The 144179-nt window shown below is 39.6% G+C and overlaps 29 non-coding genes across 29 annotated transcripts; 19 read left to right on the forward strand and 10 right to left on the reverse strand.

The window, feature by feature from the left end:
• The first annotated feature begins 1673 nt into the window (after positions 1 to 1673).
• Positions 1674 to 1747, forward strand: TRNAS-ACU (transfer RNA serine (anticodon ACU)). The gene has a single exon. It is a non-coding gene; the product is annotated as a tRNA-Ser (tRNA).
• Positions 1748 to 4014: 2267 nt separating this feature from the next.
• Positions 4015 to 4088, forward strand: TRNAS-ACU (transfer RNA serine (anticodon ACU)). Its single transcript has one exon. It is a non-coding gene; the product is annotated as a tRNA-Ser (tRNA).
• Positions 4089 to 6355: 2267 nt separating this feature from the next.
• Positions 6356 to 6429, forward strand: TRNAS-ACU (transfer RNA serine (anticodon ACU)). Its single transcript has one exon. It is a non-coding gene; the product is annotated as a tRNA-Ser (tRNA).
• A 2257-nt stretch (positions 6430 to 8686) lies between these two features.
• Positions 8687 to 8760, forward strand: TRNAS-ACU (transfer RNA serine (anticodon ACU)). The gene has a single exon. It is a non-coding gene; the product is annotated as a tRNA-Ser (tRNA).
• Positions 8761 to 11026: 2266 nt separating this feature from the next.
• On the forward strand, positions 11027 to 11100 carry TRNAS-ACU (transfer RNA serine (anticodon ACU)). The gene has a single exon. It is a non-coding gene; the product is annotated as a tRNA-Ser (tRNA).
• Positions 11101 to 13366: 2266 nt separating this feature from the next.
• Positions 13367 to 13440, forward strand: TRNAS-ACU (transfer RNA serine (anticodon ACU)). Its single transcript has one exon. It is a non-coding gene; the product is annotated as a tRNA-Ser (tRNA).
• A 2266-nt stretch (positions 13441 to 15706) lies between these two features.
• On the forward strand, positions 15707 to 15780 carry TRNAS-ACU (transfer RNA serine (anticodon ACU)). Its single transcript has one exon. It is a non-coding gene; the product is annotated as a tRNA-Ser (tRNA).
• Positions 15781 to 20384: 4604 nt separating this feature from the next.
• TRNAS-ACU (transfer RNA serine (anticodon ACU)) lies at positions 20385 to 20458 on the forward strand. The gene has a single exon. It is a non-coding gene; the product is annotated as a tRNA-Ser (tRNA).
• A 1094-nt stretch (positions 20459 to 21552) lies between these two features.
• TRNAS-ACU (transfer RNA serine (anticodon ACU)) lies at positions 21553 to 21626 on the forward strand. The gene has a single exon. It is a non-coding gene; the product is annotated as a tRNA-Ser (tRNA).
• A 4605-nt stretch (positions 21627 to 26231) lies between these two features.
• On the forward strand, positions 26232 to 26305 carry TRNAS-ACU (transfer RNA serine (anticodon ACU)). Its single transcript has one exon. It is a non-coding gene; the product is annotated as a tRNA-Ser (tRNA).
• Positions 26306 to 27399: 1094 nt separating this feature from the next.
• TRNAS-ACU (transfer RNA serine (anticodon ACU)) lies at positions 27400 to 27473 on the forward strand. Its single transcript has one exon. It is a non-coding gene; the product is annotated as a tRNA-Ser (tRNA).
• Positions 27474 to 35585: 8112 nt separating this feature from the next.
• On the forward strand, positions 35586 to 35659 carry TRNAS-ACU (transfer RNA serine (anticodon ACU)). The gene has a single exon. It is a non-coding gene; the product is annotated as a tRNA-Ser (tRNA).
• Positions 35660 to 40262: 4603 nt separating this feature from the next.
• Positions 40263 to 40336, forward strand: TRNAS-ACU (transfer RNA serine (anticodon ACU)). Its single transcript has one exon. It is a non-coding gene; the product is annotated as a tRNA-Ser (tRNA).
• Positions 40337 to 46106: 5770 nt separating this feature from the next.
• TRNAS-ACU (transfer RNA serine (anticodon ACU)) lies at positions 46107 to 46180 on the forward strand. Its single transcript has one exon. It is a non-coding gene; the product is annotated as a tRNA-Ser (tRNA).
• A 2266-nt stretch (positions 46181 to 48446) lies between these two features.
• TRNAS-ACU (transfer RNA serine (anticodon ACU)) lies at positions 48447 to 48520 on the forward strand. The gene has a single exon. It is a non-coding gene; the product is annotated as a tRNA-Ser (tRNA).
• Positions 48521 to 55454: 6934 nt separating this feature from the next.
• On the forward strand, positions 55455 to 55528 carry TRNAS-ACU (transfer RNA serine (anticodon ACU)). Its single transcript has one exon. It is a non-coding gene; the product is annotated as a tRNA-Ser (tRNA).
• A 1095-nt stretch (positions 55529 to 56623) lies between these two features.
• Positions 56624 to 56697, forward strand: TRNAS-ACU (transfer RNA serine (anticodon ACU)). Its single transcript has one exon. It is a non-coding gene; the product is annotated as a tRNA-Ser (tRNA).
• Positions 56698 to 60132: 3435 nt separating this feature from the next.
• Positions 60133 to 60206, forward strand: TRNAS-ACU (transfer RNA serine (anticodon ACU)). Its single transcript has one exon. It is a non-coding gene; the product is annotated as a tRNA-Ser (tRNA).
• Positions 60207 to 67228: 7022 nt separating this feature from the next.
• Positions 67229 to 67302, reverse strand: TRNAS-ACU (transfer RNA serine (anticodon ACU)). Its single transcript has one exon. It is a non-coding gene; the product is annotated as a tRNA-Ser (tRNA).
• A 3433-nt stretch (positions 67303 to 70735) lies between these two features.
• Positions 70736 to 70809, reverse strand: TRNAS-ACU (transfer RNA serine (anticodon ACU)). The gene has a single exon. It is a non-coding gene; the product is annotated as a tRNA-Ser (tRNA).
• A 1095-nt stretch (positions 70810 to 71904) lies between these two features.
• On the reverse strand, positions 71905 to 71978 carry TRNAS-ACU (transfer RNA serine (anticodon ACU)). The gene has a single exon. It is a non-coding gene; the product is annotated as a tRNA-Ser (tRNA).
• A 1094-nt stretch (positions 71979 to 73072) lies between these two features.
• On the reverse strand, positions 73073 to 73146 carry TRNAS-ACU (transfer RNA serine (anticodon ACU)). Its single transcript has one exon. It is a non-coding gene; the product is annotated as a tRNA-Ser (tRNA).
• Positions 73147 to 74241: 1095 nt separating this feature from the next.
• On the reverse strand, positions 74242 to 74315 carry TRNAS-ACU (transfer RNA serine (anticodon ACU)). Its single transcript has one exon. It is a non-coding gene; the product is annotated as a tRNA-Ser (tRNA).
• Positions 74316 to 75408: 1093 nt separating this feature from the next.
• On the reverse strand, positions 75409 to 75482 carry TRNAS-ACU (transfer RNA serine (anticodon ACU)). The gene has a single exon. It is a non-coding gene; the product is annotated as a tRNA-Ser (tRNA).
• Positions 75483 to 78876: 3394 nt separating this feature from the next.
• Positions 78877 to 78950, reverse strand: TRNAS-ACU (transfer RNA serine (anticodon ACU)). The gene has a single exon. It is a non-coding gene; the product is annotated as a tRNA-Ser (tRNA).
• Positions 78951 to 81206: 2256 nt separating this feature from the next.
• On the reverse strand, positions 81207 to 81280 carry TRNAS-ACU (transfer RNA serine (anticodon ACU)). Its single transcript has one exon. It is a non-coding gene; the product is annotated as a tRNA-Ser (tRNA).
• A 3397-nt stretch (positions 81281 to 84677) lies between these two features.
• On the reverse strand, positions 84678 to 84751 carry TRNAS-ACU (transfer RNA serine (anticodon ACU)). Its single transcript has one exon. It is a non-coding gene; the product is annotated as a tRNA-Ser (tRNA).
• Positions 84752 to 88151: 3400 nt separating this feature from the next.
• TRNAS-ACU (transfer RNA serine (anticodon ACU)) lies at positions 88152 to 88225 on the reverse strand. The gene has a single exon. It is a non-coding gene; the product is annotated as a tRNA-Ser (tRNA).
• Positions 88226 to 99740: 11515 nt separating this feature from the next.
• Positions 99741 to 99908, forward strand: LOC134951580 (U1 spliceosomal RNA). The gene has a single exon (XR_010184294.1). It is a non-coding gene; the product is annotated as a U1 spliceosomal RNA (small nuclear RNA).
• The last annotated feature ends 44271 nt before the right edge of the window (positions 99909 to 144179 follow it).

A 144179-nucleotide genomic window follows, 5' to 3' on the forward strand; every position in this document is an offset into this window, starting at 1 on the left:
TTTTAATATATCACTTGTACATTTTGTATTGCTCTTCTGGTGACAATGTAGTTTGTTTTTGTCAATTACCATTTTAATAATAGGGTAAAGAAAATTAAGTGGATTTTTGAAAGAAAATAATACTTTCAATATACTATTAAAACAAATTAAAATGGTAAAAGTTATTGTACTTTAATGAAAAATAAAAGAGCAAAAATATCAATCCCAGTTTTGGATTACTTTAATTAACAAAAAAATATGCATATAGCAGAGGATAGTTTTAATCTGCCTACCTCTGGGTTATGGGCCCAGCATGCTTCCATTGCAGTACTTTGCTGCACATGTAAGTGCAAGAGATCCTGAAGCACTCACTCATCATGGGAAAGTACCAATGTGTTTCTTCGTTGGTGGATGGAAGAAACATCTTACAAAAACTCTCCAGATTATTGACTTTTTAAAGTTTTTCTAGGAAACGTTTTAGATGATTGCTTATTAGCCTTTGTCAGTATATACTTTTGCAAAGTGTCTCTGTGGTGCAATCAGTTAGTGTGAACGGCTATAAACCAAAAGGTTGGTGATTCAATCCCACCCAGGGACGTAATTGACCTTGTGATCAGATTTTGGTGATCTTTAAGTAGACAAGTCAACATTTCAAACCCCCTCTTATGGTGTAGGGTACCTGGCCTTCTCTGATGTAATCAGAGTTAGATTTGATTCAGTGATTTTATAAAAACAGCTAGGAAGCACAATTTAGCAGTGGGTTGCAGAGAAAAAGAAATATGCTGGCAAAAAAAATCCAATTGAGTGATTAAACAGCTCTTCATTTTCTGGCTTTATTTTTATGCTAACAAATTTGTTCTCTGAAAAGTGTCCACAAAGCCAAGTCTCTGATTAACACCTTTGTAAGGATGGTTTTTCACCTATTACTAAATTAAATTTGCTTCATTGGAAAGGCAGCAAGATGCATCCTCATTTCAATGTCTACTGAAATAATACGGGTTGACACCAGGAAACATTAACGCCACTGCATCCTTGCTGCTTTCTCATGTGGAAGTCTGTTTAATGTGAAAACAAGGTGATATCTAATTAGCACACAGGTAAGGAATTAAGAAAATCTTTATTTAAGGGTGAAGATGTTTCTCACAAAATCGTTGCCCCAATGCATCATTGAAATTCAAGCTGGAAAGATGATTTTAATATATCACTTGTACATTTTGTATTGCTCTTCTGGTGACAATGTAGTTTTTTTTTTGTCAATTACCATTTTAATAATAGGGTAAAGAAAATTAAGTGGATTTTTGAAAGAAAACAATACTGTCAATATACTATTAAAACAAATTAAAATGGTAAAAGTTATTGTACTTTAAGTAAAAATAAAAGAGCAAAAATATCAATCCCAGTTTTGATTACTTAAATTAACAAAAAAAATGCATATAGCAAAGGATAGTTTCAATCTGCCTACCTCTGGGTTATGGGCCCAGCATGCTTCCATTGCAGTACTCTGCTGCACATGTAAGTGCAAGAGATCCTGAAGCACTCACTCATCATAGGAAAGTACCAATGTGTTTCTTCGTTGGTTGATGGAAGAAACATCTTACAAAAACTCTCCAGATTATTGACTTTTTAAAGTTTTTCTAGGAAACGTTCTAGATGTATGCTTATTAGCCTTTGTCAGTATGTACTTTTTGCGAAGTGTCTCTGTGGCGCAATCGGTTAGTGTGTCCGGCTACTAACCAAAAGGTTGGTGGTTCAATCCCACCCAGGGACGTAATTGACCTTGTTATCAGATTTTGGTGATCTTTAAGTAGACAAGTCAAAATTTCAAACCCCCTGTTATGGTGTAGGGTACCTGGCCTTTTCTGATGTAATCAGAGTTAGATTTGATTCAGTGATTTAATAAAAACAGCTAGGAAGCACAATTTAGCAGTGGGTTGCAGAGAAAAAGAAATATGCTGGCAAAAAAAATCCAATTGAGTGATTAAACAGCTCTTCATTTTCTGGCTTTATTTTTATGCTAACAAATTTGTTCTCTGAAAAGTGTCCACAAAGCCAAGTCTCTGATTAACACCTTTGTAGGGATGGTTTTTCACCTATTACTAAATTAAACTTGCTTCATTGGAAAGGCAGCAAGATGCATCTTCATTTCAATGTCTACTGAAATAATACAGGTTGACACCAGGAAACATTACCGCCACTGCATCCTTGCTGCTTTCTCATGTAGAAGTCTGTTTAATGTGAAAACAAGGTGATATCTAATTAGCACACAGGTAAGGAATTAAGAAAATCTTTATTTAAGGGTGAAGATGTTTCTCACAAAATCGTTGCCCCAATGCATCATTGAAATTCAAGCTGGAAAGATGATTTTAATATATCACTTGTACATTTTGTATTGCTCTTCTGGTGACAATGTAGTTTGTTTTTGTCAATTACCATTTTAATAATAGGGTAAAGAAAATTAAGTGGATTTTTGAAAGAAAACAATACTGTCAATATACTATTAAAACAAATTAAAATGGTAAAAGTTGTTGTACTTTAAGTAAAAATAAAAGAGCAAAAATATCAATCCCAGTTTTGGATTACTTTAATTAACAAAAAAAAATGCATATAGCAGAGGATAGTTTCAATCTGCTTACCTCTGGGTTATGTGCCCAGCATGCTTCCATTGCTGTACTCTGCTGCACATGTAAGTGCAGTAGATCCTGAAGCACTCACTCATCATGGGAAAGTACCAATGTGTTTCTTCGTTGGTTGATGGAAGAAACATCTTACAAAAACTCTCCAGATTATTGACTTTTTAAAGTTTTTCTAGGAAACGTTTTAGATGAATGCTTATTAGCCTTTGTCAGTATGTACTTTTGCAAAGTGTCTCTGTGGCGCAATCAGTTAGTGTGTATGGCTATTAACCAAAAGGTTGGTGGTTCAATCCCACCCAGGGACGTAATTGACCTTGTTATCAGATTTTGGTGATCTTTAAGTAGACAAGTCAAAATTTCAAACCCCCTCTTATGGTGTAGGGTACCTGGCCTTCTCTGATGTAATCAGAGTTAGATTTGATTCAGTGATTTTATAAAAACAGCTAGGAAGCACAATTTAGCAGTGGGTTGCAGAGAAAAAGAAATATGCTGGCAAAAAAATCCAATTGAGTGATTAAACAGCTCTTCATTTTCTGGCTTTATTTTTATGCTAACAAATTTGTTCTCTGAAAAGTGTCCACAAAGCCAAGTCTCTGATTAACACCTTTGTAAGGATGGTTTTTCACCTATTACTAAATTAAACTTGCTTCATTGGAAAGGCAGCAAGATGCATCCTCATTTCAATGTCTACTGAAATAATACAGGTTGACACCAGGAGACATTATCGCCACTGCATCCTTGCTGCTTTCTCATGTGGAAGTCTGTTTAATGTGAAAACAAGGTGATATCTAATTAGCACACAGGTAAGGAATTAAGAAAATCTTTATTTAAGGGTGAAGATGTTTCTCACAAAATCGTTGCCCCAAATGCATCATTGAAATTCAAGCTGGAAAGATGATTTTAATATATCACTTGTACATTTTGTATTGCTCTTCTGGTGACAATGTAGTTTGTTTTTGTCAATTACCATTTTAATAATAGGGTAAAGAAAATTAAGTGGATTTTTTAAAGAAAATAATACTTTCAATATACTATTAAAACAAATTAAAATGGTAAAAGTTATTGTACTTTAATGAAAAATAAAAGAGCAAAAATATCAATCCCAGTTTTGGATTACTTTAATTAACAAAAAAATATGCATATAGCAGAGGATAGTTTTAATCTGCCTACCTCTGGGTTATGGGCCCAGCATGCTTCCATTGCAGTACTTTGCTGCACATGTAAGTGCAAGAGATCCTGAAGCACTCACTCATCATGGGAAAGTACCAATGTGTTTCTTCGTTGGTTGATGGAAGAAACATCTTACAAAAACTCTCCAGATTATTGACTTTTTAAAGTTTTTCTAGGAAACGTTCTAGATGTATGCTTATTAGCCTTTGTCAGTATGTACTTTTTGCAAAGTGTCTCTGTGGCGCAATCGGTTAGTGTGTCCGGCTACTAACCAAAAGGTTGGTGGTTCAATCCCACCCAGGGACGTAATTGACCTTGTGATCAGATTTTGGTGATCTTTAAGTAGACAAGTCAAAATTTCAAACCCCCTGTTATGGTGTAGGGTACCTGGCCTTTTCTGATGTAATCAGAGTTAGATTTGATTCAGTGATTTAATAAAAACAGCTAGGAAGCACAATTTAGCAGTGGGTTGCAGAGAAAAAGAAATATGCTGGCAAAAAAAATCCAATTGAGTGATTAAACAGCTCTTCATTTTCTGGCTTTATTTTTATGCTAACAAATTTGTTCTCTGAAAAGTGTCCACAAAGCCAAGTCTCTGATTAACACCTTTGTAGGGATGGTTTTTCACCTATTACTAAATTAAACTTGCTTCATTGGAAAGGCAGCAAGATGCATCTTCATTTCAATGTCTACTGAAATAATACAGGTTGACACCAGGAAACATTACCGCCACTGCATCCTTGCTGCTTTCTCATGTAGAAGTCTGTTTAATGTGAAAACAAGGTGATATCTAATTAGCACACAGGTAAGGAATTAAGAAAATCTTTATTTAAGGGTGAAGATGTTTCTCACAAAATCGTTGCCCCAATGCATCATTGAAATTCAAGCTGGAAAGATGATTTTAATATATCACTTGTACATTTTGTATTGCTCTTCTGGTGACAATGTAGTTTGTTTTTGTCAATTACCATTTTAATAATAGGGTAAAGAAAATTAAGTGGATTTTTGAAAGAAAATAATACTTTCAATATACTATTAAAACAAATTAAAATGGTAAAAGTTATTGTACTTTAATGAAAAATAAAAGAGCAAAAATATCAATCCCAGTTTTGGATTACTTTAATTAACAAAAAAAATATGCATATAGCAGAGGATAGTTTTAATCTGCCTACCTCTGGGTTATGGGCCCAGCATGCTTCCATTGCAGTACTTTGCTGCACATGTAAGTGCAAGAGATCCTGAAGCACTCACTCATCATGGGAAAGTACCAATGTGTTTCTTCGTTGGTGGATGGAAGAAACATCTTACAAAAACTCTCCAGATTATTGACTTTTTAAAGTTTTTCTAGGAAACGTTTTAGATGATTGCTTATTAGCCTTTGTCAGTATATACTTTTGCAAAGTGTCTCTGTGGTGCAATCAGTTAGTGTGAACGGCTATAAACCAAAAGGTTGGTGATTCAATCCCACCCAGGGACGTAATTGACCTTGTGATCAGATTTTGGTGATCTTTAAGTAGACAAGTCAACATTTCAAACCCCCTCTTATGGTGTAGGGTACCTGGCCTTCTCTGATGTAATCAGAGTTAGATTTGATTCAGTGATTTTATAAAAACAGCTAGGAAGCACAATTTAGCAGTGGGTTGCAGAGAAAAAGAAATATGCTGGCAAAAAAAATCCAATTGAGTGATTAAACAGCTCTTCATTTTCTGGCTTTATTTTTATGCTAACAAATTTGTTCTCTGAAAAGTGTCCACAAAGCCAAGTCTCTGATTAACACCTTTGTAAGGATGGTTTTTCACCTATTACTAAATTAAATTTGCTTCATTGGAAAGGCAGCAAGATGCATCCTCATTTCAATGTCTACTGAAATAATACGGGTTGACACCAGGAAACATTAACGCCACTGCATCCTTGCTGCTTTCTCATGTGGAAGTCTGTTTAATGTGAAAACAAGGTGATATCTAATTAGCACACAGGTAAGGAATTAAGAAAATCTTTATTTAAGGGTGAAGATGTTTCTCACAAAATCGTTGCCCCAATGCATCATTGAAATTCAAGCTGGAAAGATGATTTTAATATATCACTTGTACATTTTGTATTGCTCTTCTGGTGACAATGTAGTTTTTTTTTTGTCAATTACCATTTTAATAATAGGGTAAAGAAAATTAAGTGGATTTTTGAAAGAAAACAATACTGTCAATATACTATTAAAACAAATTAAAATGGTAAAAGTTATTGTACTTTAAGTAAAAATAAAAGAGCAAAAATATCAATCCCAGTTTTGATTACTTAAATTAACAAAAAAAATGCATATAGCAAAGGATAGTTTCAATCTGCCTACCTCTGGGTTATGGGCCCAGCATGCTTCCATTGCAGTACTCTGCTGCACATGTAAGTGCAAGAGATCCTGAAGCACTCACTCATCATAGGAAAGTACCAATGTGTTTCTTCGTTGGTTGATGGAAGAAACATCTTACAAAAACTCTCCAGATTATTGACTTTTTAAAGTTTTTCTAGGAAACGTTCTAGATGTATGCTTATTAGCCTTTGTCAGTATGTACTTTTTGCGAAGTGTCTCTGTGGCGCAATCGGTTAGTGTGTCCGGCTACTAACCAAAAGGTTGGTGGTTCAATCCCACCCAGGGACGTAATTGACCTTGTTATCAGATTTTGGTGATCTTTAAGTAGACAAGTCAAAATTTCAAACCCCCTGTTATGGTGTAGGGTACCTGGCCTTTTCTGATGTAATCAGAGTTAGATTTGATTCAGTGATTTAATAAAAACAGCTAGGAAGCACAATTTAGCAGTGGGTTGCAGAGAAAAAGAAATATGCTGGCAAAAAAAATCCAATTGAGTGATTAAACAGCTCTTCATTTTCTGGCTTTATTTTTATGCTAACAAATTTGTTCTCTGAAAAGTGTCCACAAAGCCAAGTCTCTGATTAACACCTTTGCAGGGATGGTTTTTCACCTATTACTAAATTAAACTTGCTTCATTGGAAAGGCAGCAAGATGCATCTTCATTTCAATGTCTACTGAAATAATACAGGTTGACACCAGGAAACATTACCGCCACTGCATCCTTGCTGCTTTCTCATGTAGAAGTCTGTTTAATGTGAAAACAAGGTGATATCTAATTAGCACACAGGTAAGGAATTAAGAAAATCTTTATTTAAGGGTGAAGATGTTTCTCACAAAATCGTTGCCCCAATGCATCATTGAAATTCAAGCTGGAAAGATGATTTTAATATATCACTTGTACATTTTGTATTGCTCTTCTGGTGACAATGTAGTTTGTTTTTGTCAATTACCATTTTAATAATAGGGTAAAGAAAATTAAGTGGATTTTTGAAAGAAAACAATACTGTCAATATACTATTAAAACAAATTAAAATGGTAAAAGTTGTTGTACTTTAAGTAAAAATAAAAGAGCAAAAATATCAATCCCAGTTTTGGATTACTTTAATTAACAAAAAAAATGCATATAGCAGAGGATAGTTTCAATCTGCTTACCTCTGGGTTATGTGCCCAGCATGCTTCCATTGCTGTACTCTGCTGCACATGTAAGTGCAGTAGATCCTGAAGCACTCACTCATCATGGGAAAGTACCAATGTGTTTCTTCGTTGGTTGATGGAAGAAACATCTTACAAAAACTCTCCAGATTATTGACTTTTTAAAGTTTTTCTAGGAAACGTTTTAGATGAATGCTTATTAGCCTTTGTCAGTATATACTTTTGCAAAGTGTCTCTGTGGCGCAATCAGTTAGTGTGTATGGCTATTAACCAAAAGGTTGGTGGTTCAATCCCACCCAGGGACGTAATTGACCTTGTTATCAGATTTTGGTGATCTTTAAGTAGACAAGTCAAAATTTCAAACCCCCTCTTATGGTGTAGGGTACCTGGCCTTCTCTGATGTTATTAGATTTGATTCAGTGATTTTATAAAAACAGCTAGGAAGCACAATTTAGCAGTGGGTTGCAGAGAAAAAGAAATATGCTGGCAAAAAAATCCAATTGAGTGATTAAACAGCTCTTCATTTTCTGGCTTTATTTTTATGCTAACAAATTTGTTCTCTGAAAAGTGTCCACAAAGCCAAGTCTCTGATTAACACCTTTGTAAGGATGGTTTTTCACCTATTACTAAATTAAATTTGCTTTATTGGAAAGGCAGCAAGATGCATCCTCATTTCAATGTCTACTGAAATAATACGGGTTGACACCAGGAAACATTAACGCCACTGCATCCTTGCTGCTTTCTCATGTGGAAGTCTGTTTAATGTGAAAACAAGGTGATATCTAATTAGCACACAGGTAAGGAATTAAGAAAATCTTTATTTAAGGGTGAAGATGTTTCTCACAAAATCGTTGCCCCAATGCATCATTGAAATTCAAGCTGGAAAGATGATTTTAATATATCACTTGTACATTTTGTATTGCTCTTCTGGTGACAATGTAGTTTGTTTTTGTCAATTACCATTTTAATAATAGGGTAAAGAAAATTAAGTGGATTTTTGAAAGAAAACAATACTGTCAATATACTATTAAAACAAATTAAAATGGTAAAAGTTATTGTACTTTAAGTAAAAATAAAAGAGCAAAAATATCAATCCCAGTTTTGATTACTTAAATTAACAAAAAAAATGCATATAGCAAAGGATAGTTTCAATCTGCCTACCTCTGGGTTATGGGCCCAGCATGCTTCCATTGCAGTACTCTGCTGCACATGTAAGTGCAAGAGATCCTGAAGCACTCACTCATCATAGGAAAGTACCAATGTGTTTCTTCGTTGGTTGATGGAAGAAACATCTTACAAAAACTCTCCAGATTATTGACTTTTTAAAGTTTTTCTAGGAAACGTTCTAGATGTATGCTTATTAGCCTTTGTCAGTATGTACTTTTTGCGAAGTGTCTCTGTGGCGCAATCGGTTAGTGTGTCCGGCTACTAACCAAAAGGTTGGTGGTTCAATCCCACCCAGGGACGTAATTGACCTTGTTATCAGATTTTGGTGATCTTTAAGTAGACAAGTCAAAATTTCAAACCCCCTGTTATGGTGTAGGGTACCTGGCCTTTTCTGATGTAATCAGAGTTAGATTTGATTCAGTGATTTAATAAAAACAGCTAGGAAGCACAATTTAGCAGTGGGTTGCAGAGAAAAAGAAATATGCTGGCAAAAAAAATCCAATTGAGTGATTAAACAGCTCTTCATTTTCTGGCTTTATTTTTATGCTAACAAATTTGTTCTCTGAAAAGTGTCCACAAAGCCAAGTCTCTGATTAACACCTTTGTAGGGATGGTTTTTCACCTATTACTAAATTAAACTTGCTTCATTGGAAAGGCAGCAAGATGCATCTTCATTTCAATGTCTACTGAAATAATACAGGTTGACACCAGGAAACATTACCGCCACTGCATCCTTGCTGCTTTCTCATGTAGAAGTATGTTTAATGTGAAAACAAGGTGATATCTAATTAGCACACAGGTAAGGAATTAAGAAAATCTTTATTTAAGGGTGAAGATGTTTCTCACAAAATCGTTGCCCCAATGCATCATTGAAATTCAAGCTGGAAAGATGATTTTAATATATCACTTGTACATTTTGTATTGCTCTTCTGGTGACAATGTAGTTTGTTTTTGTCAATTACCATTTTAATAATAGGGTAAAGAAAATTAAGTGGATTTTTGAAAGAAAACAATACTGTCAATATACTATTAAAACAAATTAAAATGGTAAAAGTTGTTGTACTTTAAGTAAAAATAAAAGAGCAAAAATATCAATCCCAGTTTTGGATTACTTTAATTAACAAAAAAAAATGCATATAGCAGAGGATAGTTTCAATCTGCTTACCTCTGGGTTATGTGCCCAGCATGCTTCCATTGCTGTACTCTGCTGCACATGTAAGTGCAGTAGATCCTGAAGCACTCACTCATCATGGGAAAGTACCAATGTGTTTCTTCGTTGGTTGATGGAAGAAACATCTTACAAAAACTCTCCAGATTATTGACTTTTTAAAGTTTTTCTAGGAAACGTTTTAGATGAATGCTTATTAGCCTTTGTCAGTATGTACTTCTGCAAAGTGTCTCTGTGGCGCAATCAGTTAGTGTGTATGGCTATTAACCAAAAGGTTGGTGGTTCAATCCCACCCAGGGACGTAATTGACCTTGTTATCAGATTTTGGTGATCTTTAAGTAGACAAGTCAAAATTTCAAACCCCCTCTTATGGTGTAGGGTACCTGGCCTTCTCTGATGTAATCAGAGTTAGATTTGATTCAGTGATTTTATAAAAACAGCTAGGAAGCACAATTTAGCAGTGGGTTGCAGAGAAAAAGAAATATGCTGGCAAAAAAATGCAATTGAGTGATTAAACAGCTCTTCATTTTCTGGCTTTATTTTTATGCTAACAAATTTGTTCTCTGAAAAGTGTCCACAAAGCCAAGTCTCTGATTAACACCTTTGTAAGGATGGTTTTTCACCTATTACTAAATTAAACTTGCTTCATTGGAAAGGCAGCAAGATGCATCCTCATTTCAATGTCTACTGAAATAATACAGGTTGACACCAGGAGACATTATCGCCACTGCATCCTTGCTGCTTTCTCATGTGGAAGTCTGTTTAATGTGAAAACAAGGTGATATCTAATTAGCACACAGGTAAGGAATTAAGAAAATCTTTATTTAAGGGTGAAGATGTTTCTCACAAAATCGTTGCCCCAATGCATCATTGAAATTCAAGCTGGAAAGATGATTTTAATATATCACTTGTACATTTTGTATTGCTCTTCTGGTGACAATGTAGTTTGTTTTTGTCAATTACCATTTTAATAATAGGGTAAAGAAAATTAAGTGGATTTTTTAAAGAAAATAATACTTTCAATATACTATTAAAACAAATTAAAATGGTAAAAGTTATTGTACTTTAATGAAAAATAAAAGAGCAAAAATATCAATCCCAGTTTTGGATTACTTTAATTAACAAAAAAATATGCATATAGCAGAGGATAGTTTTAATCTGCCTACCTCTGGGTTATGGGCCCAGCATGCTTCCATTGCAGTACTTTGCTGCACATGTAAGTGCAAGAGATCCTGAAGCACTCACTCATAATGGGAAAGTACCAATGTGTTTCTTCGTTGGTTGATGGAAGAAACATCTTACAAAAACTCTCCAGATTATTGACTTTTTAAAGTTTTTCTAGGAAACGTTCTAGATGTATGCTTATTAGCCTTTGTCAGTATGTACTTTTTGCAAAGTGTCTCTGTGGCGCAATCGGTTAGTGTGTCCGGCTACTAACCAAAAGGTTGGTGGTTCAATCCCACCCAGGGACGTAATTGACCTTGTGATCAGATTTTGGTGATCTTTAAGTAGACAAGTCAAAATTTCAAACCCCCTGTTATGGTGTAGGGTACCTGGCCTTTTCTGATGTAATCAGAGTTAGATTTGATTCAGTGATTTAATAAAAACAGCTAGGAAGCACAATTTAGCAGTGGGTTGCAGAGAAAAAGAAATATGCTGGCAAAAAAAATCCAATTGAGTGATTAAACAGCTCTTCATTTTCTGGCTTTATTTTTATGCTAACAAATTTGTTCTCTGAAAAGTGTCCACAAAGCCAAGTCTCTGATTAACACCTTTGTAGGGATGGTTTTTCACCTAATACTAAATTAAACTTGCTTCATTGGAAAGGCAGCAAGATGCATCTTCATTTCAATGTCTACTGAAATAATACAGGTTGACACCAGGAAACATTACCGCCACTGCATCCTTGCTGCTTTCTCATGTAGAAGTCTGTTTAATGTGAAAACAAGGTGATATCTAATTAGCACACAGGTAAGGAATTAAGAAAATCTTTATTTAAGGGTGAAGATGTTTCTCACAAAATCGTTGCCCCAAATGCATCATTGAAATTCAAGCTGGAAAGATGATTTTAATATATCACTTGTACATTTTGTATTGCTCTTCTGGTGACAATGTAGTTTGTTTTTGTCAATTACCATTTTAATAATAGGGTAAAGAAAATTAAGTGGATTTTTTAAAGAAAATAATACTTTCAATATACTATTAAAACAAATTAAAATGGTAAAAGTTATTGTACTTTAATGAAAAATAAAAGAGCAAAAATATCAATCCCAGTTTTGGATTACTTTAATTAACAAAAAAATATGCATATAGCAGAGGATAGTTTTAATCTGCCTACCTCTGGGTTATGGGCCCAGCATGCTTCCATTGCAGTACTTTGCTGCACATGTAAGTGCAAGAGATCCTGAAGCACTCACTCATCATGGGAAAGTACCAATGTGTTTCTTCGTTGGTGGATGGAAGAAACATCTTACAAAAACTCTCCAGATTATTGACTTTTTAAAGTTTTTCTAGGAAACGTTTTAGATGAATGCTTATTAGCCTTTGTCAGTATATACTTTTGCAAAGTGTCTCTGTGGTGCAATCAGTTAGTGTGAACGGCTATAAACCAAAAGGTTGGTGATTCAATCCCACCCAGGGACGTAATTGACCTTGTGATCAGATTTTGGTGATCTTTAAGTAGACAAGTCAACATTTCAAACCCCCTCTTATGGTGTAGGGTACCTGGCCTTCTCTGATGTAATCAGAGTTAGATTTGATTCAGTGATTTTATAAAAACAGCTAGGAAGCACAATTTAGCAGTGGGTTGCAGAGAAAAAGAAATATGCTGGCAAAAAAATCCAATTGAGTGATTAAACAGCTCTTCATTTTCTGGCTTTATTTTTATGCTAACAAATTTGTTCTCTGAAAAGTGTCCACAAAGCCAAGTCTCTGATTAACACCTTTGTAAGGATGGTTTTTCACCTATTACTAAATTAAATTTGCTTCATTGGAAAGGCAGCAAGATGCATCCTCATTTCAATGTCTACTGAAATAATACGGGTTGACACCAGGAAACATTAACGCCACTGCATCCTTGCTGCTTTCTCATGTGGAAGTCTGTTTAATGTGAAAACAAGGTGATATCTAATTAGCACACAGGTAAGGAATTAAGAAAATCTTTATTTAAGGGTGAAGATGTTTCTCACAAAATCGTTGCCCCAATGCATCATTGAAATTCAAGCTGGAAAGATGATTTTAATATATCACTTGTACATTTTGTATTGCTCTTCTGGTGACAATGTAGTTTGTTTTTGTCAATTACCATTTTAATAATAGGGTAAAGAAAATTAAGTGGATTTTTGAAAGAAAACAATACTGTCAATATACTATTAAAACAAATTAAAATGGTAAAAGTTATTGTACTTTAAGTAAAAATAAAAGAGCAAAAATATCAATCCCAGTTTTGATTACTTAAATTAACAAAAAAAAATGCATATAGCAAAGGATAGTTTCAATCTGCCTACCTCTGGGTTATGGGCCCAGCATGCTTCCATTGCAGTACTCTGCTGCACATGTAAGTGCAAGAGATCCTGAAGCACTCACTCATCATAGGAAAGTACCAATGTGTTTCTTCGTTGGTTGATGGAAGAAACATTTTACAAAAACTCTCCAGATTATTGACTTTTTAAAGTTTTTCTAGGAAACGTTCTAGATGTATGCTTATTAGCCTTTGTCAGTATGTACTTTTTGCGAAGTGTCTCTGTGGCGCAATCGGTTAGTGTGTCTGGCTACTAACCAAAAGGTTGGTGGTTCAATCCCACCCAGGGACGTAATTGACCTTGTTATCAGATTTTGGTGATCTTTAAGTAGACAAGTCAAAATTTCAAACCCCCTGTTATGGTGTAGGGTACCTGGCCTTTTCTGATGTAATCAGAGTTAGATTTGATTCAGTGATTTAATAAAAACAGCTAGGAAGCACAATTTAGCAGTGGGTTGCAGAGAAAAAGAAATATGCTGGCAAAAAAAATCCAATTGAGTGATTAAACAGCTCTTCATTTTCTGGCTTTATTTTTATGCTAACAAATTTGTTCTCTGAAAAGTGTCCACAAAGCCAAGTCTCTGATTAACACCTTTGTAGGGATGGTTTTTCACCTATTACTAAATTAAACTTGCTTCATTGGAAAGGCAGCAAGATGCATCTTCATTTCAATGTCTACTGAAATAATACAGGTTGACACCAGGAAACATTACCGCCACTGCATCCTTGCTGCTTTCTCATGTAGAAGTCTGTTTAATGTGAAAACAAGGTGATATCTAATTAGCACACAGGTAAGGAATTAAGAAAATCTTTATTTAAGGGTGAAGATGTTTCTCACAAAATCGTTGCCCCAATGCATCATTGAAATTCAAGCTGGAAAGATGATTTTAATATATCACTTGTACATTTTGTATTGCTCTTCTGGTGACAATGTAGTTTGTTTTTGTCAATTACCATTTTAATAATAGGGTAAAGAAAATTAAGTGGATTTTTGAAAGAAAACAATACTGTCAATATACTATTAAAACAAATTAAAATGGTAAAAGTTGTTGTACTTTAAGAAAAAATAAAAGAGCAAAAATATCAATCCCAGTTTTGGATTACTTTAATTAACAAAAAAAAATGCATATAGCAGAGGATAGTTTCAATCTGCTTACCTCTGGGTTATGTGCCCAGCATGCTTCCATTGCTGTACTCTGCTGCACATGTAAGTGCAGTAGATCCTGAAGCACTCACTCATCATGGGAAAGTACCAATGTGTTTCTTCGTTGGTTGATGGAAGAAACATCTTACAAAAACTCTCCAGATTATTGACTTTTTAAAGTTTTTCTAGGAAACGTTTTAGATGAATGCTTATTAGCCTTTGTCAGTATGTACTTTTGCAAAGTGTCTCTGTGGCGCAATCAGTTAGTGTGTATGGCTATTAACCAAAAGGTTGGTGGTTCAATCCCACCCAGGGACGTAATTGACCTTGTTATCAGATTTTGGTGATCTTTAAGTAGACAAGTCAAAATTTCAAACCCCCTCTTATGGTGTAGGGTACCTGGCCTTCTCTGATGTAATCAGAGTTAGATTTGATTCAGTGATTTTATAAAAACAGCTAGGAAGCACAATTTAGCAGTGGGTTGCAGAGAAAAAGAAATATGCTGGCAAAAAAATGCAATTGAGTGATTAAACAGCTCTTCATTTTCTGGCTTTATTTTTATGCTAACAAATTTGTTCTCTGAAAAGTGTCCACAAAGCCAAGTCTCTGATTAACACCTTTGTAAGGATGGTTTTTCACCTATTACTAAATTAAACTTGCTTCATTGGAAAGGCAGCAAGATGCATCTTCATTTCAATGTCTACTGAAATAATACAGGTTGACACCAGGAGACATTATCGCCACTGCATCCTTGCTGCTTTCTCATGTGGAAGTCTGTTTAATGTGAAAACAAGGTGATATCTAATTAGCACACAGGTAAGGAATTAAGAAAATCTTTATTTAAGGGTGAAGATGTTTCTCACAAAATCGTTGCCCCAATGCATCATTGAAATTCAAGCTGGAAAGATGATTTTAATATATCACTTGTACATTTTGTATTGCTCTTCTGGTGACAATGTAGTTTGTTTTTGTCAATTACCATTTTAATAATAGGGTAAAGAAAATTAAGTGGATTTTTTAAAGAAAATAATACTTTCAATATACTATTAAAACAAATTAAAATGGTAAAAGTTATTGTACTTTAATGAAAAATAAAAGAGCAAAAATATCAATCCCAGTTTTGGATTACTTTAATTAACAAAAAAATATCCATATAGCAGAGGATAGTTTTAATCTGCCTACCTCTGGGTTATGGGCCCAGCATGCTTCCATTGCAGTACTTTGCTGCACATGTAAGTGCAAGAGATCCTGAAGCACTCACTCATCATGGGAAAGTACCAATGTGTTTCTTCGTTGGTTGATGGAAGAAACATCTTACAAAAACTCTCCAGATTATTGACTTTTTAAAGTTTTTCTAGGAAACGTTCTAGATGTATGCTTATTAGCCTTTGTCAGTATGTACTTTTTGCAAAGTGTCTCTGTGGCGCAATCGGTTAGTGTGTCCGGCTACTAACCAAAAGGTTGGTGGTTCAATCCCACCCAGGGACGTAATTGACCTTGTGATCAGATTTTGGTGATCTTTAAGTAGACAAGTTAAAATTTCAAACCCCCTGTTATGGTGTAGGGTACCTGGCCTTTTCTGATGTAATCAGAGTTAGATTTGATTCAGTGATTTAATAAAAACAGCTAGGAAGCACAATTTAGCAGTGGGTTGCAGAGAAAAAGAAATATGCTGGCAAAAAAAATCCAATTGAGTGATTAAACAGCTCTTCATTTTCTGGCTTTATTTTTATGCTAACAAATTTGTTCTCTGAAAAGTGTCCACAAAGCCAAGTCTCTGATTAACACCTTTGTAGGGATGGTTTTTCACCTATTACTAAATTAAACTTGCTTCATTGGAAAGGCAGCAAGATGCATCTTCATTTCAATGTCTACTGAAATAATACAGGTTGACACCAGGAAACATTACCGCCACTGCATCCTTGCTGCTTTCTCATGTAGAAGTCTGTTTAATGTGAAAACAAGGTGATATCTAATTAGCACACAGGTAAGGAATTAAGAAAATCTTTATTTAAGGGTGAAGATGTTTCTCACAAAATCGTTGCCCCAATGCATCATTGAAATTCAAGCTGGAAAGATGATTTTAATATACCACTTGTACATTTTGTATTGCTCTTCTGGTGACAATGTAGTTTGTTTTTGTCAATTACCATTTTAATAATAGGGTAAAGAAAATTAAGTGGATTTTTGAAAGAAAACAATACTGTCAATATACTATTAAAACAAATTAAAATGGTAAAAGTTATTGTACTTTAATGAAAAATAAAAGAGCAAAAATATCAATCCCAGTTTTGGATTACTTTAATTAACAAAAAAATATGCATATAGCAGAGGATAGTTTTAATCTGCCTACCTCTGGGTTATGGGCCCAGCATGCTTCCATTGCAGTACTTTGCTGCACATGTAAGTGCAAGAGATCCTGAAGCACTCACTCATCATGGGAAAGTACCAATGTGTTTCTTCGTTGGTGGATGGAAGAAACATCTTACAAAAACTCTCCAGATTATTGACTTTTTAAAGTTTTTCTAGGAAACGTTTTAGATGAATGCTTATTAGCCTTTGTCAGTATATACTTTTGCAAAGTGTCTCTGTGGCGCAATCAGTTAGTGTGAATGGCTGTAAACCAAAAGGTTGGTGGTTCAATCCCACCCAAGGACGTAATTGACCTTGTGATCAAATTTTGGTGATCTTTAAGTAGACAAGTCAACATTTCAAACCCCCTCTTATGGTGTAGGGTACCTGGCCTTCTCTGATGTAATCAGAGTTAGATTTGATTCAGTGATTTTATAAAAACAGCTAGGAAGCACAATTTAGCAGTGGGTTGCAGAGAAAAAGAAATATGCTGGCAAAAAAATCCAATTGAGTGATTAAACAGCTCTTAATTTTCTGGCTTTATTTTTATGCTAACAAATTTGTTCTCTGAAAAGTGTCCACAAAGCCAAGTCTCTGATTAACACCTTTGTAGGGATGGTTTTTCACCTATTACTAAATTGAATTTGCTTCATTGGAAAGGCAGCAAGATGCATCCTCATTTCAATGTCTACTGAAATAATACGGGTTGACACCAGGAAACATTAACGCCACTGCATCCTTGCTGCTTTCTCATGTGGAAGTCTGTTTAATGTGAAAACAAGGTGATATCTAATTAGCACACAGGTAAGGAATTAAGAAAATCTTTATTTAAGGGTGAAGATGTTTCTCACAAAATCGTTGCCCCAATGCATCATTGAAATTCAAGCTGGAAAGATGATTTTAATATATCACTTGTACATTTTGTATTGCTCTTCTGGTGACAATGTAGTTTGTTTTTGTCAATTACCATTTTAATAATAGGGTAAAGAAAATTAAGTGGATTTTTGAAAGAAAACAATACTGTCAATATACTATTAAAACAAATTAAAATGGTAAAAGTTATTGTACTTTAAGTAAAAATAAAAGAGCAAAAATATCAATCCCAGTTTTGATTACTTAAATTAACAAAAAAAATGCATATAGCAAAGGATAGTTTCAATCTGCCTACCTCTGGGTTATGGGCCCAGCATGCTTCCATTGCAGTACTCTGCTGCACATGTAAGTGCAAGAGATCCTGAAGCACTCACTCATCATAGGAAAGTACCAATGTGTTTCTTCGTTGGTTGATGGAAGAAACATCTTACAAAAACTCTCCAGATTATTGACTTTTTAAAGATTTTCTAGGAAACGTTCTAGATGTATGCTTATTAGCCTTTGTCAGTATGTACTTTTTACAAAGTGTCTCTGTGGCGCAATAGGTTAGTGTGTCCGGCTACTAACCAAAAGGTTGGAGGTTCAATCCCACCCAGGGACGTAATTGACCTTGTTATCAGATTTTGGTGATCTTTAAGTAGACAAGTCAAAATTTCAAACCCCCTGTTATGGTGTAGGGTACCTGGCCTTTTCTGATGTAATCAGAGTTAGATTTGATTCAGTGATTTAATAAAAACAGCTAGGAAGCACAATTTAGCAGTGGGTTGCAGAGAAAAAGAAATATGCTGGCAAAAAAAATCCAATTGAGTGATTAAACAGCTCTTCATTTTCTGGCTTTATTTTTATGCTAACAAATTTGTTCTCTGAAAAGTGTCCACAAAGCCAAGTCTCTGATTAACACCTTTGTAGGGATGGTTTTTCACCTATTACTAAATTAAACTTGCTTCATTGGAAAGGCAGCAAGATGCATCTTCATTTCAATGTCTACTGAAATAATACAGGTTGACACCAGGAAACATTACCGCCACTGCATCCTTGCTGCTTTCTCATGTAGAAGTCTGTTTAATGTGAAAACAAGGTGATATCTAATTAGCACACAGGTAAGGAATTAAGAAAATCTTTATTTAAGGGTGAAGATGTTTCTCACAAAATCGTTGCCCCAATGCATCATTGAAATTCAAGCTGGAAAGATGATTTTAATATATCACTTGTACATTTTGTATTGCTCTTCTGGTGACAATGTAGTTTGTTTTTGTCAATTACCATTTTAATAATAGGGTAAAGAAAATTAAGTGGATTTTTGAAAGAAAACAATACTGTCAATATACTATTAAAACAAATTAAAATGGTAAAAGTTATTGTACTTTAAGTAAAAATAAAAGAGCCAAAATATCAATCCCAGTTTTGGATTACTTTAATTAACAAAAAAAAATGCATATAGCAGAGGATAGTTTCAATCTGCTTACCTCTGGGTTATGTGCCCAGCATGCTTCCATTGCTGTACTCTGCTGCACATGTAAGTGCAGTAGATCCTGAAGCACTCACTCATCATGGGAAAGTACCAATGTGTTTCTTCGTTGGTTGATGGAAGAAACATCTTACAAAAACTCTCCAGATTATTGACTTTTTAAAGTTTTTCTAGGAAACGTTTTAGATGAATGCTTATTAGCCTTTGTCAGTATGTACTTTTGCAAAGTGTCTCTGTGGCGCAATCAGTTAGTGTGTATGGCTATTAACTAAAAGGTTGGTGGTTCAATCCCACCCAGGGACGTAATTGACCTTGTTATCAGATTTTGGTGATCTTTAAGTAGACAAGTCAAAATTTCAAACCCCCTCTTATGGTGTAGGGTACCTGGCCTTCTCTGATGTAATCAGAGTTAGATTTGATTCAGTGATTTTATAAAAACAGCTAGGAAGCACAATTTAGCAGTGGGTTGCAGAGAAAAAGAAATATGCTGGCAAAAAAATCCAATTGAGTGATTAAACAGCTCTTCATTTTCTGGCTTTATTTTTATGCTAACAAATTTGTTCTCTGAAAAGTGTCCACAAAGCCAAGTCTCTGATTAACACCTTTGTAAGGATGGTTTTTCACCTATTACTAAATTAAACTTGCTTCATTGGAAAGGCAGCAAGATGCATCCTCATTTCAATGTCTACTGAAATAATACAGGTTGACACCAGGAAACATTATCGCCACTGCATCCTTGCTGCTTTCTCATGTGGAAGTCTGTTTAATGTGAAAACAAGGTGATATTTAATTAGCACACGGGTAAGGAATTAAGAAAATCTTTATTTAAGGGTGAAGATGTTTCTCACAAAATCGTTGCCCCAATGCATCATTGAAATTCAAGCTGGAAAGATGATTTTAATATATCACTTGTACATTTTGTATTGCTCTTCTGGTGACAATGTAGTTTGTTTTTGTCAATTACCATTTTAATAATAGGGTAAAGAAAATTAAGTGGATTTTTTAAAGAAAATAATACTTTCAATATACTATTAAAACAAATTAAAATGGTAAAAGTTATTGTACTTTAATGAAAAATAAAAGAGCAAAAATATCAATCCCAGTTTTGGATTACTTTAATTAACAAAAAAATATGCATATAGCAGAGGATAGTTTTAATCTGCCTACCTCTGGGTTATGGGCCCAGCATGCTTCCATTGCAGTACTTTGCTGCACATGTAAGTGCAAGAGATCCTGAAGCACTCACTCATCATGGGAAAGTACCAATGTGTTTCTTCGTTGGTGGATGGAAGAAACATCTTACAAAAACTCTCCAGATTATTGACTTTTTAAAGTTTTTCTAGGAAACGTTCTAGATGTATGCTTATTAGCCTTTGTCAGTACGTACTTTTTACAAAGTGTCTCTGTGGCGCAATCGGTTAGTGTGTCTGGTTACTAACCAAAAGGTTGGTGGTTCAATCCCACCCAGGGACGTAATTGACCTTGTTATCAGATTTTGGTGATCTTTAAGTAGACAAGTCAAAATTTCAAACCCCCTGTTATGGTGTAGGGTACCTGGCCTTCTCTGATGTAATCAGAGTTAGATTTGATTCAGTGATTTTATAAAAACAGATAGGAAGCACAATTTAGCAGTGGGTTGCAGAGAAAAAGAAATATGCTGGAAAAAAAATCCAATTGAGTGATTAAACAGCTCTTCATTTTCTGGCTTTATTTTTATGCTAACAAATTTGTTCTCTGAAAAGTGTCCACAAAGCCAAGTCTCTGATTAACACCTTTGTAGGGATGGTTTTTCACCTATTACTAAATTAAACTTGCTTCATTGGAAAGGCAGCAAGATGCATCCTCATTTCAATTTCTACTGAAATAATACAGGTTGACACCAGGAAACATTAACGCCACTGCATCCTTGCTGCTTTCTCATGTGGAAGTCTGTTTAATGTGAAAACAAGGTGATATCTAATTAGCACACAGGTAAGGAATTAAGAAAATCTTTATTTAAGGGTGAAGATGTTTCTCACAAAATCGTTGTCCCAATGCATCATTGAAATTCAAGCTGGAAAGATGATTTTAATATATCACTTGTACATTTTGTATTGCTCTTCTGGTGACAATGTAGTTTGTTTTTGTCAATTACCCTTTTAATAATAGGGTAAAGAAAATTAAGTTGATTTTTTAAAGAAAACTATACTGTCAATATACTATTCAAACAAATTAAAATGGTAAAAGTTATTGTACTTCAAGTAAAAATAAAAGAGCAAAAATATCAATCCCAGTTTTGATTACTTAAATTAACAAAAAAAATGCATATAGCAAAGGATAGTTTCAATCTGCCTACCTCTGGGTTATGGGCCCAGCATGCTTCCATTGCAGTACTCTGCTGCACATGTAAGTGCAAGAGATCCTGAAGCACTCAGTCATCATGGGAAAGTACCAATGTGTTTCTTCGTTGGTTGATGGAAGAAACATCTTACAAAAACTCTCCAGATTATTGACTTTTTAAAGTTTTTCTAGGAAACGTTCTAGATGTATGCTTATTAGCCTTTGTCAGTATGTAATTTTCGCAAAGTGTCTCTGTGGCGCAATCGGTTAGTGTGTCCGGCTACTAACCAAAAGGTTGGTGGTTCAATCCCACCCAGGGACGTAATTGACCTTGTTATCAGATTTTGGTGATCTTTAAGTAGACAAGTCAAAATTTCAAACCCCCTGTTATGGTGTAGGGTACCTGGCCTTCTCTGATGTAATCAGAGTTAGATTTGATTCATTGATTTTATAAAAACAGCTAGGAAGCACAATTTAGCAGAGGGTTGCAGAGAAAAAGAAATATGCTGGCAAAAAAAAATCCAATTGAGTGATTAAACAGCTCTTCATTTTCTGGCTTTATTTTTATGCTAACAAATTTGTTCTCTGAAAAGTGTCCACAAAGCCAAGTCTCTGATTAACACCTTTGTAGGGATGGTTTTTCACCTATTACTAAATTAAACTTGCTTCATTGGAAAGGCAGCAAGATGCATCCTCATTTCAATGTCTACTGAAATAATACAGGTTGACACCAGGAAACATTAACGCCACTGCATCCTTGCTGCTTTCTCATGTAGAAGTCTGTTTAATGTGAAAACAAGGTGATATCTAATTAGCACACAGGTAAGGAATTAAGAAAATCTTTATTTAAGGGTGAAGATGTTTCTCACAAAATCGTTGCCCCAATGCATCATTGAAATTCAAGCTGGAAAGATGATTTTAATATATCACTTGTACATTTTGTATTGCTCTTCTGGTGACAATGTAGTTTGTTTTTGTCAATTACCCTTTTAATAATAGGGTAAAGAAAATTAAGTGGATTTTTTAAAGAAAACTATACTGTCAATATACTATTAAAACAAATTAAAATGGTAAAAGTTATTGTACTTTAAGTAAAAATAAAAGAGCAAAAATATCAATCCCAGTTTTGATTACTTAAATTAACAAAAAAAATGCATATAGCAAAGGATAGTTTCAATCTGCCTACCTCTGGGTTATGGGCCCAGCATGCTTCCATTGCAGTACTCTGCTGCACATGTAAGTGCAAGAGATCCTGAAGCACTCAGTCATCATGGGAAAGTACCAATGTGTTTCTTCGTTGGTTGATGGAAGAAACATCTTACATAAACTCTCCAGATTATTGACTTTTTAAAGTTTTTCTAGGAAACGTTCTAGATGTATGCTTATTAGCCTTTGTCAGAATATAATTTTTGCAAAGTGTCTCTGTGGCGCGATCGGTTAGTGTGTCCGGCTACTAACCAAAAGGTTGGTGGTTCAATCCCACCCAGGGACGTAATTGACCTTGTTATCATATTTTGGTGATCTTTAAGTAGACAAGTCAAAATTTCAAACCCCCTCTTATGGTGTAGGGTACCTGGCCTTCTCTGATGTAATCAGAGTTAGATTTGATTCATTGATTTTATAAAAACAGCTAGGAAGCACAATTTAGCAGTGGGTTGCAGAGAAAAAGAAATATGCTGGCAAAAAAAAATCCAATTGAGTGATTAAACAGCTCTTCATTTTCTGGCTTTATTTTTATGCTAACAAATTTGTTCTCTGAAAAGTGTCCACAAAGCCAAGTCTCTGATTAACACCTTTGTAGGGATGGTTTTTCACCTATTACTAAATTAAACTTGCTTCATTGGAAAGGCAGCAAGATGCATCCTCATTTCAATGTCTACTGAAATAATACAGGTTGACACCAAGAAACATTAACGCCACTGCATCCTTGCTGCTTTCTCATGTAGAAGTCTGTTTAATGTGAAAACAAGGTGATATCTAATTAGCACACAGGTAAGGAATTAAGAAAATCTTTATTTAAGGGTGAAGATGTTTCTCACAAAATCGTTGCCCCAATGCATCATTGAAATTCAAGCTGGAAAGATGATTTTAATATATCACTTGTACATTTTGTATTGCTCTTCTGGTGACAATGTAGTTTGTTTTTGTCAATTACCCTTTTAATAATAGGGTAAAGAAAATTAAGTGGATTTTTTAAAGAAAACTATACTGTCAATATACTATTAAAACAAATTAAAATGGTAAAAGTTATTGTACTTTAAGTAAAAATAAAAGAGCAAAAATATCAATCCCAGTTTTGATTACTTAAATTAACAAAAAAAATGCATATAGCAAAGGATAGTTTCAATCTGCCTACCTCTGGGTTATGGGCCCAGCATGCTTCCATTGCAGTACTCTGCTGCACATGTAAGTGCAAGAGATCCTGAAGCACTCAGTCATCATGGGAAAGTACCAATGTGTTTCTTCGTTGGTTGATGGAAGAAACATCTTACAAAAACTCTCCAGATTATTGACTTTTTCAAGTTTTTCTAGGAAACGTTCTAGATGTATACTTATTAGCCTTTGTCAGTATGTACTTTTTGTAAAGAGTCTCTGTGGCGCAATCGGTTAGTGTGTCCGGCTACTAACCAAAAGGTTGGTGGTTCAGTCCCACCCAGGGACGTAATTGACCTTGTTATCAGATTTTGGTGATCTTTAAGTAGACAAGTCAAAATTTCAAACCCCCTGTTATGGTGTAAGGTACCTGGCCTTCTCTGATGTAATCAGAGTTAGATTTGATTCATTGATTTTATAAAAACAGCTAGGAAGCACAATTTAGCAGTGGGTTGCAGAGAAAAAGAAATATGCTGGCAAAAAAAATCCAATTGAGTGATTAAACAGCTCTTCATTTTCTGGCTTTATTTTTATGCTAACAAATTTGTTCTCTGAAAAGTGTCCACAAAGCCAAGTCTCTGATTAACACCTTTGTAGGGATGGTTTTTCACCTATTACTAAATTAAACTTGCTTCATTGGAAAGGCAGCAAGATGCATCTTCATTTCAATGTCTACTGAAATAATACAGGTTGACACCAGGAAACATTACCGCCACTGCATCCTTGCTGCTTTCTCATGTAGAAGTCTGTTTAATGTGAAAACAAGGTGATATCTAATTAGCACACAGGTAAGGAATTAAGAAAATCTTTATTTAAGGGTGAAGATGTTTCTCACAAAATCGTTGCCCCAATGCATCATTGAAATTCAAGCTGGAAAGATGATTTTAATATATCACTTGTACATTTTGTATTGCTCTTCTGGTGACAATGTAGTTTGTTTTTGTCAATTACCATTTTAATAATAGGGTAAAGAAAATTAAGTGGATTTTTGAAAGAAAACAATACTGTCAATATACTATTAAAACAAATTAAAATGGTAAAAGTTATTGTACTTTAAGTAAAAATAAAAGAGCCAAAATATCAATCCCAGTTTTGGATTACTTTAATTAACAAAAAAAAATGCATATAGCAGAGGATAGTTTCAATCTGCTTACCTCTGGGTTATGTGCCCAGCATGCTTCCATTGCTGTACTCTGCTGCACATGTAAGTGCAGTAGATCCTGAAGCACTCACTCATCATGGGAAAGTACCAATGTGTTTCTTCGTTGGTTGATGGAAGAAACATCTTACAAAAACTCTCCAGATTATTGACTTTTTAAAGTTTTTCTAGGAAACGTTTTAGATGAATGCTTATTAGCCTTTGTCAGTATGTACTTTTGCAAAGTGTCTCTGTGGCGCAATCAGTTAGTGTGTATGGCTATTAACTAAAAGGTTGGTGGTTCAATCCCACCCAGGGACGTAATTGACCTTGTTATCAGATTTTGGTGATCTTTAAGTAGACAAGTCAAAATTTCAAACCCCCTCTTATGGTGTAGGGTACCTGGCCTTCTCTGATGTAATCAGAGTTAGATTTGATTCAGTGATTTTATAAAAACAGCTAGGAAGCACAATTTAGCAGTGGGTTGCAGAGAAAAAGAAATATGCTGGCAAAAAAATCCAATTGAGTGATTAAACAGCTCTTCATTTTCTGGCTTTATTTTTATGCTAACAAATTTGTTCTCTGAAAAGTGTCCACAAAGCCAAGTCTCTGATTAACACCTTTGTAAGGATGGTTTTTCACCTATTACTAAATTAAACTTGCTTCATTGGAAAGGCAGCAAGATGCATCCTCATTTCAATGTCTACTGAAATAATACAGGTTGACACCAGGAAACATTATCGCCACTGCATCCTTGCTGCTTTCTCATGTGGAAGTCTGTTTAATGTGAAAACAAGGTGATATCTAATTAGCACACGGGTAAGGAATTAAGAAAATCTTTATTTAAGGGTGAAGATGTTTCTCACAAAATCGTTGCCCCAATGCATCATTGAAATTCAAGCTGGAAAGATGATTTTAATATATCACTTGTACATTTTGTATTGCTCTTCTGGTGACAATGTAGTTTGTTTTGTCAATTACCATTTTAATAATAGGGTAAAGAAAATTAAGTGGATTTTTTAAAGAAAATAATACTTTCAATATACTATTAAAACAAATTAAAATGGTAAAAGTTATTGTACTTTAATGAAAAATAAAAGAGCAAAAATATCAATCCCAGTTTTGGATTACTTTAATTAACAAAAAAATATGCATATAGCAGAGGATAGTTTTAATCTGCCTACCTCTGGGTTATGGGCCCAGCATGCTTCCATTGCAGTACTTTGCTGCACATGTAAGTGCAAGAGATCCTGAAGCACTCACTCATCATGGGAAAGTACCAATGTGTTTCTTCGTTGGTGGATGGAAGAAACATCTTACAAAAACTCTCCAGATTATTGACTTTTTAAAGTTTTTCTAGGAAACGTTCTAGATGTATGCTTATTAGCCTTTGTCAGTACGTACTTTTTACAAAGTGTCTCTGTGGCGCAATCGGTTAGTGTGTCTGGTTACTAACCAAAAGGTTGGTGGTTCAATCCCACCCAGGGACGTAATTGACCTTGTTATCAGATTTTGGTGATCTTTAAGTAGACAAGTCAAAATTTCAAACCCCCTGTTATGGTGTAGGGTACCTGGCCTTCTCTGATGTAATCAGAGTTAGATTTGATTCAGTGATTTTATAAAAACAGATAGGAAGCACAATTTAGCAGTGGGTTGCAGAGAAAAAGAAATATGCTGGAAAAAAAATCCAATTGAGTGATTAAACAGCTCTTCATTTTCTGGCTTTATTTTTATGCTAACAAATTTGTTCTCTGAAAAGTGTCCACAAAGCCAAGTCTCTGATTAACACCTTTGTAGGGATGGTTTTTCACCTATTACTAAATTAAACTTGCTTCATTGGAAAGGCAGCAAGATGCATCCTCATTTCAATTTCTACTGAAATAATACAGGTTGACACCAGGAAACATTAACGCCACTGCATCCTTGCTGCTTTCTCATGTGGAAGTCTGTTTAATGTGAAAACAAGGTGATATCTAATTAGCACACAGGTAAGGAATTAAGAAAATCTTTATTTAAGTGTGAAGATGTTTCTCACAAAATCGTTGCCCCAATGCATCATTGAAATTCAAGCTGGAAAGATGATTTTAATATATCACTTGTACATTTTGTATTGCTCTTCTGGTGACAATGTAGTTTGTTTTTGTCAATTACCCTTTTAATAATAGGGTAAAGAAAATTAAGTTGATTTTTTAAAGAAAACTATACTGTCAATATACTATTCAAACAAATTAAAATGGTAAAAGTTATTGTACTTCAAGTAAAAATAAAAGAGCAAAAATATCAATCCCAGTTTTGATTACTTAAATTAACAAAAAAAATGCATATAGCAAAGGATAGTTTCAATCTGCCTACCTCTGGGTTATGGGCCCAGCATGCTTCCATTGCAGTACTCTGCTGCACATGTAAGTGCAAGAGATCCTGAAGCACTCAGTCATCATGGGAAAGTACCAATGTGTTTCTTCGTTGGTTGATGGAAGAAACATCTTACAAAAACTCTCCAGATTATTGACTTTTTAAAGTTTTTCTAGGAAACGTTCTAGATGTATGCTTATTAGCCTTTGTCAGTATGTAATTTTTGCAAAGTGTCTCTGTGGCGCAATCGGTTAGTGTGTCCGGCTACTAACCAAAAGGTTGGTGGTTCAATCCCACCCAGGGACGTAATTGACCTTGTTATCAGATTTTGGTGATCTTTAAGTAGACAAGTCAAAATTTCAAACCCCCTGTTATGGTGTAGGGTACCTGGCCTTCTCTGATGTAATCAGAGTTAGATTTGATTCATTGATTTTATAAAAACAGCTAGGAAGCACAATTTAGCAGAGGGTTGCAGAGAAAAAGAAATATGCTGGCAAAAAAAAATCCAATTGAGTGATTAAACAGCTCTTCATTTTCTGGCTTTATTTTTATGCTAACAAATTTGTTCTCTGAAAAGTGTCCACAAAGCCAAGTCTCTGATTAACACCTTTGTAGGGATGGTTTTTCACCTATTACTAAATTAAACTTGCTTCATTGGAAAGGCAGCAAGATGCATCCTCATTTCAATGTCTACTGAAATAATACAGGTTGACACCAGGAAACATTAACGCCACTGCATCCTTGCTGCTTTCTCATGTAGAAGTCTGTTTAATGTGAAAACAAGGTGATATCTAATTAGCACACAGGTAAGGAATTAAGAAAATCTTTATTTAAGGGTGAAGATGTTTCTCACAAAATCGTTGCCCCAATGCATCATTGAAATTCAAGCTGGAAAGATGATTTTAATATATCACTTGTACATTTTGTATTGCTCTTCTGGTGACAATGTAGTTTGTTTTTGTCAATTACCCTTTTAATAATAGGGTAAAGAAAATTAAGTGGATTTTTTAAAGAAAACTATACTGTCAATATACTATTAAAACAAATTAAAATGGTAAAAGTTATTGTACTTTAAGTAAAAATAAAAGAGCAAAAATATCAATCCCAGTTTTGATTACTTAAATTAACAAAAAAAATGCATATAGCAAAGGATAGTTTCAATCTGCCTACCTCTGGGTTATGGGCCCAGCATGCTTCCATTGCAGTACACTGCTGCACATGTAAGTGCAAGAGATCCTGAAGCACTCAGTCATCATGGGAAAGTACCAATGTGTTTCTTTGTTGGTTGATGGAAGAAACATCTTACAAAAACTCTCCAGATAATTTTTTTAAAGTTTTTCTAGGAAACGTTCTAGATGTATGCTTATTAGCCGTTGTCAGTATGTACTTTTTGCAAAGTGTCTCTGTGGCGCAATCAGTTAGTGTGTCCGGCTACTAACCAAAAGGTTGGTGGTTCAATCCCAACCAGGGACGTAATTGACCTTGTTATCAGATTTTGGTGATCTTTAAGTAGACAAGTCAAAATTTCAAACCCCCTGTTATGGTGTAGGGTACCTGGCCTTCTCTGATGTAATCAGAGTTAGATTTGATTCATTGATTTTATAAAAAAAGCTAGGAAGCACAATTTAGCAGTGGGTTGCAGAGAAAAAGAAATATGCTGGCAAAAAAAAATCCAATTGAGTGATTAAACAGCTCTTCATTTTCTGGCTTTATTTTTATGCTAACAAATTTGTTCTCTGAAAAGTGTCCACAAAGCCAAGTCTCTGATTAACACCTTTGTAGGGATGGTTTTTCACCTATTACTAAATTAAACTTGCTTCATTGGAAAGGCAGCAAGATGCATCCTCATTTCAATGTCTACTGAAATAATACAGGTTGACACCAGGAAACATTAACGCCACTGCATCCTTGCTGCTTTCTCATGTAGAAGTCTGTTTAATGTGAAAACAAGGTGATATCTAATTAGCACACAGGTAAGGAATTAAGAAAATCTGTATTTAAGGGTGAAGATGTTTCTCACAAAATTGTTGCCCCAATGCATCATTGAAATTCAAGCTGGAAAGATGATTTTAATATATCACTTGTACATTTTGTATTGCTCTTCTGGTGACAATGTAGTTTGTTTTTGTCAATTACCCTTTTAATAATAGGGTAAAGAAAATTAAGTGGATTTTTTAAAGAAAACTATACTGTCAATATACTATTAAAACAAATTAAAATGGTAAAAGTTATTGTACTTTAAGTAAAAATAAAAGAGCAAAAATATCAATCCCAGTTTTGATTACTTAAATTAACAAAAAAAATGCATATAGCAAAGGATAGTTTCAATCTGCCTACCTCTGGGTTATGGGCCCAGCATGCTTCCATTGCAGTACACTGCTGCACATGTAAGTGCAAGAGATCCTGAAGCACTCAGTCATCATGGGAAAGTACCAATGTGTTTCTTTGTTGGTTGATGGAAGAAACATCTTACAAAAACTCTCCAGATAATTTTTTTAAAGTTTTTCTAGGAAACGTTCTAGATGTATGCTTATTAGCCTTTGTCAGTATGTAATTTTTACAAAGTGTCTCTGTGGCGCAATCAGTTAGTGTGTCTGGCTACTAACCAAAAGGTTGGTGGTTTAATCCCACCCAGGGACGTAATTGACCTTGTTATCAGATTTTGGTGATCTTTAAGTAGACAAGTCAAAATTTCAAACCCCCTGTTATGGTGTAGGGTACCTGGCCTTCTCTGATGTAATCAGAGTTAGATTTGATTCAGTGATTTTATAAAAACAGATAGGAAGCACAATTTAGCAGTGGGTTGCAGAGAAAAAGAAATATGCTGGCAAAAAAAATCCAATTGAGTGATTAAACAGCTCTTCATTTTCTGGCTTTATTTTTATGCTAACAAATTTGTTCTCTGAAAAGTGTCCACAAAGCCAAGTCTCTGATTAACACCTTTGTAGGGATGGTTTTTCACCTATTACTAAATTAAACTTGCTTCATTGGAAAGGCAGCAAGATGCATCCTCATTTCAATTTCTACTGAAATAATACAGGTTGACACCAGGAAACATTAACGCCACTGCATCCTTGCTGCTTTCTCATGTGGAAGTCTGTTTAATGTGAAAACAAGGTGATATCTAATTAGCACACAGGTAAGGAATTAAGAAAATCTTTATTTAAGGGTGAAAATGTTTCTCACAAAATCGTTGCCCCAATGCATCATTGAAATTCAAGCTGGAAAGATGATTTTAATATATCACTTGTACATTTTGTATTGCTCTTCTGGTGACAATGTAGTTTGTTTTTGTCAATTACCATTTTAATAATAGGGTAAAGAAAATTAAGTGGATTTTTAAAAGAAAACAATACTTTCAATATACTATTAAAACAAATTAAAATGGTAAAAGTTATTGTACTTTAATGAAAAATAAATGAGCAAAAATATCAATCCCAGTTTTGGATTACTTTAATTAACAAAAAAAATGCATATAGCAGAGGATAGTTTTAATCTGCCTACCTCTGGGTTATGGGCCCAGCATGCTTCCATTGCAGTACTCTGCTGCACATGTAAGTGCAAGAGATCCTGAAGCACTCAGTCATCATGGGAAAGTACCAATGTGTTTCTTCGTTGGTGGATGGAAGAAACATCTTACAAAAACTCTCCAGATTATTGACTTTTTAAAGTTTTTCTAGGAAACGTTCTAGATGTATGTTTATTAGCCTTTGTCAGTATGTGCTTTTTGCAAAGTGTCTCTGTGGCGCAATCGGTTAGTGTGTCCGGCTACTAACCAAATGGTTGGTGGTTCAATCCCAACCAGGGACGTAATTGACCTTGTTATCAGATTTTGGTGATCTTTAAGTAGACAAGTCAAAATTTCAAACCCCCTGTTCTGGTGTAGGGTACCTGGCCTTCTCTGATGTAATCAGAGTTAGATTTGATTCATAGATTTTATAAAAACAGCTAGGAAGCACAATTTAGCAGTGGGTTGCAGAGAAAAAGAAATATGCTGGCAAAAAAAATCCAATTGAGTGATTAAACAGCTCTTCATTTTCTGCCTTTATTTTTATGCTAACAAATTTGTTCTCTGAAAAGTGTCCACAAAGCCAAGTCTCTGATTAACACCTTTGTAGGGATGGTTTTTCACCTATTACTGAATTAAACTTGCTTCATTGGAAAGGCAGCAAGATGCATCCTCATTTCAATGTCTACTGAAATAATACAGGTTGACACCAGGAAACATTAACGCCACTGCATCCTTGCTGCTTTCTCATGTAGAAGTCTGTTTAATGTGAAAACAAGGTGATATCTAATTAGCACACAGGTAAGGAATTAAGAAAATCTGTATTTAAGGGTGAAGATGTTTCTCACAAAATTGTTGCCCCAATGCATCATTGAAATTCAAGCTGGAAAGATGATTTTAATATATCACTTGTACATTTTGTATTGCTCTTCTGGTGACAATGTAGTTTGTTTTTGTCAATTACCCTTTTAATAATAGGGTAAAGAAAATTAAGTGGATTTTTTAAAGAAAACTATACTGTCAATATACTATTAAAACAAATTAAAATGGTAAAAGTTATTGTACTTTAAGTAAAAATAAAAGAGCAAAAATATCAATCCCAGTTTTGATTACTTAAATTAACAAAAAAAATGCATATAGCAAAGGATAGTTTCAATCTGCCTACCTCTGGGTTATGGGCCCAGCATGCTTCCATTGCAGTACACTGCTGCACATGTAAGTGCAAGAGATCCTGAAGCACTCAGTCATCATGGGAAAGTACCAATGTGTTTCTTTGTTGGTTGATGGAAGAAACATCTTACAAAAACTCTCCAGATAATTTTTTTAAAGTTTTTCTAGGAAACGTTCTAGATGTATGCTTATTAGCCTTTGTCAGTATGTAATTTTTACAAAGTGTCTCTGTGGCGCAATCAGTTAGTGTGTCTGGCTACTAACCAAAAGGTTGGTGGTTTAATCCCACCCAGGGACGTAATTGACCTTGTTATCAGATTTTGGTGATCTTTAAGTAGACAAGTCAAAATTTCAAACCCCCTGTTATGGTGTAGGGTACCTGGCCTTCTCTGATGTAATCAGAGTTAGATTTGATTCAGTGATTTTATAAAAACAGATAGGAAGCACAATTTAGCAGTGGGTTGCAGAGAAAAAGAAATATGCTGGCAAAAAAAATCCAATTGAGTGATTAAACAGCTCTTCATTTTCTGGCTTTATTTTTATGCTAACAAATTTGTTCTCTGAAAAGTGTCCACAAAGCCAAGTCTCTGATTAACACCTTTGTAGGGATGGTTTTTCACCTATTACTAAATTAAACTTGCTTCATTGGAAAGGCAGCAAGATGCATCCTCATTTCAATTTCTACTGAAATAATACAGGTTGACACCAGGAAACATTAACGCCACTGCATCCTTGCTGCTTTCTCATGTGGAAGTCTGTTTAATGTGAAAACAAGGTGATATCTAATTAGCACACAGGTAAGGAATTAAGAAAATCTTTATTTAAGGGTGAAAATGTTTCTCACAAAATCGTTGCCCCAATGCATCATTGAAATTCAAGCTGGAAAGATGATTTTAATATATCACTTGTACATTTTGTATTGCTCTTCTGGTGACAATGTAGTTTGTTTTTGTCAATTACCATTTTAATAATAGGGTAAAGAAAATTAAGTGGATTTTTAAAAGAAAACAATACTTTCAATATACTATTAAAACAAATTAAAATGGTAAAAGTTATTGTACTTTAATGAAAAATAAATGAGCAAAAATATCAATCCCAGTTTTGGATTACTTTAATTAACAAAAAAAATGCATATAGCAGAGGATAGTTTTAATCTGCCTACCTCTGGGTTATGGGCCCAGCATGCTTCCATTGCAGTACTCTGCTGCACATGTAAGTGCAAGAGATCCTGAAGCACTCAGTCATCATGGGAAAGTACCAATGTGTTTCTTCGTTGGTGGATGGAAGAAACATCTTACAAAAACTCTCCAGATTATTGACTTTTTAAAGTTTTTCTAGGAAACGTTCTAGATGTATGTTTATTAGCCTTTGTCAGTATGTGCTTTTTGCAAAGTGTCTCTGTGGCGCAATCGGTTAGTGTGTCCGGCTACTAACCAAATGGTTGGTGGTTCAATCCCAACCAGGGACGTAATTGACCTTGTTATCAGATTTTGGTGATCTTTAAGTAGACAAGTCAAAATTTCAAACCCCCTGTTCTGGTGTAGGGTACCTGGCCTTCTCTGATGTAATCAGAGTTAGATTTGATTCATTGATTTTATAAAAACAGCTAGGAAGCACAATTTAGCAGTGGGTTGCAGAGAAAAAGAAATATGCTGGCAAAAAAAATCCAATTGAGTGATTAAACAGCTCTTCATTTTCTGCCTTTATTTTTATGCTAACAAATTTGTTCTCTGAAAAGTGTCCACAAAGCCAAGTCTCTGATTAACACCTTTGTAGGGATGGTTTTTCACCTATTACTGAATTAAACTTGCTTCATTGGAAAGGCAGCAAGATGCATCCTCATTTCAATGTCTACTGAAATAATACAGGTTGACACCAGGAAACATTAACGCCACTGCATCCTTGCTGCTTTCTCATGTAGAAGTCTGTTTAATGTGAAAACAAGGTGATATCTAATTAGCACACAGGTAAGGAATTAAGAAAATCTTTATTTAAGGGTGAAGATGTTTCTCACAAAATCGTTGCCCCAATGCATCATTGAAATTCAAGCTGGAAAGATGATTTTAATATATCACTTGTACATTTTGTATTGCTCTTCTGGTGACAATGTAGTTTGTTTTTGTCAATTACCCTTTTAATAATAGGGTAAAGAAAATTAAGTGGATTTTTTAAAGAAAACTATACTGTCAATATACTATTCAAACAAATTAAAATGGTAAAAGTTATTGTACTTCAAGTAAAAATAAAAGAGCAAAAATATCAATCCCAGTTTTGATTACTTAAATTAACAAAAAAAATGCATATAGCAAAGGATAGTTTCAATCTGCCTACCTCTGGGTTATGGGCCCAGCATGCTTCCATTGCAGTACTCTGCTGCACATGTAAGTGCAAGAGATCCTGAAGCACTCACTCATCATGGGAAAGTACCAATGTGTTTCTTCGTTGGTTGATGGAAGAAACATTTTACAAAAACTCTCCAGATTATTGACTTTTTAAAGTTTTTCTAGGAAACGTTCTAGATGTATGCTTATTAGCATTTGTCAGTATGTGGTTTTTGCAAAGTGTCTCTGTGGCGCAATCGGTTAGTGTGTCTGGCTACTAACCAAATGGTTGGTGGTTCAATCCCAACCAGGGACGTAATTGACCTTGTTATCAGATTTTGGTGATCTTTAAGTAGACAAGTCAAAATTTCAAACCCCCTGTTCTGGTGTAGGGTACCTGGCCTTCTCTGATGTAATCAGAGTTAGATTTGATTCATTGATTTTATAAAAACAGCTAGGAAGCACAATTTAGCAGTGGGTTGCAGAGAAAAAGAAATATGCTGGCAAAAAAAATCCAATTGAGTGATTAAACAGCTATTCATTTTCTGGCTTTATTTTTATGCTAACAAATTTGTTCTCTGAAAAGTGTCCACAAAGCCAAGTCTCTGATTAACATCTTTGTAGGGATGGTTTTTCACCTATTACTAAATTAAACTTGCTTCATTGGAAAGGCAGCAAGATGCATCCTCATTTCAATGTCTACTGAAATAATACAGGTTGACACCAGGAAACATTAACGCCACTGCATCCTTGCTGCTTTCTCATGTAGAAGTCTGTTTAATGTGAAAACAAGGTGATATCTAATTAGCACACAGGTAAGGAATTTAGAAAATCTTTATTTAAGGGTGAAGATGTTTCTCACAAAATCGTTAATCGTTGCCCCAATGCATCATTGAAATTCAAGCTGGAAAGATGATTTTAATATATCACTTGTACATTTTGTATTGCTCTTCTGGTGACAATGTAGTTTGTTTTTGTCAATTACCCTTTTAATAATAGGGTAAAGAAAATTAAGTGGATTTTTTAAAGAAAACTATACTGTCAATATACTATTAAAACAAATTAAAATGGTAAAAGTTATTGTACTTTAAGTAAAAATAAAAGAGCAAAAATATCAATCCCAGTTTTGATTACTTAAATTAACAAAAAAAAATGCATATAGCAAAGGATAGTTTCAATCTGCCTACCTCTGGGTTATGGGCCCAGCATGCTTCCATTGCAGTACTCTGCTGCACATGTAAGTGCAAGAGATCCTGAAGCACTCACTCATCATGGGAAAGTACCAATGTGTTTCTTCGTTGGTTGATGGAAGAAACATCTTACAAAAACTCTCCAGATTATTGACTTTTTAAAGTTTTTCTAGGAAACGTTCTAGATGTATGCTTATTAGCCTTTGTCAGTATGTAATTTTTACAAAGTGTCTCTGTGGCGCAATCGGTTAGTGTGTCTGGCTACTAACCAAAAGGTTGGTGGTTCAATCCCATCCAGGGACGTAAGTGACCTTGTTATCAGATTTTGGTGATCTTTAAGTAGACAAGTCAAAATTTCAAACCCCCTGTTATGGTGTAGGGTACCTGGCCTTCTCTGATGTAATCAGAGTTAGATTTGATTCAGTGATTTTATAAAAACAGATAGGAAGCACAATTTAGCAGTGGGTTGCAGAGAAAAAGAAATATGCTGGCAAAAAAAAATCCAATTGAGTGATTAAACAGCTCTTCATTTTCTGGCTTTATTTTTATGCTAACAAATTTGTTCTCTGAAAAGTGTCCACAAAGCCAAGTCTCTGATTAACACCTTTGTAGGGATGGTTTTTCACCTATTACTAAATTAAACTTGCTTCATTGGAAAGGCAGCAAGATGCATCCTCATTTCAATTTCTACTGAAATAATACAGGTTGACACCAGGAAACATTAACGCCACTGCATCCTTGCTGCTTTCTCATGTGGAAGTCTGTTTAATGTGAAAACAAGGTGATATCTAATTAGCACACAGGTAAGGAATTAAGAAAATCTTTATTTAAGGGTGAAGATGTTTCTCACAAAATCGTTGCCCCAATGCATCATTGAAATTCAAGCTGGAAAGATGATTTTAATATATCACTTGTACATTTTGTATTGCTCTTCTGGTGACAATGTAGTTTGTTTTTGTCAATTACCCTTTTAATAATAGGGTAAAGAAAATTAAGTGGATTTTTTAAAGAAAACTATACTGTCAATATACTATTCAAACAAATTAAAATGGTAAAAGTTATTGTACTTCAAGTAAAAATAAAAGAGCAAAAATATCAATCCCAGTTTTGATTACTTAAATTAACAAAAAAAATGCATATAGCAAAGGATAGTTTCAATCTGCCTACCGCTGGGTTATGGGCCCAGCATGCTTCCATTGCTGTACTCTGCTGCACATGTAAGTGCAAGAGATCCTGAAGCACTCAGTCATCATGGGAAAGTACCAATGTGTTTCTTCGTTGGTTGATGGAAGAAACATCTTACAAAAACTCTCCAGATTATTGACTTTTTAAAGTTTTTCAAGGAAACGTTTTAGATGAATGCTTATTAGCCTTTGTCAGTATGGACTTTTGCAAAGTGTCTCTGTGGCGCAATCAGATAGTGTGTATGGCTATTAACCAAAAGGTTGGTGGTTCAATCCCACCCAGGGACGTAATTGACCTTGTTATCAGATTTTGGTGATCTTTAAGTAGACAAGTCAAAATTTCAAACCCCCTCTTATGGTGTAGGGTACCTGGCCTTCTCTGATGTAATCAGAGTTAGATTTGATTCAGTGATTTTATAAAAACAGCTAGGAAGCACAATTTAGCAGTGGGTTGCAGAGAAAAAGAAATATGATGGCAAAAAAATCCAATTGAGTGATTAAACAGCTCTTCATTTTCTGGCTTTATTTTTATGCTAACAAATTTGTTCTCTGAAAAGTTTCCACAAAGCCAAGTCTCTGATTAACACCTTTGTAAGGATGGTTTTTCACCTATTACTAAATTAAACTTGCTTCATTGGAAAGGCAGCAAGATGCATCCTCATTTCAATGTCTACTGAAATAATACAGGTTGACACCAGGAAACATTAACGCCACTGCATCCTTGCTGCTTTCTCATGTGGAAGTCTGTTTAATGTGAAAACAAGGTGATATCTAATTAGCACACAGGTAAGGAATTAAGAAAATCTTTAATTAAGGGTGAAAATGTTTCTCACAAAATCGTTGCCCCAATGCATCATTGAAATTCAAGCTGGAAAGATGATTTTAATATATCACTTGTACATTTTGTATTGCTCTTCTGGTGACAATGTAGTTTGTTTTTGTCAATTACCATTTTAATAATAGGGTAAAGAAAATTAAGTGGATTTTTAAAAGAAAACAATACTTTCAATATACTATTAAAACAAATTAAAATGGTAAAAGTTATTGTACTTTAATGAAAAATAAATGAGCAAAAATATCAATCCCAGTTTTGGATTACTTTAATTAACAAAAAAAATGCATATAGCAGAGGATAGTTTTAATCTGCCTACCTCTGGGTTATGGGCCCAGCATGCTTCCATTGCAGTACTCTGCTGCACATGTAAGTGCAAGAGATCCTGAAGCACTCAGTCATCATGGGAAAGTACCAATGTGTTTCTTCGTTGGTGGATGGAAGAAACATCTTACAAAAACTCTCCAGATTATTGACTTTTTAAAGTTTTTCTAGGAAACGTTCTAGATGTATGTTTATTAGCCTTTGTCAGTATGTGCTTTTTGCAAAGTGTCTCTGTGGCGCAATCGGTTAGTGTGTCCGGCTACTAACCAAATGGTTGGTGGTTCAATCCCAACCAGGGACGTAATTGACCTTGTTATCAGATTTTGGTGATCTTTAAGTAGACAAGTCAAAATTTCAAACCCCCTGTTCTGGTGTAGGGTACCTGGCCTTCTCTGATGTAATCAGAGTTAGATTTGATTCATTGATTTTATAAAAACAGCTAGGAAGCACAATTTAGCAGTGGGTTGCAGAGAAAAAGAAATATGCTGGCAAAAAAAATCCAATTGAGTGATTAAACAGCTCTTCATTTTCTGCCTTTATTTTTATGCTAACAAATTTGTTCTCTGAAAAGTGTCCACAAAGCCAAGTCTCTGATTAACACCTTTGTAGGGATGGTTTTTCACCTATTACTGAATTAAACTTGCTTCATTGGAAAGGCAGCAAGATGCATCCTCATTTCAATGTCTACTGAAATAATACAGGTTGACACCAGGAAACATTAACGCCACTGCATCCTTGCTGCTTTCTCATGTAGAAGTCTGTTTAATGTGAAAACAAGGTGATATCTAATTAGCACACAGGTAAGGAATTAAGAAAATCTTTATTTAAGGGTGAAGATGTTTCTCACAAAATCGTTGCCCCAATGCATCATTGAAATTCAAGCTGGAAAGATGATTTTAATATATCACTTGTACATTTTGTATTGCTCTTCTGGTGACAATGTAGTTTGTTTTTGTCAATTACCCTTTTAATAATAGGGTAAAGAAAATTAAGTGGATTTTTTAAAGAAAACTATACTGTCAATATACTATTCAAACAAATTAAAATGGTAAAAGTTATTGTACTTCAAGTAAAAATAAAAGAGCAAAAATATCAATCCCAGTTTTGATTACTTAAATTAACAAAAAAAATGCATATAGCAAAGGATAGTTTCAATCTGCCTACCTCTGGGTTATGGGCCCAGCATGCTTCCATTGCAGTACTCTGCTGCACATGTAAGTGCAAGAGATCCTGAAGCACTCACTCATCATGGGAAAGTACCAATGTGTTTCTTCGTTGGTTGATGGAAGAAACATTTTACAAAAACTCTCCAGATTATTGACTTTTTAAAGTTTTTCTAGGAAACGTTCTAGATGTATGCTTATTAGCATTTGTCAGTATGTGGCTTTTGCAAAGTGTCTCTGTGGCGCAATCGGTTAGTGTGTCTGGCTACTAACCAAATGGTTGGTGGTTCAATCCCAACCAGGGACGTAATTGACCTTGTTATCAGATTTTGGTGATCTTTAAGTAGACAAGTCAAAATTTCAAACCCCCTGTTCTGGTGTAGGGTACCTGGCCTTCTCTGATGTAATCAGAGTTAGATTTGATTCATTGATTTTATAAAAACAGCTAGGAAGCACAATTTAGCAGTGGGTTGCAGAGAAAAAGAAATATGCTGGCAAAAAAAATCCAATTGAGTGATTAAACAGCTATTCATTTTCTGGCTTTATTTTTATGCTAACAAATTTGTTCTCTGAAAAGTGTCCACAAAGCCAAGTCTCTGATTAACATCTTTGTAGGGATGGTTTTTCACCTATTACTAAATTAAACTTGCTTCATTGGAAAGGCAGCAAGATGCATCCTCATTTCAATGTCTACTGAAATAATACAGGTTGACACCAGGAAACATTAACGCCACTTAATCCTTGCTGCTTTCTCATGTAGAAGTCTGTTTAATGTGAAAACAAGGTGATATCTAATTAGCACACAGGTAAGGAATTTAGAAAATCTTTATTTAAGGGTGAAGATGTTTCTCACAAAATCGTTGCCCCAATGCATCATTGAAATTCAAGCTGGAAAGATGATTTTAATATATCACTTGTACATTTTGTATTGCTCTTCTGGTGACAATGTAGTTTGTTTTTGTCAATTACCCTTTTAATAATAGGGTAAAGAAAATTAAGTGGATTTTTTAAAGAAAACTATACTGTCAATATACTATTAAAACAAATTAAAATGGTAAAAGTTATTGTACTTTAAGTAAAAATAAAAGAGCAAAAATATCAATCCCAGTTTTGATTACTTAAATTAACAAAAAAAAATGCATATAGCAAAGGATAGTTTCAATCTGCCTACCTCTGGGTTATGGGCCCAGCATGCTTCCATTGCAGTACTCTGCTGCACATGTAAGTGCAAGAGATCCTGAAGCACTCACTCATCATGGGAAAGTACCAATGTGTTTCTTCGTTGGTTGATGGAAGAAACATCTTACAAAAACTCTCCAGATTATTGACTTTTTAAAGTTTTTCTAGGAAACGTTCTAGATGTATGCTTATTAGCCTTTGTCAGGATGTAATTTTTACAACGTGTCTCTGTGGCGCAATCGGTTAGTGTGTCTGGCTACTAACCAAAAGGTTGGTGGTTCAATCCCATCCAGGGACGTAATTGACCTTGTTATCAGATTTTGGTGATCTTTAAGTAGACAAGTCAAAATTTCAAACCCCCTGTTATGGTGTAGGGTACCTGGCCTTCTCTGATGTAATCAGAGTTAGATTTGATTCAGTGATTTTATAAAAACAGATAGGAAGCACAATTTAGCAGTGGGTTGCAGAGAAAAAGAAATATGCTGGCAAAAAAAAAAATCCAATTGAGTGATTAAACAGCTCTTCATTTTCTGGCTTTATTTTTATGCTAACAAATTTGTTCTCTGAAAAGTGTCCACAAAGCCAAGTCTCTGATTAACACCTTTGTAGGGATGGTTTTTCACCTATTACTAAATTAAACTTGCTTCATTGGAAAGGCAGCAAGATGCATCCTCATTTCAATTTCTACTGAAATAATACAGGTTGACACCAGGAAACATTAACGCCACTGCATCCTTGCTGCTTTCTCATGTGGAAGTCTGTTTAATGTGAAAACAAGGTGATATCTAATTAGCACACAGGTAAGGAATTAAGAAAATCTTTATTTAAGGGTGAAGATGTTTCTCACAAAATCGTTGCCCCAATGCATCATTGAAATTCAAGCTGGAAAGATGATTTTAATATATCACTTGTACATTTTGTATTGCTCTTCTGGTGACAATGTAGTTTGTTTTTGTCAATTACCCTTTTAATAATAGGGTAAAGAAAATTAAGTGGATTTTTTAAAGAAAACTATACTGTCAATATACTATTCAAACAAATTAAAATGGTAAAAGTTATTGTACTTCAAGTAAAAATAAAAGAGCAAAAATATCAATCCCAGTTTTGATTACTTAAATTAACAAAAAAAATGCATATAGCAAAGGATAGTTTCAATCTGCCTACCGCTGGGTTATGGGCCCAGCATGCTTCCATTGCTGTACTCTGCTGCACATGTAAGTGCAAGAGATCCTGAAGCACTCAGTCATCATGGGAAAGTACCAATGTGTTTCTTCGTTGGTTGATGGAAGAAACATCTTACAAAAACTCTCCAGATTATTGACTTTTTAAAGTTTTTCAAGGAAACGTTTTAGATGAATGCTTATTAGCCTTTGTCAGTATGGACTTTTGCAAAGTGTCTCTGTGGCGCAATCAGTTAGTGTGTATGGCTATTAACCAAAAGGTTGGTGGTTCAATCCCACCCAGGGACGTAATTGACCTTGTTATCAGATTTTGGTGATCTTTAAGTAGACAAGTCAAAATTTCAAACCCCCTCTTATGGTGTAGGGTACCTGGCCTTCTCTGATGTAATCAGAGTTAGATTTGATTCAGTGATTTTATAAAAACAGCTAGGAAGCACAATTTAGCAGTGGGTTGCAGAGAAAAAGAAATATGATGGCAAAAAAATCCAATTGAGTGATTAAACAGCTCTTCATTTTCTGGCTTTATTTTTATGCTAACAAATTTGTTCTCTGAAAAGTTTCCACAAGGCCAAGTCTCTGATTAACACCTTTGTAAGGATGGTTTTTAACCTATTACTAAATTAAACTTGCTTCATTGGAAAGGCAGCAAGATGCATCCTCATTTCAATGTCTACTGAAATAATACAGGTTGACACCAGGAAACATTAACGCCACTGCATCCTTGCTGCTTTCTCATGTGGAAGTCTGTTTAATGTGAAAACAAGGTGATATCTAATTAGCACACAGGTAAGGAATTAAGAAAATCTTTAATTAAGGGTGAAAATGTTTCTCACAAAATCGTTGCCCCAATGCATCATTGAAATTCAAGCTGGAAAGATGATTTTAATATATCACTTGTACATTTTGTATTGCTCTTCTGGTGACAATGTAGTTTGTTTTTGTCAATTACCATTTTAATAATAGGGTAAAGAAAATTAAGTGGATTTTTAAAAGAAAACAATACTTTCAATATACTATTAAAACAAATTAAAATGGTAAAAGTTATTGTACTTTAATGAAAAATAAAAGAGCAAAAATATCAATCCCAGTTTTGGATTACTTTAATTACCAAAAAAAATGCATATAGCAGAGGATAGTTTTAATCTGCCTACCTCTGGGTTATGGGCCCAGCATGCTTCCATTGCAGTACTCTGCTGCACATGTAAGTGCAAGAGATCCTGAAGCACTCACTCATCATGGGAAAGTACCAATGTGTTTCTTCGTTGGTGGATGGAAGAAACATCTTACAAAAACTCTCCAGATTATTGACTTTTTAAAGTTTTTCTAGGAAACGTTTTAGATGAATGCTTATTAGCCTTTGTCAGTATGTACTTTTGCAAAGTGTCTCTGTGGCGCAATCAGTTAGTGTGTATGGCTATAAACCAAAAGGTTGGTGGTTCAATTCCACCCAGGGGCGTAATTGACCTTGTTATCAGATTTTGGTGATCTTTAAGTAGACAAGTCAAAATTTCAAGCCCCCTGTTCTGGTGTAGGGTACCTGGCCTTCTCTGATGTAGTTAGATTTGATTCATTGATTTTATAAAAACAGCTAGGAAGCACAATTTAGCAGTGGGTTGCAGAGAAAAAGAAATATGCTGGCAAAAAAAATCCAATTGAGTGATTAAACAGCTCTTCATTTTCTGGCTTTATTTTTATGCTAACAAATTTGTTCTCTGAAAAGTGTCCACAAAGCCAAGTCTCTGATTAACACCTTTGTAAGGATGGTTTTTAACCTATTACTAAATTAAACTTGCTTCATTGGAAAGGCAGCAAGATGCATCCTCATTTCAATTTCTACTGAAATAATACAGGTTGACACCAGGAAACATTAACGCCACTGCATCCTTGCTGCTTTCTCATGTGGAAGTCTGTTTAATGTGAAAACAAGGTGATATCTAATTAGCACACAGGTAAGGAATTAAGAAAATCTTTATTTAAGGGTGAAAATGTTTCTCACAAAATCGTTGCCCCAATGCATCATTGAAATTCAAGCTGGAAAGATGATTTTAATATATCACTTGTACATTTTGTATTGCTCTTCTGGTGACAATGTAGTTTGTTTTTGTCAATTACCATTTTAATAATACGGTAAAGAAAATTAAGTGGATTTTTGAAAGAAAACAATACTGTCTATATACTATTAAAACAAATTAAAATGGTAAAAGTTATTGTACTGTAAGTAAAAATAAAAGAGCCAACATATCAATCCCAGTTTTGGATTACTTTAATTAACAAAAAAAGTGCATATAGCAGAGGCTAGTTTCAATCTGCCTACCTCTGGGTTATGTGCCCAGCATGCTTCCATTGCTGTACTCTGCTGCACATGTAAGTGCAATAGATCCTGAAGCACTCACTCATCATGGGAAAGTACCAATGTGTGTCTTCATTGGTTGATGGAAGAAACATCTTACAAAAACTCTCCAGATTATTGACTTTTTAAAGTTTTTCTAGGAAACGTTCTAGATGTATGCTTATTAGACTTTGTCAGTATGTACTTTTTGCAAAGTGTCTCTGTGGCGCAATCGGTTAGTGTGTCCGGCTACTAACCAAAAGGTTAGTGGTTCAATCCCAACCAGGGACGTAATTGACCTTGTTATCAGATTTTGGTGATCTTTAAGTAGACAAGTCAAAATTTCAAACCCCCTGTTATGGTGTAGGGTACCTGGCCTTCTCTGGTGTAATCAGAGTTAGATTTGATTCAGTGATTTTATAAAAACAGCTAGGAAGCACAATTTAGCAGTGGGTTGCAGAGAAAAAGAAATATGCTGGCAAAAAAAATCCAATTGAGTGATTAAACAGCTCTTCATTTTCTGGCTTTATTTTTATGCTAACAAATTTGTTCTTTGAAAAGTGTCCACAAAGCCAAGTCTCTGATTAACACCTTTGTAGGGATGGTTTTTCACCTATTACTAAATTAAACTTGCTTCATTGGAAAGGCAGCAAGATGCATCCTCATTTCAATGTCTACTGAAATAATACAGGTTAACACCAGGAAACATTAACGCCACTGTATCCTTGCTGCTTTCTCATGTGGAAGTCTGTTTAATGTGAAAACAAGGTGATATCTAATTAGCACACAGGTAAGGAATTAAGAAAATCTTTATTTAAGGGTGAAGATGTTTCTCACAAAATCGTTGCCCCAATGCATCATTGAAATTCAAGCTGGAAAGATGATTTTAATATATCACTTGTACATTTTGTATTGCTCTTCTGGTGACAATGTAGTTTGTTTTTGTCAATTACCATTTTAATAATAGGGTAAAGAAAATTAAGTGGATTTTTGAAAGAAAACAATACTGTCAATATACTATTAAAACAAATTAAAATGGTAAAAGTTATTGTACTTTAAGTAAAAATAAAAGAGCCAAAATATCAATCCCAGTTTTGGATTACTTTAATTAACAAAAAAAAATGCATATAGCAGAGGATAGTTTCAATCTGCCTACCGCTGGGTTATGGGCCCAGCATGCTTCCATTGCTGTACTCTGCTGCACATGTAAGTGCAAGAGATCCTGAAGCACTCACTCATCATTGGAAAGTACCAATGTGTTTCTTCGTTGGTTGATGGAAGAAACATCTTACAAAAACTCTCCAGATTATTGACTTTTTAAAGTTTTTCTAGGAAACGTTTTAGATGAATGCTTATTAGCCTTTGTCAGTATGGACTTTTGCAAAGTGTCTCTGTGGCGCAATCAGTTAGTGTGCATGGCTATTAACCAAAAGGTTGGTGGTTCAATCACACCCAGGGACGTAATTGACCTTGTTATCAGATTTTGGTGATCTTTAAGTAGACAAGTCAAAATTTCAAACCCCCTGTTCTGGTGTAGGGTACCTGGCCTTCTCTGATGTAATCAGAGTTAGATTTGATTCAGTGATTTTATAAAAACAGCTAGGAAGCACAATTTAGCAGTGGGTTGCAGAGAAAAAGAAATATGCTGGCAAAAAAAAATCCAATTGAGTGATTAAACAGCTCTTAATTTTCTAGCTTTATTTTTATGCTAACAAATTTGTTCTCTGAAAAGTGTCCACAAAGCCAAGTCTCTGATTAACACCTTTGTAAGGATGGTTTTTAACCTATTACTAAATTAAACTTGCTTCATTGGAAAGGCAGCAAGATGCATCCTCATTTCAATGTCTACTGAAATAATACAGGTTGACACCAGGAAACATTAACGCCACTGCATCCTTGCTGCTTTCTCATGTGGAAGTCTGTTTAATGTGAAAACAAGGTGATATCTAATTAGCACACAGGTAAGGAATTAAGAAAATCTTTATTTAAGGGTGAAAATGTTTCTCACAAAATCGTTGCCCCAATGCATCATTGAAATTCAAGCTGGAAAGATGATTTTAATATATCACTTGTACATTTTGTATTGCTCTTCTGGTGACAATGTAGTTTGTTTTTGTCAATTACCATTTTAATAATAGGGTAAAGAAAATTAAGTGGATTTTTGAAAGAAAACTATACTGTCAATATACTATTAAAACAAATTAAAATGGTAAAAGATATTGTACTTTAAGTAAAAATAAAAGAGCAAAAATATCAATCCCAGTTTTGATTACTTAAATTAACAAAAAAAAATGCATATAGCAAAGGATAGTTTCAATCTGCCTACCTCTGGGTTATGGGCCCAGCATGCTTCCATTGCAGTACTCTGCTGCACATGTAAGTGCAAGAGATCCTGAAGCACTCAGTCATCATGGGAAAGTACCAATGTGTTTCTTCGTTGGTTGATGGAAGAAACATCTTACAAAAACTCTCCAGATTATTGACTTTTTAAAGTTTTTCTAGGAAACGTTCTAGATGTATGCTTATTAGCCTTTGTCAGTATGTACTTTTTGCAAAGTGTCTCTGTGGCGCAATCGGTTAGTGTGTCTGGCTACTAACCAAATGGTTGGTGGTTCAATCCCACCCAGGGACGTAATTGACCTTGTTATCAGATTTTGGTGATCTTTAAGTAGACAAGTCAAAATTTCAAACCCCCTGTTCTGGTGTAGGGTACCTCGCCTGCTCTGATGTAATCAGAGTTAGATTTGATTCATTGATTTTATAAAAACAGCTAGGAAGCACAATTTAGCAGTGGGTTGCAGAGAAAAAGAAATATGCTGGCAAAAAAAATCCAATTGAGTGATTAAACAGCTCTTCATTTTCTGGCTTTATTTTTATGCTAACAAATTTGTTCTCTGAAAAGTGTCCACAAAGCCAAGTCTCTGATTAACACCTTTGTAGGGATGGTTTTTCACCTATTACTAAATTAAACTTGCTTCATTGGAAAGGCAGCAAGATGCATCCTCATTTCAATGTCTACTGAAATAATACAGGATGACACCAGGAAACATTAACGCCACTGCATCCTTGCTGCTTTCTCATGTAGAAGTCTGTTTAATGTGAAAACAAGGTGATATCTAATTAGCACACAGGTAAGGAATTAAGAAAATCTTTATTTAAGGGTGAAGATGTTTCTCACAAAATCGTTGCCCCAATGCATCATTGAAATTCAAGCTGGAAAGATGATTTTAATATATCACTTGTACATTTTGTATTGCTCTTCTGGTGACAATGTAGTTTGTTTTTGTCAGTTACCCTTTTAATAATAGGGTAAAGAAAATTAAGTGGATTTTTTAAAGAAAACTATACTGTCAATATACTATTAAAACAAATTAAAATGGTAAAAGTTATTGTACTTTAAGTAAAAATAAAAGAGCAAAAATATCAATCCCAGTTTTGATTACTTAAATTAACAAAAAAAAATGCATATAGCAAAGGATAGTTTCAATCTGCCTACCTCTGGGTTATGGGCCCAGCATGCTTCCATTGCAGTACTCTGCTGCACATGTAAGTGCAAGAGATCCTGAAGCACTCACTCATCATGGGAAAGTACCAATGTGTTTCTTCGTTGGTTGATGGAAGAAACATCTTACAAAAACTCTCCAGATTATTGACTTTTTAAAGTTTTTCTAGGAAACGTTCTAGATGTATGCTTATTAGCCTTTGTCAGTATGTAATTTTTACAAAGTGTCTCTGTGGCGCAATCAGTTAGTGTGTCTGACTACTAACCAAAAGGTTGGTGGTTTAATCCCACCCAGGGACGTAATTGACCTTGTTATCAGATTTTGGTGATCTTTAAGTAGACAAGTCAAAATTTCAAACCCCCTGTTATGGTGTAGGGTACCTGGCCTTCTCTGATGTAATCAGAGTTAGATTTGATTCATTGATTTTATAAAAACAGATAGGAAGCACAATTTAGCAGTGGGTTGCAGAGAAAAAGAAATATGCTGGCAAAAAAAATCCAATTGAGTGATTAAACAGCTCTTCATTTTCTGGCTTTATTTTTATGCTAACAAATTTGTTCTCTGAAAAGTGTCCACAAAGCCAAGTCTCTGATTAACACCTTTGTAGGGATGGTTTTTCACCTATTACTAAATTAAACTTGCTTCATTGGAAAGGCAGCAAGATGCATCCTCATTTCAATTTCTACTGAAATAATACAGGTTGACACCAGGAAACATTAACGCCACTGCATCCTTGCTGCTTTCTCATGTGGAAGTCTGTTTAATGTGAAAACAAGGTGATATCTAATTAGCACACAGGTAAGGAATTAAGAAAATCTTTATTTAAGGGTGAAAATGTTTCTCACAAAATCGTTGCCCCAATGCATCATTGAAATTCAAGCTGGAAAGATGATTTTAATATATCACTTGTACATTTTGTATTGCTCTTCTGGTGACAATGTAGTTTGTTTTTGTCAATTACCCTTTTAATAATAGGGTAAAGAAAATTAAGTGGATTTTTAAAAGAAAACAATACTTTCAATATACTATTAAAACAAATTAAAATTGTAAAAGTTATTGTACTTTAAGTAAAAATAAAAGAGCAAAAATATCAATCCCAGTTTTGATTACTTAAATTAACAAAAAAAAATGCATATAGCAAAGGATAGTTTCAATCTGCCTACCTCTGGGTTATGGGCCCAGCATGCTTCCATTGCAGTACTCTGCTGCACATGTAAGTGCAAGAGATCCTGAAGCACTCACTCATCATGGGAAAGTACCAATGTGTTTCTTCGTTGGTTGATGGAAGAAACATCTTACAAAAACTCTCCAGATTATTGACTTTTTAAAGTTTTTCTAGGAAACGTTCTAGATGTATGCTTATTAGCCTTTGTCAGTATGTAATTTTTACAAAGTGTCTCTGTGGCGCAATCGGTTAGTGTGTCTGGCTACTAACCAAAAGGTTGGTGGTTCAATCCCATCCAGGGACGTAATTGACCTTGTTATCAGATTTTGGTGATCTTTAAGTAGACAAGTCAAAATTTCAAACCCCCTGTTATGGTGTAGGGTACCTGGCCTTCTCTGATGTAATCAGAGTTAGATTTGATTCAGTGATTTTATAAAAACAGATAGGAAGCACAATTTAGCAGTGGGTTGCAGAGAAAAAGAAATATGCTGGCAAAAAAAATCCAATTGAGTGATTAAACAGCTCTTCATTTTCTGGCTTTATTTTTATGCTAACAAATTTGTTCTCTGAAAAGTGTCCACAAAGCCAAGTCTCTGATTAACACCTTTGTAGGGATGGTTTTTCACCTATTACTAAATTAAACTTGCTTCATTGGAAAGGCAGCAAGATGCATCCTCATTTCAATTTCTACTGAAATAATACAGGTTGACACCAGGAAACATTAACGCCACTGCATCCTTGCTGCTTTCTCATGTGGAAGTCTGTTTAATGTGAAAACAAGGTGATATCTAATTAGCACACAGGTAAGGAATTAAGAAAATCTTTATTTAAGGGTGAAGATGTTTCTCACAAAATCGTTGCCCCAATGCATCATTGAAATTCAAGCTGGAAAGATGATTTTAATATATCACTTGTACATTTTGTATTGCTCTTCTGGTGACAATGTAGTTTGTTTTTGTCAATTACCCTTTTAATAATAGGGTAAAGAAAATTAAGTGGATTTTTTAAAGAAAACTATACTGTCAATATACTATTCAAACAAATTAAAATGGTAAAAGTTATTGTACTTCAAGTAAAAATAAAAGAGCAAAAATATCAATCCCAGTTTTGATTACTTAAATTAACAAAAAAATGCATATAGCAAAGGATAGTTTCAATCTGCCTACCGCTGGGTTATGGGCCCAGCATGCTTCCATTGCTGTACTCTGCTGCACATGTAAGTGCAAGAGATCCTGAAGCACTCAGTCATCATGGGAAAGTACCAATGTGTTTCTTCGTTGGTTGATGGAAGAAACATCTTACAAAAACTCTCCAGATTATTGACTTTTTAAAGTTTTTCAAGGAAACGTTTTAGATGAATGCTTATTAGCCTTTGTCAGTATGGACTTTTGCAAAGTGTCTCTGTGGCGCAATCAGTTAGTGTGTATGGCTATTAACCAAAAGGTTGGTGGTTCAATCCCACCCAGGGACGTAATTGACCTTGTTATCAGATTTTGGTGATCTTTAAGTAGACAAGTCAAAATTTCAAACCCCCTCTTATGGTGTAGGGTACCTGGCCTTCTCTGATGTAATCAGAGTTAGATTTGATTCAGTGATTTTATAAAAACAGCTAGGAAGCACAATTTAGCAGTGGGTTGCAGAGAAAAAGAAATATGATGGCAAAAAAATCCAATTGAGTGATTAAACAGCTCTTCATTTTCTGGCTTTATTTTTATGCTAACAAATTTGTTCTCTGAAAAGTTTCCACAAAGCCAAGTCTCTGATTAACACCTTTGTAAGGATGGTTTTTCACCTATTACTAAATTAAACTTGCTTCATTGGAAAGGCAGCAAGATGCATCCTCATTTCAATGTCTACTGAAATAATACAGGTTGACACCAGGAAACATTAACGCCACTGCATCCTTGCTGCTTTCTCATGTGGAAGTCTGTTTAATGTGAAAACAAGGTGATATCTAATTAGCACACAGGTAAGGAATTAAGAAAATCTTTAATTAAGGGTGAAAATGTTTCTCACAAAATCGTTGCCCCAATGCATCATTGAAATTCAAGCTGGAAAGATGATTTTAATATATCACTTGTACATTTTGTATTGCTCTTCTGGTGACAATGTAGTTTGTTTTTGTCAATTACCATTTTAATAATAGGGTAAAGAAAATTAAGTGGATTTTTAAAAGAAAACAATACTTTCAATATACTATTAAAACAAATTAAAATGGTAAAAGTTATTGTACTTTAATGAAAAATAAATGAGCAAAAATATCAATCCCAGTTTTGGATTACTTTAATTAACAAAAAAAATGCATATAGCAGAGGATAGTTTCAATCTGCCTACCTCTGGGTTATGGGCCCAGCATGCTTCCATTGCAGTACTCTGCTGCACATGTAAGTGCAAGAGATCCTGAAGCACTCACTCATCATGGGAAAGTACCAATGTGTTTCTTCGTTGGTTGATGGAAGAAACATTTTACAAAAACTCTCCAGATTATTGACTTTTTAAAGTTTTTCTAGGAAACGTTCTAGATGTATGCTTATTAGCATTTGTCAGTATGTGGTTTTTGCAAAGTGTCTCTGTGGCGCAATCGGTTAGTGTGTCTGGCTACTAACCAAATGGTTGGTGGTTCAATCCCAACCAGGGACGTAATTGACCTTGTTATCAGATTTTGGTGATCTTTAAGTAGACAAGTCAAAATTTCAAACCCCCTATTCTGGTGTAGGGTACCTGGCCTTCTCTGATGTAATCAGAGTTAGATTTGATTCATTGATTTTATAAAAACAGCTAGGAAGCACAATTTAGCAGTGGGTTGCAGAGAAAAAGAAATATGCTGGCAAAAAAAAATCCAATTGAGTGATTAAACAGCTCTTCATTTTCTGGCTTTATTTTTATGCTAACAAATTTGTTCTCTGAAAAGTGTCCACAAAGCCAAGTCTCTGATTAACACCTTTGTAGGGATGGTTTTTCACCTATTACTAAATTAAACTTGCTTCATTGGAAAGGCAGCAAGATGCATCCTCATTTCAATTTCTACTGAAATAATACAGGTTGACACCAGGAAACATTAACGCCACTGCATCCTTGCTGCTTTCTCATGTGGAAGTCTGTTTAATGTGAAAACAAGGTGATATCTAATTAGCACACAGGTAAGGAATTAAGAAAATCTTTATTTAAGGGTGAAGATGTTTCTCACAAAATCGTTGCCCCAATGCATCATTGAAATTCAAGCTGGAAAGATGATTTTAATATATCACTTGTACATTTTGTATTGCTCTTCTGGTGACAATGTAGTTTGTTTTTGTCAATTACCCTTTTAATAATAGGGTAAAGAAAATTAAGTGGATTTTTTAAAGAAAACTATACTGTCAATATACTATTCAAACAAATTAAAATGGTAAAAGTTATTGTACTTCAAGTAAAAATAAAAGAGCAAAAATATCAATCCCAGTTTTGATTACTTAAATTAACAAAAAAAATGCATATAGCAAAGGATAGTTTCAATCTGCCTACCGCTGGGTTATGGGCCCAGCATGCTTCCATTGCTGTACTCTGCTGCACATGTAAGTGCAAGAGATCCTGAAGCACTCAGTCATCATGGGAAAGTACCAATGTGTTTCTTCGTTGGTTGATGGAAGAAACATCTTACAAAAACTCTCCAGATTATTGACTTTTTAAAGTTTTTCAAGGAAACGTTTTAGATGAATGCTTATTAGCCTTTGTCAGTATGGACTTTTGCAAAGTGTCTCTGTGGCGCAATCAGTTAGTGTGTATGGCTATTAACCAAAAGGTTGGTGGTTCAATCCCACCCAGGGACGTAATTGACCTTGTTATCAGATTTTGGTGATCTTTAAGTAGACAAGTCAAAATTTCAAACCCCCTCTTATGGTGTAGGGTACCTGGCCTTCTCTGATGTAATCAGAGTTAGATTTGATTCAGTGATTTTATAAAAACAGCTAGGAAGCACAATTTAGCAGTGGGTTGCAGAGAAAAAGAAATATGATGGCAAAAAAATCCAATTGAGTGATTAAACAGCTCTTCATTTTCTGGCTTTATTTTTATGCTAACAAATTTGTTCTCTGAAAAGTTTCCACAAAGCCAAGTCTCTGATTAACACCTTTGTAAGGATGGTTTTTCACCTATTACTAAATTAAACTTGCTTCATTGGAAAGGCAGCAAGATGCATCCTCATTTCAATTTCTACTGAAATAATACAGGTTGACACCAGGAAACATTAACGCCACTGCATCCTTGCTGCTTTCTCATGTGGAAGTCTGTTTAATGTGAAAACAAGGTGATATCTAATTAGCACACAGGTAAGGAATTAAGAAAATCTTTAATTAAGGGTGAAAATGTTTCTCACAAAATCGTTGCCCCAATGCATCATTGAAATTCAAGCTGGAAAGATGATTTTAATATATCACTTGTACATTTTGTATTGCTCTTCTGGTGACAATGTAGTTTGTTTTTGTCAATTACCATTTTAATAATAGGGTAAAGAAAATTAAGTGGATTTTTAAAAGAAAACAATACTTTCAATATACTATTAAAACAAATTAAAATGGTAAAAGTTATTGTACTTTAATGAAAAATAAAAGAGCAAAAATATCAATCCCAGTTTTGGATTACTTTAATTACCAAAAAAAATGCATATAGCAGAGGATAGTTTTAATCTGCCTACCTCTGGGTTATGGGCCCAGCATGCTTCCATTGCAGTACTCTGCTGCACATGTAAGTGCAAGAGATCCTGAAGCACTCACTCATCATGGGAAAGTACCAATGTGTTTCTTCGTTGGTGGATGGAAGAAACATCTTACAAAAACTCTCCAGATTATTGACTTTTTAAAGTTTTTCTAGGAAACGTTTTAGATGAATGCTTATTAGCCTTTGTCAGTATGTACTTTTGCAAAGTGTCTCTGTGGCGCAATCAGTTAGTGTGTATGGCTATAAACCAAAAGGTTGGTGGTTCAATCCCACCCAGGGGCGTAATTGACCTTGTTATCAGATTTTGGTGATCTTTAAGTAGACAAGTCAAAATTTCAAGCCCCCTGTTCTGGTGTAGGGTACCTGGCCTTCTCTGATGTAGTTAGATTTGATTCATTGATTTTATAAAAACAGCTAGGAAGCACAATTTAGCAGTGGGTTGCAGAGAAAAAGAAATATGCTGGCAAAAAAAATCCAATTGAGTGATTAAACAGCTCTTCATTTTCTGGCTTTATTTTTATGCTAACAAATTTGTTCTCTGAAAAGTGTCCACAAAGCCAAGTCTCTGATTAACACCTTTGTAAGGATGGTTTTTAACCTATTACTAAATTAAACTTGCTTCATTGGAAAGGCAGCAAGATGCATCCTCATTTCAATTTCTACTGAAATAATACAGGTTGACACCAGGAAACATTAACGCCACTGCATCCTTGCTGCTTTCTCATGTGGAAGTCTGTTTAATGTGAAAACAAGGTGATATCTAATTAGCACACAGGTAAGGAATTAAGAAAATCTTTATTTAAGGGTGAAAATGTTTCTCACAAAATCGTTGCCCCAATGCATCATTGAAATTCAAGCTGGAAAGATGATTTTAATATATCACTTGTACATTTTGTATTGCTCTTCTGGTGACAATGTAGTTTGTTTTTGTCAATTACCATTTTAATAATACGGTAAAGAAAATTAAGTGGATTTTTGAAAGAAAACAATACTGTCTATATACTATTAAAACAAATTAAAATGGTAAAAGTTATTGTACTGTAAGTAAAAATAAAAGAGCCAACATATCAATCCCAGTTTTGGATTACTTTAATTAACAAAAAAAATGCATATAGCAGAGGCTAGTTTCAATCTGCCTACCTCTGGGTTATGTGCCCAGCATGCTTCCATTGCTGTACTCTGCTGCACATGTAAGTGCAATAGATCCTGAAGCACTCACTCATCATGGGAAAGTACCAATGTGTGTCTTCATTGGTTGATGGAAGAAACATCTTACAAAAACTCTCCAGATTATTGACTTTTTAAAGTTTTTCTAGGAAACGTTCTAGATGTATGCTTATTAGACTTTGTCAGTATGTACTTTTTGCAAAGTGTCTCTGTGGCGCAATCGGTTAGTGTGTCCGGCTACTAACCAAAAGGTTAGTGGTTCAATCCCAACCAGGGACGTAATTGACCTTGTTATCAGATTTTGGTGATCTTTAAGTAGACAAGTCAAAATTTCAAACCCCCTGTTCTGGTGTAGGGTACCTGGCCTTCTCTGATGTAATCAGAGTTAGATTTGATTCAGTGATTTTATAAAAACAGCTAGGAAGCACAATTTAGCAGTGGGTTGCAGAGAAAAAGAAATATGCTGGCAAAAAAAAATCCAATTGAGTGATTAAACAGCTCTTAATTTTCTAGCTTTATTTTTATGCTAACAAATTTGTTCTCTGAAAAGTGTCCACAAAGCCAAGTCTCTGATTAACACCTTTGTAAGGATGGTTTTTAACCTATTACTAAATTAAACTTGCTTCATTGGAAAGGCAGCAAGATGCATCCTCATTTCAATGTCTACTGAAATAATACAGGTTGACACCAGGAAACATTAACGCCACTGCATCCTTGCTGCTTTCTCATGTGGAAGTCTGTTTAATGTGAAAACAAGGTGATATCTAATTAGCACACAGGTAAGGAATTAAGAAAATCTTTATTTAAGGGTGAAAATGTTTCTCACAAAATCGTTGCCCCAATGCATCATTGAAATTCAAGCTGGAAAGATGATTTTAATATATCACTTGTACATTTTGTATTGCTCTTCTGGTGACAATGTAGTTTGTTTTTGTCAATTACCATTTTAATAATAGGGTAAAGAAAATTAAGTGGATTTTTGAAAGAAAACTATACTGTCAATATACTATTAAAACAAATTAAAATGGTAAAAGATATTGTACTTTAAGTAAAAATAAAAGAGCAAAAATATCAATCCCAGTTTTGATTACTTAAATTAACAAAAAAAAATGCATATAGCAAAGGATAGTTTCAATCTGCCTACCTCTGGGTTATGGGCCCAGCATGCTTCCATTGCAGTACTCTGCTGCACATGTAAGTGCAAGAGATCCTGAAGCACTCAGTCATCATGGGAAAGTACCAATGTGTTTCTTCGTTGGTTGATGGAAGAAACATCTTACAAAAACTCTCCAGATTATTGACTTTTTAAAGTTTTTCTAGGAAACGTTCTAGATGTATGCTTATTAGCCTTTGTCAGTATGTACTTTTTGCAAAGTGTCTCTGTGGCACAATCGGTTAGTGTGTCTGGCTACTAACCAAATGGTTGGTGGTTCAATCCCACCCAGGGACGTAATTGACCTTGTTATCAGATTTTGGTGATCTTTAAGTAGACAAGTCAAAATTTCAAACCCCCTGTTCTGGTGTAGGGTACCTCGCCTGCTCTGATGTAATCAGAGTTAGATTTGATTCATTGATTTTATAAAAACAGCTAGGAAGCACAATTTAGCAGTGGGTTGCAGAGAAAAAGAAATATGCTGGCAAAAAAAATCCAATTGAGTGATTAAACAGCTCTTCATTTTCTGGCTTTATTTTTATGCTAACAAATTTGTTCTCTGAAAAGTGTCCACAAAGCCAAGTCTCTGATTAACACCTTTGTAGGGATGGTTTTTCACCTATTACTAAATTAAACTTGCTTCATTGGAAAGGCAGCAAGATGCATCCTCATTTCAATGTCTACTGAAATAATACAGGTTGACACCAGGAAACATTAACGCCACTGCATCCTTGCTGCTTTCTCATGTAGAAGTCTGTTTAATGTGAAAACAATGTGATATCTAATTAGCACACAGGTAAGGAATTAAGAAAATCTTTATTTAAGGGTGAAGATGTTTCTCACAAAATCGTTGCCCCAATGCATCATTGAAATTCAAGCTGGAAAGATGATTTTAATATATCACTTGTACATTTTGTATTGCTCTTCTGGTGACAATGTAGTTTGTTTTTGTCAGTTACCCTTTTAATAATAGGGTAAAGAAAATTAAGTGGATTTTTTAAAGAAAACTATACTGTCAATATACTATTAAAACAAATTAAAATGGTAAAAGTTATTGTACTTTAAGTAAAAATAAAAGAGCAAAAATATCAATCCCAGTTTTGATTACTTAAATTAACAAAAAAAATGCATATAGCAAAGGATAGTTTCAATCTGCCTACCTCTGGGTTATGGGCCCAGCATGCTTCCATTGCAGTACTCTGCTGCACATGTAAGTGCAAGAGATCCTGAAGCACTCACTCATCATGGGAAAGTACCAATGTGTTTCTTCGTTGGTTGATGGAAGAAACATCTTACAAAAACTCTCCAGATTATTGACTTTTTAAAGTTTTTCTAGGAAACGTTCTAGATGTATGCTTATTAGCCTTTGTCAGTATGTAATTTTTGCAAAGTGTCTCTGTGGCGCAATCGGTTAGTGTGTCTGGCTACTAACCAAAAGGTTGGTGGTTTAATCCCACCCAGGGACGTAATTGACCTTGTTATCAGATTTTGGTGATCTTTAAGTAGACAAGTCAAAATTTCAAACCCCCTGTTATGGTGTAGGGTAACTGGCCTTCTCTGATGTAATCAGAGTTAGATTTGATTCAGTGATTTTATAAAAACAGATAGGAAGCACAATTTAGCAGTGGGTTGCAGAGAAAAAGAAATATGCTGGCAAAAAAAATCCAATTGAGTGATTAAACAGCTCTTCATTTTCTGGCTTTATTTTTATGCTAACAAATTTGTTCTCTGAAAAGTGTCCACAAAGCCAAGTCTCTGATTAACACCTTTGTAGGGATGGTTTTTCACCTATTACTAAATTAAACTTGCTTCATTGGAAAGGCAGCAAGATGCATCCTCATTTCAATTTCTACTGAAATAATACAGGTTGACACCAGGAAACATTAACGCCACTGCATCCTTGCTGCTTTCTCATGTGGAAGTCTGTTTAATGTGAAAACAAGGTGATATCTAATTAGCACACAGGTAAGGAATTAAGAAAATCTTTATTTAAGGGTGAAAATGTTTCTCACAAAATCGTTGCCCCAATGCATCATTGAAATTCAAGCTGGAAAGATGATTTTAATATATCACTTGTACATTTTGTATTGCTCTTCTGGTGACAATGTAGTTTGTTTTTGTCAATTACCATTTTAATAATAGGGTAAAGAAAATTAAGTGGATTTTTAAAAGAAAACAATACTTTCAATATACTATTAAAACAAATTAAAATGGTAAAAGTTATTGTACTTTAATGAAAAATAAATGAGCAAAAATATCAATCCCAGTTTTGGATTACTTTAATTAACAAAAAAAATGCATATAGCAGAGGATAGTTTTAATCTGCCTACCTCTGGGTTATGGGCCCAGCATGCTTCCATTGCAGTACTCTGCTGCACATGTAAGTGCAAGAGATCCTGAAGCACTCAGTCATCATGGGAAAGTACCAATGTGTTTCTTCGTTGGTGGATGGAAGAAACATCTTACAAAAACTCTCCAGATTATTGACTTTTTAAAGTTTTTCTAGGAAACGTTCTAGATGTATGTTTATTAGCCTTTGTCAGTATGTGCTTTTTGCAAAGTGTCTCTGTGGCGCAATCGGTAAGTGTGTCCGGCTACTAACCAAATGGTTGGTGGTTCAATCCCAACCAGGGACGTAATTGACCTTGTTATCAGATTTTGGTGATCTTTAAGTAGACAAGTCAAAATTTCAAACCCCCTGTTCTGGTGTAGGGTACCTGGCCTTCTCTGATGTAATCAGAGTTAGATTTGATTCATTGATTTTATAAAACCAGCTAGGAAGCACAATTTAGCAGTGGGTTGCAGAGAAAAAGAAATATGCTGGCAAAAAAAATCCAATTGAGTGATTAAACAGCTCTTCATTTTCTGCCTTTATTTTTATGCTAACAAATTTGTTCTCTGAAAAGTGTCCACAAAGCCAAGTCTCTGATTAACACCTTTGTAGGGATGGTTTTTCACCTATTACTGAATTAAACTTGCTTCATTGGAAAGGCAGCAAGATGCATCCTCATTTCAATGTCTACTGAAATAATACAGGTTGACACCAGGAAACATTAACGCCACTGCATCCTTGCTGCTTTCTCATGTAGAAGTCTGTTTAATGTGAAAACAAGGTGATATCTAATTAGCACACAGGTAAGGAATTAAGAAAATCTTTATTTAAGGGTGAAGATGTTTCTCACAAAATCGTTGCCCCAATGCATCATTGAAATTCAAGCTGGAAAGATGATTTTAATATATCACTTGTACATTTTGTATTGCTCTTCTGGTGACAATGTAGTTTGTTTTTGTCAATTACCCTTTTAATAATAGGGTAAAGAAAATTAAGTGGATTTTTTAAAGAAAACTATACTGTCAATATACTATTCAAACAAATTAAAATGGTAAAAGTTATTGTACTTCAAGTAAAAATAAAAGAGCAAAAATATCAATCCCAGTTTTGATTACTTAAATTAACAAAAAAAATGCATATAGCAAAGGATAGTTTCAATCTGCCTACCTCTGGGTTATGGGCCCAGCATGCTTCCATTGCAGTACTCTGCTGCACATGTAAGTGCAAGAGATCCTGAAGCACTCACTCATCATGGGAAAGTACCAATGTGTTTCTTCGTTGGTTGATGGAAGAAACATTTTACAAAAACTCTCCAGATTATTGACTTTTTAAAGTTTTTCTAGGAAACGTTCTAGATGTATGCTTATTAGCATTTGTCAGTATGTGGTTTTTGCAAAGTGTCTCTGTGGCGCAAGCGGTTAGTGTGTCTGGCTACTAACCAAATGGTTGGTGGTTCAATCCCAACCAGGGACGTAATTGACCTTGTTATCAGATTTTGGTGATCTTTAAGTAGACAAGTCAAAATTTCAAACCCCCTGTTCTGGTGTAGGGTACCTGGCCTTCTCTGATGTAATCAGAGTTAGATTTGATTCATTGATTTTATAAAAACAGCTAGGAAGCACAATTTAGCAGTGGGTTGCAGAGAAAAAGAAATATGCTGGCAAAAAAAATCCAATTGAGTGATTAAACAGCTATTCGTTTTCTGGCTTTATTTTTATGCTAACAAATTTGTTCTCTGAAAAGTGTCCACAAAGCCAAGTCTCTGATTAACATCTTTGTAGGGATGGTTTTTCACCTATTACTAAATTAAACTTGCTTCATTGGAAAGGCAGCAAGATGCATCCTCATTTCAATGTCTACTGAAATAATACAGGTTGACACCAGGAAACATTAACGCCACTGCATCCTTGCTGCTTTCTCATGTAGAAGTCTGTTTAATGTGAAAACAAGGTGATATCTAATTAGCACACAGGTAAGGAATTAAGAAAATCTTTATTTAAGGGTGAAGATGTTTCTCACAAAATCGTTGCCCCAATGCATCATTGAAATTCAAGCTGGAAAGATGATTTTAATATATCACTTGTACATTTTGTATTGCTCTTCTGGTGACAATGTAGTTTGTTTTTGTCAATTACCCTTTTAATAATAGGGTAAAGAAAATTAAGTGGATTTTTTAAAGAAAACTATACTGTCAATATACTATTAAAACAAATTAAAATGGTAAAAGTTATTGTACTTTAAGTAAAAATAAAAGAGCAAAAATATCAATCCCAGTTTTGATTACTTAAATTAACAAAAAAAAATGCATATAGCAAAGGATAGTTTCAATCTGCCTACCTCTGGGTTATGGGCCCAGCATGCTTCCATTGCAGTACTCTGCTGCACATGTAAGTGCAAGAGATCCTGAAGCACTCACTCATCATGGGAAAGTACCAATGTGTTTCTTCGTTGGTTGATGGAAGAAACATCTTACAAAAACTCTCCAGATTATTGACTTTTTAAAGTTTTTCTAGGAAACGTTCTAGATGTATGCTTATTAGCCTTTGTCAGTATGTAATTTTTACAAAGTGTCTCTGTGGCGCAATCGGTTAGTGTGTCTGGCTACTAACCAAAAGGTTGGTGGTTCAATCCCATCCAGGGACGTAATTGACCTTGTTATCAGATTTTGGTGATCTTTAAGTAGACAAGTCAAAATTTCAAACCCCCTGTTATGGTGTAGGGTACCTGGCCTTCTCTGATGTAATCAGAGTTAGATTTGATTCAGTGATTTTATAAAAACAGATAGGAAGCACAATTTAGCAGTGGGTTGCAGAGAAAAAGAAATATGCTGGCAAAAAAAAATCCAATTGAGTGATTAAACAGCTCTTCATTTTCTGGCTTTATTTTTATGCTAACAAATTTGTTCTCTGAAAAGTGTCCACAAAGCCAAGTCTCTGATTAACACCTTTGTAGGGATGGTTTTTCACCTATTACTAAATTAAACTTGCTTCATTGGAAAGGCAGCAAGATGCATCCTCATTTCAATTTCTACTGAAATAATACAGGTTGACACCAGGAAACATTAACGCCACTGCATCCTTGCTGCTTTCTCATGTGGAAGTCTGTTTAATGTGAAAACAAGGTGATATCTAATTAGCACACAGGTAAGGAATTAAGAAAATCTTTATTTAAGGGTGAAGATGTTTCTCACAAAATCGTTGCCCCAATGCATCATTGAAATTCAAGCTGGAAAGATGATTTTAATATATCACTTGTACATTTTGTATTGCTCTTCTGGTGACAATGTAGTTTGTTTTTGTCAATTACCCTTTTAATAATAGGGTAAAGAAAATTAAGTGGATTTTTTAAAGAAAACTATACTGTCAATATACTATTCAAACAAATTAAAATGGTAAAAGTTATTGTACTTCAAGTAAAAATAAAAGAGCAAAAATATCAATCCCAGTTTTGATTACTTAAATTAACAAAAAAAATGAATATAGCAAAGGATAGTTTCAATCTGCCTACCGCTGGGTTATGGGCCCAGCATGCTTCCATTGCTGTACTCTGCTGCACATGTAAGTGCAAGAGATCCTGAAGCACTCAGTCATCATGGGAAAGTACCAATGTGTTTCTTCGTTGGTTGATGGAAGAAACATCTTACAAAAACTCTCCAGATTATTGACTTTTTAAAGTTTTTCAAGGAAACGTTTTAGATGAATGCTTATTAGCCTTTGTCAGTATGGACTTTTGCAAAGTGTCTCTGTGGCGCAATCAGTTAGTGTGTATGGCTATTAACCAAAAGGTTGGTTGTTCAATCCCACCCAGGGACGTAATTGACCTTGTTATCAGATTTTGGTGATCTTTAAGTAGACAAGTCAAAATTTCAAACCCCCTCTTATGGTGTAGGGTACCTGGCCTTCTCTGATGTAATCAGAGTTAGATTTGATTCAGTGATTTTATAAAAACAGCTAGGAAGCACAATTTAGCAGTGGGTTGCAGAGAAAAAGAAATATGATGGCAAAAAAATCCAATTGAGTGATTAAACAGCTCTTCATTTTCTGGCTTTATTTTTATGCTAACAAATTTGTTCTCTGAAAAGTTTCCACAAAGCCAAGTCTCTGATTAACACCTTTGTAAGGATGGTTTTTCACCTATTACTAAATTAAACTTGCTTCATTGGAAAGGCAGCAAGATGCATCCTCATTTCAATGTCTACTGAAATAATACAGGTTGACACCAGGAAACATTAACGCCACTGCATCCTTGCTGCTTTCTCATGTGGAAGTCTGTTTAATGTGAAAACAAGGTGATATCTAATTAGCACACAGGTAAGGAATTAAGAAAATCTTTAATTAAGGGTGAAAATGTTTCTCACAAAATCGTTGCCCCAATGCATCATTGAAATTCAAGCTGGAAAGATGATTTTAATATATCACTTGTACATTTTGTATTGCTCTTCTGGTGACAATGTAGTTTGTTTTTGTCAATTACCATTTTAATAATAGGGTAAAGAAAATTAAGTGGATTTTTAAAAGAAAACAATACTTTCAATATACTATTAAAACAAATTAAAATGGTAAAAGTTATTGTACTTTAATGAAAAATAAAAGAGCAAAAATATCAATCCCAGTTTTGGATTACTTTAATTACCAAAAAAAATGCATATAGCAGAGGATAGTTTTAATCTGCCTACCTCTGGGTTATGGGCCCAGCATGCTTCCATTGCAGTACTCTGCTGCACATGTAAGTGCAAGAGATCCTGAAGCACTCACTCATCATGGGAAAGTACCAATGTGTTTCTTCGTTGGTGGATGGAAGAAACATCTTACAAAAACTCTCCAGATTATTGACTTTTTAAAATTTTTCTAGGAAACGTTTTAGATGAATGCTTATTAGCCTTTGTCAGTATGTACTTTTGCAAAGTGTCTCTGTGGCGCAATCAGTTAGTGTGTATGGCTATAAACCAAAAGGTTGGTGGTTCAATCCCACCCAGGGGCGTAATTGACCTTGTTATCAGATTTTGGTGATCTTTAAGTAGACAAGTCAAAATTTCAAGCCCCCTGTTCTGGTGTAGGGTACCTGGCCTTCTCTGATGTAGTTAGATTTGATTCATTGATTTTATAAAAACAGCTAGGAAGCACAATTTAGCAGTGGGTTGCAGAGAAAAAGAAATATGCTGGCAAAAAAAATCCAATTGAGTGATTAAACAGCTCTTCATTTTCTGGCTTTATTTTTATGCTAACAAATTTGTTCTCTGAAAAGTGTCCACAAAGCCAAGTCTCTGATTAACACCTTTGTAAGGATGGTTTTTAACCTATTACTAAATTAAACTTGCTTCATTGGAAAGGCAGCAAGATGCATCCTCATTTCAATTTCTACTGAAATAATACAGGTTGACACCAGGAAACATTAACGCCACTGCATCCTTGCTGCTTTCTCATGTGGAAGTCTGTTTAATGTGAAAACAAGGTGATATCTAATTAGCACACAGGTAAGGAATTAAGAAAATCTTTATTTAAGGGTGAAAATGTTTCTCACAAAATCGTTGCCCCAATGCATCATTGAAATTCAAGCTGGAAAGATGATTTTAATATATCACTTGTACATTTTGTATTGCTCTTCTGGTGACAATGTAGTTTGTTTTTGTAAATTACCATTTTAATAATACGGTAAAGAAAATTAAGTGGATTTTTGAAAGAAAACAATACTGTCTATATACTATTAAAACAAATTAAAATGGTAAAAGTTATTGTACTGTAAGTAAAAATAAAAGAGCCAACATATCAATCCCAGTTTTGGATTACTTTAATTAACAAAAAAAATGCATATAGCAGAGGCTAGTTTCAATCTGCCTACCTCTGGGTTATGTGCCCAGCATGCTTCCATTGCTGTACTCTGCTGCACATGTAAGTGCAATAGATCCTGAAGCACTCACTCATCATGGGAAAGTACCAATGTGTGTCTTCATTGGTTGATGGAAGAAACATCTTACAAAAACTCTCCAGATTATTGACTTTTTAAAGTTTTTCTAGGAAACGTTCTAGATGTATGCTTATTAGACTTTGTCAGTATGTACTTTTTGCAAAGTGTCTCTGTGGCGCAATCGGTTAGTGTGTCCGGCTACTAACCAAAAGGTTAGTGGTTCAATCCCAACCAGGGACGTAATTGACCTTGTTATCAGATTTTGGTGATCTTTAAGTAGACAAGTCAAAATTTCAAACCCCCTGTTATGGTGTAGGGCAGGGGTTCTCAAACTCGGTCCTCAGGACCCCACACAGTGCATGTTTTGCAGGTAACCAAGCAAGTGCACAGGTGTATTAATTACTCACTGACACATTTTAAAAGGTCCACAGGTGGAGCTAATTATTTAACTTGTGATTCTGTGAGGAGACCTACAAAACATGCACTGTGTGGGGTCCTGAGGACCGAGTTTGAGAACCTGTGGCGTAGGGTACCTGGCCTTCTCTGGTGTAATCAGAGTTAGATTTGATTCAGTGATTTTATAAAAACAGCTAGGAAGCACAATTTAGCAGTGGGTTGCAGAGAAAAAGAAATATGCTGGCAAAAAAAATCCAATTGAGTGATTAAACAGCTCTTCATTTTCTGGCTTTATTTTTATGCTAACAAATTTGTTCTTTGAAAAGTGTCCACAAAGCCAAGTCTCTGATTAACACCTTTGTAGGGATGGTTTTTCACCTATTACTAAATTAAACTTGCTTCATTGGAAAGGCAGCAAGATGCATCCTCATTTCAATGTCTACTGAAATAATACAGGTTAACACCAGGAAACATTAACGCCACTGTATCCTTGCTGCTTTCTCATGTGGAAGTCTGTTTAATGTGAAAACAAGGTGATATCTAATTAGCACACAGGTAAGGAATTAAGAAAATCTTTATTTAAGGGTGAAGATGTTTCTCACAAAATCGTTGCCCCAATGCATCATTGAAATTCAAGCTGGAAAGATGATTTTAATATATCACTTGTACATTTTGTATTGCTCTTCTGGTGACAATGTAGTTTGTTTTTGTCAATTACCATTTTAATAATAGGGTAAAGAAAATTAAGTGGATTTTTGAAAGAAAACAATACTGTCAATATACTATTAAAACAAATTAAAATGGTAAAAGATATTGTACTTTAAGTAAAAATAAAAGAGCCAAAATATCAATCCCAGTTTTGGATTACTTTAATTAACAAAAAAAAATGCATATAGCAGAGGATAGTTTCAATCTGCCTACCGCTGGGTTATGGGCCCAGCATGCTTCCATTGCTGTACTCTGCTGCACATGTAAGTGCAAGAGATCCTGAAGCACTCACTCATCATTGGAAAGTACCAATGTGTTTCTTCGTTGGTTGATGGAAGAAACATCTTACAAAAACTCTCCAGATTATTGACTTTTTAAAGTTTTTCTAGGAAACGTTTTAGATGAATGCTTATTAGCCTTTGTCAGTATGGACTTTTGCAAAGTGTCTCTGTGGCGCAATCAGTTAGTGTGCATGGCTATTAACCAAAAGGTTGGTGGTTCAATCACACCCAGGGACGTAATTGACCTTGTTATCAGATTTTGGTGATCTTTAAGTAGACAAGTCAAAATTTCAAACCCCCTGTTCTGGTGTAGGGTACCTGGCCTTCTCTGATGTAATCAGAGTTAGATTTGATTCAGTGATTTTATAAAAACAGCTAGGAAGCACAATTTAGCAGTGGGTTGCAGAGAAAAAGAAATATGCTGGCAAAAAAAAATCCAATTGAGTGATTAAACAGCTCTTAATTTTCTAGCTTTATTTTTATGCTAACAAATTTGTTCTCTGAAAAGTGTCCACAAAGCCAAGTCTCTGATTAACACCTTTGTAAGGATGGTTTTTAACCTATTACTAAATTAAACTTGCTTCATTGGAAAGGCAGCAAGATGCATCCTCATTTCAATGTCTACTGAAATAATACAGGTTGACACCAGGAAACATTAACGCCACTGCATCCTTGCTGCTTTCTCATGTGGAAGTCTGTTTAATGTGAAAACAAGGTGATATCTAATTAGCACACAGGTAAGGAATTAAGAAAATCTTTATTTAAGGGTGAAAATGTTTCTCACAAAATCGTTGCCCCAATGCATCATTGAAATTCAAGCTGGAAAGATGATTTTAATATATCACTTGTACATTTTGTATTGCTCTTCTGGTGACAATGTAGTTTGTTTTTGTCAATTACCATTTTAATAATAGGGTAAAGAAAATTAAGTGGATTTTTGAAAGAAAACAATACTGTCAATATACTATTAAAACAAATTAAAATGGTAAAAGTTATTGTACTGTAAGTAAAAATAAAAGAGCCAACATATCAATCCCAGTTTTGGATTACTTTAATTAACAAAAAAAAATGCATATAGCAGAGGATAGTTTCAATCTGCCTACCTCTGGGTTATGTGCCCAGCATGCTTCCATTGCTGTACTCTGCGGCACATGTAAGTGCAATAGATTCTGAAGCACTCACTCATCATGAGAAAGTACCAATGTGTTTCTTCGTTGGTTGATGGAAGAAACATCTTACAAAAACTCTCCAGATTATTGAATTTTTAAAGTTTTTCTAGGAAACGTTTTAGATGAATGCTTATTAGCCTTTGTCAGTATGTACTTTTGCAAAGTGTCTCTGTGGCGCAATCAGTTAGTGTGTATGGCTATTAACCAAAAGGTTGGTGGTTCAATCCCACCCAGGGATGTAATTGACCTTGTTATCAGATTTTGGTGATCTTTAAGTAGACAAGTCAAAATTTCAAACCCCCTCTTATGGTGTAGGGTACCTGGCCTTCTCTGATGTAATCAGAGTTAGATTTGATTCAGTGATTTTATAAAAACAGCTAGGAAGCACAATTTAGCAGTGGGTTGCAGAGAAAAAGAAATATGCTGGCAAAAAAATCCAATTGAGTGATTAAACAGCTCTTCATTTTCTGGCTTTATTTTTACGCCAGTGCATTTAATAATAGGGTAAAGAAAATCCACTTAATTTTCTTTACCCTATTATTAAAAGGGTAATTGACAAAAACATACTACATTGTCACCAGAAGAGCAATACAAAATGTACAAGTGATATATTAAAATCATCTTTCCAGCTTGAATTTCAATGATGCATTGGGGCAACGATTTTGTGAGAAACATCTTCACCCTTAAATAAAGATTTTCTTAATTCCTTACCTGTGTGCTAATTAGATATCACCTTGTTTTCACATTAAACAGACTTCTACATGAGAAAGCAGCAAGGATGCAGTGGCGTTAATGTTTCCTGGTGTCAACCTGTATTATTTCAGTAGACATTGAAATGAGGATGCATCTTACTGCCTTTCCAATGAAGCAAGTTTAATTTAGTAATAGGTGAAAAACCATCCCTACAAAGGTGTTAATCAGAGACTTGGCTTTGTGGACACTTTTCAGAGAACAAATTTGTTAGCATAAAAATAAAGCCAGAAAATGAAGAGCTGTTTAATCACTCAATTGGATTTTTTTTGCCAGCATATTTCTTTTTCTCTGCAACCCACTGCTAAATTGTGCTTCCTAGCTGTTTTTATAAAATCACTGAATCAAATCTAACTCTGATTACATCAGAGAAGGCCAGGTACCCTACACCATAAGAGGGGGTTTGAAATTTTGACTTGTCTACTTAAAGATCACCAAAATCTGATAAGTTCAATTACGTCCCTGGGTGGGATTGAACCACCAACCTTTTGGTTAGTAGCCGGACACACTAACCGATTGCGCCACAGAGACACTTTGCAAAAAGTATATACTGACAAAGGCTAATAAGCATACATCTAGAACGTTTCCTAGAAAAACTTTAAAAAGTCAATAATCTGGAGAGTTTTTGTAAGATGTTTCTTCCATCAACCAACGAAGAAACACATTGGTACTTTCCCATGATGAGTGAGTGCTTCAGGATCTCTTGCACTTACATGTGCAGCAGAGTACTGCAATGGAAGCATGCTGGGCCCATAACCCAGAGGTAGGCAGATTGAAACTATCCTTTGCTATATGCATTTTTTTTTGTTAATTTAAGTAATCAAAACTGGGATTGATATTTTTGCTCTTTTATTTTTACTTAAAGTACAATAACTTTTACCATTTTAATTTGTTTTAATAGTATATTGACAGTATAGTTTTCTTTAAAAAATCCACTTAATTTTCTTTACCCTATTATTAAAAGGGTAATTGACAAAAACAAACTACATTGTCACCAGAAGAGCAATACAAAATGTACAAGTGATATATTAAAATCATCTTTCCAGCTTGAATTTCAATGATGCAATGGGGCAACGATTTTGTGAGAAACATCTTCACCCTTAAATAAAGATTTTCTTAATTCCTTACCTGTGTGCTAATTAGATATCACCTTGTTTTCACATTAAACAGACTTCTACATGAGAAAGCAGCAAGGATGCAGTGGCGTTAATGTTTCCTGGTGTCAACCTGTATTATTTCAGTAGACATTGAAATGAGGATGCATCTTACTGCCTTTCCAATGAAGCAAGTTTAATTTAGTAATAGGTGAAAAACCATCCCTACAAAGGTGTTAATCAGAGACTTGGCTTTGTGGACACTTTTCAGAGAACAAATTTGTTAGCATAAAAATAAAGCCAGAAAATGAAGAGCTGTTTAATCACTCAATTGGATTTTTTTTTCCAGCATATTTCTTTTTCTCTGCAACCCACTGCTAAATTGTGCTTCCTAGCTGTTTTTATAAAATCACTGAATCAAATCTAACTCTGATTACATCAGAGAAGGCCAGGTACCCTACACCATAAGAGGGGGTTTGAAATTTTGACTTGTCTACTTAAAGATCACCAAAATCTGATAACAAGTTCAATTACGTCCCTGGGTGGGATTGAACCACCAACCTTTTGGTTAGTAGCTGGACACACTAACCGATTGCGCCACAGAGACACTTTGCAAAAAATATATACTGACAAAGGCTAATAAGCATACATCTAGAACGTTTCCTAGAAAAACTTTAAAAAGTCAATAATCTGGAGAGTTTTTGTAAGATGTTTCTTCCATCAACCAACGAAGAAACACATTGGTACTTTCCCATGATGAGTGAGTGCTTCAGGATCTCTTGCACTTACATGTGCAGCAGAGTACTGCAATGGAAGCATGCTGGGCCCATAACCCAGAGGTAGGCAGATTGAAACTATCCTTTGCTATATGCATTTTTTTTTGTTAATTTAAGTAATCAAAACTGGGATTGATATTTTTGCTCTTTTATTTTTACTTAAAGTACAATAACTTTTACCATTTTAATTTGTTTTAATAGTATATTGACAGTATTGTTTTCTTTAAAAAATCCACTTAATTTTCTTTACCCTATTATTAAAATGGTAATTGACAAAAACAAACTACATTGTCACCAGAAGAGCAATACAAAATGTACAAGTGATATATTAAAATCATCTTTCCAGCTTGAATTTCAATGATGCATTGGGGCAACGATTTTGTGAGAAACATCTTCACCCTTAAATAAAGATTTTCTTAATTCCTTACCTGTGTGCTAATTAGATATCACCTTGTTTTCACATTAAACAGACTTCCACATGAGAAAGCAGCAAGGATGCATTGGCGTTAATGTTTCCTGGTGTCAACCTGTATTATTTCAGTAGACATTGAAATGAGGATGCATCTTGCTGCCTTTCCAATGAAGCAAGTTTAATTTAGTAATAGGTGAAAAACCATCCTTACAAAGGTGTTCATCAGAGACTTGGCTTTGTGGACACTTTTCAGAGAACAAATTTGTTAGCATAAAAATAAAGCCAGAAAATGAAGAGCTGTTTAATCACTCAATTGGATTTTTTTGCCAGCATATTTCTTTTTCTCTGCAACCCACTGCTAAATTGTGCTTCCTAGCTGTTTTTATAAAATCACTGAATCAAATCTAACTCTGATTACATCAGAGAAGGCCAGGTACCCTACACCATAAGAGGGGATTTGAAATTTTGACTTGTCTACTTAAAGATCACCAAAATCTGATAACAAGGTCAATTACGTCCCTGGGTGGGATTGAACCACCAACCTTTTGGTTTATAGCCGTACACACTAACTGATTGCACCACAGGGACACTTTGCAAAAGTACATACTGACAAAGGCTAATAAGCATTCATCTAAAACGTTTCCTAGAAAAACTTTAAAAAGTCAATAATCTGGAGAGTTTTTGTAAGATGTTTCTTCCATCCACCAACGAAGAAACACATTGGTACTTTCCCATGATGAGTGAGTGCTTCAGGATCTCTTGCACTTACATGTGCAGCAGAGTACTGCAATGGAAGCATGCTGGGCCCATAACCCAGAGGTAGGCAGATTGAAACTATCCTTTGCTATATGCATTTTTTTTTGTTAATTTAAGTAATCAAAACTGGGATTGATATTTTTGCTCTTTTATTTTTACTTGAAGTACAATAACTTTTACCATTTTAATTTGTTTGAATAGTATATTGACAGTATAGTTTTCTTTAAAAAATCAACTTAATTTTCTTTACCCTATTATTAAAAGGGTAATTGACAAAAACAAACTACATTGTCACCAGAAGAGCAATACAAAATGTACAAGTGATATATTAAAATCATCTTTCCAGCAGTGAATTTCAATGATGCATTGGGGCAACGATTTTGTGAGAAACATCTTCACCCTTAAATAAAGATTTTCTTAATTCCTTACCTGTGTGCTAATTAGATATCACCTTGTTTTCACATTAAACAGACTTCCACATGAGAAAGCAGCAAGGATGCATTGGCGTTAATGTTTCCTGGTGTCAACCTGTATTATTTCAGTAGAAATTGAAATGAGGATGCATCTTGCTGCCTTTCCAATGAAGCAAGTTTAATTTAGTAATAGGTGAAAAACCATCCCTACAAAGGTGTTAATCAGAGACTTGGCTTTGTGGACACTTTTCAGAGAACAAATTTGTTAGCATAAAAATAAAGCCAGAAAATGAAGAGCTGTTTAATGACTCAATTGGATTTTTTTCCAGCATATTTCTTTTTCTCTGCAACCCACTGCTAAATTGTGCTTCCTATCTGTTTTTATAAAATCACTGAATCAAATCTAACTCTGATTACATCAGAGAAGGCCAGGTACCCTACAACATAACAGGGGGTTTGAAATTTTGACTTGTCTACTTAAAGATCACCAAAATCTGATAACAAGGTCAATTACGTCCCTGGGTGGGATTGAACCACCAACTTTTTGGTTAGTAGCCAGACACACTAACCGATTGCGCCACAGAGACACTTTGTAAAAAGTGCGTACTGACAAAGGCTAATAAGCATACATCTAGAACGTTTCCTAGAAAAACTTTAAAAAGTCAATAATCTGGAGAGTTTTTGTAAGATGTTTCTTCCATCAACCAACGAAGAAACACATTGGTACTTTCCCATGATGAGTGAGTGCTTCAGGATCTCTTGCACTTACATGTGCAGCAGAGTACTGCAATGGAAGCATGCTGGGCCCATAACCCAGAGGTAGGCAGATTGAAACTATCCTTTGCTATATGCATTTTTTTTGTTAATTTAAGTAATCAAAACTGGGATTGATATTTTTGCTCTTTTATTTTTACTTAAAGTACAATAACTTTTACCATTTTAATTTGTTTTAATAGTATATTGACAGTATAGTTTTCTTTAAAAAATCCACTTAATTTTCTTTACCCTATTATTAAAAGGGTAATTGACAAAAACAAACTACATTGTCACCAGAAGAGCAATACAAAATGTACAAGTGATATATTAAAATCATCTTTCCAGCTTGAATTTCAATGATGCATTGGGGCAACGATTTTGTGAGAAACATCTTCACCCTTAAATAAAGATTTTCTTAATTCCTTACCTGTGTGCTAATTAGATATCACCTTGTTTTCACATTAAACAGACTTCTACATGAGAAAGCAGCAAGGATGCAGTGGCGTTAATGTTTCCTGGTGTCAACCTGTATTATTTCAGTAGACATTGAAATGAGGATGCATCTTACTGCCTTTCCAATGAAGCAAGTTTAATTTAGTAATAGGTGAAAAACCATCCCTACAAAGGTGTTAATCAGAGACTTGGCTTTGTGGACACTTTTCAGAGAACAAATTTGTTAGCATAAAAATAAAGCCAGAAAATGAAGAGCTGTTTAATCACTCAATTGGATTTTTTTTGCCAGCATATTTCTTTTTCTCTGCAACCCACTGCTAAATTGTGCTTCCTAGCTGTTTTTATAAAATCACTGAATCAAATCTAACTCTGATTACATCAGAGAAGGCCAGGTACCCTACACCATAAGAGGGGGTTTGAAATGTTGACTTGTCTACTTAAAGATCACCAAAATCTGATAACAAGTTCAATTACGTCCCTGGGTGGGATTGAACCACCAACCTTTTGGTTAGTAGCCGGACACACTAACCGATTGCGCCACAGAGACACTTTGCAAAAAGTATATACTGACAAAGGCTAATAAGCATACATCTAGAACGTTTCCTAGAAAAACTTTAAAAAGTCAATAATCTGGAGAGTTTTTGTAAGATGTTTCTTCCATCAACCAACGAAGAAACACATTGGTACTTTCCCATGATGAGTGAGTGCTTCAGGATCTCTTGCACTTACATGTGCAGCAGAGTACTGCAATGGAAGCATGCTGGGCCCATAACCCAGAGGTAGGCAGATTGAAACTATCCTTTGCTATATGCATTTTTTTTTGTTAATTTAAGTAATCAAAACTGGGATTGATATTTTTGCTCTTTTATTTTTACTTAAAGTACAATAACTTTTACCATTTTAATTTGTTTTAATAGTATATTGACAGTATAGTTTTCTTTAAAAAATCCACTTAATTTTCTTTACCCTATTATTAAAAGGGTAATTGACAAAAACAAACTACATTGTCACCAGAAGAGCAATACAAAATGTACAAGTGATATATTAAAATCATCTTTCCAGCTTGAATTTCAATGATGCATTGGGGCAACGATTTTGTGAGAAACATCTTCACCCTTAAATAAAGATTTTCTTAATTCCTTACCTGTGTGCTAATTAGATATCACCTTGTTTTCACATTAAACAGACTTCTACATGAGAAAGCAGCAAGGATGCAGTGGCGTTAATGTTTCCTGGTGTCAACCTGTATTATTTCAGTAGACATTGAAATGAGGATGCATCTTACTGCCTTTCCAATGAAGCAAGTTTAATTTAGTAATAGGTGAAAAACCATCCCTACAAAGGTGTTAATCAGAGACTTGGCTTTGTGGACACTTTTCAGAGAACAAATTTGTTAGCATAAAAATAAAGCCAGAAAATGAAGAGCTGTTTAATCACTCAATTGGATTTTTTTCCAGCATATTTCTTTTTCTCTGCAACCCACTGCTAAATTGTGCTTCCTATCTGTTTTTATAAAATCACTGAATCAAATCTAACTCTGATTACATCAGAGAAGGCCAGGTACCCTACAACATAACAGGGGGTTTGAAATTTTGACTTGTCTACTTAAAGATCACCAAAATCTGATAACAAGGTCAATTACGTCCCTGGGTGGGATTGAACCACCAACTTTTTGGTTAGTAGCCAGACACACTAACCGATTGCGCCACAGAGACACTTTGTAAAAAGTGCGTACTGACAAAGGCTAATAAGCATACATCTAGAACGTTTCCTAGAAAAACTTTAAAAAGTCAATAATCTGGAGAGTTTTTGTAAGATGTTTCTTCCATCAACCAACGAAGAAACACATTGGTACTTTCCCATGATGAGTGAGTGCTTCAGGATCTCTTGCACTTACATGTGCAGCAGAGTACTGCAATGGAAGCATGCTGGGCCCATAACCCAGAGGTAGGCAGATTGAAACTATCCTTTGCTATATGCATTTTTTTTGTTAATTTAAGTAATCAAAACTGGGATTGATATTTTTGCTCTTTTATTTTTACTTAAAGTACAATAACTTTTACCATTTTAATTTGTTTTAATAGTATATTGACAGTACAGTTTTCTTTAAAAAATCCACTTAATTTTCTTTACCCTATTATTAAAAGGGTAATTGACAAAAACAAACTACATTGTCACCAGAAGAGCAATACAAAATGTACAAGTGATATATTAAAATCATCTTTCCAGCTTGAATTTCAATGATGCATTGGGGCAACGATTTTGTGAGAAACATCTTCACCCTTAAATAAAGATTTTCTTAATTCCTTACCTGTGTGCTAATTAGATATCACCTTGTTTTCACATTAAACAGACTTCTACATGAGAAAGCAGCAAGGATGCAGTGGCGTTAATGTTTCCTGGTGTCAACCTGCATTATTTCAGTAGACATTGAAATGAGGATGCATCTTACTGCCTTTCCAATGAAGCAAGTTTAATTTAGTAATAGGTGAAAAACCATCCCTACAAAGGTGTTAATCAGAGACTTGGCTTTGTGGACACTTTTCAGAGAACAAATTTGTTAGCATAAAAATAAAGCCAGAAAATGAAGAGCTGTTTAATCACTCAATTGGATTTTTTTTGCCAGCATATTTCTTTTTCTCTGCAACCCACTGCTAAATTGTGCTTCCTAGCTGTTTTTATAAAATCACTGAATCAAATCTAACTCTGATTACATCAGAGAAGGCCAGGTACCCTACACCATAAGAGGGGGTTTGAAATGTTGACTTGTCTACTTAAAGATCACCAAAATCTGATAACAAGTTCAATTACGTCCCTGGGTGGGATTGAACCACCAACCTTTTGGTTAGTAGCCGGACACACTAACCGATTGCGCCACAGAGACACTTTGCAAAAAGTATATACTGACAAAGGCTAATAAGCATACATCTAGAACGTTTCCTAGAAAAACTTTAAAAAGTCAATAATCTGGAGAGTTTTTGTAAGATGTTTCTTCCATCAACCAACGAAGAAACACATTGGTACTTTCCCATGATGAGTGAGTGCTTCAGGATCTCTTGCACTTACATGTGCAGCAGAGTACTGCAATGGAAGCATGCTGGGCCCATAACCCAGAGGTAGGCAGATTGAAACTATCCTTTGCTATATGCATTTTTTTTGTTAATTTAAGTAATCAAAACTGGGATTGATATTTTTGCTCTTTTATTTTTACTTAAAGTACAATAACTTTTACCATTTTAATTTGTTTTAATAGTATATTGACAGTATAGTTTTCTTTAAAAAATCCACTTAATTTTCTTTACCCTATTATTAAAAGGGTAATTGACAAAAACAAACTACATTGTCACCAGAAGAGCAATACAAAATGTACAAGTGATATATTAAAATCATCTTTCCAGCTTGAATTTCAATGATGCATTGGGGCAACGATTTTGTGAGAAACATCTTCACCCTTAAATAAAGATTTTCTTAATTCCTTACCTGTGTGCTAATTAGATATCACCTTGTTTTCACATTAAACAGACTTCTACATGAGAAAGCAGCAAGGATGCAGTGGCGTTAATGTTTCCTGGTGTCAACCTGTATTATTTCAGTAGACATTGAAATGAGGATGCATCTTACTGCCTTTCCAATGAAGCAAGTTTAATTTAGTAATAGGTGAAAAACCATCCCTACAAAGGTGTTAATCAGAGACTTGGCTTTGTGGACACTTTTCAGAGAACAAATTTGTTAGCATAAAAATAAAGCCAGAAAATGAAGAGCTGTTTAATCACTCAATTGGATTTTTTTCCAGCATATTTCTTTTTCTCTGCAACCCACTGCTAAATTGTGCTTCCTAGCTGTTTTTATAAAATCACTGAATCAAATCTAACTCTGATTACATCAGAGAAGGCCAGGTACCCTACACCATAAGAGGGGGTTTGAAATGTTGACTTGTCTACTTAAAGATCACCAAAATCTGATAACAAGTTCAATTACGTCCCTGGGTGGGATTGAACCACCAACCTTTTGGTTAGTAGCCGGACACACTAACCGATTGCGCCACAGAGACACTTTGCAAAAAGTATATACTGACAAAGGCTAATAAGCATACATCTAGAACGTTTCCTAGAAAAACTTTAAAAAGTCAATAATCTGGAGAGTTTTTGTAAGATGTTTCTTCCATCAACCAACGAAGAAACACATTGGTACTTTCCCATGATGAGTGAGTGCTTCAGGATCTCTTGCACTTACATGTGCAGCAGAGTACTGCAATGGAAGCATGCTGGGCCCATAACCCAGAGGTAGGCAGATTGAAACTATCCTTTGCTATATGCATTTTTTTTTGTTAATTTAAGTAATCAAAACTGGGATTGATATTTTTGCTCTTTTATTTTTACTTAAAGTACAATAACTTTTACCATTTTAATTTGTTTTAATAGTATATTGACAGTATAGTTTTCTTTAAAAAATCCACTTAATTTTCTTTACCCTATTATTAAAAGGGTAATTGACAAAAACAAACTACATTGTCACCAGAAGAGCAATACAAAATGTACAAGTGATATATTAAAATCATCTTTCCAGCTTGAATTTCAATGATGCATTGGGGCAACGATTTTGTGAGAAACATCTTCACCCTTAAATAAAGATTTTCTTAATTCCTTACCTGTGTGCTAATTAGATATCACCTTGTTTTCACATTAAACAGACTTCTACATGAGAAAGCAGCAAGGATGCAGTGGCGTTAATGTTTCCTGGTGTCAACCTGTATTATTTCAGTAGACATTGAAATGAGGATGCATCTTGCTGCCTTTCCAATGAAGCAAGTTTAATTTAGTAATAGGTGAAAAACCATCCCTACAAAGGTGTTAATCAGAGACTTGGCTTTGTGGACACTTTTCAGAGAACAAATTTGTTAGCATAAAAATAAAGCCAGAAAATGAAGAGCTGTTTAATCACTCAATTGGATTTTTTTTTGCCAGCATATTTCTTTTTCTCTGCAACCCACTGCTAAATTGTGCTTCCTAGCTGTTTTTATAAAATCACTGAATCAAATCTAACTCTGATTACATCAGAGAAGGCCAGGTACCCTACACCATAAGAGGGGGTTTGAAATTTTGACTTGTCTACTTAAAGATCACCAAAATCTGATAACAAGTTCAATTACGTCCCTGGGTGGGATTGAACCACCAACCTTTTGGTTAGTAGCTGGACACACTAACCGATTGCGCCACAGAGACACTTTGCAAAAAATATATACTGACAAAGGCTAATAAGCATACATCTAGAACGTTTCCTAGAAAAACTTTAAAAAGTCAATAATCTGGAGAGTTTTTGTAAGATGTTTCTTCCATCAACCAACGAAGAAACACATTGGTACTTTCCCATGATGAGTGAGTGCTTCAGGATCTCTTGCACTTACATGTGCAGCAGAGTACTGCAATGGAAGCATGCTGGGCCCATAACCCAGAGGTAGGCAGATTGAAACTATCCTCTGCTATATGCATTTTTTTTGTTAATTAAAGTAATCCAAAACTGGGATTGATATTTTTGCTCTTTTATTTTTACTTGAAGTACAATAACTTTTACCATTTTAATTTGTTTAAATCCACTTAATTTTCTTTACCCTATTATTAAAAGGGTAATTGACAAAAACAAACTACATTGTCACCAGAAGAGCAATACAAAATGTACAAGTGATATATTAAAATCATCTTTCCAGCTTGAATTTCAATGATGCATTGGGGCAACGATTTTGTGAGAAACATCTTCACCCTTAAATAAAGATTTTCTTAATTCCTTACCTGTGTGCTAATTAGATATCACCTTGTTTTCACATTAAACAGACTTCCACATGAGAAAGCAGCAAGGATGCATTGGCGTTAATGTTTCCTGGTGTCAACCTGTATTATTTCAGTAGACATTGAAATGAGGATGCATCTTGCTGCCTTTCCAATGAAGCAAGTTTAATTTAGTAATAGGTGAAAAACCATCCTTACAAAGGTGTTCATCAGAGACTTGGCTTTGTGGACACTTTTCAGAGAACAAATTTGTTAGCATAAAAATAAAGCCAGAAAATGAAGAGCTGTTTAATCACTCAATTGGATTTTTTTGCCAGCATATTTCTTTTTCTCTGCAACCCACTGCTAAATTGTGCTTCCTAGCTGTTTTTATAAAATCACTGAATCAAATCTTACTCTGATTACATCAGAGAAGGCCAGGTACCCTACACCATAAGAGGGGATTTGAAATTTTGACTTGTCTACTTAAAGATCACCAAAATCTGATAACAAGGTCAATTACGTCCCTGGGTGGGATTGAACCACCAACCTTTTGGTTTATAGCCGTACACACTAACTGATTGCACCACAGAGACACTTTGCAAAAGTACATACTGACAAAGGCTAATAAGCATTCATCTAAAACGTTTCCTAGAAAAACTTTAAAAAGTCAATAATCTGGAGAGTTTTTGTAAGATGTTTCTTCCATCCACCAACGAAGAAACACATTGGTACTTTCCCATGATGAGTGAGTGCTTCAGGATCTCTTGCACTTCCATGTGCAGCAGAGTACTGCAATGGAAGCATGCTGGGCCCATAACCCAGAGGTAGGCAGATTGAAACTATCCTTTGCTATATGCATTTTTTTTGTTAATTTAAGTAATCAAAACTGGGATTGATATTTTTGCTCTTTTTTACTTGAAGTACAATAACTTTTACCATTTTAATTTGTTTGAATAGTATATTGACAGTATAGTTTTCTTTAAAAAATCAACTTAATTTTCTTTACCCTATTATTAAAAGGGTAATTGACAAAAACAAACTACATTGTCACCAGAAAATCAATACAAAATGTACAAGTGATATATTAAAATCATCTTTCCAGCTTGAATTTCAATGATGCATTGGGGCAACGATTTTGTGAGAAACATCTTCACCCTTAAATAAAGATTTTCTTAATTCCTTACCTGTGTGCTAATTAGATATCACCTTGTTTTCACATTAAACAGACTTCCACATGAGAAAGCAGCAAGGATGCAGTGGCGTTAATGTTTCCTGGTGTCAACCTGTATTATTTCAGTAGAAATTGAAATGAGGATGCATCTTGCTGCCTTTCCAATGAAGCAAGTTTAATTTAGTAATAGGTGAAAAACCATCCCTACAAAGGTGTTAATCAGAGACTTGGCTTTGTGGACACTTTTCAGAGAACAAATTTGTTAGCATAAAAATAAAGCCAGAAAATGAAGAGCTGTTTAATCACTCAATTGGATTTTTTTTGCCAGCATATTTCTTTTTCTCTGCAACCCACTGCTAAATTGTGCTTCCTAGCTGTTTTTATAAAATCACTGAATCAAATCTAACTCTGATTACATCAGAGAAGGCCAGGTACCCTACACCATAAGAGGGGGTTTGAAATTTTGACTTGTCTACTTAAAGATCACCAAAATCTGATAAGTTCAATTACGTCCCTGGGTGGGATTGAACCACCAACCTTTTGGTTAGTAGCCGGACACACTAACCGATTGCGCCACAGAGACACTTTGCAAAAAGTATATACTGACAAAGGCTAATAAGCATACATCTAGAACGTTTCCTAGAAAAACTTTAAAAAGTCAATAATCTGGAGAGTTTTTGTAAGATGTTTCTTCCATCAACCAACGAAGAAACACATTGGTACTTTCCCATGATGAGTGAGTGCTTCAGGATCTCTTGCACTTACATGTGCAGCAGAGTACTGCAATGGAAGCATGCTGGGCCCATAACCCAGAGGTAGGCAGATTGAAACTATCCTTTGCTATATGCATTTTTTTTTGTTAATTTAAGTAATCAAAACTGGGATTGATATTTTTGCTCTTTTATTTTTACTTAAAGTACAATAACTTTTACCATTTTAATTTGTTTTAATAGTATATTGACAGTATAGTTTTCTTTAAAAAATCCACTTAATTTTCTTTACCCTATTATTAAAAGGGTAATTGACAAAAACAAACTACATTGTCACCAGAAGAGCAATACAAAATGTACAAGTGATATATTAAAATCATCTTTCCAGCTTGAATTTCAATGATGCATTGGGGCAACGATTTTGTGAGAAACATCTTCACCCTTAAATAAAGATTTTCTTAATTCCTTACCTGTGTGCTAATTAGATATCACCTTGTTTTCACATTAAACAGACTTCCACATGAGAAAGCAGCAAGGATGCATTGGCGTTAATGTTTCCTGGTGTCAACCTGTATTATTTCAGTAGACATTGAAATGAGGATGCATCTTGCTGCCTTTCCAATGAAGCAAGTTTAATTTAGTAATAGGTGAAAAACCATCCTTACAAAGGTGTTCATCAGAGACTTGGCTTTGTGGACACTTTTCAGAGAACAAATTTGTTAGCATAAAAATAAAGCCAGAAAATGAAGAGCTGTTTAATCACTCAATTGGATTTTTTTGCCAGCATATTTCTTTTTCTCTGCAACCCACTGCTAAATTGTGCTTCCTAGCTGTTTTTATAAAATCACTGAATCAAATCTTACTCTGATTACATCAGAGAAGGCCAGGTACCCTACACCATAAGAGGGGATTTGAAATTTTGACTTGTCTACTTAAAGATCACCAAAATCTGATAACAAGGTCAATTACGTCCCTGGGTGGGATTGAACCACCAACCTTTTGGTTTATAGCCGTACACACTAACTGATTGCACCACAGAGACACTTTGCAAAAGTACATACTGACAAAGGCTAATAAGCATTCATCTAAAACGTTTCCTAGAAAAACTTTAAAAAGTCAATAATCTGGAGAGTTTTTGTAAGATGTTTCTTCCATCCACCAACGAAGAAACACATTGGTACTTTCCCATGATGAGTGAGTGCTTCAGGATCTCTTGCACTTCCATGTGCAGCAGAGTACTGCAATGGAAGCATGCTGGGCCCATAACCCAGAGGTAGGCAGATTGAAACTATCCTTTGCTATATGCATTTTTTTTGTTAATTTAAGTAATCAAAACTGGGATTGATATTTTTGCTCTTTTTTACTTGAAGTACAATAACTTTTACCATTTTAATTTGTTTGAATAGTATATTGACAGTATAGTTTTCTTTAAAAAATCAACTTAATTTTCTTTACCCTATTATTAAAAGGGTAATTGACAAAAACAAACTACATTGTCACCAGAAAATCAATACAAAATGTACAAGTGATATATTAAAATCATCTTTCCAGCTTGAATTTCAATGATGCATTGGGGCAACGATTTTGTGAGAAACATCTTCACCCTTAAATAAAGATTTTCTTAATTCCTTACCTGTGTGCTAATTAGATATCACCTTGTTTTCACATTAAACAGACTTCCACATGAGAAAGCAGCAAGGATGCAGTGGCGTTAATGTTTCCTGGTGTCAACCTGTATTATTTCAGTAGAAATTGAAATGAGGATGCATCTTGCTGCCTTTCCAATGAAGCAAGTTTAATTTAGTAATAGGTGAAAAACCATCCCTACAAAGGTGTTAATCAGAGACTTGGCTTTGTGGACACTTTTCAGAGAACAAATTTGTTAGCATAAAAATAAAGCCAGAAAATGAAGAGCTGTTTAATCACTCAATTGGATTTTTTTTGCCAGCATATTTCTTTTTCTCTGCAACCCACTGCTAAATTGTGCTTCCTAGCTGTTTTTATAAAATCACTGAATCAAATCTAACTCTGATTACATCAGAGAAGGCCAGGTACCCTACACCATAAGAGGGGGTTTGAAATTTTGACTTGTCTACTTAAAGATCACCAAAATCTGATAAGTTCAATTACGTCCCTGGGTGGGATTGAACCACCAACCTTTTGGTTAGTAGCCGGACACACTAACCGATTGCGCCACAGAGACACTTTGCAAAAAGTATATACTGACAAAGGCTAATAAGCATACATCTAGAACGTTTCCTAGAAAAACTTTAAAAAGTCAATAATCTGGAGAGTTTTTGTAAGATGTTTCTTCCATCAACCAACGAAGAAACACATTGGTACTTTCCCATGATGAGTGAGTGCTTCAGGATCTCTTGCACTTACATGTGCAGCAGAGTACTGCAATGGAAGCATGCTGGGCCCATAACCCAGAGGTAGGCAGATTGAAACTATCCTTTGCTATATGCATTTTTTTTTGTTAATTTAAGTAATCAAAACTGGGATTGATATTTTTGCTCTTTTATTTTTACTTAAAGTACAATAACTTTTACCATTTTAATTTGTTTTAATAGTATATTGACAGTATAGTTTTCTTTAAAAAATCCACTTAATTTTCTTTACCCTATTATTAAAAGGGTAATTGACAAAAACAAACTACATTGTCACCAGAAGAGCAATACAAAATGTACAAGTGATATATTAAAATCATCTTTCCAGCTTGAATTTCAATGATGCATTGGGGCAACGATTTTGTGAGAAACATCTTCACCCTTAAATAAAGATTTTCTTAATTCCTTACCTGTGTGCTAATTAGATATCACCTTGTTTTCACATTAAACAGACTTCTACATGAGAAAGCAGCAAGGATGCAGTGGCGTTAATGTTTCCTGGTGTCAACCTGTATTATTTCAGTAGACATTGAAATGAGGATGCATCTTGCTGCCTTTCCAATGAAGCAAGTTTAATTTAGTAATAGGTGAAAAACCATCCCTACAAAGGTGTTAATCAGAGACTTGGCTTTGTGGACACTTTTCAGAGAACAAATTTGTTAGCATAAAAATAAAGCCAGAAAATGAAGAGCTGTTTAATCACTCAATTGGATTTTTTTTTGCCAGCATATTTCTTTTTCTCTGCAACCCACTGCTAAATTGTGCTTCCTAGCTGTTTTTATAAAATCACTGAATCAAATCTAACTCTGATTACATCAGAGAAGGCCAGGTACCCTACACCATAAGAGGGGGTTTGAAATTTTGACTTGTCTACTTAAAGATCACCAAAATCTGATAACAAGTTCAATTACGTCCCTGGGTGGGATTGAACCACCAACCTTTTGGTTAGTAGCTGGACACACTAACCGATTGCGCCACAGAGACACTTTGCAAAAAATATATACTGACAAAGGCTAATAAGCATACATCTAGAACGTTTCCTAGAAAAACTTTAAAAAGTCAATAATCTGGAGAGTTTTTGTAAGATGTTTCTTCCATCAACCAACGAAGAAACACATTGGTACTTTCCCATGATGAGTGAGTGCTTCAGGATCTCTTGCACTTACATGTGCAGCAGAGTACTGCAATGGAAGCATGCTGGGCCCATAACCCAGAGGTAGGCAGATTGAAACTATCCTCTGCTATATGCATTTTTTTTGTTAATTAAAGTAATCCAAAACTGGGATTGATATTTTTGCTCTTTTATTTTTACTTGAAGTACAATAACTTTTACCATTTTAATTTGTTTAAATCCACTTAATTTTCTTTACCCTATTATTAAAAGGGTAATTGACAAAAACAAACTACATTGTCACCAGAAGAGCAATACAAAATGTACAAGTGATATATTAAAATCATCTTTCCAGCTTGAATTTCAATGATGCATTGGGGCAACGATTTTGTGAGAAACATCTTCACCCTTAAATAAAGATTTTCTTAATTCCTTACCTGTGTGCTAATTAGATATCACCTTGTTTTCACATTAAACAGACTTCCACATGAGAAAGCAGCAAGGATGCATTGGCGTTAATGTTTCCTGGTGTCAACCTGTATTATTTCAGTAGACATTGAAATGAGGATGCATCTTGCTGCCTTTCCAATGAAGCAAGTTTAATTTAATAATAGGTGAAAAACCATCCTTACAAAGGTGTTCATCAGAGACTTGGCTTTGTGGACACTTTTCAGAGAACAAATTTGTTAGCATAAAAATAAAGCCAGAAAATGAAGAGCTGTTTAATCACTCAATTGGATTTTTTTGCCAGCATATTTCTTTTTCTCTGCAACCCACTGCTAAATTGTGCTTCCTAGCTGTTTTTATAAAATCACTGAATCAAATCTTACTCTGATTACATCAGAGAAGGCCAGGTACCCTACACCATAAGAGGGGATTTGAAATTTTGACTTGTCTACTTAAAGATCACCAAAATCTGATAACAAGGTCAATTACGTCCCTGGGTGGGATTGAACCACCAACCTTTTGGTTTATAGCCGTACACACTAACTGATTGCACCACAGAGACACTTTGCAAAAGTACATACTGACAAAGGCTAATAAGCATTCATCTAAAACGTTTCCTAGAAAAACTTTAAAAAGTCAATAATCTGGAGAGTTTTTGTAAGATGTTTCTTCCATCCACCAACGAAGAAACACATTGGTACTTTCCCATGATGAGTGAGTGCTTCAGGATCTCTTGCACTTCCATGTGCAGCAGAGTACTGCAATGGAAGCATGCTGGGCCCATAACCCAGAGGTAGGCAGATTGAAACTATCCTTTGCTATATGCATTTTTTTTGTTAATTTAAGTAATCAAAACTGGGATTGATATTTTTGCTCTTTTTTACTTGAAGTACAATAACTTTTACCATTTTAATTTGTTTGAATAGTATATTGACAGTATAGTTTTCTTTAAAAAATCCACTTAATTTTCTTTACCCTATTATTAAAAGGGTAATTGACAAAAACAAACTACATTGTCACCAGAAAATCAATACAAAATGTACAAGTGATATATTAAAATCATCTTTCCAGCTTGAATTTCAATGATGCATTGGGGCAACGATTTTGTGAGAAACATCTTCACCCTTAAATAAAGATTTTCTTAATTCCTTACCTGTGTGCTAATTAGATATCACCTTGTTTTCACATTAAACAGACTTCCACATGAGAAAGCAGCAAGGATGCAGTGGCGTTAATGTTTCCTGGTGTCAACCTGTATTATTTCAGTAGACATTGAAATGAGGATGCATCTTGCTGCCTTTCCAATGAAGCAAGTTTAATTTAGTAATAGGTGAAAAACCATCCCTACAAAGGTGTTAATCAGAGACTTGGCTTTGTGGACACTTTTCAGAGAACAAATTTGTTAGCATAAAAATAAAGCCAGAAAATGAAGAGCTGTTTAATCACTCAATTGGATTTTTTTTTCCAGCATATTTCTTTTTCTCTGCAACCCACTGCTAAATTGTGCTTCCTATCTGTTTTTATAAAATCACTGAATCAAATCTAACTCTGATTACATCAGAGAAGGCCAGGTACCCTACAACATAACAGGGGGTTTGAAATTTTGACTTGTCTACTTAAAGATCACCAAAATCTGATAACAAGGTCAATTACATCCCTGGGTGGGATTGAACCACCAACCTTTTGGTTAGTAGCCAGACACACTAACCGATTGCGCCACAGAGACACTTCACAAAAAGTACCTACTGACAAAGGCTAATAAGCATACATCTAGAACGTTCCCTAGAAAAACTTTAAAAAGTCAATAATCTGGAGAGTTTTTGTAAAATGTTTCTTCCATCAACCAACGAAGAAACACATTGGTACTTTCCCATGATGAGTGAGTGCTTCAGGATCTCTTGCACTTACATGTGCAGCAGAGTACTGCAATGGAAGCATGCTGGGCCCATAACCCAGAGGTAGGCAGATTGAAACTGTCCTTTGCTATATGCATTTTTTTTGTTAATTTAAGTAATCAAAACTGGGATTGATATTTTTGCTCTTTTATTTTTACTTGAAGTACAATAACTTTTACCATTTTAATTTGTTTAAATCCACTTAATTTTCTTTACCCTATTATTAAAAGGGTAATTGACAAAAACAAACTACATTGTCACCAGAAGAGCAATACAAAATGTACAAGTGATATATTAAAATCATCTTTCCAGCTTGAATTTCAATGATGCATTGGGGCAACGATTTTGTGAGAAACATTTTCACCCTTAAATAAAGATTTTCTTAATTCCTTACCTGTGTGCTAATTAGATATCACCTTGTTTTCACATTAAACAGACTTCCACATGAGAAAGCAGCAAGGATGCAGTGGCGTTAATGTTTCCTGGTGTCAACCTGTATTATTTCAGTAGACATTGAAATGAGGATGCATCTTGCTGCCTTTCCAATGAAGCAAGTTTAATTTAGTAATAGGTGAAAAACCATCCTTACAAAGGTGTTAATCAGAGACTTGGCTTTGTGGACACTATTCAGAGAACAAATTTGTTAGCATAAAAATAAAGCCAGAAAATGAAGAGCTGTTTAATCACTCAATTGGATTTTTTTGCCAGCATATTTCTTTTTCTCTGCAACCCACTGCTAAATTGTGCTTCCTAGCTGTTTTTATAAAATCACTGAATCAAATCTAACTCTGATTACATCAGAGAAGGTCAGGTACCCTACACCATAAGAGGGGGTTTGAAATTTTGACTTGTCTACTTAAAGATCACCAAAATCTGATAACAAGGTCAATTACGTCTCTGGGTGGGATTGAACCACCAACCTTTTGATTAATAGCCATGCACACTAACTGATTGCGCCACAGAGACACTTTGCGAAAGGCCATACTGACAAAGGCTAATAAGCATTCATCTAAAACGTTTCCTAGAAAAACTTTAAAAAGTCAATAATCTGGAGAGTTTTTGTAAGATGTTTCTTCCATCAACCAACGAAGAAACACATTGGTACTTTCCCATGATGAGTGAGTGCTTCAGGATCTCTTGCACTTACATGTGCAGCAGAGTACAGCAATGGAAGCATGCTGGGCCCATAACCCAGCGGTAGGCAGATTGAAACTATCCTCTGCTATATGCATTTTTTTTTGTTAATTAAAGTAATCCAAAACTGGGATTGATATTTTGGCTCTTTTATTTTTACTTAAAGTACAATAACTTTTACCATTTTAATTTGTTTTAATAGTATATTGACAGTATTGTTTTCTTTCAAAAATCCACTTAATTTTCTTTACCCTATTATTAAAATGGTAATTGACAAAAACAAACTACATTGTCACCAGAAGAGCAATACAAAATGTACAAGTGATATATTAAAATCATCTTTCCAGCTTGAATTTCAATGATGCATTGGGGCAACGATTTTGTGAGAAACATCTTCACCCTTAAATAAAGATTTTCTTAATTCCTTACCTGTGTGCTAATTAGATATCACCTTGTTTTCACATTAAACAGACTTCCACATGAGAAAGCAGCAAGGATACCGTGGCGTTAATGTTTCCTGGTGTCAACCTGTATTATTTCAGTAGAAATTGAAATGAGGATGCATCTTGCTGCCTTTCCAATGAAGCAAGTTTAATTTAGTAATAGGTGAAAAACCATCCCTACAAAGGTGTTAATCAGAGACTTGGCTTTGTGGACACTTTTCAGAGAACAAATTTGTTAGCATAAAAATAAAGCCAGAAAATGAAGAGCTGTTTAATCACTCAATTGGATTTTTTTTGCCAGCATATTTCTTTTTCTCTGCAACCCACTGCTAAATTGTGCTTCCTAGCTGTTTTTATTAAATCACTGAATCAAATCTAACTCTGATTACATCAGAGAAGGCCAGGTACCCTACACCATAACAGGGGGTTTGAAATTTTGACTTGTCTACTTAAAGATCACCAAAATCTGATAACAAGGTCAATTACGTCCCTGGTTGGGATTGAACCACTAACCTTTGGGTTAGTAGCCGAACACACTAACCGATTGCGCCACAGAGACACTTTGCAAGAAGTACATACTGACAAAGTCTAATAAGCATACATCTAGAACGTTTCCTAGAAAAACTTTAAAAAGTCAATAATCTGGAGAGTTTTTGTAAGATGTTTCTTCCATCAACCAATGAAGAAACACATTGGTACTTTCCCATGATGAGTGAGTGCTTCAGGATCTCTTGCACTTACATGTGCAGCAGAGTACTGCAATGGAAGCATGCTGGGCCCATAACCCAGAGGTAGGCAGATTGAAACTATCCTTTGCTATATGCATTTTTTTTGTTAATTTAAGTAATCAAAACTGGGATTGATATTTTTGCTCTTTTATTTTTACTTAAAGTACAATAACTTTTACCATTTTAATTTGTTTTAATAGTATATTGACAGTATTGTTTTCTTTAAAAAATCCACTTAATTTTCTTTACCCTATTATTAAAAGGGTAATTGACAAAAACAAACTACATTGTCACCAGAAGAGCAATACAAAATGTACAAGTGATATATTAAAATCATCTTTCCAGCTTGAATTTCAATGATGCATTGGGGCAACGATTTTGTGAGAAACATCTTCACCCTTAAATAAAGATTTTCTTAATTCCTTACCTGTGTGCTAATTAGATATCACCTTGTTTTCACATTAAACAGACTTCTACATGAGAAAGCAGCAAGGATGCAGTGGCGTTAATGTTTCCTGGTGTCAACCTGTATTATTTCAGTAGACATTGAAATGAGGATGCATCTTGCTGCCTTTCCAATGAAGCAAGTTTAATTTAGTAATAGGTGAAAAACCATCCCTACAAAGGTGTTAATCAGAGACTTGGCTTTGTGGACACTTTTCAGAGAACAAATTTGTTAGCATAAAAATAAAGCCAGAAAATGAAGAGCTGTTTAATCACTCAATTGGATTTTTTTTGCCAGCATATTTCTTTTTCTCTGCAACCCACTGCTAAATTGTGCTTCCTAGCTGTTTTTATTAAATCACTGAATCAAATCTAACTCTGATTACATCAGAAAAGGCCGGGTACCCTTCACCATAACAGGGGGTTTGAAATTTTGACTTGTCTACTTAAAGATCACCAAAATCTGATAACAAGGTCAATTACGTCCCTGGGTGGGATTGAACCACCAACCTTTTGGTTAGTAGCCGGACACACTAACCGATTGCGCCACAGAGACACTTCGCGAAAAGTACATACTGACAAAGGCTAATAAGCATACATCTAAAACTTTTCCTAGAAAAACTTTAAAAAGTCAATAATCTGGAGAGTTTTTTTAAGATGTTTCTTCCATCAACCAACGAAGAAACACATTGGTACTTTCCCATGATGAGTGAGTGCTTTAGGATCTCTTGCACTTACATGTGCAGCAGAGTACTGCAATGGAAGCATGCTGGGCCCATTACCCAGAGGTAGGCAGATTGAAACTATCCTCTGCTATATGCATTTTTTTTTGTTAATTAAAGTAATCCAAAACTGGGATTGATATGTTAGCTCTTTTATGTTTTCTTAAAGTACAATAACTTTTACCATTTTAATTTGTTTTAATAGTATATTGACAGTATTGTTTTCTTTCAAAAATCTACTTAATTTTTTTTACCCTATTATTAAAATGGTAATTGACAAAAACAAACTACATTTGTTTGGGAGAAAAATGCAAAGGTACAAGACAGCTTTTCCTTGCCAATATCTCTCTTTTGCAAAGAGCTACGCATTGGAAAATTCAGGGCTATACCGTGTAGATGAAGCACTAACAGGAGGCTTTAAAATTTTCATTCTAGTGTCCTTCGTTTGGGAGAAAAATCCAATGGTACAAGACAGCTTTTCCTTACCAATATCTCTCTTTTGCAAAGAGCTGCGCATTGGAAAATTCAGGGCTATGCCGTGTAGATGATGGCCTAACAGGAGGCTTTAAAAAAATTTTTCTAGTGTCCTTCGTTTGGGAGAAAAATGCAAAGGTACAAGACAGCTTTTCCTTGCCAATATCTCTCTTTTGCAAAGAGCTGCGCATTGGAAAATTCAGGGCTATGCCGTGTAGATGATGGCCTAACAGGAGGCTTTAAAATTCCAAACGAAGGACACTAGAAAGAAAATTTTAAAGCCTCCTGTTAGGCCATCATCTACACGGCATAGCCCTGAATTTTCCAATGCGCAGCTCTTTGCGATTACAATCCAACCTGAATCAGGCTCTATTACCTATCACAATGCAGTGCAGGTAGTACAAAATGGGGTTAATATAGGAGAAAAACCCCCAGAGCTGTGCTCCTTAACTGTCCCTGGTGGCTAGTGGAGCGGCTGCCCAGTAATCAGTGTCCACGCCAGTGCGCACACGGCCCGCCCCCTACAGCCACGCTGGATCTCGGTATAGTGTGGGCACAGAAGCCCCTTACCTCCCTTTCATCAGCGGCCTCGTGATCCCGGAGGGCGGTGTGTGTATGTGACTGACCTTAGGAAGAAACCGGAGCCTCCGCTGCAGTGACCCAGCAACCAGGGCATGGGAGTATACTGCGCCGCTGGGAGTGATGGAGCTGCAGTAAAGATGTCTATTAGACCTAGCCTGCTGCAGCCCTTGTAGATTCTTATAAAAAAAGTTCTTCTTTTCTTGTCAAAATTAATAGCTAAGAATAGGCTGCCTGAGGCAGCCCCCTGTTAAGTGGCCTGCTACTGAAGGCACCAACTACAAACTGAGCTCCCTGTTCATGGAAGCGAGGTTATAGAGCAGGGGGCGCTGAGCATCTTGGGAACAGTCAAAAGCTTTGAGCCTGTTGGTGCCTCAGATCAAGATCCTACTCTACACCCCAATGTGAATCCTTGTGGAGTCCAGTGTACCCCACAGAAGAAATGAATGTGTCACACCCATTGGCAGCAACATTAGAATAGCTGCTGATGGGCACAATTGAGAAAGGAAGGGGGGAAAACATTTGAATCCAGCACATATATGTAATTTGAATATGTAATTTGTACCTTCCTACTTTAAAATGTAATGGATGAACCTCACCCTGTGAGAACTATCTTTATGATCAAGAGATCTCATATGCAAGATAAGTATGTGTTGGCAGAGGCGCTCACTGGGCAGAGATGCTGATCGCATCTCTGGCATGTGCCGGTGCACTGCGGCACCAGCACACACACACACTGCAGACCTGATCTCCTGTTGTGTGAATATGCACAGCAGAGATCAGGTCTGAATTAGGCCCTATATACAGCTGTCAGTAAGGCAGGGATCTGCTGCTGCCAGTGAGGCAGGGATCTGCTGCTGCCAGTGAGGCAGGGATCTGCTGCTGCCAGTGAGGCAGGGATGTGCTGCTGTCAGTGAAGCAGTGATCTGCTGCTGTCAGTGAGGCAGTGATCTGCTGCTGTCAGTAAGGCAGGGATGTGCTGCTATAAGTGAGGCAGGGATGTGCTGCTGTCAGTGAAGCAGGGATGTGCTGCTGTCAGCAAGGCAGTGATCTGCTGCCCACTATCTCCCTATCACCCCTGCCTGAGTCACACACTTTCCCTGTCACCCCTGCCCCAGTTACCCACTATCTCCCAGTCACCGCTGCCTCAGTTAACCACTATACCTGCGACCCCTGCCTCAGTCACCCACTATACCAGTCACCCCTGCTTTAGTCACCCACTATCTCTGTCACCCCGGCCTCAGTCACCCACTATCTCCCACTCATACATGCTTCAGTCACCCACTATCTCCCAGTCATCCCTGCCTCAGTCACCTACTGACACCAGTGCAGACATTTCTGCTGCGGCCTCTCCACTCTCCAGCGTGAACGTCCTGACGACTGAGGAAATCCGCTTCCCAGTTGAGGACTCCGGGAATGAACACTGCCGATATTGCTGGCAGATGACGTTCTACCCAACTGAGGATTTTTGATACTTCCAGCTTTGCTATGCAATTTCGAGTGCCGCCTTGATGATTTGTGTACACTACCGTGGTGGCGTTGTCCAATTGTACTTGAACAGGCCTGTTCTGTACTAGAGGCAGGGCCAGTGTCAATGAATTGAACACTGCCTGCAATTCCAGAATGTTTATCGGGAGGAGAGATTCCTCCCTGGTCCACCGATGGTGAAGGGTCGTCATCACGGCCATGACCTTGGTGAATTTCCGAGGTGCCGTGGCCAAACCAGAAGGCAGGACCTGAAATCCAAAAACTAACCAGGCACAACACTGCTTAGCTTCCAACATCAGATGAGATTGGACATATCCAGTGTGATGCGGCTGTAGATGATTTTTGCTGTTTCTAACTTCTACTTCTAACTACTGGTACATCAATGAATAAGTTTCAAAATAGAATGCATCAAGAGAACGGTGTTGGTAGTATAAAACTACCTACAGCACCTGGTATTCCCAGGTGGTCTCACATCCAAGAACAAACCAGGCCTAAAATCAGGTGATATTGGGCATATACAGTGTGGTGTGGCTGTAGATGAGCTTAGTGGTTTCTGTTAGAGTTCTTCTACTTCTAACTACTCGTACATAAATGAGTAAGCGGACGATTTATTAAACCTGGTGAAATGATAATTTGCATGGTGATAAAGTACCAGCCAATCAGCTCCTAATTGCCATGTCACAGGCTGGGTTTGAAAAATGACAGTTAGGAGCTGACTGGCTGGTACTTTATCACCTTGCACTTTATCAGTTCACCAGGCTTAATAGATCTGCCCCAATGTTTCAAAATGGAATGCATCAAGAGAACGGTGTTAGTATTGTAAAAATACACACCGCTCCTGGTATTTCCTGGTGGTCTCCCATCCAAGTACTAAAACCAGGACCAACACTGCTCAGCTTCCATGATCAGGAGAGATTGGGCAAATCCAGTGTGCTGTGGCTGTAGATGAGCTGGTGGTTTTTATTACAGCTCTTCTACTTCTAACTTCTGGTACATAAAAGAATACATGTAAAAATTAAATGTACCAAGAAAATGGTGTTGGTAGTTTAAAAACACCTAAAGAATCTGATACTACCAAGCAGTCTCCCATCCATGTATTAACAAAGTCCAATACTGCTTTGCTTCAAAAATCAAATGAGATTGGGCATATCCAGTGTGGTGTGGCTTTAGATAAGCTTTGTGGTTTCTGTTAGAGCTCTTCTACTTCTAACTACTGGTACATTAATGAATATGTATAAGGTTGTAGTTTATCCAATATGCCTTTACTACCTTACCTTTCAACCCCCCCTCCCCTCTTCTCCTTATAGCTTCCTTAGTTCTCTCCTCCTCATGTGTGCGTTATTTGTTTTCTCATACGTCCTAGATGATGCTGGGGTCACATTAAGAACCTTGGGGTATAGACTGGATCCGCAGGAGACATGGGCACTTTAAGACTTTCAAAGGGTGTGAACTGTCTCCTCCCTCTATGCCCCTCCTCCAGACTCCAGTTTTAGTATTGTGCGCAGTGATACTGGATGCACTACAGGGGAGCTCTACTGAGTTTCTCTGAAAAGACTTGTTAGTTTTTTTTATTTTCAGGGAGGCTGCTGGCAACAGTCTCCCTGCTTCGTGGGACTTAGGGGAGAGAAGTATGACCAACTTCTAGTGAGTTCAATAGCTCTGCTTCAGGCTGACAGGACACCATTAGCTCCTGAGGGTGCTGATCGCTGGGTACGCCTAGATGCACACTCCCGCAGCCTGCCGTCACCCCCTTACAGAGCCAGAAGACAGGTGAGTAGCAGAAGAACAGAAGACTTCTTCTCCAGTGATGGCATTCTGAGGTACCGAGCAGCGAGCGGAACGCTGCGCGCCATGCTCCCACACAAACACAGGCACTGCAGGGTGCAGGGCACGGGGGGGGGGGGGGCACCCTGGGCAGCATAAATTCCTCACAAAAGGCTGGAAAAAGTGGACATTAGTGCCTGGGCACTGTCCTTACCCCGCTAGCGTAATTAATTATTTCTGAGCAGGACAGATACGCGCCATTACAGTAGCGGGGCTTCTTCCTCACCTCACCAGAACATCTTTAGAGCATTACAAGTCTATCACTATAGAGTTTATTATTTCCCAGACTGTGTACTTTTGGCGCTGGATTGTGAGCTGAAAAATCCTCTGTGTCCCTCTGACAGATTTACTGACGGTCTGTCCCCCATAAGCCGATGTGTCTGTGGGTACTTGGTACATGTGTGTCAACATGTCGATGGCTGAATGTTTTTCCCAAGAGGAAACTATATTAGGAATGCAGACATATGATGGTGGCCCTGTTGGCACCACCAATAACTGACTGGGTAAAAGTTTCAGTAATATCAGAGTAAGGTTGGATAAATCTGTGTCCCAGACACAGACGTAGAGAATAGATGTGATGTTCATGGCTATGTTTCTTTTCCCTCAGGCCCCACGGGGTCGCAAAAATGTTATTTTGCCCAGTTACTACACACTGATACTGACACGGATACTGATTCCTATGTCGACCATAATGTTTCCTGATTAGATCCAATATTGGCAAGGAGCATTCAGTACATGATTGTGGATATTAAGGACATATTAAAATCACTGAAGACCCTGCTGTTCCTGAGAAAGGGGTCTATATGTATGTATATATAGATATATAATGAAAGCTGATGTAACGTTCCTCCATCTCTGTTTGAGAAAGTCTGGGCCAGCTCGACAAGATGGTTTCAAATCCCCAAAAGGATTCTGGTTGTTTATTCATTTCCCGCCGCGGACAGAATAAAGTGGGAGTCACCCCCTGTTCTGCACGGGGCCCTGTCACAAATCCAGCGGATCGTATGCAGGAAGCTACATTATTTCTAGTTATGTAACCAAGGGTACATTACTTAGACCTGCCATTACATGTGCATGGGTGAGTAGTAGTATTCAAGAATTGGTCGAATACCTTGTCATCCGATATAGATACCTTGGAGAGATGGGATACTCCTTACGTTGTATCATATCAAGGACACTGCAGCATACTTACGTGAGACTGCAAGGGATATAGGACTCTTGAGTTCACGGGCCAATTTCATGGCAGTCTCGGATAGGAGGGCATTGTGGATTCACCAAGAGAATGCTGATGCTGACTCCAAGAAGAAAGGGAGTCCCTTCCCTATGAAGGTGAAGCGTTGTTTGGTGACTGCCTAGTTAATTTGATCTCGGCAGCTCCCGCAGGTAAGTCAACCTTCTTGCCCTATGTTCCCTCCCAACGGATGAAGACGCATCATTATCTGATGCAGTCATTTCGGCCCAATAGATATGCAAGAAGTTAAGATTCCCCTTTCTTTGCAGGTAGAGGAAGGAGAAGAGGGAAGAGGTCTGCATCCTCTTCAAGATCGCAGGAGCAGAGATCATCCTCTGCTTCTGCCAAATCCACCGCATGACGCTGGGGCTCTCTTGCAGGAGCCCGCATCAGTGGGGGCACGTCTAAAACTCTTCAGTCAGTTCTGGATTCATTCGGACATGGACTCGTGTGTTTTACAAATAGTGTCCCAAGGGTACAAACTGGGGTTTCAAGACGTTCCCCCTCACCGATTGTTCAAATCGGCTTTAGTCAGCAGGGAGAAGGTTTTTATTCAAGCCTCTTCGTGGTCCCTAAGCCGGACAGCTCAGTCAGACCAATCTGAAATCTGAAATCCCTCAATTTCTACCTAAGGAAATTAAATTTCAAGATGGAATCTCTCAGTGCAGTGATCTCCAGTCCGGAGGAAGGAGATTTCATGGTTTTGGTAGACATAAAGGATGCCTACTTACATGTTCCCATTTAGCCTCTGCATCAAGCTACATGAGGTTTGCAATTCAGTATTGTCATTACCAATTTCAGACATTGCCGTTTGGTCTGTCCACGGCTCTGAGGATTTTCACCAGGGTGATCGCAAGCAAGGAGTAACAATTATCCCGTACTTGGATGATCTTTTGATAAAGGCGAAATCCAGGGACCAGTTAGTGCAAAACATTGCACTCTCCCTGACAGTTCTTCAACAACATAGTTGGCTCCTAAACTTGCCAAAATCGCAGTTGGTCCCAATGACGCGGTTGTTGTTTTTGGGAGTGATACTGGACACAGAAGAGGTTTTCTTCCAGTGGAAAGGCTCTGGAGATCCAGAGTCTGGTCAAACAAATTCTGAAACCAGCAAGAGTGTTAATCCATCAATGCATTTGGTTGCTGGGTAAGATGGTTGCGGCCTACGAGCCCATTCAGTTTGGCTGGTTCCATGCCAGAGTGTTCCAGTGGGACCTGTTGGACAAGTGGTCCGGATCCCACCTACACACGCACCGGAGGATAATCCTGTCTTCCAAGACCAGAATCTCACTCCATTGGTGGCTGCACAGTTCTCACCTCCTAGAGGGGCGAAGGTTCGGGATCCAGGACTGGATCCTAGGGACCATGGATGCAACCCTCCGAGGCTGGGGAGCAGTCACACAGGGGGAAAACGTCCAAGGAAGATGGTCAAGTCGGGAAAGTTGTCTCCACATAAATGTTCTGGAGTTAAGGGCCATTTAATAACTGCAGACACAGTACGCACTGGGACGGGTGCCCAGCATCCTCTACGGAATAAGAGAAAAGGATTTACCTGTAGGTATTAAAATCCTATTTTCTCTAACGTCCTAGAGGATGCTGGGGACTCCGTAAGGACCATGGGGATAGACGGCTCCGCAGGAGACATGGGCACTTTAAGAAAGACTTTAGTTCTGGGTGTGCACTGGCTCCTCCCTCTATGCCCCTCCTCCATACCTCAGTTTGATACTGTGCCCAGTGGAGACTGGGTGCTTTTCAGGAGCTCTCCTGAGCTTTCTGACAGAAAGTATTTTGTTAGGTTTTTAATTTTCAGGGAGCACTGCTGGCAACAGACTCCCTGCATCGAGGGACTGAGGGGAGAGAAGCAGCCCTACTCTCCGAGTTGCAAGGTCCTGCTTCTTAAGCTACTGGACACCATTAGCTCCAAAGGGATTAGCTCCAAAGGGATTGGTACGCAGGATCTCACCCTCGCCGTCCGTCCCAGAGCCGCGCCGCCGTCCCCCTCGCAGAGCCGGAAGATAGAAGCCGGGTGAGTATGAGAAGAAAAGAAGACTTCAGAGGCGGCAGAGGACTTCATGATCTTCATTGAGGTAACGCACAGCACTGCAGCTGTGCGCCATTGCTCCCATACACCTCACATACTCCGGTCACTGTAAGGGTGCAGGGCGCAGGGGGGGCGCCCTGGGCTGCAATATAAACCTCTTTTTGGCAGAAATATAACATATATACAGCTGGGCACTGTATATATGTATGAGCCCCCGCCAATTGTACAGTTTAAGCAGGACAGAAGCCCGCCGCCGAGGGGGCGGGGCTTCTCCCTCAGCACTCACCAGCACCATTTTTTCTCCACAGCACCGCTGAGAGGAAGCTCCCCGGACTCTCCCCTGCTTATACCACGGTAGACAAGAGGGTTGAAAAGAGAGGGGGGGGGGGGCACATAATTTGGCGCAAATTACTTACAGCAGCGCTACTGTGCAAACATTAAGTTACTGTGCTATTCCTGGGTTATATAGCGCTGGGGTATGTGCTGGCATACTCTCTCTCTGTCTCTCCAAAGGGCAGAGCCGGCCATAGGCATAGGCAAACTAGGCAATTGCCTAGGGCATTTGATATGCCTAGGGGCATCAGCAACTTCTGCTGATTAAAATGATATGCGGCATGCCTATATTCTGTGTGTAGCATTTCATATGCAGATACAGCCACAGTCTCACCCAGTATATAGGCGTGCTGCATATCATTTTAATCGGCAGAAGCTGCGTGTGCATCCTAACAACATAGCAATGCAAATAAGATGCATTTTAATAAAAAAAAGGTGCCCCAACGTTAGCATTGAGGCAAGATTTATGAGGACACATCTGTATCCAAGCAGAGGCAGAGGTCACAGTGTTAGTGGCAGTGTGAGTGCTGTGTGCATGTGAGTGGGTTGATTGTGCAGTAGTGTTCGGAATATGAGTAAGGAGCATTATGTGTGTCATGTAAAAATGCATTAATAATGTGCAACATATGGGTAAGGGGCACTATGTGTGTCATTATGTGTATAAGGGCATTAATAATGTGCGGCATATGTGTAAGGGACATTGGTGGTCATTTCGAGTTGTTCGCTCTGTAATTTTCTTCGCATCGCAGCGATTTTCCGCTAATTGCGCATGCGCAAGGGTGGTCATTCCGAGTTGTTCGCTCTGTAATTTTCTTCGCATCGCAGCGATTTTCAGCTAATTGCGCATGCGCAATGTTCGCTCTGCGACTGCGCAAAGTAAATTTGCTATGCAGTTAGGTATTTTACTCACGGCATTACGAGGTTTTTTCTTTGTTCTGCTGATCGTAGTGTGATTGACAGGAAGTGGGTGTTTCTGGGCGGAAACTGGCCGTTTTATGGGTGTGTGTGAAAAAACGCTGCCGTTTCTGGGTAAAACGCGGGAGTGTCTGAAGAAACGGGGGAGTGTCTGGGCGAACGCTGGGTGTGTTTGTGACGTCAAACCAGGAACGAAACTGACTGAACTGATCACAGTTGTCGAGTAAGTCTGGAGCTACTCAGAAACTGCTAAGAAGTGTCTATTCGCAATTCTGCTAATCTTTCGTTCGCAATTTTGATAAGCTAAGATTCACTCCCAGTAGGCGGCGGCTTAACGTGTGCAATGCTGCTAAAAGCAGCTTGCGAGCTAACAACTCGGAATGAGGGCCATTATGTGTAAAAGGGCATTAATAAAGGTTGTCATAATGTGTAAGACGCATTATGTTTATAAGGACATTAGTGATGTGTCTCATATGTGTAAGGGGCATTACTGTGTGGAATTATGTGTATAAATGCATTACTAATGTGTGGCATTATGTGTATAAGGTGCTCTAATATGTAGCGTTGCGTATAGAAAGGGCATTTACTGTGTCGTCTAATGTGAATAAAGAGCAATAGGGTGTGGTGTAATGTAAATAAGGAGCAATTCAGTGTGATGTAATGTGAATAAGGAGCACTACTGTGAGAAGTAACGTTTATAAGGTAAAGTAATACTACTGTGGGATGTAATGTGAATTATGGACACTATCGCGTGATCAAATGTGAATAAAATTGCAGTACTGTGTGGCGGAATTTTAATTGGGGGTACTATTGTGAGGACATGCCCATTGCCAGCAAAAACACACCCCTTTTTGGACTGTGCGCCAAATGTGCGAACTGTTCCTGTTTAAAATATAGGGGGTACAAACACCAAAATAAGTACTGTTATGGGTGAGGGTTGATGGTGCTGGGAAAGAGGTGCAAGGTCAGAGGCGGAACCAGCGGTGGTGCTAGGGGGCACCAGGCAAAATCTTGCCTAGGGCATCATATTGGTTAGGGCCAGCTCTGCCAAAGGGCCTTGTGGGGGAAATGTCTTCAGTAAAAGCATTCCCTGTGTGTGTGGTGTGTCGGTACGCGTGTGTCGACATGTCTGAGGAAGAAGGCTATATTAGAGAGGAGCGGGAGCAAATGAATGTGGTGTCTCCGCCGACACCTGATTGGATGGATATGTGGAATGTTTTAAATGCTAGTGTAAACTCATTGCACAAAAGATTAGACAAGGCTGAAGCTTTGGGACAGTCAGGGTCTCAACCCATGCCTGATCCTATGTCGCAGGGACTGTCAGGGTCTCATAAGTGCCCACTATCCAGATTGTTGACACAGATACCGACACGGATTCTGACTCCAGTGTCGATTACGATGATGCAAAGTTACAGCCAAAATTGGCAAAATACATTTGATATATGATTATGGCAATAAAAGATGTTTTGCACATCACAGAGGAGCCCCCTATCCCTGACAAGAGGGTACATATGTACAAGGGAAAGAAGCCTGAGGTAACCTTTTCCCCTCACACGAGCTGAACGAGTTATGTGAAAAAGCTTGGGAATCTCCTGCAGATTTCCAAAAGGATTCTTATGGCGTATCCTTTCCCATCAACGGATAGGTTACGATGGGAATCCTCCCCTTGGGTGGACAAAGCATTAACACGCTTATCCAAGAAGTTAGCCCTCCCGTCCCAGGATACGGCTACCCTCAAAGAGTCTGCTGACCGCAAACAGGAGATTACCCTGAAGTCCATTTATACACATTCAGGTACCTTACTCAGACCGGCAATTGCGTCGGCCTGGGTGTGTATGTGTAGTGCTGTAGCGGCATGGACGGATACTCTAGATAAGGATACTATTTTATTGCCCCTGGGGCATATAAGAGATGCTGTCCTATATATGTGTGTATGCAAACTACAGGTGGTGCTGCATGGCTCACACCCTTTTACTTGTCTTGTAGAGCAACTCTGGAGCTGTTACTGGGTCCAGCTGCTGCAAGAAATCAGCTTGAATGCTTCAGGGGCTGGGGCATGGCCAACATGAGCCCCACACTGATGGGGGTGTATAAAGCGATCTAGGGGTCATCCAAGCGCAACCCCACAAAGGCCGCCATGCCCTGCGTGACCATTTTCTCTTTTCATATGCAGACGAGGGTTGCAGCCAACTATACCCATTGCTTGGATGACATCACCATATGCGAATCCATCTGCTGCAGGCCTTCCCCCAGGAATGCTTGCACTAGTTGTTGCATTTGGTTTGTTGTTTGGGGGGTGCTTCAGTATTAGGCAGCCTTCTGCCCTCACACATTCGTCTGAAAATGTGTTCTCCCTGCAGTTGTTGTCCCCAGATGAGAGTTCCCTTGTGCTGCCTCAGTTGAATCTCCTTTACTTGACGGAGGTGTGCCTGAGCAGCGGCCCTCCCCAGCCCTATCTCAGATCATACTTATTTTGCTTAGGTGATACCATGGTCATGAAGATTGTTTTCCCAGGGTGAGGTTCATTCATTGCATTCTGGGTATGCTGACCTCTGTGATTTCCCCAAATGTGGGAATCTCGACTGCATAATTTGTGGTAGGGGGGGGGGGACTGCATTTGTGCTTTCCCCTGGTTGGCTCTGGTATAATTTAGATCTCATTGTCTCAGGTCTCTCTCCCGCCTAGTTTGCTGTCTGTTTCCACTTCTCTTTTCTTGAGCCCCTCCCTTCTATGCCCTTGCGCACTATCCTGACTTCTCCCGTCTGCTTACTTTGTGCCTTCCAACGCACAATGCGAACTACAGGTGGTGTTGCAGGGCCCACACCCTTTTATTTGCATTACAGAGCAGCTCTGGAGCTGTTACAGTGCCCAGCTGCTGCAAGAAATCAGCTTGAATGCTTCAGGGGCTGGGGCATGGCCAACATGAGCCCCACACCAAAGGAGGGTGGGGGGTGTTCAATGCGAACTAGGGGTCATCCAAGCGCCCCTTTTCTCTTTTCATATGCAGATGAGGGTTCCAGCCAACTTTGGCCCACTGCTTGGATGACATCACCGTATGCAAATCCGTCTGCTGCAGACCTTTCCCCAGGAATGCTTGTACTAGTTGTTGCATATGGTTTGATGTTTGAGGGTGCTTCAGTATTAGGCAGCCTTCCGCCCTCTCATTTTCATCTGAAAAGATGTGGTCTCCCTGCAGTTGTTGTCCCCAGACAAGAGTTCCCTTGTGCTTCCTCAGTTGAATCTCCTTAACTTGACGGGGGTGTGCTCGAGCAGCCGCCCTCCACAGCCCTATCCCAACACATGCTTTTCTTGCGTATGAGATCTCTTGATCATGAAGATAGTTCTCACAGGGTGAGGTTCATCCATTACATTTTAAAGTAGGAAGGTACAAATTACATATTCAAATTACATATATGTGCTGGATTCAAATGTTTTCCCCCCTTCCTTTCTCAATTGTGCCCATCAGCAGCTATTCTAATGTTGCTGCCAATGGGTGTGACACATTCATTTCTTCTGTGGGGTACACTGGACTCCACAAGGATTCACATTGGGGTGTAGAGTAGGATCTTGATCTGAGGCACCAACAGGCTCAAAGCTTTTGACTGTTCCCAAGATGCTCAGCGCCCCCTGCTCTATAACCTCGCTTCCATGAACAGGGAGCTCAGTTTGTAGTTGGTGCCTTCAGTAGCAGGCCACTTAACAGGGGGCTGCCTCAGGCAGCCTATTCTTAGCTATTAATTTTGACAAGAAAAGAAGAACTTTTTTTTATAAGAATCTACAAGGGCTGCAGCAGGTTAGGTCTAATAGACATCTTTACTGCAGCTCCATCACTCCCAGCGGCGCAGTATACTCCCGTGCCCTGGTTGCTGGGTCACTGCAGCGGAGGCTCCGGTTTCTTCCTAAGGTCAGTCACACACACACCGCCCTCCGGGATCACGAGGCCGCTGATGAAAGGGAGGTAAGGGACTTCTGTGCCCACACTATACCGTGATCCAGCGTGGCTGTAGGGGGTGGGCCATGTGCGCACTGGCGTGGACACTGATTACTGGGCAGCCGCTCCACTAGCCACCAGGGACAGTTAAGGAGCACAGCTCTGGGGGGTTTTTCTCTTATATTAACCCCATTTTGTACTACCCGCAGTGCATTGTGATAGGTAATAGAGCCTGATTCAGGTTGGATTGCAATCGCAATAAGCAATCCAACTGCAAAAATTGCTAAGAGCATACGCATGCGCCTGCATTTTCTGCGGCACCCCGCAGATAATGCGATCGCTTCTGACTGTCAATCGGTGCTGGGGGGGGGCAGCAACAATCCATTTCCAAGTCGGAGATGGAGCGGTGCATGGGCAGGGCTACAAAATGGGGTCGGCAACGGAGAAACAGGAGGCGTGGTCAGAGCTGCTGCATGACATCACATGCAGCAGCTGCGATCACAAAAATGGTGGCGGCTTCCTGCGCACACATACAGTCTGCACCAACAGGAGGCTAACCCATTTTTTATGATCACGCTGAACTGCACTGAGACTGCAATTTCAGCGTGGTCAAGAAGGGAGGCGGCATGCTGGGTGGCCCCAGCATGCGAACCAAAGGATTGCAAATTCTGTTACTTAGCAGAATTTGCAATCCTTACTGAATTAGGCCCATTGATTACAAAATGTATTTGTAAATATTTGAAGTTTTTCTTCAGGGACTAACACAAAAGATGCTTGGGGCTACTAACACATGGGTAAGCCACGTAAAGCTTCCCATGGGTCAGTGGCATCACAACGGGGTTGCGGCCCACACCCGAGTGTCACCCGCCAAGGGGGGTGACACCAAAGTGCCGGCTCCTCTTCAGTGACAGAATATGGGTGTTTCACTGTAACATTACGTGCAACACCCAGTTTCTGTCACTGTGCAGGAGCCAGCACCACTCACACACTAGTCCCCGGGTGCAGCACTCAACCCCCGGGATACCCGGAGCAACAAAATGGAGATTCAGAGATTCAGGAAAACAGGCCACACCCCTACCTATGAGACCATGCCTCCTTTTTACCATTGCGCTGCTTATCTGCGCGCACTGCATTACAATCTCCCTCGCTGCCTCTCTGGGTGTCACCAATGATAGTGACACCTTTGCCATGCTTGTAGCAGCTGGTCCTAAGATCTACACCTCCAGCCCTGAGTGTTTGCCCTTGTGACTTGTTGATCATCATAGCGAAGCAGATTCTTACAGAAAACTGCAGGGGCTTAGATTGAAAAGAAAAACATTGACGAACCCATCATTTCAGCAACAGGGTCTGCCACACGGCTGACTGAAATGACTGGTTGGTTTGGGTCCCCACCAAAAAAGAAGCAATCAATCTCTCCTTGCACAAACTGGCTCTACAGAGGCAAGATGTCCACCTCATCATCCTCCGATTCCTCACCTCTTTCACTGTGTACATCGCCCCCCTCACATATTATTAATTCGTCCCCACTGGAATCCACCATCTCAGATCCCTGTGTACTTTCTGGAGGCAATTGCTGGTAAATGTCTCCACGGAGGAATTGATTATAATTCATTTTGATGATCATCATCTTCTCCACATTTTCTGGAAGTAACCTCGTACGCCGATTGCTGACAAGGTGAGCGGCTGCACTAAACACTCTTTTGGAGTACACACTGGAGGGAGGGCAACTTAGGTAGAATAAAGCCAGTTTGTGCAAGGGCCTCCAAATTGCCTCTTTTTCCTGCCAGTATACATACGGACTGTCTGACGTGCCTACCTGGATGCGGTCACTCATATAATCCTCCACCATTCTTTCAAAGGTGACAGAATCATATGTAGTGACAGTAGACGACATGTCAGTAATCGTTGCCAGGTCCTTCAGTCCGGACCAGATGTCAGCACTCACTCCAAACTGCCCTGCATCACCGCCAGCGGGTGGGCTCGGAATTCTTAGCCTTTTCCTTGCACCCCCAGTTGCGGGAGAATGTGAAGGAGGAGCTGTTGACGGGTCACGTTCCGCTTGACTTGACAATTTTCTCACCAGCAGGTCTTTGAACCTCTGCAGACTTGTGTCTGCCGGAAAGAGAGATACAATGTAGGTTTTAAATCTAGGATCGAGCACGGTGGCCAAAATGTATTGCTCTGATTTCAACAGATTGAATCCTGGTTAAGCGAATTAAGGGCTCCATCCACAAGTCCCACATGCCTAGCGGAATCGCTCTATTTTAGCTCCTCCTTCAATGTCTCCAGCTTCTTCTGCAAAAGCCTGGCAGTGTCTGAACTGACTTCACGTGTGGCAAGTTCAAAGGGTTGCAGAACCTTACACAACGTTGAAATCATTCTCCACTGCGCTTGAGTCAGGTGCATTCCCCCTCCTTTGTCTATATCGTGGGTAGATGTATAGGCTTGAATGGCCTTTTGCTGCTCCTCCATCCTCTGAAGCATATAGAGGGTTGAATTCCACCTCGTTACCACCTCTTGCTTCAGAGGATGGCAGGGCAGGTGCAGGAATGTTTGGTGGTGCTCCAGTCTTCGGCACGCGGTGGCTGAATGCAGAAAGTGGCCCGCAATTCTTCGGGCCACCGACAGCATCTCTTGCACGCCCCTGTCGTTTTTTTAAATAATTCTGCACCACCAAATTCAATGTATGTGCAAAACATGGGACGTGCTGGAATTTGCCCAGATGTAATGCACGCACAATATTGGTGGCATTGTCCGATGTCACAAATCCCCAGGAGAGTCCAATTGGGGTAAGCCATTCTGCGATGATGTTCCTCAGTTTCCGTAAGAGGTTGTCAGCTGTGTGCCTCTTATGGAAAGCGGTGATACAAAGCGTAGTCTGCCTAGGAACGAGTTGGCATTTGCGAGATGCTGCTACTGGTGCCGCCGCTGCTGTTCTTGCTGCGGGAGGCAATACATCTACCCAGTGGGCTGTCACAGTCATATAGTCCTGAGTCTGCCCTGCTCCACTTAACCACGGACATGTGGACTAGTGGACCTTGGGTACAACTGCATTTTTTAGGACACTGGTGACTCTTTTTCTGAGGTCTGTGTACATTTTCGGTATCGCCTGCCTAGAGAAATGGAACCTAGATGGCATTTGGTACCGGGGACACAGTACCTCAATCAAGTCTCTAGTTGCCTCTGAATTAACGATGGATACCGGAACCACGTTTCTCACCACCCAGGCTGACAAGACCTGAGTTATCCGCTTTGCAGCAGGATGACTGCTGTGATATTTCATCTTCCTCGCAAAGGACTGTTGGACAGTCAATTGCCTACTGGAAGTAGTACAAGTGGTCTTCCGACTTCCCCTCTGGGATGACGATCGACTCCCAGCAGCAACAACAGCAGCGCCAGCAGCAGTAGGCGTTACACTCAAGGATGCATCGGAGGAATCCCAGGCAGGAGAGGACTCGTCAGACTTGCCAGTGACATGGCCTGCAGGACTATTGGCTTTCCTGTCTAAGGAGGAAATTGACACTGAGGGAGTTGGTGGTGTGGTTTGCAGGAGCTTGGTTACAAGAGGAAGGGATTTAGTGGTCAGTGGACTGCTTCCGCTGTCATCCAAAGTTTTTGAACTTGTCACTGACTTATGATTAATGCGCTGCAGGTGACGTATAAGGGAGGATGTTCTGAGGTGGTTAACGTCCTTACCCCTACTTATTACAGCTTGACAAAGGCAACACACGGCTTGACACCTGTTGTCGGCATTTGTGTACAGGATGCATACCTTCATGTCTCCATTTATCCATCTCATCAGGCGTACCTCAGATTTGCGGTACAGGATTGTCATTGCCAATTTCAGACGTTGCTGTTTGGTCTCTCCACGGCCCAGAGAATTTTCACCAAGGTAATGGCGGAAATGATGGTTCTCCTGCGTAAGCAAGGTGTCACAATTATCCCGTACTTGAGCGATCTCATAAAAGCGAGATCAAGAGAGCAGTTGCTGAACAGCGTATCACTTTCACTGAAAGTGTTACAGCAACACGGCTGGATTTTCAATATCCCAAAGTCGCAGTTGGTTTCTACGACTCGTCTGTCTTTCTTGGGCATGATTCTGGACACAGACCAGAAGAGAGTTTATCTCCCGATAGGAAAGGCCCAGGAACTCATGACTCTTGTCAGGAACCTATTGAAACCAAAACTTGTGTCAGTGCATCACTGCACTCGAGTCCTGGGAAAGATGGTGGCATCATACGAAGCCATTCCATTCGGCAGGTTCCATGCGAGGACTTTCCAATGGGACCTACTGGACAAGTGGTCTGGGTCACATTTGCAGATGCATTGGTTGATCACCCTGTCCCCCAGGGTCAGGGTATCACTCCTGTGGTGGCTGCAGAGTGCTCACCTTCTCGAGTGACGCAGATTCGGCATTCAGGACTGGATCCTGGTGACCACAGAGGCAAGCCTCCAAGGTTGGGGAGCAGTCACACAGGGAAGAAATATCCAAGGTCTTTGGTCAAGTCAAGAGACTTGTCTTCACATCAACATCCTGAAACTAGGGGCCATATACAATGCCCTACGTCAAGCGGAGACCTTACTTCGCGACCAACCGGTTCTGATCCAGTCAGACAACGTCACCGCAGTGGCTCATGTAAACCGCCAAGGCGGCACAAGGAGCAGAGTGGCGATGGCACAAGCCACCAGAATTCTTCGCTGGGTGGAGAATCACGCAAGCGCACTGTCAGCAGTGTTCATTCTGGGAGTGGACAACTGGGAAGCAGACTTCCTCAGCAGACACGACCTACATCCGGGAGAGTGGGGACTTCATCAGGAAGTCTTTGCACAGATTACAAGTCGGTGGGAACTGCCACAGATAGACATGATGGCGTCCCGGCTCAACAAAAAGCTACAGAGGTATTGCGCAAGGTCAAGAGACCCTCAGGCAGTAGCTGTAGACACCCTAGTGACACCGTGGGTGTTCCGGCCGGTCTATGTATTTCCTCCTCTTCCTCTCATACCCAAGGTGTTAAGGATAATAAGACAAAGAGGAGTGAGAACAATCCTCATTGTTCCAGATTGGCCACGGAGGACCTGGTATCCGGATCTGCAGGAAATGCTCACAGAAGATCCGTGGCCTCTTCCTCTAAGACAGGACCTGTTGCATCAGGGGCCCTGTCTGTTCCAAGACTTACCGCGGCTGCGTTTGACGGCATGGCGGTTGAATGCCGGATCCTAGCAGTGAAAGGCATTCCGGTTGAGGTCATCCCTACGCTGATAAAGGCTAGGAAGGATGTAACGTCAAAACATTACACCGTATATGGTGAAATTATGTTTCTTGGTGTGAGGCCAGGAATGCTCCTACGGAAGAATTCCATCTGGGCCGTTTCCTTCACTTCCTACAAACTGGAGTGAATTTGGGCCTAAAATTAGGCTCTATTAAGGTCCAGATTTCGGCCTTATCCATTTTCTTTCAAAAAGAATTGGTTTCTCTTCCAGAAGTTCAGACTTTTGTAAAAGGAGTGCTGCATATTCAGCCTCCTTTTGTGCCTCCGGTGGCACCTTGGGACCTTAACGTGGTGTTAAGTTTTCTAAAATCACACTGGTTTGAACCACTTAAAACGGTGGAGTTAAAATATCTCACATGGAAGGTGGTCATGTTATTAGCCTTGGCTTCGGCTAGGCGAGTGTCGGAATTAGCGGCTTTGTCACATAAAAGCCCATATTTGGTGTACCATGTGGATAGAGCGGAATTGTGGACCCGTCCTCAATTCCTACCAAAAGTGGTCTCATCTTTTCACATGAACCAACCTATTGTGGTGCCTTTGGCTACACGTGACTTGGAGGATTCCAAGTTACTTGATGTGGTCAGGGCTTTGAAAATTTACGTGGCCAGGACGGCTAGAGTCAGGAAAGCTGAAGCGCTGTTTGTCCTGTATGCAACCAACAAGATTGGTGCCCCTGCTTCAAAGCAGGCTATTGCTCGCTGGATTTGTAACACGATTCAGCAAGCGCATTCTATGGCTGGATTGCAGTTACCGAAATCGGTCTAGGCCCATTCCACGAGGAAAGTGGGCTCTTCTTGGGCGGCTGCCCGAGGGGTCTCGGCACTACAGCTGTGTCGAGCTGCTACTTGGTCAGGTTCAAACAACTTTTCAAAATACTATAAGTTTGATACCCTGGCTGAGGAGGAACTCATGTTTGCTCAATCGGTGCTGCAGAGTCATCCGCACTCTCCCGCCCGTTTTGGAGCTTTGGTATAATCCCCATGGTCCTTACGGAGTCCCCAGCATCCTCTAGGATGTTAGAGAAAATAAGATTTTAAACCTACCGGTAAATCTTTTTCTCGTAGTCCGTAGAGGATGCTGGGTGACCGTCCCAAGTGCGGACTACTTCTGCAATACTTGTATATAGTTATTGCTTCAATAAGGGTTATGTTAGAGTTGCATCAATCCTGCACTGATGCTACAGTATGTTGTTTTTTCGTACTCATAACTGGGTAGTTTATCACAAGTTATACGGTGTGATTGGTGTGGCTGGTATGAATCTTGCCCTGGATTAACAAAATCCTTTCCTCATACTGTCAGTCTCCTCTGGGCACAGTTTCTCTAACTGTGGCATAGAGGGGCATAGAGGGAGGAGCCAGTGCACACCCTGAACTAAAGTCTTTCTTAAAGTGCCCATGTCTCCTGCGGAGCCCGTCTATCCCCATGGTCCTTACGGAGTCCCCAGCATCCTCTACGGACTACGAGAAAAAGATTTACCGGTAGGTTTAAAATCTTATTTTCTACTTTATTCTTTTCTATCCTAGTTTATTACGACCAACTTTCATCCAAGGAGTTTGATATTCTACTACCTGCATGCAATTTAAATTGCTTAAATTGTTTATATGGTTGATTTGTCCTTCACAATCCATAATCTGCAACTTGGATGTACTTGTGTCATTGAAAATCTTATAATAAAAATGTTTATATATTGAAAAAAAAAGTTATAAGACATATGCCTACCTACTAAATGGGGTAAAATTAGGGGATTCTGTACTGGAAAAGGACTTAGGTGTCCTCATAGATAGCAAGCTAAGCAGTAGTACCCAAAGTAGGACTGCAGCAAAGAAGGCTAATAAGATATTAGCATGCATAAAACGGGGTATTGATGCTAGGGACGAGAGTATTATACTCCCGTTATATAAATCACTAGTGAGGCCACACCTTGAATACTGTGTACAGTTCTGGGCACCGTACTACAAAAAGGATATCCTGGAGCTTGAAAAGGTACAGAGGAGGGCGACCAAACTAATTAAGGGCATGGAGATGATGGCATACAAGGAAAGGCTTGAAAGACTAGGCATGTTTACATTGGAAAAGCGGAGACTAAGAGGGGATATGATCAACATCTACAAATATATAAGGGGACAATACACAGAGCTTGCGTGGGACCTGTTTCTGGTTAGATCAACACAGAGGACTCGTGGACACTTGCTCAGGTTAGAGGAGAGGAGATTCCGCACAATACAGCGTAAAGGCTTTTTCACGGTAAGGACAATACGTGTTTGGAATTCCCTGCCCGAGGGAGTTGTAATGGCGGAATCTGTCAACACCTTTAAGAATGGGTTAGATAAATTCCTATTGGATAAGGATATCCAGGGGTATGGTGCATAGTCATGCATTATAATTACTATAAATAGGGATAAAATGCAATGGCTGACAGCAGCATCAGTCAGACATTTTAGTAAAATCATCATGCATAGGACACCACAAATAGGTTGAACTCGATGGACAATTGTCTTTTTTCAACCTCAGATACTATGTTACTATGTTACTATGTAATATTTGAAGAAACAAAATAAAATAAAGCTATGTATTGGGTTTCACTAACAAGCACATTGGAAGACTTGACTACTGTTAAAAGACATGCATTACATGGTATAGAGCCACAAACCACAATGTAGTAAAATAAAAACAAACTTACATGTGTATCAAACCTATGTGAGGCTTACATTGATAGTGCAAGATCAACACTCTATCAACTGTGCAAACTAGACTGCACATAAATGCCATAAAATTTATCTGAGATTTTAGTAAATAAGGCCTGTTGCTGTCCGGGTCACACAGCCGCCACGGCCCCGCCCCCATACGGTCCGGTCATGTCTGCGTTGTCCTGACTGTGCCCCCAAAATGGCGGCACAACGCCGCTGGCCCGACTCCTCCTGCCCAGTGACCGCCTCTACCTGTCAATCAGGCAGAGGCGCTCACTGGGCAGAGATGCTGATCGCATCTCTGGCATGTGCCGGTGCACTGTGGCACCAGCACACACGCACTTCAGACCTGATCTCCTGTTGTGTGAATATGCACAGCAGGGATCAGGTCTTAATTAGGCCCTATATACAGCTGTCAGTAAAGCAGGGATGTGCTGCTGCCAGTGAGGCAGGGATGTTCTGCTGTCAGTGAAGCAGTGATGTGCTGCTGTCAGTGAAGCAGTGATGTGCTGCTGTCAGCGAGGCAGTGATGTGCTGCTGTCAGCGAGGCAGGGATGTGCTGCTATAAGTGAGGCAGGGATGTGCTGCCGTCAATGAGGCAGGGATGTGCTGCCGTCAATGTTGCAGGGATGTGTTGCTGTCAACGTTGCAGGGATGTGCTGCTGTCAGTGAAGCAGGAATGTGCTGCTGCAGTGAGGCAGAGATATGCTGCCCACTATCTCCCTATCACCCCTGCCTGAGTCGCACACTTTCCCTGTCACCCCTGCCTCAGTTACCCACTATCTCCCAGTCACCGCTGCCTCAGTCAACCACTATACCTGCGACCCCTGCCTCAGTCTCTTACTGTCCCTGTCACCCCTGCCACAGTCATCCACTATCTCCCTATCATCCCTGCCTTATTCATTTATTATCCCTGTCACCCACTTTCTTCCCATACTTACCCAACCCCTTCCTATCACCCCTCCCTCAGTAACCAACTATCTCCCTGTCACCCCTGCCTAAGTCACCCACTATCACTGTCACCCCTGCATCAGTCACCCACTATCTCCCAGTCACCCCGGCTTCAGTCACCCACTATATCCCACTCATACATGCTTCAGTCACCCACTATCTCCCAGTCATCCCTGCCTCAGTCACCTACTGACACCAGTGCAGATATTTCTGCTGCAGCCTCTCCACTCTCCAGCGTGAACGTCCTGACGACTGAGGAAATCCGCTTCCCAGTTGAGGACTCCGGGAATGAACACTGCCGATATTGCTGGCAGATGACGTTCTACCCAACTGAGGATTTTTTTATACTTCCAGCTTTGCCATGCAGTTTCGAGTGCCGACTTGATGATTTGTGTACACTACCGTGGTGGCGTTGTCCGATTGTACTTGAACAGGCCTGTTCTGTACTAGAGGCAGGGCCAGTATCAATGAATTGAACACTGCCCGCAATTCCAGAATGTTTATCGGGAGGAGAGATTCCTCCCTGGTCCACCGATGGTGAAGGGTCGTCATCACGGCCATGACCTTGGTGAATTTCCGAGGTGCCGTGGCCAAACCAGAAGGCAGGACCTGAAATCCAAAAACTAACCAGGCACAACACTGCTTAGCTTCCAACATCAGATGAGATTGGACATATCCAGTGTGATGCGGCTGTAGATGATTTTTGCTGTTTCTAACTTCTACATCAATGAATAAGTTTCAAAATAGAATGCATCAAGAGAACGGTGTTGGTAGTATAAAACTACCTACAGCACCTGGTATTCCCAGGTGGTCTCACATCCAAGAACAAACCAGGCCTAAGATCAGGTGATATTGGGCATATACAGTGTGGTGTGGCTGTAGATGAGCTTAGTGGTTTCTGTTAGAGTTCTTCTACTTCTAACTACTAGTACATAAATGAATAAGCGGCCGATTTATTAAACCTGGTGGAATGATAATTTGCATGGTGATAAAGTACCAGCCAATCAGCTCCTAATTGCCATGTCACAGGTAGAGATGAGCGGGTTCGGTTTCTCTGAATCCGAACCCGCCAGAACTTCATGTTTTTTTTCACGGGTCCGAGCGACTCGGATCTTCCCGCCTTGCTCGGTTAACCCGAGCGCGCCCGAACGTCATCATGACGCTGTCGGATTCTCGCGAGGCTCGGATTCTATCGCGAGACTCGGATTCTATATAAGGAGCCGCGCGTCGCCGCCATTTTCACACGTGCATTGAGATTGATAGGGAGAGGACGTGGCTGGCGTCCTCTCCATTTAGATTATAAGAGACTGAGAGAGATTTACTGGAGCTGACTAGGAGGAGTACTGTTACTGTAGAAGTGTAGAGACTGAGTGGAGAGAGTTTACTAGTGAGGACAGTGCAGTTTACTTTATAATCCGTTCTCTGCCTGAAAAAAGTGATACACAGCACACAGTGACTCAGTCACATACCATATCTGTGTGCACTGCTCAGGCTCAGGCCAGTGTGCTGCATCATCTATTATCTATATATAATATTATATATATCTGTCTGACTGCTCAGCTCACACAGCTTATAATTGTGGGGGAGACTGGGGAGCACTACTGCAGTGCCAGTTATAGGTTATAGCAGGAGCCAGGAGTACATAATATATTATATAGTGAGTGACCACCAGACACACAGTGCAGTTTATTTAATATATCCGTTCTCTGCCTGAAAAAAGCGATACACACAGTGACTCAGTCAGTCACATACCATATCTGTGTGCACTGCTCAGGCTCAGGCCAGTGTGCTGCATCATTTATTATCTATATATAATATTATATATATCTGTCTGACTGCTCAGCTCACACAGCTTATAATTGTGGGGGAGACTGGGGAGCACTACTGCAGTGCCAGTTATAGGTTATAGCAGGAGCCAGGAGTACATAATATATTATATAGTGAGTGACCACCAGACACACAGTGCAGTTTATTTAATATATCCGTTCTCTGCCTGAAAAAAGCGATACACACAGTGACTCAGTCAGTCACATACCATATCTGTGTGCACTGCTCAGGCTCAGGCCAGTGTGCTGCATCATCTATTATCTATATATAATATTATATATATCTGTCTGACTGCTCAGCTCACACAGCTTATAATTGTGGGGGAGACTGGGGAGCACTACTGCAGTGCCAGTTATAGGTTATAGCAGGAGCCAGGAGTACATATTATATTAAAATTAAACAGTGCACACTTTTGCTGCAGGAGTGCCACTGCCAGTGTGACTGACCAGTGACCTGACCACACTGACCACCAGTATAGTTAGTAGTATACTTATATTGTGATTGCCTGAAAAAGTTAAACACTCGTCGTGTGACTTCACTTGTGTGTTTTTTTTTTTTTAATTCTATAAAAATAAAACTCATTCTGCTGACAGACAGTGTCCAGCAGGTCCGTCATTATATAATATATAATATATACCTGTCCGGCTGCAGTAGTGATATATATATATTTTTTATATCATTTATCATCCAGTCGCAGCAGACACAGTACGGTAGTTCACGGCTGTGGCTACCTCTGTGTCTCTGCACTCGGCAGGCAGTCCGTCCATAATTGTAATACCACCTAACCGTGGATTTTTTTCATTCTTCTTTATACATACATAGTTACATAGACATCTTCTCTTTATCAACCAGTCTATATTAGCTGCAGACACAGTACAGTACGGTAGTTCACGGCTGTGGCTACCTCTGTGTCTGCACTCGGCAGGCAGTCCGTCCATAATTGTATACCACCTAACCGTGGTTTTTTTTCATTCTTCTTTATACATACATAGTTACATAGACATCTTCTCTTTATCAACCAGTCTATATTAGCTGCAGACACAGTACAGTACGGTAGTTCACGGCTGTGGCTACCTCTGTGTCTGCACTCGGCAGGCAGTCCGTCCATAATTGTATACCACCTAACCGTGGATTTTTTTCAGTCTTCTTTATACATACATAGTTACATAGACATCTTCTCTTTATCAACCAGTCTATATTAGCTGCAGACACAGTACAGTACGGTAGTTCACGGCTGTGGCTACCTCTGTGTCTGCAGTCGGCAGGCAGTCCATAATTGTATACTAGTATCCATCTCCATTGTTTACCTGAGGTGCCTTTTAGTTGTGCCTATTAAAATATGGAGAACAAAAATGTTGAGGTTCCAAAATTAGGGAAAGATCAAGATCCACTTCCACCTCGTGCTGAAGCTGCTGCCACTAGTCATGGCCGAGACGATGAAATGCCAGCAATGTCGTCTGCCAAGGCCGATGCCCAATGTCATAGTACAGAGCATGTCAAATCCAAAACACCAAATATCAGAAAAAAAAGGACTCCAAAACCTAAAATAAAATTGTCGGAGGAGAAGCGTAAACTTGCCAATATGCCATTTACCACACGGAGTGGCAAGGAACGGCTGAGGCCCTGGCCTATGTTCATGGCTAGTGGTTCAGCTTCACATGAGGATGGAAGCACTCAGCCTCTCGCTAGAAAAATGAAAAGACTCAAGCTGGCAAAAGCAGCACAGCAAAGAACTGTGCATTCTTCGAAATCCCAAATCCACAAGGAGAGTCCAATTGTGTCGGTTGCGATGCCTGACCTTCCCAACACTGGACGTGAAGAGCATGCGCCTTCCACCATTTGCACGCCCCCTGCAAGTGCTGGAAGGAGCACCCGCAGTCCAGTTCCTGATAGTCAGATTGAAGATGTCAGTGTTGAAGTACACCAGGATGAGGAGGATATGGGTGTTGCTGGCGCTGGGGAGGAAATTGACCAGGAGGATTCTGATGGTGAGGTGGTTTGTTTAAGTCAGGCACCCGGGGAGACACCTGTTGTCCGTGGGAGGAATATGGCCGTTGACATGCCAGGTGAAAATACCAAAAAAATCAGCTCTTCGGTGTGGAGGTATTTCACCAGAAATGCGGACAACAGGTGTCAAGCCGTGTGTTCCCTTTGTCAAGCTGTAATAAGTAGGGGTAAGGACGTTAACCACCTCGGAACATCCTCCCTTATACGTCACCTGCAGCGCATTCATAATGTCAGTGACAAGTTCAAAAACTTTGGGTGACAGCGGAAGCAGTCCACTGACCAGTAAATCCCTTCCTCTTGTAACCAAGCTCACGCAAACCACCCCACCAACTCCCTCAGTGTCAATTTCCTCCTTCCCCAGGAATGCCAATAGTCCTGCAGGCCATGTCACTGGCAATTCTGACGAGTCCTCTCCTGCCTGGGATTCCTCCGATGCATCCTTGCGTGTAACGCCTACTGCTGCTGGCGCTGCTGTTGTTGCCGCTGGTCGATGGTCATCCCAGAGGGGAAGTCGTAAGCCCACTTGTACTACTTCCAGTAAGCAATTGACTGTTCAACAGTCCTTTGCGAGGAAGATGAAATATCACAGCAGTCATCCTACTGCAAAGCGGATAACTGAGGCCTTGGCATCCTGGGTGGTGAGAAACGTGGTTCCGGTATCCATCATTACTGCAGAGCCAACTAGAGACTTGTTGGAGGTACTGTGTCCCCGGTACCAAATACCATCTAGGTTCCATTTCTCTAGGCAGGCGATACCGAAAATGTACACAGACCTCAGAAAAAGAGTCACCAGTGTCCTAAAAAATGCAGCTGTACCCAATGTCCACTTAACCACGGACATGTGGACAAGTGGAGCAGGGCAGGGTCAGGACTATATGACTGTGACAGCCCACTGGGTAGATGTATGGACTCCCGCCGCAAGAACAGCAGCGGCGGCACCAGTAGCAGCATCTCGCAAACGCCAACTCTTTCCTAGGCAGGCTACGCTTTGTATCACCGGTTTCCAGAATACGCACACAGCTGAAAACCTCTTACGGCAACTGAGGAAGATCATCGCGGAATGGCTTACCCCAATTGGACTCTCCTGTGGATTTGTGGCATCGGACAACGCCAGCAATATTGTGTGTGCATTAAATATGGGCAAATTCCAGCACGTCCCATGTTTTGCACATACCTTGAATTTGGTGGTGCAGAATTTTTTAAAAAACGACAGGGGCGTGCAAGAGATGCTGTCGGTGGCCAGAAAAATTGCGGGACACTTTCGGCGTACAGGCACCACGTACAGAAGACTGGAGCACCACCAAAAACTACTGAACCTGCCCTGCCATCATCTGAAGCAAGAAGTGGTAACGAGGTGGAATTCAACCCTCTATATGCTTCAGAGGTTGGAGGAGCAGCAAAAGGCCATTCAAGCCTATACAATTGAGCACGATATAGGAGGTGGAATGCACCTGTCTCAAGTGCAGTGGAGAATGATTTCAACGTTGTGCAAGGTTCTGATGCCCTTTGAACTTGCCACACGTGAAGTCAGTTCAGACACTGCCAGCCTGAGTCAGGTCATTCCCCTCATCAGGCTTTTGCAGAAGAAGCTGGAGACATTGAAGGAGGAGCTAACACGGAGCGATTCCGCTAGGCATGTGGGACTTGTGGATGCAGCCCTTAATTCGCTTAACAAGGATTCACGGGTGGTCAATCTGTTGAAATCAGAGCACTACATTTTGGCCACCGTGCTCGATCCTAGATTTAAAGCCTACCTTGGATCTCTCTTTCCGGCAGACACAAGTCTGCTGGGGTTGAAAGACCTGCTGGTGACAAAATTGTCAAGTCAAGCGGAACGCGACCTGTCAACATCTCCTCCTTCACATTCTCCCGCAACTGGGGGTGCGAGGAAAAGGCTCAGAATTCCGAGCCCACCCGCTGGCGGTGATGCAGGGCAGTCTGGAGCGACTGCTGATGCTGACATCTGGTCCGGACTGAAGGACCTGACAACGATTACGGACATGTCGTCTACTGTCACTGCATATGATTCTCTCAACATTGATAGAATGGTGGAGGATTATATGAGTGACCGCATCCAAGTAGGCACGTCACACAGTCCGTACTTATACTGGCAGGAAAAAGAGGCAATTTGGAGGCCCTTGCACAAACTGGCTTTATTCTACCTAAGTTGCCCTCCCACAAGTGTGTACTCCGAAAGAGTGTTTAGTGCCGCCGCTCACCTTGTCAGCAATCGGCGTACGAGGTTACATCCAGAAAATGTGGAGAAGATGATGTTCATTAAAATGAATTATAATCAATTCCTCCGCGGAGACATTGACCAGCAGCAATTGCCTCCACAAAGTACACAGGGAGCTGAGATGGTGGATTCCAGTGGGGACGAATTGATAATCTGTGAGGAGGGGGATGTACACGGTGATATATCGGAGGGTGAAGATGAGGTGGACATCTTGCCTCTGTAGAGCCAGTTTGTGCAAGGAGAGATTAATTGCTTCTTTTTTGGGGGGGGTCCAAACCAACCCGTCATATCAGTCACAGTCGTGTGGCAGACCCTGTCACTGAAATGATGGGTTGGTTAAAGTGTGCATGTCCTGTTTTGTTTATACAACATAAGGGTGGGTGGGAGGGCCCAAGGACAATTCCATCTTGCACCTCTTTTTTCTTTTCTTTTTCTTTGCATCATGTGCTGATTGGGGAGGGTTTTTTGGAAGGGACATCCTGCGTGACACTGCAGTGCCACTCCTAGATGGGCCCGGTGTTTGTGTCGGCCACTAGGGTCGCTAATCTTACTCACACAGTCAGCTACCTCATTGCGCCTCTTTTTTTCTTTGCGTCATGTGCTGTTTGGGGAGGGTTTTTTGGAAGGGACATCCTGCGTGACACTGCAGTGCCACTCCTAGATGGGCCCGGTGTTTGTGTCGGCCACTAGGGTCGCTAATCTTACTCACACAGCTACCTCATTGCGCCTCTTTTTTTCTTTGCGTCATGTGCTGTTTGGGGAGGGTTTTTTGGAAGGGCCATCCTGCGTGACACTGCAGTGCCACTCCTAGATGGGCCCGGTGTTTGTGTCGGCCACTAGGGTCGCTAATCTTACTCACACAGCTACCTCATTGCGCCTCTTTTTTTCTTTGCGTCATGTGCTGTTTGGGGAGGGTTTTTTGGAAGGGACATCCTGCGTGACACTGCAGTGCCACTCCTAGATGGGCCCGGTGTTTGTGTCGGCCACTAGGGTCGCTTATCTTACTCACACAGCGACCTCGGTGCAAATTTTAGGACTAAAAATAATATTGTGAGGTGTGAGGTATTCAGAATAGACTGAAAATGAGTGTAAATTATGGTTTTTGAGGTTAATAATACTTTGGGATCAAAATGACCCCCAAATTCTATGATTTAAGCTGTTTTTTAGTGTTTTTTGAAAAAAACACCCGAATCCAAAACACACCCGAATCCGACAAAAAAAATTCGGTGAGGTTTTGCCAAAACGCGTTCGAACCCAAAACACGGCCGCGGAACCGAACCCAAAACCAAAACACAAAACCCGAAAAATTTCAGGCGCTCATCTCTAGTCACAGGCTGGGTTTGAAAAATGACAGTTAGGAGCTGACTGGCTGGTACTTTATCACCTTGCACTTTATCAGTTCACCAGGCTTAATAGATCTGCCCCAATGTTTCAAAATGGAATGCATCAAGAGAACGGTGTTGGTATTGTAAAAATACACACAGCTCCTGGTATTTCCTGGTGGTCTCCCATCCAAGTACTAAAACCAGGACCAACACTGCTCAGCTTCCATGATCAGGAGAGATTGGGCAAATCCAGTGTGCTGTGGCTGTAGATGAGCTGGTGGTTTCTGTTAGAGCTTTTCTACTTCTAACTTCTGGTACATAAAAGAATACATGTAAAAATTAAATGTACCAAGAAAAGGGTGTTGGTAGTTTAAAAACACCTAAAGAATCTGATAATACATGGATGGGAGACTGCTTGGTAGTAACAAAGTCCAATACTGCTTTGCTTCAAAGATCAAATGAGATTGGGCATATCCAGTGTGGTGTGGCTTTAGATAAGCTTTGTGGTTTCTGTTAGAGCTCTTCTACTTCTAACTACTGGTACATTAATGAATATGTATAAGGTTGTAGTTTATCCAATATGCCTTTACTACCTTACCTTACCCCCCCCCTCCCCTCCCCTCCTTATAGCTTCCTTTGTTCTCTCCTCGTGTGTGCGTTATTTGTTTTCTCATACGTCCTAGAGGATGCTGGGATCACATTAAGAACCATGGGGTATAGACGGGATCCGCAGGAGACATGGGCACTTTAAGACTTTCAAAGGGTGTGAACTGTCTCCTCCCTCTATGCCCCTCCTCCAGACTCCAGTTTTAGAATTGTGCCCAGTGAGACTGGATGCACTACAGGGGAGCTCTACTGAGTTTCTCTGAAAAGACTTATGTTAGTTTTTCTTATTTTCAGGGAGGCTGCTGGCAACAGTCTCCCTGCTTCGTGGGACTTAGGGGAGAGAAGTATGACCAACTTCTAGTGAGTTCAATGGCTCTACTTCTGGCTGACAGGACACCATTAGCTCCTGAGGGTGCTGATCGCTGGGTACGCCTAGATGCCCACTCCCGTAGCCTGCCATCACCCCCTTACAGAGCCAGAAGTCAGAAGACAGGCGAGTAGCAGAAGAACAGATGGCATTCTGAGGTACCACGCAGCGAGCGGAATGCTGTGCGCCATGCTCCCACACAAACACAGGCACTGCAGGGTGCAGGGCGTTGGGGGGGGGGGGGGGCACCCTGGGCAGCATAAATTCCTCACAAAAGGCTGGCAAAAGTGGACATTAGTGCCTGGGCACTGTCCTTACCCCACCAGCGTAATTAATTATTTGTTTCTGAGCGGGACAGAAGCGTGCCATTACAGCGGCGGGGCTTCTTCCTCACCTCACCAGCACATCTATAGAGCGTTACAAGTCTATCACTATAGAGTTTATTATTTCCCAGACTGTGTACTTTTGACGCTGGGTTGTGAGCTGAAAAATCCCATCTGTCCCTCTGACAGATTTACTGTAGGTCTATCCCCCATAAGCCGATGTGTCTGTGGGTACTTGGTACATGTGTGTCAACATGTCGGTGGCTGAATGTTTTTCCCAAGAGGAAACTATATTAGGAATGCAGACATATGATGGTGGCCCTGTTGGCACCACCAATAACTGACTGGGTGAAAGTTTCAGTAATATCAGAGTGAGGTTGGATAAATCTGTGTCCCAGACACAGACGTAGAGAAAAGATGTGATGTTCATGGCTATGCTTCTTTTCCCTCAGGCCCCGCAAAAATGTTATTTTGCCCAGTTACTACACACTGATACTGACTCGGATACTGATTCCTATGTCGACCATAATATTTCCTGATTAGATCCAATATTGGCAAGGAGCATTCAGTACATGATTGTGGATATTAAGGACATATTAACATCACTGAGGACCCTGCTGTTCCTGACAAAGGGGTCTATATGTATGTATATATAGATATATAATGAAAGCTGATGTAACGTTCCTCCATCTCTGTTTGAGAAAGTCTGGGCCAGCTCGACAAGATGGTTTCAAATCCCCAAAAGGTTTCCGGTTGTTTATTCATTTCCTGCCGCGGACAGAATAAAGTGGGAATCACCCCCTGTTCTTCATGGGGCCCTGTCACAAATCCAGCGGATCGTATGCAGGAAGCTACATTATTTCTAGTTATGTAACCACGGGTACATTACTTAGACCTGCCATTACATGCGCATGGGTGAGTAGTAGTATTCAAGAATTGGTCGAATACCTTGTCATCCGATATAGATATCCTGGAGACATGGGATGCTCCTTACGTTGGATCATATCAAGGACACTGCAGCATACTTACGACTGCAAGGGATATAGGACTCTTGAGTTCACGGGCCAATTTCATGGCAGTCTCGGATAGGAGGGCATTGTGGATTCACCAAGGGAATGCTGATGCTGACTCCAAGAAGAAAGGGAGTCTCTTCCCTATGAAGGTGAAGCCTTGTTTGGCGATGGCCTAGTTAATTTGATCTCGGCAGCTCCCGCAGGTAAGTCAACCTTCTTGCCCTATGTTCCCTCTCAACGGATGAAGACGCATCATTATCTAATGCAGTCATTTTGGCCCAATAGATATGCAAGAAGTTAAGATTCCCCTTTCTTTGCAGGTAGAGGAAGGAGAAGAGGGAAGAGGTCTGTAGCCTCTTCAAGATCGCAGGAGCAGAGATCGTCCTCTGCTTCTGCCAAATCCACTGCATGACGCTGGGGCTCTCTTGCAGGAGCCCACACCAGTGGGGGCACGTCTAAAACACTTCAGTCAGTTCTGGATTAATTTGGACCTGGACTCGTGGGTTTTACAAATAGTGTCCCAAGGGTACAAACTGGGGTTTCAAGACGTTCCCCCTCACCGATTGTTCAAATCGGCCTTAGTCAGCAGGGAGAAGGCTTTTATTCAAGCCTCTTCGTGGTCCCGAAGCCGGAAGGCTCAGTCAGACCAATCTGAAATCTGAAATCCCTCAATTTCTACCTAAAGAAATTCAATTTCAAGATGAAATCTCTCAGGGTAGGGATCTCCAGTCCGGAGGAAGGAGATTTCATGGTTTTGGTAGACATAAGGATGCCTACTTACATGTTCCGTTTAGCCACTGCATCAAGCTACCTGAGGTTTGCAATTCAGTATTGTCATTACCAATTTCAGACGTTGCCGTTTGGTCTGTCCACGGCTCCGAGGATTTTCACCAGGGTGATGGCGGAAATGATGGTTCTCCTTCGCAAGCAAGGAGTCACAATTATCCCGTACTTGGATGATCTCTTGATAAAGGCGAGATCCAGGGACCAGTTGTTGCAAAACATTGCACTCTCCCTGACAGTTCTTCAACAACATGGTTGGCTCCTAAACTTGCCAAAATCGCAGTTGGTCCCAATGACGCGGTTGTTGTTTTTGTGAGTGATACTGGACACAGAAGAGGTTTTCTTCCAGTGGAAAGGCTATGGAGATCCAGAGTCTGGTCAAACAAATTCTGAAACCAGCAAGAGTGTTAATCCATAAATGCATTCGGTTGCTGGGGAAGATGGTTGCGGCCTACGAGGCCATTCAGTTTGGCAGGTTCCATGCTAGAGTGTTCCAGTGGGACCTGTTGGACAAGTGGTCCGGATCCCACCTACACATGCACCGGAGGATAATCCTATCTTCCAAGACCAGAATATCACTCCATTGGCGGCTGCACAGTTCTCACCTCCTAGAGGGGCGATGGTTCGGGATCCAGGACTGGATCCTAGGGACCACGGATGCAACCCTCCGAGGCTGGGGAGCAGTCACACAGGGGGAAAACATCCAAGGAAGATGGTCAAGTCGGGAAAGTTGTCTCCACATAAATGTTCTGGAGTTAAGGGCCATTTAATAACTGCAGACACAGTACGCACTGGGACGGGTGCCCTGCATCCTCTACGGACTAAGAGAAAAGGATTTACCGGTAGGTATTAAAATCCTATTTTCTCTAACGTCCTAGAGGATGCTGGGGACTCTGTAAGGACCATGGGGATAGACGGGCTCCGCAGAAGACATGGGCACTTTAAGAAAGACTTTAGTTCTGGGTGTGCAGTGGCTCCTCCCTCTATGCCCCTCCTCCATACCTCAGTTTGATACTGTGCCCAGTGGAAACTGTGTGCTTTTCAGGAGCTCTCCTGAGCTTTCTGACAGAAAGTATTTTGTTAGGTTTTTAATTTTCAGGGAGCACTGCTGGCAACAGACTCCCTGCATCGAGGGACTGAGGGGAGAGAAGCAGCCCTACTCTCTGAGTTGCAAGGTCCTGCTTCTTAGGCTACTGGACACCATTAGCTCCAGCGGGATTGGTACGCAGGATCTCACCCTCGCCGTCCGTCCCAGAGCCGCGCCGCCGTCCCCCTCGCAGAGCCGGAAGATAGAAGCCGGGTGAGTATGAGAAGAAAAGAGACTTCAGCGGTGGCAGAAGACTTCATGATCTTCACTGAAGTAACGCACAGCACTGCAGCTGTGCGCCATTGCTCCCATACACCTCACATACTCTGGTCACTGTAAGGGTGCAGGGCGCCCTGGGCAGCAATATAAACCTCTTTTTGCCAAAAATATAACATATATACAGCTGAGCACTGTATATATGTATGAGCCCCCGCCAATTTTACAGTTTAAGCGGGACAGAAGCCCGCCGCCGAGGGGGCGGGGCTTCTCCCTCAGCACTCACCAGCGCCATTTTTTCTCCACAGCACCGCTGAGGCAGCTCCCCAGACTCTCGCCTGCTGAAACCACGGTAGACAAGAGGGTTGAAAAGAGGGGGGGGGGCACATAATTCGGCGCAAATTACATACAGCAGCACTACTGGGCAAACATTAAGTTACTGTGTTATTCCTGGGTTATATAGCGCTGGGGTGTGTGCTGGCATACTCTCTCTCTCTGTCTCTCCAAAGGGCCTTGTGGGGAAACTGTTTTCAGAAAAAGCATTCCCTGTGTGTGTGGTGTGTCGGTACACGTGTGTCGACATGTCTGAGGAAGAAGGCTATATTAGAGAGGAGCGGGAGCAAATTAATGTGGTGTCTCTGCGACAGCTGATTGGATGGATATGTGGAATGTTTTAAATGCTAGTGTAAACTCAGTGCACAAAAGATTAGACAAGGCTGAAGCTTTGGGACAGTCAGGGTCTCAACCCATGCCTGATCCTATGTCGCAGGGACTGTCAGGGTCTCATAAGCGCCCACTATCCCAGATTGTTGACACAGATACTGACACGGATTCTGACTCCAGTGTCGATTACGATGATGCAAAGTTACAGCCAAAATTGGCAAAATCCATTCGATATAGGATTATGGCAATAAAAGATGTTTTGCACATCACAGAGGAACCCCCTGTCCCTGACAAGAGGGTACATAAGTACAAGGGAAAGAAGCCTGAGGTAACCTTTCCCCCCTCACACGAGCTGAACGAGTTATGTGAAAAAGCCTGGGAATCTCAAGATAAAAGACTGCAGATTTCCAAAAGGATTCTTATGGCGTATCCTTTCCCATCAATGGATAGGTTAAGATGGGAATCCTCCCCTAGGGTGGACAAAGCATTAACACGCTTATCCAAGAAGGTAGCCCTCCCGTCCCAGGATACGGCTACCCTCAAAGAGTCTGCTAACCGCAAACAGGAGATAACCCTGAAGTCCATTTATACACATTCGGGTACCTTACTCAGATCGGCAATTGCGTCGGCCTGGGTGTGTAGTGCTGTAGCAGCATGGACGGATACCTTATCTGAGGGGATGGATACCCTAGATAAGGATACTATTTTATTGACCCTGGGGCATATAAGAGATGCTGTCCTATATGTGTGTATGCAAAGTACAGGTGGTGCTGCAGGGCTCACACCCTTTTACTTGTCTTGTAGAGCAACTCTGGAGCTGTTATTGGATCCATCTGCTGCAGGCCTTCCCCCAGGAATGCTTGCACTAGTTGTTGCATTTGGTTTGTTGTTTGGGGGTGCTTCAGTATTAGGCAGCCTTCTGCCCTCCCACATTCATCTGAAAATGTGTTCTCCCTGCAGTTGTTGTCCCCAGATGAGAGTTCCCTTGTGCTTCCTCAGTTGAATCTCCTTAACTTGACGGGGGTGTGCCCGAGCAGCCGCCCTCCACAGCCCTATCCCAACACATACTTATCTTGCATATGAGATCTCTTGATCATGAAGATAGTTCTCACAGGGTGAGGTTCATCCATTACATTTTAAAGTAGGAAGGTACAAATTACATATTCGAATTACATATATGTGCTGGATTCAAATGTTTTCCCCCCTTCCTTTCTCAATTGTGCCCATCAGCAGCTATTCTTATGTTGCTGCCAATGGTTGTGACACATTTTTTTCTTCTGTGGGGTACACTGGACTCCACAAGGATTCATATTGGGGTGTAGAGTAGGATCTTGATCTGAGGCACCAACAAGCTCAAAGCTTTTGACTGTTCACAAGATACTCAGCGCCCCCTCCTCTATAACCTCGCTTCCATGAACAGGGAGCTCAGTTTGTAGTTGGTGCCTTCAGTAGCAGGCCACTTAACAGGGGGCTGCCTCAGGCAGCCTATTCTTAGCTATTAATTTTGACAAGAAAAGAAGAACTTTTTTAATAAGAATCTACAAGGGCTGCAGCAGGCTAGGTCTAATAGACATATTTACTGCAGCTCCATCATTCCCAGCGGCACAGTATACTCCAGTGCCCCGGTTGCTGGGTCACTGCAGCGGAGGCTCCGGTTTCTTCCTAAGGTCAGTCAAACACACACCGCCCTCCGGGATCACGAGGCCGCTGATGAAAGGGTGGTAAGGGGCTTCTGTGCCCACTTTATACCGTGATCCAGCGTGGCTGTAGGGGGCGGGCCGTGTGCGCACTGGCGTGGACACTGATTACTGGGCAGCTGCTCCACTAGCCACCAGGGACAGTTAAGGAGCACAGCTCTGGGGGTTTTTCTCCTATATTAACCCCATTTTGTACTACCCGCAGTGCATTGTGATAGGTAATAGGGCCTGATTCAGGTTGGATTGCAATCGCAATAAGCAATCCAACTGCAAAAATTGCTAAGAGCATACGCATCCGCCTGCAGATAATGCGATCGCCTCTGCCTGTCAATCGGTGCAGGGGGGGGGGGAGGGGGGTCAACAACACTCCATTTCCAAGTCGGAGATGGAGCGGTGCGGGGGCAGGGTTTTCAATATTGGGTCGGCAACGGAGAAACAGGAGGCGTGGTCAGAGCGGCTGCATGACATCACATGGGCCGGACTCCGCCAGTGGAGCCCCAGCGTCATGCAGTAGATTTTGTAGAGGCCGGGGAGGACTTCTGTTCCTGGGAGCTAGCTGTGTTGTGCATCTTTTTTCCTCTGCCCCTACCTCTGGCAAGAAAGGACGCACCTCGCACTTTCTTGTTTCTTTGTGACCGAAAGGACTGCATTTGATAATGCAGAGCTTTCTTATGCTGTGAGGGAACATAAGGTAAAAAATTTGATTTTCCAGCTGTAGCTGTGCGTGTTAATGCTTTGTCCATCCTAGGGGAGGATTCCCATCGTAACCTATCCGTTGATGGGAAAGGATACGCCATAAGAATCCTTTTGGAAATCTGCAGTCTTTTATCTGGAGATTCCCAAGCTTTTTCACATAACTCGTTCAGCTCGTGTGAGGGGGGAAAGGTTACCTCAGGCTTCTTTCCCTTGTACATATGTACCCTCTTGTCAGGGACAGGGGGTTCCTCTGTGATGTGCAAAACATCTTTTATTGCCATAATCCTATATCGAATGGATTTTGCCAATTTTGGCTGTAACTTTGCATCAACGTAATCGACACTGGAGTCAGAATCCGTGTCGGTATCTGTGTCAACAATCTGGGATAGTGGGCACTTATGAGACCCTGACAGTCCCTGCGACATAGGATCAGGGATGGGTTGAGACCCTGACTGTCCCAAAGCTTCAGCCTTGTCTAATCTTTTGTGCAATGAGTTTACACTAGCATTTAAAACATTCCACATATCCATCCAATCAGGTGTCGGCGGAGACACCACATTCATTTGCTCCCGCTCCTCTCTAATATAGCCTTCTTCCTCAGACATGTCGACACACGTGTACCGACACACCACACACACACAGGGAATGCTTTTTCTGAAGACAGTTTCCCCACAAGGCCCATTGGAGAGACAGAGAGAGAGAGTATGCCAGCACACACCCCAGCGCTATATAACCCAGGAATAACACAGTAACTTAATGTTTGTCCAGTAGCGCTGCTGTATGTCATTTGCGCCGAATTATGTGCCCCCCCTCTCTTTTCAACCCTCTTGTCTACCATGGTATAAGGAGGGGAGAGTCCGGGCAGCTTCCTCTCAGCGGTGCTGTGGAGAAAAAATGGCGCTGGTGAGTGCTGAGGGAGAAGCCCCGCCCCCTCGGCAGCGGGCTTCTGTCCCGCTTAAACTGTAAAATTGGCAGGGACTCATACATATACAGTGCCCAGCTGTATATATGTTATATTTTTGCCAAAAAGAGGTTTATATTGCTGCCCAGGGCGCCCCCCCTGCGCCCTGCACCCTTACAGTGACCGGAGTATGTGAGGTGTATGGGAGCAATGGTGCACAGCTGCAGTGCTGTGCGTTACCTCAGTGAAGATTATGAACTCTTCTGCCGCCTCTGAAGTCTTCTTTTCTTCTCATACTCACCCTGCTTCTATCTTCTGAATCTGCAAGGGGGACGGCGGCGCGGCTCTGGGACGGACGGCGAGGGTGAGATCCTGCGTACCAATCCCTCTGGAGCTAATGGTGTCCAGTAGCCTAAGAAGCAGGACCTTGCAACTCAGAGAGTAGGGCTGCTTCTCTCCCCTCAGTCCCTCGATGCAGGGAGTCTGTTGCCAGCAGTGCTCCCTGAAAATTAAAAACCTAACAAAATACTTTCTGTCAGAAAGCTCAGGAGAGCTCCTGAAAAGCACCCAGTCTCAACTGGGCACAGTATCAAACTGAGGTATGGAGGAGGGGCATAGAGGGAGGAGCCAGTGCACACCCAGAACTAAAGTCTTTCTTAAAGTGCCCATGTCTCCTGCGGAGCCCGTCTATCCCCATAGTCCTTACGGAGTCCCCAGCATACTCTAGGACATTAGAGAAACTAGAATTTTAATACCTACCGGTAAATCCTTTTCTCTTAGTCCGTAGAGGATGCTGGGCACCCGTCCCAGTGTGTACTGTGTCTGCTGTTATTAAATGGCCCATAACTCCAGAACATTTATGTGGAGACAACTTTCCTGACTTGACCATCTTCCTTGGACGTTTTCCCCCTGTGTGACTGCTCCCCACCTCGAAAGGGTTGCATCCGTGGTCCCTAGGATCCAGTCCTGGATCCCGAACCATCGCCCCTCTAGGAGGTGAGAACTGTGCAGCCACCAATGGAGTGAGATTCTGGTCTTGGAAGACAGGATTATCCTCCGGTGCACGTGTAAGTGGGATCCGGACCACTTGTCCAACAGGTCCCACTGGAACACTCTGGCATGGAACCTGCCAAACTGAATGGCCTCGTAGGCCAAAACCATTTTCCCCAGCAACCGAATGCATTGATGGATTAACACTCTTGCTGGTTTCAGAATTTGTTTGACCAGACTCTGGATCTCCATAGCCTTTCCACTGGAGGAAAACCTCTTCTGTGTCCAGTATCACTCCCAAAAACAACAACCGCGTCATTGGGACCAACTGCGATTTTGGCAAGTTTAGGAGCCAACCATGTTGTTGAAGAACTGTCAGGGAGAGTGCAATGTTTTGCACCAACTGGTCCCTGGATCTCGCCTTTATCAGGAGAACATCCAAGTACGGGATAATTGTGACTCCTTGCTTGCGAAGGAGAACCATAATTTCCGCCATCACCCTGGTGAAAATCCTCGGAGCCGTGGACAGACCAAATGGCAACGTCTGAAATTAGTAATGACAATCCTGAATTGCAAACCTCAGGTAGCTTGATGCAGTGGCTAAATGGGAACATGTAAGTAGGCATCCTTTAAGTTTACCAAAACCATGAAATCTCCTTCCTCCGGACTGGAGATCACTACCGTGAGAGATTCCATCTTGAAATTGAATTTCTTTAGGTAGAAATTGAGGGATTTCAGATTTCAGATTGGTCTGACTGAGCCGTCCGGCTTCGGGACCACGAAGCGGCTTGAATAAAAACCTTCTCCCTGCTGACTAAGGCTGATTTGAACAATCGGTGAGGGGGAACGTCTTGAAACCCCAGTTTGTACCCTTGGGACACTATTTATAAAACCCACGAGTCCAGGTCCGAATGAATCCAGAACTGACTGAAGAGTTTTAGACGTGCCCCCACTGGTGCGGGCTCCTGCAAGAAAGCCCTAGCGTCATGCAGTGGATTTGGCAGAAGCAGAGGACAATCTCTGCTCCTGCAATCTTGAAGAGGCTACAGACCTCTTCCCTCTTCTCCTTCCTCTACCTGCAAAGAAAGGGGAATCTTAACTTCTTGCATATCTATTGGGCCGAAATGACTGCATCAGATAATGATGCGTCTTTATCCGTTGAGAGGGAACATAGTGCAAGAAGGTTGACTTACCTGCGGGAGCTGCCGAGATCAAATTAACTAGGCCGTCGCCAAACAAGGCTTCACCTTCATAGGGAAGAGACTCCCTTTCTTATTGGAGTCAGTATCAGCATTTCCTTGGTGAATCCAGATATACAGGGAATGGGGGGAAGGGGATGTGTTCTGCACCAGCTATTAAATTCTAAATATTTGTATGAAGAGGCCCCAATAAATGTCCATCAGTTATATTAAATATTAATTGTAGGACGTTCGGGGGTGCTACCAGAGACAAGTAATGTTATGCAGGAAAGGAGAAGAGAAAAGAATGTCTCTTTTGCTGGCGCACAAATGATGATTTAAAAATTAACTTTTAATAAATTCGTTAAAATTGTCTAAACACGAAATAAAGTACAATAAGTTTGTATAATGTAATTACCATATATAATAAATGGAAATACATTTATTAATATCAAGGTTCGCTACCTGTGTTGTGTCTTTATTATTGATCCAAATTGACTATATCAATTAGTCTGATACTGAATTACTGGACACTATGTAATATTAGTTGAATGTATATTAGTAATTCACTTGACAAATGTCAGAACCTGGCAATAGTTCTACATATCATACACTTACAGCACTCTTTCCACAATATTTTCCCTTTATTCCAGATCAAATGGTATAATCCCCCACAGTAATTATTCCTGTTGTAGTATAGTACAGTATGGTTGCTGGGGACGTCTTTAATGAAAAGAGAGGGAACATCTAATGTGTCTCCTTATGTGTAAAATACTTGCAAGCTAAGTGCTATGAATAGCATCAGCATGTAGATAAATGCTGAGTGTTAGGTGAGTAATGCAGATAAATAGGGATATCTAATAATTCTATAGAATAGTGGGTGAATTATTAGATATCCCTATTTATCTGCACCTCTAAGCACACTATTTGACTGTCCACACCCTGCTGTGCCTATTACCCATCTCCTCCACCACCCTCAACACTGACCCACACATCATTCACCCACAAAGATACAATAAAGGTAGTTTGGATAAATTAGCTAAATGAAATGGATTTAACCAATTTATCTAAATGACCATTTTTGGATGTTTTCCAGTGTTTGGGAGCAAATGGTCAATTGTCATTTGCTGCCACATATTAGCATAATTTTGTTTCAACTAGAAAAAAAAATTGGACAGATAATCTAAGTGTGGATCCAGTTTAATGCTGATTTCAGAGCCAACTATAGACTTGATTGAGGTACTGTGTCCCCGGTACCAAATACCAATTAAAATAATATTGTGAGGTGTGAGGTGTTCAAAAAAGACTGAAAATGAGTGGAAATTATGGTTATTGAGGTTAATAATACTATGGGATCAAAATGACCCCCAAATTCTATGATTTAAGCTGTTTTTTAGGGTTTTTTGAAAAAAACACCCGAATCCAAAACACACCCGAATCCGACAAAAAAATTTCGGTGAGGTTTTGCCAAAACGCGTCCGAACCCAAAACACGGCCGCGGAACCGAACCCAAAACCAAAACCCGAAAAATTTCCGGTGCACATCACTACTTAATTAGAACTTCGGTCAATGTGAATTAATTATTGGACTCAACCATGGTTATCCTTAAAACCCAGGGGTCTATTTAAGATCGATCTTAATCGATGTTGGGCTTCCAGGTTGAAAAAAACACACATTTACTAACATTTTAAAATTTATATAAAAAATCATCTGTTCGTAAATGCAGTGCACATGGTTTTGCCCAACTGCTAACAAAATTCCTGCTGCGATCAACTTGGAATTACCCCCATCGATTGATGTTTTCACACTGCTCGTTCCAACCCCAAAAACTATGAAGAGGATGGGGGCATGTGCCTACATTTTCTCTGGGTGCCCCGCAGAAAATGCGAATGCCTCTGCCTGTCAATCAATAGAGGGCGTACCTTCGCAGGTATATCGCGATCATGAGCCATGTCTCCCATTTTTGTCATTATAGGTGCTCTGTGAGCTGCTGACCATGCCCCAGCCCCTCTGTCTCCCGTGAATAGACATTGGGGCTTATTCAGACCAGATCGCTTCAATTTATTTTCACCCAGCGGGCAATCAGGTCTGCACTGCACATGCGTATGCGCCACAATGCGTAGGTGCACAAGAAGATTGACAAGAAGAGGGTGTTTGTGTGGGTGGCAACTGAATGTTTCTAGGGAGTGTCCGGAAAAACACTGGAGGGACCCGGCGTTTTGTGGGAGGATTTGTGACGTCACCTCAATGGCTGAGTAAGTGCTGAGCTGTGCAGCTCTTGTGCACATGTGATCACACACCTGCACAGCAAATTTTCCCTTCCGCTGTAGGCGGCAACCACCTGATCACAGGGATGCAAAAAACACACCCTAGCGATCAGGTCTGAATTACCCACAATGTGCATATTTGCAGAGTAACAAGCTACAGGGAGCCTTCCACCCCCCCCCCCCTTCCCCATGACTATGGGACACTGGGGGGGGTGGGTTATTTGGGTTAGCTGGACATTCCCAAAAAAAGTGACTGTCCTGCAAAAATTGGGTTAGTTGGGAGGTATGTGCAAATACATTTATTGTTTTGCATGCAGGGTAAATACTGGCTTCTTTGACATTTAGCCACAAATGCTGCACAGTTGAATTACAGTATTACACTGCAATTAACAGTTATGCTAGGACATTCCTTCTCCCAAAATCTACCTCTCTCTGCATGTTACATCTGTCCCACAGTGGCGTGCGGTGAGGTCAGTGGCTAGTAAGGCACTACAGCCATAATGTCCGCCGAATCCTGCCGATGACCCTTAGCCAATGCCCGCTACTGCCTCTGAGCCGATACCCACTGCCACCGCCAATGGCTTACAAACTCTCCCACAATCAACTGACCCAGCCCTCCACCACTAATTTCTATCTCAGTCCGATGCCGCCAATGCCCGCTGCCTGCCTGCTCATTGTTCTTGTGATATATTATAAATTTTTAAAGAAAAAAAATGAGTGTTTGGGACTGGGAAGGGTGAGGGAGGAGGACATGAATGCAATTTTGTTGTCCAGGGCTTCCATTAACTTAAAGGAGAAGGGTCTGAATGGGTTAAAAAAAATGTGTGAGGTCCCCCCTCCTTAGTATAACCAGCCTCTTTGAGCCGGTCCTGGTTATTTAAATACTGGGGGAAAAATTGGACAGAGGTTCCCCGTATTTAGACAACCAGCACCGGGCTCTTAGACGGGTCCTGGTTCCAAAAATACGTGGGACAAAATATGTAGGGGTCCCCCATATTTTTAAAACCAGCACCGGGCTCCACTAGCCAGAGAGATAATGCCACAGCCAGGGGACACTTTTATGTAGGTCCCTGCGGCCCTGGCATTACCCCTCCAACTAGTCACCCCTGGCCGGGGTTCCCTGGAGGAGTGGGGATTTCTTAAATCAAGAGGTTCCTCCCCTCGAGGCACCCAAGGGCCAGGGGTGAAGCCCGAGGCTGTCCCCAGCACCCCTGGGTGGTGGGTGCCGGGCTGATAGCCATATGTGTAAAAAAAGAATATTGATTTTTTGTTGTGGAACTACAAGGCCCAGCAAGCCTCCCCCACTTGCTGGTACTTGGAGAACCTCAAGTACCAGCAGGCGGGGAAATAACGGGCTTGCTGGTACCTGTAGTTCTACAACAACAAAAAATACCCAAATAAAAACACAAACACACACACCGTGACAGTAAAATTATTGAGACAGGCTGTAGCATGGGGATGCATGTAACCCTATAAAAGTGATGGATTGGGTGACTATTACAATACCCACTGTTGCTGTCTGAAAAATGATGGATATATAGATTGCTCTGCCGAGATATGTTTTATTTCTAAAATGCACCACAGGTATGGATGGATAGTATACTTGACGACACAGAGGTAGGTAGAGCAGTGGCCTACTGTACCGTACTGCTATATATTATATTATTTATTATTATTATCCTTTATTTATATGGCGCCACAAGGGTTCCGCAGCACCAAATTACAGAGTACATAAACAAATAATCAAACAGGAAAACAGCAACTTACAGTTGATGACAATATAGGACAAGTACAGGGTAAATAAACATAGCTACATCAGCAGATGACACTGGAATAAGTATCAGGTGGCAGAAGACTGCTGGATTTGGTGCAGCTGAAGATTATTAAAGTAAGAAAAGAGTAAGCACATGAGGGAAGAGGGCCCTGCTCATGAGAGCTTACATTCTAAAGGGGAGGGGTAGACAGACAGGGGTGAGACAGATGGGGTACATAGAGAGCGTGGAACAGAGGTTTAGGATGAGATTTGGCTGGGTTTGGTGAAGAAGTGGGTCTTGAGAGCCCATTTGAAGTTTTGTAGAGAGGTGGAGAGTCTGAGGGGGAGAGGTAGGGAATTCCAGAGAAGTGGTGCAGCACGTGAAAAATCTTGGAGGTAGGAGTGGGAGGAAGTAATCCGTAGGCAGGAGAGTCGGCGTGCATTAGCAGAGCGAAGAGGACGGGTGGGAGTGTAAAGCGAGATAAGATCAGAGATGTAGATGGGAGAGGAGTGGGTGAGGGTTTTGTAAGCAAGTGTGAGAAGCTTGAAATGGATTCTGAAAGGGAAGGGGAGCCAGTGAAGGACTAGTAAGAGAGGAGAGGTGGACGTAGTGCATTTGGTGAGGAAAATGAGCCGGGCAGCAGCATTGAGGATAGATTGGAGTGGAGAGAGGTATTTGTCAGGAATGCCAGTCAGGAGGAGATTACAGTAGTCCAGTCTGGAGATGACCAGTGAGTGGATAAGAGTCTTAGTAGCATCCTGGGTCAGAAAGGGTCTGATCCTGGAAATATTTTTTAGATGAAAACGGCAGGTTTGTGAGAGGTGCTGAATGTGTGGTTTGAAGGAGAGGGAGGAGTCAAGGATTACTCCAAGACAGCGCACTTGGGGGGTAGAGGAGATAGTAGTGCCATCAATAGATAATGAGATTGTAGGAGGTGAGGTTATGCGGGAGGGAGGGAAGATGATCAGCTCGGTCTTAGACATGTTAAGTTTAAGAAAGCGCTGGGACATCCAGGAAGAGATAGCAGAGAGACAGTTGGAGATACGAGTGAGGAGAGTAGGGGAGAGGTCTGCAGAGGAAAGATAGATTTGAGTGTCATCAGCATAGAGATGATATTGGAAACCAAAAGAACTAATGAGCTTACCTAGTGAGGACGTATAGAGAGAGAAGAGGACCAAGGACAGAACCTTGGGGTACCCCTACAGTTAGTGGAAGTGAGGGGGAGGTGGAGTCATGAGAGGAGACAGAGAATGAACGGTCAGAAAGGTAGGACGACAACCAAGAGAGGGCAGTGTTACGCAGACCAATGGAGTGAAGGATTTGCAGTAGGAGAGGATGGTCCACAGTGTCAAAAGCAGCAGAGAGATCAAGTAGAATAAGTAGAGAGTAGTGTCCCTTAGATTTAGCAGCATGGAGGTCATTGCATACTTTTGTAAGGGCAGTTTCAGTGGAGTGGAGAGGACGGAAGCCAGACTGGAATGGGTCAAGCAGTGAGTGTGAGGAAAGAAAGGAAGTAAGGCGGTTGTAGACAATACGCTCAAGGAGTTTGGAGGCAAAAGGGAGAAGAGAGATGGGTCGGTAGTTGGAGAGAGTGTTTGGATCAAGGGTAGGTTTTTTTAAGAATAGGAGAGATGAGAGCGTGCTTGAAGGCAGAGGGGACAGTGCCTGATGAGAGGGAGAGATTGAGAAGGTGGGAAAGATGGGAACAAGCAGAAGAAGAGATGTGGCAGAGGAGGCGGGAGGGGATAGGGTCAAGTGGGGAGGTGGTGAGGGGACAGGAACGAATGAGGGCCATGACTTCCTCTCCAGATGCATGGGAGAAAGATGACAGAGTTGGTGCGAGGGATGGGGAGGGTTGGTAAGGGATGGGAGAAGGCTGGTTACTGATAGTCTGGTGTGATGTGATGTCCTGACGTATGGAGTCAATTTTGGATGTGAAGTAAGTGGCAAAGTCAAGAGCAGAGAGTGAGGAAGGGAGACGAGGTGGAGGTGGGCAGAGGAGTGAGTTGAGAGTGGCAAAGAGGCGCCGGGGGTTGGAAGACTGGGAGGAGATGAGGTTCTTGAAGTATGACTGTTTAGCAAGAGAAAGGGCAGCACTGAAGGATGAGAGCATAAGTTTGAAATGGAGGAAGTCTGCCTTAGAGCGTGATTTCCTCCAGTGTCGCTCAGCAGTACGTGAGCATTTTTGCAGATATCTGGTGCATTTGGTGTGCCAGGGTTGAGGTGTTAATTTGCGAGGGTGAACAGTGGTTGGTGGAGCAACAGAGTCAAGAGCAGAAGTAAGGGAAGCATTGTATGTGGAAGTGGCTTGTTCAGGGCATGAGAGAGAGAGAGAGAATAGGAGAGAGAAGTGAGTCAAACAGGGAGGAAAGGAATGTGGTGTCAATAGCTTCAATGTTACGCTTAGTGATGGTAGCCTTAGGAGGTTGAGATGGGGAAGTCGAGGGAGATAGGTTGAAGGAGAGCAGGTGGTGGTCAGAGAGGGGAAATGGGGAGTTGGAAAAATCAGAAATATCACAGCGGTGAGTGAAGACCAGATCCAGTGAGCTCCCATTCACATGGGAGGGTGAGGAGGTCCACTGGGAGAGACCAAGTGAAGAGGTGAGGTTAAGGAGTTTAGAGGCAGGGGATTGTGTGGGGATGTCAATAGGGATGTTGAAATCGCCTAGGATAATGGTGGGAATGTCAGAAGAGAGGAAGTGAGGAAGCAAGGAAGCAAAGTTGTCGATGAATTTGGAAGCAGTGCCAGGGGGGCGGTAAATGACAGCTACTCTAAGATGGACTGGTTGGAAGAGGCATATGGCGTGGACCTCAAATGTAGAGAATATAAGGGATGGTTCTGGTGGTATGAGTTGGTAGGAGTAACTAGAAGGTAAAAGGACCCCAACACCACCCCCATGGCGACCCCCAGGTCGGGGTGTGTGTGTGAATGTAAGGCCTCCAGCAGAGAGAGCAGCAGCAGAAGTAGTGTCAGAGGGCGTAATCCAAGTTTCAGTAATGGCTAGTAGGTGTAGGGAGTTGGAAATGAAAAGGTCATGAGTGGGGACCAGTTTGTTATAAACAGATCTGGCATTCCAGAGGGCACAGGATAGGGGGTATGAGTTTGTGGGAGAGATGTGAATTAGATTTTCAGGGTTGCTGTAGCGATGAGGTGGGATTAACTTTGAGGGCAGGGATGATGAGAGAGTAGTGATGGTACGGGTGCCTGAGCTAGGAGGGGAAACTGCAGGAGGTGGGCAGGGAGGGAGGTCAGTGTGATGTGGATGGGGGTGTGGGGAGGTGACAGGGAAGGGAGAGAGGGAGCAGGGCTGAGTTGTGGGGTAGCAGGACCATGGGGCAGAGGTGAATGAAAGTGGGGTAACAGGAAAGGTGGGGGAAGGAAACAGAGGGATGGAGGGGAGACAGAGGAGGGGAGAGAGGAGGAGGTGTAGGAGACTAGGGGGGAAGGCTAAAGATACATTATTAGGTAGACACTGAGTGATGTGGGGAGTATAAGAAAACCTTGACATAGTGTTAAGTAGGTAAATAGGTTGTCAAAGTCAGAAAAATATCATGATGCACACTGCCATATTTGCACCTCATATGTGTCCCTGCTGCGCATGCGTGCGCTCTCCCGTGCGTGCGCATACTCGCTGTTGCGGGCACCCGCAGGCGCACGGTGTGCGCATTTACGGTAGAGATTGTATGCGTCTAGCGGGCGACTCGTTCATAACATATTTTAACTATATAATGTATTTTGTAGATTATGGTCCCTTTGATAGATTCTGAAAGTTTGGTTAATGTAGCATGTTCATGGACAGATAAATCCCTCTTTGTTTGATACGAAGGGTCAGACAGGAGTAATACAGTGGTGTTTAGTATCCATCGGAAGAGTATTTAATTAGCAATATTCCGGTGTTGGTTTGAAACAGATTAATCGCTCGTGCGAATAGTTATGGACATAAGAAGTTTATGTCCATTTACTATTATTTGCACTTACTTATCCATGCGGCGGGAAACCTAGTTTCCCACCCACCTGAGCAGTTGGAAATCGTCACAGCCCACCTGTATGAATCAACCTATGACCTTTTGTTATAATGCGAAGAGGAATTCCTGTGTCCAATGAACAATGAGATTGTAGGGACCATTGAATTGTATTGTGTGTGGGGCATAAATAGACAAGCCGATCACATCCAGCTCACTCTTCAACGGTTCTCATTGCTGATAATCGGGAGCTGGATGTCCAGAGGCGCATGCGATCGTTCCCCTTTGTGCGTAAGTTTTCTCCGCAATCATATTGTCTTTCTTGTTATTGTGAGCCATATCTCTCTCTCTCTCTCTTCTCCTCTTTCTCTCGTATTCTCTTAAACGTAATAGTATTGTATTGTATTTCCTGTGTAGTTACCTGGTTAGTTAGTCTGTGTTATATTGTAGTGTATGACTTGTACTGTATTATTCTTTTTGCAAGTATAAACATTCATATAAGGCGTTAGACCCTAAGCCCGGTAGTTGTGTATTTATTATAGTGTTAAGTATTCACAGAGCGTCGGTGACGCTCAAACAGCTTTTAAGTTAATAAGGTTACACTGTGTTGCATCTACACCCTATCTCTACACTAAGGTTTTACTGCATATTACATTGTTTATGGTTTAGAGATAAAGGTTTAACATTGTGAGCGTCTGCGCCGCTGGTGATCTCCTCGTGGTCCCGAGCGTCCGCTACGCTATAGCGAACCATTACGTTAGTCAGCAGCCAATAGCGTGCCTGCCTGTGATCTCTTGGCCGTGAGCGAACGTGACGCTTGAGCGTCTCGACCTCGGCTAAGCGATTGCTACGCAACGTGCGTACCCTTACGGTACTCCATACGTCAATAGCGTACAGTGTTCTTAGGCCTCTTAAAGGGTTTTAAATAAGATAAATATTTAGCTTTATCAATTGGCGGCTCGTCCGTCCTTCACATATCTCTGCTAGGTAATTTCAGCAGACATTATCCAGCAGCAAAGGGCGGGAGGTCATATTCCTCGTAGTGCTGTTTGGATAAGCGTCTGCTTAGCTTAGTAAAGGGTGCTGAAGGAATCCGGAACCGGAGGTAAGAACAAAACGCTAGTGTCTTTTAAAACTGTTTATTTCTGTCTTGCGTACGCACGCACGCACATATCTGCATTTCTTTTTCATTCGTGTATTTTCATATCACTCTCCTGTTTGCCATTTTATAATTGATAAAACGTGCTAAGAGAGATTTGTCGCTATTTCATAGTTAAAGTGTAAAAGTAATATATAAAGGGATAAAGTGTAAAGCCCACACGCAACTCTACCTAAGGTATAAGGAGAGATTGGTGTGTTGCGCGGTAGACGATCGAGGATCATCTACATTGATAAACGTGTTAGTTGTGTTACGGTGGATATTTGCTTTGCGTACACGTGTCTCTAACAAAGGGTGAGACTCGCGTACGCAACTCAAAGGCCGACGCACGCAGCGTAAATTACGCAACGGAGCGTCCGGGTACGCCCACGTAACTCAAATCACACGGTAGTATTATCGTAACAGGCGAAAAGGTGGCAACGCGATAAATAGCGCAAGTTTATTTTAGTGTCCGAAATTTAGACTAACAGATCCTTCTCCAAATTCACAACACATCTGGTTTAAAGAAAATTTCTGCGCAGAAATAGAAATAGAAACAAAAGTATATATGTGGTGAGTGAGTGTTTTGTATATATAAGTTTATACAATTTCCAGGTTGAACCACAAGAAGTCGAGTTCTCGCAGAGGTACATGCATGTAAGTGTCGTACATGGTGGCGAGGGAGGCATCCTTTGTTAAATATAAAATTTGAGCAGTAGAGTATAGTAGACCAGGAGGTCATACTACAGACCAGGAGGTCCAGGTACAGCAGACTAAGAAGTCTGCCATAAATAAGAGAAAAGGGCACAACCCAGGGGGTTGGTGCAAAACCCATATAGGCCAATAAAGCTCTGGCTGAAGGAATTCGCAGCCGAAATTTTCGATTCCACTGGTCGCTCAGTACATAAGATTAGTTGCTTATGTGCTGAACGATTGTACCGCACGTAATTGTGTGCATTAGTTAGTCTGACCAGTACCATTTGTGTACGAACCCGGTCATAAAACTATTTGTACATTCTGACGTGATTTGTGTAATTTTTTATTTTCTGAAGGGAAGTTCGCTGGTCACTCAGGAATTGTCCAACAACCAATAGTTACTGGAAAGAGTAAGTGTTCTGCGGATATCCCTCGCATGTTCCAGTAAATAGAGGTTCATAGGGGCCCTGGGTCGAGTACGCCAGCGCTAAGGCAGTGTGTAGGTCGTATTGGTCGGCGTGGGCGAGTGAGTGGGGTACTCGGTAAACCGCCACCGTCAGCCTATCGTGAACATTTTGGTTTTTGTAAGGGTTCGCTGAAGACCCTGATTGAAGGTCAGAGGTGGTGAAAGCAACGCCTGCAAGTTATGGGGGCCAATTGTTCAGGAAAGGGGCGATCAACCTCGGTTCGGGTTGATTCAGTAAACCGACCAGTCGGGTCGGCAAGGTACGTAATGTGTGAAAAATATGGTTCACACACAGAGGTTTTATGTGATGAATGGGAGAGAATGACAGTGCATGACGGGGAGAAATTCCCAAGAGTAGGTAGCTTTAGCCCAGAAGTGTTGCAAAATTTAAGGAGGAGGATATGTCTCATTAAATCAACAAAGAGACGAATCCAACATTATGATTATTTGCAGTTATGGCAACAGGAGGGTGAAATACAGAGAGGATTGGCTCTGGCGGCGGGTTCTAATCCTATCAAGAAATTGGTAGCCACGGCCCCGCCGCCACCATACATATCAGGAGAGAAATTGGTTGCGGAGAATGACGCATTAGGGTGTAACAAACAAACACTTAGCAACTGTGTAAATGTTAATAAGTTAACAAATGCAAGTATTAACCCGTGCAAGTTGTACCCTGTTTTGAACTTTCCCCAGGAGTGTGATCAAGAGGACGAATCGGCAACAATATCGGCGCTCTCTCTAGCAGCCACCATAGCAGAGACAACAGTAGGCACGGCTCCACCCACGAGATTAGTAACAAAAGCCCCTAGCGGAGGGATAGGTGAGGTCGTATCTACAGGTAAGTACGGCACCATACACTATGCTGAAACCATTTCACCACAGGCTGTAGAACCTACACAGAATGATGTTAGTAGACTTAATCCTGTTAGGGTAATAGCAGTGCCAAATGGGAAAACTGACATGACAGGAATCACACCTGTTAGGAACATTGCCATGTACAGCCCATTTTCCCGAATGGAATTAAGAACCATAGTGTCAGAATTCCCTGACCCTAGGAAAGACTTAGTTGCTAGCCAGAAATACATCAGAGACCTAGGAAACACTTTAGAGCCCAATAACAAAGACTGGCAGATATTGCTGAGGGCATGTTTACCCTCCAATGTCGACGCAGCTCAATTTTTAGCTGACTGTGGATTGGATCAGGATGTACCTCTTACAGATGTGTACAACAAAGATAACGTAAAAAGAATAAGTTTACAGTTAAAGGAGTATTTTCCAGCGGTAGTTAAATGGAACAAGATTTTCTCCATTAAACAGAAAGAGTCAGAAACTGCTGCAGAATATTTTCACAGGGCATTACTAGAAATGGCAAAATACACAGGTATAGAGGACATTAAAACAAACATAAACCATCGAGAAGTAGCAGTATCTGTACTAATGGATGGTTTAAAAGAGACATTAAAGACAAGGGTACAGACCACGCAACCATGTTGGCGAGGTCTGTCGGTGGCTACTTTGAGAGAGGCTGCTATTGATCACGACCGGAATATCACCCGACACAGGGAGTCACAAGGTGATAAGTTAATGGCCGTAAGTATACAGGCCCTGACCACAAGGCAGCCTTTGTATAAATCACCAAACCCTGTGGGTAAGTCAAATGTGGTAACTTGTTTTTCTTGTCATAGACAGGGACACATGGCACGAGACTGTAGAGTGAAAAATTCACAAAACTCATATCAACCCCCTAGACAACGACACGACACACGACATTGGGAGCAGGGTCCGCAGAAACGGAGTTATGAGCCACATGCAGGGGAAACAAAAAGATACCCCCCGAACAGAAACTGGCAAGCCTCTGGCAGTTCCCATTTAACCCCTTCACAAGTAGTTGCTGCCAGCGGGATTCAGGGAGGTCACCATACCCAATAGGGGTGTGGCCATACCTGTAATCTGCAGCCAGTAAAATTGATTGCAAGTCTTGGGAGTGAACCCGAAATTGCAATAAATGTAGCTGGTAAATCATTAAACTTTCTTGTAGATACGGGGGCGGCCAAATCAGTGATAAATTCGACAGTGGGCATGAGAACCACTGGTAAGACAATTCCAGCCATGGGAGTAACGGGAGTAGTCCAGCACTACCCTGTTAGCAAACCAGCCGAGATTACAGTAGGGCCTTTACATACCAAGCATTCCTTTTTGCTGGCTGCATCGGCACCGACTAATCTCCTGGGAAGAGACTTATTGTGTAAAATGGGGTGCGTCATTTATTGTACTCCTGAAGGTGTATTCTTGGACATACCTGAGAATCACGCTCAGGAAGTGCAAGACATGTTAGACTCCCCATCAAAATTAATGTCACATACCATTATGACAAATAGGACTCCATCCCAAGTAGAAGAAATGACATCCCAGATACCAGAGTCACTGTGGACTAAAGACGGACAAGACACTGGATTGATGGCAAACGTAGCTCCAGTAGTTGTGCAAGTAAAAGATGGTAGGATAGCTCCAAAAATCCCACAGTACCCTCTGAAGCCAGAGGTGGAGTTAGGAGTTTACCCAGTAATAGAGCGCTTGCTACAACAGGGCATACTGGTAAGAACATCCAGCACTGCCAATAGTCCCATCTTCCCTGTTAAAAAGAGTGGGGGGAGGGGTTACAGGCTAGTGCAGGATCTAAGGGGGATTAACAAAATAGTTGAGAGTCAGTTCCCCGTAGTGCCAAATCCAGCTGTCATCCTTATGCAAATCCCTCCCACTGCGAATTTTTTCACTGTTATTGACCTCTGCTCCGCTTTCTTTTCGGTACCTCTGCACCCTGACAGCCAATATTTGTTTGCATTTACATACAGAGGAGTCCAATACACATGGACTCGATTACCACCAGGTTATATAGACAGTCCAAGTATATTTTCCCAGGCTTTGCATGATTGTTTACAGTCTTTCCAACCAGAGAGTGGATCAGTATTAATACAGTACGTGGATGATCTACTACTGTGTTCTGATTCATTGGAAGCATCCCTGAAGTATACGAAACAGCTCCTGTTTCATCTTTCAGACACTGGACACAAGGTTTCCAAAGACAAGTTGCAATTATGCCAAACTAAGGTAAAATATTTGGGACACTGTCTAACACAAGGACTGAGACACCTGACCGCTGATAGAATTCAAGCAATTAGAGACATGACTCTGCCACAAACCCAGCAACAGATCAGAACGTTTTTAGGAATGTGTGGGTATTGCCGTAACTGGATCCCAGGATTTTCCATTCTAGCATTACCTTTGCAGGAGATGGTTTCCTCAAACAAGCCTGATCGGATTTCGCACACAGACGAGTCCGAGATGGCATTTGAGAGACTTAAACAGTGCCTAACGCAGGCACCAGCATTAGGTATGCCAGACTATGGGAAACCCTTTGAGCTGTACGGAACAGAAAGTGCTGGTTGCGCGGCAGGCGTCCTAACCCAAAAACACGGTGATGCCAGCAGGCCAGTAGCATACTATAGCGCTCAACTAGATACGGTAGCGCGATCCCTCCCCACATGCTTGCGAAGCGTTGCTGCGATAGCATTGCTAGTAACGAAAAGCGAAGATGTAGTGCTAGGTCACAACCTCACAATTCATACACCACATGCAGTGTCAGCCTTGCTAAATTCTGCCCAAACCAGACACGTCTCATCAGCGCGGTTTACAAGATGGGAATTGGCACTAATGGCCCCCGTAAACATCACCATAAGGAGATGCAGTGCATTAAATCCTGCAACATATCTCCCAGGTGTGCCTGGACAGGCACAAAGGGTGGAGGATGAGAGTGGTGGGGAAGGAGGATTTAATACAAAGGATGACACACATGATTGTATGGAATATTTAACCCAAAATTTTACCGCAAGGCCTGACATCAGTGACAACCCACTGGAAGATGTAGATCTAACTTTCTACACGGACGGTAGTTGTCACAGACAGTCAGACTCGGGAGACTTGTGTACTGGATACGCAGTCGTAGATGACCAAGGCACCATAGAAGCGGAACCGCTAGGCCCACCTCACTCAGCCCAGGTTGCTGAACTGGTCGCCCTAACCAGAGCATGTGAATTGGCTAAGGGCAAATCAGCCAATATCTACACCGACTCTAGATACGCATTCGGGGTAGGCCATGATTTCGGAGCCCTATGGCGCCTCAGAAATTTCATGACGGCAGCTGGTACACCGGTAGCGCATGCAGCTCACATCAAAAGGCTTCTAACAGCGATACAGGAACCCGACAGAGTGGCTGTTATCAAGTGTAAAGCACACACATATAGCCAGGACCCAGTATCACTTGGTAACAGCCGAGCAGACGAAGCTGCTAAGTTAGCAGCTGGTACCCCCAGACAGACAGACACCACACAACTGATGGTATTTAATACCATCAACACACAGAAGCTGTGTGAAATGCAAAATTTGTGTTCCACACAGGAAAAGGCAGTCTGGAAGGCAAAGGGATATGGCCAGGAGTCCTCAGGACTCTGGACGGATGGACAAGGTAAACCAGTGGCCCCCAGAGCATATCTCCCATGTTTAGCTGAGGCAGCTCACGGGCTGACTCATCTGGGCAAGGAAGGAATGTGCAAGTTGGTAAGAGCATATTGGTGCGCCCCAGGATTTTCATCTCATGCAAGTAAGAGAGCAATGTCATGCCTTACATGCTTGAGAAAGAATATCGGAAAGGCAATACCAACAGAACCATCTCATATCCCACCTACAGGCGGTCCTTTTCAGGTAATACAGATTGACTTTATTCAATTACCCCCTTGTCGAAATTTGAAATATGTACTTGTTTGTATAGATGTGTTCTCAAATTGGGTCGAAGCATTTCCTGCGGCCACAAATACCGCTATGTTCACTGCTAAGAAAATTGTGCAGGAATTTGTATGTAGATATGGTATCCCTAGAATAATTGAAAGTGATAGGGGTACCCATTTTACAGGTGATGTCTTTCAAGGAATGTGTAAGTTGATGGGAATTGATAGCAAGCTGCACACTCCATACCGTCCACAGGCGAGTGCGAAGGTGGAAAGAGTGAACAGCACTATTAAAAATAAACTGAGCAAAGTCATGGCAGAAACAAGATTGACATGGCCAGAAGCTTTACCCATTGTACTATACAGCATCAGAACCACTCCCAGGTCCCCTCTTAATCTGTCTCCCTTTGAAATCTTGTTTGGCCGACAACCGCATGTTATGATTAACCCTCAGGATGATTTGAAGTGTAACAATGAAGTGACTGTAAAGTACCTGGTTAATATGAGTAAACAGCTAAGGAATCAAAATGACAATCTGAAGCTAGTGATTCCTGATTTACCAGATAGTAATTGTCATGACATTGGACCTGGGGATTATGTAATGATACGGAATTTTCTACGCTCAGGTTGCCTTATTGACAGATGGGAAGGACCATACCAAGTCTTATTGACTAGCACTACAGCATTGAAAGTTGCCGAGAGAGAGACTTGGGTTCATTCGTCCCATTGTAAGAAGGTTGCTGATCCAGAGAGGTCCCGTGATAAGGAACAGACGGTAGAGGAAGTTGTATCACTGGAGTGTCTGTTCCAGGAGGACTGAGGCGGCACCTGAGCATCGAGAATCACAAGATCAAAAGCAGTTGTCGATTCCCTGTTCCCTTTTATTGTTTTCCTCCACTTCCCATCCCCTCTCCCTCAAATTATTTTTCCCCCTTCTCATTCTTCTTCGTTTCCTCCTATAAGATGGACTTGCCCCAAGAGACTGTGATCCGGATTTTCCTGTTAACCATGATGTTGACCAGAGCAGTCTGTTCCGGCGAGAGTACCATGGAGGTCGAGAGAGGTTCTGGAATGGGTTCTGATG

This window comes from Pseudophryne corroboree, chromosome 8, assembly GCF_028390025.1.
Source record: "Pseudophryne corroboree isolate aPseCor3 chromosome 8, aPseCor3.hap2, whole genome shotgun sequence".
Taxonomy (NCBI): domain Eukaryota; kingdom Metazoa; phylum Chordata; class Amphibia; order Anura; family Myobatrachidae; genus Pseudophryne; species Pseudophryne corroboree.